At 51.4% G+C, this 119,354-nt stretch overlaps 1 protein-coding gene across 1 annotated transcript; it reads left to right on the forward strand.

The window, feature by feature from the left end:
• Window positions 1–8,392: 8,392 nt before the first annotated feature.
• PTPRC (protein tyrosine phosphatase receptor type C) lies at window positions 8,393–96,359 on the forward strand. Its single transcript, XM_037070474.1, has 34 exons — window positions 8,393–8,502; window positions 8,583–8,696; window positions 48,971–48,997; window positions 52,323–52,508; window positions 53,199–53,336; window positions 55,397–55,519; window positions 56,238–56,315; window positions 57,488–57,514; window positions 59,782–60,000; window positions 61,106–61,237; window positions 62,267–62,419; window positions 63,977–64,087; window positions 65,456–65,527; window positions 66,475–66,633; window positions 67,741–67,949; window positions 70,204–70,264; window positions 72,456–72,564; window positions 73,357–73,391; window positions 73,644–73,753; window positions 74,714–74,804; window positions 74,902–74,978; window positions 79,297–79,333; window positions 79,433–79,530; window positions 80,464–80,589; window positions 82,483–82,640; window positions 82,849–82,984; window positions 84,594–84,743; window positions 87,504–87,594; window positions 88,842–88,975; window positions 89,969–90,103; window positions 91,527–91,649; window positions 91,873–92,051; window positions 93,522–93,657; window positions 94,969–96,359. The coding sequence occupies exons 2-34, from the start codon at window positions 8,630–8,632 to the stop codon at window positions 95,224–95,226; spliced, it is 3,945 nt and encodes a 1,314-aa protein (XP_036926369.1). The 5' UTR covers window positions 8,393–8,502; window positions 8,583–8,629; the 3' UTR covers window positions 95,227–96,359.
• The last annotated feature ends 22,995 nt before the right edge of the window (window positions 96,360–119,354 follow it).

Genomic DNA, 119,354 nt, shown 5'->3' on the forward strand with positions numbered 1-119,354 from the left:
ACAGCAGTCCCCTTGATTTTCTAGTTTACGTGAAATCACAGTGAAATGGGATTTTATTAGCTTGTAGCCCTTCCAAGTGCTCAGACTGGAGGGTGAGGTCTCAGTACCGCGCTTGGCCCGTGTGCAGACTAAGAAATGTATGGGTTAGCTTCCTCGAACCACTTCCCCAAAACGTAATGCTTCCTCCAAAAGTAACCAAGGTCCAAAGCCCCTAATAGTCTGTCTGTACCCACTGATTACAGGGGAAAGCCAAGTTCATTGATTCAAATCTCAGGTGCCCTGTACAGGGGTGACGCAACGCAGGTCCCTCCACCTCAGTGATGCTCAAGAATCCACACTCGGTCCTTGGGTTGTTACGTAGGAGGTTGGGAAAGACGGGCTTGTGTATTCTCGAACCTCACACTTAAAGACGGTTGCACAGGACAGATTGAACAGTGCTGGAAACTGGACTAGAATCTTCTTTGGAAGCAGCCTTTTAATGTTTTCCCCTCTGCCACCAGTGAGATTCCGTAAGATATGACCTTCCACTTTTTCCAGTGGCGACAATGATGGATCGTGTGGTCATTCGCTGGGGAAGTTAATGTGTGAGATAATTTTGCAGGCAAGAAAAGGCGGAGAATTTTTTTCAATAGGGGGAAAAAAGGGGGTGGCCGGGTGGTCACAGAGCAAGGCAGCGGGAAGTCCGAGAAAGTCTTCTGGTCCTGGGGTCACCGTCTGGGTCACAGGCCGGGCTCTCTAAGGAGCTGACGATTCTTGAGTCCTTTCCATGTACAAGACATTACGCTGGACACCTGATGTGTCATTTCACGTAGTTCGTATTCTAATTCTGTGCAGTGGTACCCACCGTTGTATGTCAATAAAACCTGCTAAAAACTGATGCTACTAAATGTAGACAACAAATTCACTTTTTACAAGGTGTGAAAACTTCACGGCAGCAGTTAGATTTTAGGAGGGAGCGCTGATGAAAAGTGGGCATAGACCTCGCTGCTCCTCTGTCTGCAGTAACAAAATTGTTTCTGTGTAAAAACGCCATCACACGGCAGAAAGAACTATACTTCTTAGTGTATTTATTTATCCACCTACTTGTTCATGTACCTGGTCATTCCCTTTCTTACCAACAGACACGGCACCTTCTACAAGACAAGGTGCTTCTCCTCCTTGCAGCGGGAAGTCAGTGACTCACACGGTCTCCTCGTTCTCTGAGGGGCCTGGCTTCCCAGAAGTCACACGTGCGCCCAGAACGGCCCCCGCCTGCCTCAGTGGCCCCTGCGGCCGGTTTTCTCACCCTTGTTCTCAGAAGCAGCAGCTGCAGTGCTCAGAGCCACGCAGCGTCTCGGTGTGAATCCAACCCAGGCGTCAGTCTGTGAGAAAAAAAGTGGACCGTGAACAACTGTGCCATTGCTCCAGTTCCTCGTGGGCCTTGGAACTGGGGTTTAATCGGCGTGAAGCCTGCCGGCGGGCACAGACACAGGTGCCCTGTGACTTCGGTGCTGCTGGCAGGGGCTGGGTGACCGAGACTCCTCTGCAGACGGGCACTTGGGCTGCCGCCCTGTCTCGGCTACTGTGAATAATGCCACAGCGCACAGGGGGGTGCAGACATCCTTCTGCACTGCGGTTTCAGGCTTTCCCGACTCCTCTTTTGGGGAGGGCACAGGGAGGAACGGGGTGCTCCTTCTACCGCGCATGCTTGTAATTAGAGCCTAGCGTGTTTACACCACTAACTGAACGCTGGTTTCGTCTAGCGTCCCCAGCAGGGCTGAGGTAGGGTGATCAGGTCCACAGCAGAGGGACCGAATCATCACCAGAACTGCTGACCACGAGGCCAAAGGCCCTGGTCTAGTTGACATCAGCGCTGCATTGTCGGTCTCCAGCGGCCGTGACCCGCAGGAATGCCGGGCCAGGGTGCCCCGGGTCGCAGGGAGAGACAGGGTCTGGGTGCTCAGAGCAGTACCCTGTCCCCCATGCAGCCTGCTGACGGCTCAGTGAGGCTTGTTTTTGTCTGGACTGGCAACGGACGTAAGGACAGACGAGCAGAGTTACCGAGTCACCCTGATTTCCTTGCTTAATATCTAGATTTTAAATTTTTTTTAATTTATTTAATTATTGTTCGAGTACAGTTTTCTGTGTTATATTCCCAGCCCTGCCCACCCCACAGTGCTCCCCACCTCCCTCCCATCTCTGCCCCCACCTTAGTTATTGTCCATGTGTCCTTTATACTTGTTCATGGGAGTCCTTCCCCTTTTCCCCTGTGATTCTCTCCCCTCTCCCCTCTGGACCCTGTCAGCATGTTCTGTATTTCAGTGTCTTTGGTCATATTTTGCTTGCTCGTTTGTTTTGTTGTTTAGATTCCTGTTAACGGTGATATCATATGGTATTTGTCTTTCACCGCCTGGCTTATTTCGCTCAGCATAACGCTTTCCAGTTCCATCCATGATGATGCAAAGGGTAGTAGTTCCTTCTTCCTTTCTGCAGCATAGAATTCCATTGTGTAAATGTACCATAGTTTTTTGATCCAGTCATTTAGAGATGGGCATATAGGTTGCTTCCAACTCTTGGCTATTGTAAATTGTGCTGCTATGAACATTGGGGTGCATAGGTTCTTTTGAATTGGTGTTTCAGGGTTCTTAGGATATACTCCTAATAGTGGAATTGCTGGGTCAAAAGGCACATTCATTTTTAGTTTTCTTAGAAAATTCCATACTGTTTTTCATAGTGGTTGCACCAGTCTGCAATCCCACCCACAGTGAACTAGGGTCCCCTTTTCCCCACAACCTCTCCAGCACTTGTTGTTTGTTTATGATAGCCATTCTGACTGGTGTTAAGTGGTATCTCATTTGTGGTTTTGATTTGCATCTCTCTGATAGCTAGTGATATCGAGCATCTTTTCATGTGTCTCTGGATCCTCTGTATGTCCTCCTTGGAAAAATGTCTGTTCAAGTCCTTTGCCCATTCATATCTAGATTTTTTAAAGGCAGAATGGCAAGATGCAGGGACGTCCTTTCAGGTCGAATGAGCGAGAGGCGGCCGCACCCCCTCCTTTGTGCCCTTCTGGTATTTGTTCGCCGCGAGCATGTGTGTCCGATTTTATCGTCGCTGCTGTCAGGGAATTTGGTCGTTTTTCCAACAGGTGAGCGTTTCCACAGACCACACCCCTGGCCTGTCCCCGCACAAGCTCCCCTAGCGCTCCGCCCCCTCCTACCCGTGCCGGCTCCCAATTTGTGCTGGCCACACCAAAGATTGTGTGCAGGACTCATTCCCTCATTCATTCACCAAATGGCTTGTACGGCGACCCCTGTCCTGAGCAGCCCTTAAACTTCACGGTTCACCATGCAGGAGACAGGTTGAAGTTCTAGTGGAACAGGTAGATAGTGATAGACAAATATACCCCTCCACCTGGAGAACACAAACGAGATTCTGAGATGGAAAAGGGCACAGGGGCGCCTCTTGTCGGTGGGGTGATCAGGGGGACGTCATTGAGAAAGTGACACTTCAGCTTTTCCTCGAAGGAAGTCATGTCAAGTGGGCGGTGGGGATGGAGTGGGAAGAAATTCTCGGCACAACGAAGGGCGAAAACCTTGAGTGGGAAGGAACTTGGCGTTTCCAAGAATATAAAGACAGGCGTGGCCGAGTCTAATGTGACTGACGTGGCAAGTGGCGTGAGACGTGTTGAGAAATGTGTGCAGAGATTGGATTTTCATTCAACGTGCAAAGTGGAAAATGATGGAGAGGTTGTAAGGGCCTCCCCCACCCCAGGTTGTGTTCAGAGGGGATGAGATCAATGGCCATGTGGGGGAAAGATTAGAGGGGACAACACGGAAGCTCGGAGAACAGTCAAAAGGCCGTGTCAGCATGACGGTGGCTCGGTCCTAAGTCACACAATTCAACATGAAGCACCGTTACATGGTGGAGACAAAAGGAAGGGCCTGTGTCGATAAATTGAATGTAGTTGTGATGGAAAAGGAGACATAAAAGTACAACCTAGCTTCCTGGCTTCACTGGACCGGTGTCGATGCATTTACAGGTCGGAGAAAGAGGGGAAATCAGGGCAGTTCAAAGGGGGTCAGGACTTCCACTTCCTGTTGAGGAGCAGGTACCATTCCCCGGTCCCAAACAATAGATCTGACAAGAGAGAAAGATCGAAGACCCGCCAGCACAAAGGGACTCAGCTGGGAAGAGAGAAGTGGACCCGGGACCAAGCTGCACTGTGGGACAGTGCTCAGCAGTCAGGCAGAGGAAGAGGACCCAACATGGCAGCTGCCAAGGCCAAGCCAAGGTCAAGGAGAATCCGTCGGTGATGGTGTTTTGAAAACCGACAAAGAAAAGGGTTACAGGAGGAGTTAACTGTATGTAATGCCATTGAGAAGTCACATGACATGAGGACAAATTGGTGGTGGCGCAAGGTCTGGCCAGCTGGGCACCAGGGGCACGAAGAGTCAAGGGCAAGGCCTTGACGGCTTCCGTGGCCTCCATGCATCTTCGGATAAAATCAAAGCCCTTCTAGGGCACAAGGCCTCTCAGCGTCTGTCTGTTCGCGCCCTCTGAAACGCCATCTTTTTCTTCTTCCTTGTGCCTGAGCGTTTTGTGACCTGGGGTGGAATCGACGTAGAACACTGTGTGAGTCGAGGGGCACAGCCTGTCCACGGGGCTCATTGGCGAGGGGCAGGATTCCAGGCTCTGGACCCTCCGCCTCTGGGGCACCGTCCACCATCGTCGAGTGGCGCTCTCTGCCTGGCGGTTCCTCTCTCTCCCCCCGGTGCCCTGAACGGCTGCCGATTGTTTAGGCCTGACTGCGCTGCTTTTTATTGCAGGCCAAGGTCCCTGGCCGTGTGACGAGGTCAGGTCCCCTGTACTCACTGCCATCACAACATCGAGAGCTCCCTGTGGGCCGAACTTGTCATGGTGATGAGCCGATTCCTTGCTGTCACCCCCACTGAAGTGCAGGCCCCCCGGGGGCAGCTGGTTTTGCTCACCGTTCTGTTTCGGGAAGCCCGACCTGCCTCGTGTCGGGGGACGAGTGTCTGTTCAAAGGATGATGGAATAACATCTGCTTCTGTAGTTAACCCCAGGTGACCTGTTCCTGCCTTTACGTAACTCCCACTATATGGGACTGAAGACCCTGGAAAGGAGTGATGAGGTGAAATACAATTGAACAGGAAATACCATCGCTGTTAAGACTCTATGAATGAGTCGTGATGATTTTGAAACTTTGTTGATCCAACTTGAGGTGGTTTTAGGTACACACCATTTCAACGACTCAACTTATGCCATGGAGCTCTGACACCCCTTCCTGGCCTCTTCCCAGCCTCAGTTCTTTTTTTTTTTACTCTATTTTATTTTTATTAAAAAACAACGTCAATTCGACTTGACGTTCAGTATTATATTCTGTATTAGTTTCAGGTGGGCAGCCTCGTGGTTAGACAGCCACATACTTTACAGAATGGTCCCCCCCAGTCTTTCCAGTGTCCGCCTGGTTCCATGCACAGTTATTGCAACACTGTTCAGTGTATTCTGTCTGCTGTCCTTCACATCCTGTGGCTGATTTGTAACTGCCAATCCGTGCTTCTTAATGCCCTCACCTCCTCTCCCAGCCCCCAAACCCCTCCCCGCTGACAGTTCTCAGTCCTCTCTTCTTGCCCAGGACACTCTGCTTCATTAGGGAGTTTTCTTCTTTCGTCCTTTCGATTCCACCTATAAGTGAAATGATATGACTCTGTCTGACTTATTTCACCGAACACGATACCCTCTAGGCCGGTCCACGCTGTTGCCGTTGGTAAGATTTCACTCTTTTGTATGGCCGAGTAGTGTTCTATTTTGTAAATACACCACAGCTTCTCCATCCAATGGTCCGTCGATGGGCACTTGAGTTCCTTCCAGGTCTGGCCCGTGGTAAATAACGCTGCCCTGAGCCCAGGGGTGCCTGCATCCTTTGGAATCGGTGTTTGGCTTTCCTTGGACACATATTCGGAAGCAGACTCACTGGGCCACAAGGCAGTTCTATCTTTGTTTTTTTGAGGAACCTCCACGCCATTTCCCGCAGTGGTTGTGCCAATTTGCATCCCCACCAACAGTAAACCGGGGTTCCCTTTTCTTCACGTCCTCGCCCACACTGGCTGTTTGTTGATTTACTGATGAACAGATCCTTCTGACTCTGTACGAGTTTTTATCTGCTGTGTGCTCAGGGCCCAACGCCAGGCCCAGACCTGAGAACACAGAGGTTGCCTCCGGTGCCCTGTGGAAGGCTAGCTGCTCCTGCTGAGGTGTCCAGATCAGAGGGGACCTGTGCTCTCAAAGGGGACCCGTGCTCTGTGTCCCATCAAGCTGCCAGGGCCTCCCTTCGGCTGTCCCCACCGACAGAAGTACCTTGGGGACGCGCACATCTGGCTTATTCCCGCCTCTATTGGAGAACCGCTGTACTGTGCACACACCTACCCGATGATTCCGGCTGCATCAGGCTGTCTTCGTTTGTACCACTCTGGCCGTGCAACGCAGACTTTGCGGCCGAAGTCCCGTGCTAACAGTGATCTCAACGTTAACACATTAAAACAAAACTTACATAACCCAACTCATTTGTCGATAGTTAATCTCTATTTGTTGGGTAGAACCCCTCTGCCCTCCCACCCACGTGGAACTGAATCTCCTAAGTTCTTGCTAGTTCTTCAAAGCACCTTCCTTTGAAGTGTCTGTTTAAGGCTAGAGCTTGTCACAGCGTGTATTTTATAGACTGAAGCCCCTTTTAAAAACTGGAGGTCGTGCACTTCCCCCCAAGTCAGATAGGGTGCCAGAGTGGCAAGTTCACAGAACGCAAGTATTTGCTTAATTAAAGGTCCCAGTGGTTTTCCACTGCGCATGCAGTTTGAGAAATAGGTGGTCGAGCCAAAGTGGACCCTCGGACAAGACGGGTTTCAACTATAAGAGTCCACTGTCCGCTGACACCCAGATTCTTTTTTCAATAAATACACAGTTGGTCCTCTGTACCCTTGGGTTTCAAATGTATGGATTCAACCAACCATGGATGGAAAACTGGATTTTCTGTCTGGTGTTGAGAACCCGTGAATGGGAGAGTAGGTGGTGACTGTGTGCATTATTCTGTGCCATTTTACAGAGGAGACTTGAGCACCCACAGATTTTGGTGTCCACAGAAGTCCCAGTGCCAACCCCCCTCCCTGGACACTGAGGGATGACTGTAGGTAAGTTTTCGGTGGGTCAAAAGTTATACTTAAATTTTTGACTGTGGGGGATCAGTGCCCCCAACCTTTGTGTTGTTTAAGGACAAACTATACTTCATTTTGTGACTTTTGACACATTTTTTAATAGGCCCCCCTCCTGAAAAGTAGGGCTCTCACATTTACTGCTCTTTTATTTGAAAATAGATTTGCAAAAAGAACAACATAATTTTTATGGAGCAAATGTTCTATCTTTTAGAGATTGGAAATTGTAAAAAAAGCTAGTGAAAATGACTGGGGAAAGAAAGGAGAAAAATGAAGGATGCCAGTAAGATGAGGAAGGAAAGTGAGATGAAACTTACATATTGTTCAAAGCATGACCTGCCTACACCCACCTGTGCGACCTTGGACACAGCACCTGACCTCTTGGGGCTTCCTGAAGAAACGGAGGGTTAATGACATCATGTACCCCAAACACCGCTGTGCAGAGTGTTGCGTTGACTTGTGTCTTTGAAGGGAAAAGGCTGGGGAGTATTGCTGAGGGCGCGAAGAGAAAGGCGAACTTTTGTAAAAGATGGGCCTTGACTTTGGTTGTGAGCCTGTCCCCCATCAACAGCGTCCAGAAGCAGGACTCTTCTGCAGCGGGGTTTGCGGAGCAGAAGGGAGTTCTGATTTCAGCCCTGGCCCCAGGGGGGAGCAGTGGGAGATTGGGGGCCAACCCGTGAAGCTCCCTGAGGGCTTTTGCATAGGAAATGGCCTGACTGTCCAACCCGCCACACGGCTGGGGTTTGAATGCCCTCCTCGTAAACGTGGTGAATGGCTTCCCAGACTAACCAGAGAAGGAGCTGTTTACCCAGGTATTTTCCACCGATTCAATGAGTGAATCACTCCACCATCACCTGGCCATGCTGAATCTGTGTAACCATCTCTTAGGCGAGAAAATTATTGGTTATTTGGGGGAGGATATGGTGTTTTAAACACGCCTCTTGTAAGGATGCTTACATGTGAATATTGGGATACTTAACAACATCTTCCTAAAAGGGAAAAAGGAGTCTTTCAATCAATACAGGCCTGCTAACTTAGTCTAATTACTTGGCTACTGACTTTCAATAAAAAGAGGCCCACTAGCTTCGTCTGATTGCTTGAATTAAGGAAGTTGAGACGCATCTGCACTGACTTTGAACAATTTTCTTGACTTCCTGCACAGAGGAGGTCGCCCGGTGTTTTTGGAGAAGTCAGTAAAACCGAATCTGACATCACCAGCGAGCCAGCAGGCGCTTCTTCTCCGGGTAGCGAGGGAGGAAATCGCTCGCCGCGTGATAGCACATCAGTGAGGAGTGTCAGCTCAGGTCTTATTTCTCTCATTCGGTTTCAGAGAGAGAAACGTCTGTGGAGGTGACCGCTCTTCTGCCTTTTCAGAGGGCGCATGCTGTTTCAGGGGCCCCGGCCGGTTTCCAGACGTGACCATGCACCTGCCGCTCAAGCTTCTGGCGTTCGTCTGCGTGCTGCTGGACCTCGGAGGGCTCGGCGAGGGTAAGTGCCCCGGGTGGCCGCGCCCCCACCTAGCTTTTCCTGGCGGAGGAACAGTGGTCTGAAAGAGGCACAGAAGGAAGTTTCGGGTCGGGGACCAGAAGTGGGGGGTGGGGGGGGCAGTCAGAGCTGTGGTAGCTCAGCCGGGTTTACTCTGAGACACAGCACAGGGTTTCTGCTGAAAAAGGCCAGAGATGGGTAGGGAGAAAAATCGCCATTTGAAAGGAAAACCTGTCTGTCTGTAGCTTTGTTTACAAACTCGCCAACAGTGTTACAAAAGCAGTTGTTACTTAACCCTTTGAGGTACCTGGACGCAAGCCCCTGTTAAGGCTAAAGACACTTTAATGACAACAGAAGTGGATTTTTATCCTTTGGACCAAATATGAATTTTTTAAAAGTTACCGTAGGCCTCTGGCTGCACGCAGCTACCCTTTCTTCCGGGGCCGGGGGAGTTGCTTCCTCAAATTTTGATTAACAGTAACACATTTGGTTGAATATTTCGTTAGGTGGTAGTTTAGAGGAATATACACTTGGCTACTTAATAAGATACGAACGTGTTGCATCTCCTTGTCACAGAATGCATTTTCAATCAAGTTTCTGGCTTCCTCCTGGTACTGCTCATGCCTCCGTGCTTTGGCAACCAGAGGGCCACCGCCCTTCCTGGGTGATGGGCCGATGCGAGGGCCCCGGGGAGGTAAAAATGCGGCATCTCAGCCACCAGGCCTGCGCCCTGCTCTGCAGAGAGTGTGGCTCCCCGGTCCCGAGGCCCCAGCTTCCGTGTGAGCTCTCGCTACCCCACTGGTCTGGTTAATGACCCTTGCTTCAGCGGTTTCAGTGTGGGGTACATTTTGTTTGGTTATTGAACATAGCAAGTAAATGGATATTTAATATTACTCCTTATGATGTAGTAGCTAAAGCTGGGGGGTTTTTTTGTTATTGAAATGGCAGTGAAGTGGTGTTTTGTAGAAATATCAAGTAAGTAAAAAAAAAGAAGACAATTCTTTTTAAAAATTTTGCTGGTCGGTGCCACTCTGAAATATATATATTTTGTCTCTCTGTCACTCTCCTTCCCTCCAAAAGGCAGGGCAGTGGCTAATTCCTGCGATCCTGTGAGCGATGTGATCTTGTCGGTCTATATTCTGTGCAACCCAGGACACAGAAAGTTGTGTGAGTGTGTGTGTGTTTAAGCTGCAAAAATAGGTTGAAGTGATTTTGCATAGGGACAGCATTTTCTCTTAGTACAGAAAAATGTTTATTAGTTGCCATCCTTATAAAGTTGCTTATCATAATTGAAGGGATTAAACAAAGAAAAAAACCTCACAGATACAGAGGCTACTGTGGTGGCTGCGGGGGGAAGGGAGGGAGGCAGGTAGAAGGGGAAGGGGGTAAACGGTGATGGGAGGAGACTGGGCTCCAGCTGGTGAATACACGGTACAATATAGGGATGATGTGTTCTAGAATTGTCCACCTGAAACCTGGATGACTTTATTAACCAATGTCACTGCAATACATTCAATTAAAAATTTTAAAAAGAACAGTAAGTTTAATACGGTGACAATATGTGTATTATCATAAATCAGAGCAAATTTCCATGAAACATTGACATTCGAGAACAGTTGCAGAGTGTCCCCAAAAGGGCACCAATGGACACAGAAATATTTTGTTGGTGACAAAGCAAATCACCATATGAATTTCAGCTCAGTCTGTTGGGGGTTTTTACCATAGGGAACATCTTTGAATTTGTAATCAAAATAAAAGTATAAAATGGTCTCAAAACCTTCATATTAATTCTGCTGGATAACTTATACTAGAAATAAATGAATAGGTAATCCATAGATTGGTTTTGAAAGATCAAATTTAACTTCAACTGCTCACCTAAGTACTATGTGCAAACATTCTTCTAAAAAATGTTGATCATAGTCTTCCTGAAACATAGAGTTTTGAAAATATCTGCACAGATACAATCCTCTGTATCTGCAAATCTTGCTTATCACACTTTTAAGATCTGAGAGGCATTTTGTGATTTAATGTATCATTTGGGAAGCTATTAATGCTTTAAATAATGTATTTTTTCTTTATGAGCAACAAATGCTGTGGATTATGTTTTGTTTTGATGTTTACACCTGAGTTTCGTGTTTGTGGGAAACATAAGACTTTGGGGCATCAAACTTACATCGCATATTCTCAAGTCTTAAAGGGATAGGAGCACCTGCAGAGAGAGACATCAGTGGAGAAATACAGGCACAATTCAGACGTTCTCTCATCTCTAAATACAGCAGCTCTGTAAAATCCTGTCACAGAGACAGCCATGTGGGCTTGAGTTTCACACAAAAGCTTGCCATCTCTCTGCTCCGTGCCTCTGTGCCGTGAAAACTGGAAACCAAAACTCTGGGCAGGAGTTCTAAGTAACTGCAAGGGGGGCAGCGATGGTTTTGAGAACACAGCTCTGAGTCATAACAGCCAAGATTCATTTCCTGGACCCCATTCTCCATTTTTCCGTCGACATGAAAAGGAAATACCTCCTGTTGCAAACACGTACGGTGCCTTGCACCTCTCAGGGGATCCGTACAAGTGATAAATTCAATTTTATAAGCAATCCTGTCGAATTCTAAATGCTGTACAATTTAGAGATTTGGGGCTGGGCGATTGCTTATTGAGTTTTCCAAAGTGTTTTGGTAAGAAGAACCTGCCTGTGAGCCTTATCACCACTAGAATTTAAGGTGCATTTTGTTAGGTCGTGTGTGCTGGGGTCTTTCTTCCTTTATCTCTATTGTTCTACTTGTTCCACTAACGTGGAATAAGTTCAGGGTCCAGGGGGTCCGCTTGGGTGGGGCCCAGTGCGTGACTCACATATACTAGTTCTATTTTCTAAGTATATGTTGGTCTAGAAATAAATGTACATATATTTTATATGTGGTCTCATGTATATTCTATATCAGTTTATCATCTGGCTCCCCGTATTTGCCTACTTTGAAAAACGACAGTTCTGGGGACTTCAGTTCTTGGCCATTTTTTTCTTTGTGTTTTCTGCACTCAGAGCCTCTTCTCGATTCTCACTGACGCTTGACTCTCTGTCTGCAGACTCATCTCTGAGGTGTGGAACATGGCTGCTTTTCTAAGTTTAATCTCGGTTTGTGTTTGCAAAAAAAAAAAAACTGAAATACATGTAGGTGCTCCCCAGAGTCTGTGATTGTAGTTTTCAGGACTTGCTGCGATCTCTCTCTCCCTCCTTCGTCTCTGCTGCTGGCCCCTTCATTCGGGGCCTCCTCGGTGGTCCCCTGGAGTGTTGTAACAGGCTCTGAATTCGTCCAGAGTCTCGTTCGTGTCTTCCCACACTCTCCAGCTCCAAACTACAAAGTGGACGCAGGGACGGCATCTGAGACCCTTGCGCTGCCCTCGGGGTGCGTCCTGAGCTCCTGGCCAGAGCCACTGAGCTCGCGGACGCGCGAGGCGTGGGGCCAGCGGAGCGGGGTGGGGATCTCCTTTGCTTTCTCTTAGGACCGAGGAAAGCAGCACAGCCATTGGCTTGTTTCCACACAGGCCCATTTGCCCGAGGTTGCCGAGGTTCTAAGCAGATTCCGTTGCCTCTCTCGGGTTCCCTTTTGTCTCTTTTGCCGCAAAAGACCGCCACTGAACTTGTACACTTTGCGCCCCTTTCCCTGGCATCTTTCACGTACCATTTCCAAGGGCTGTCGGAGGTGTTGCCTGTAGTTTTCCTTACTGGTCGGAGCGGTGACCGGCGCGAGAAGCTACCCGAGAGCAGAAGCCATCTCGGGCCTGGTTTCCTGTCTGCGCCCGGTTTCTTGTCAAGGACTGAAAAAGGATGTCTTGGGGCAAAACTGCAGATGATGACAAAGGAGGAGAAGGAAGAGGAGAACAACTCAGGGAGAGAGAGAGGCCAGACGTCTGGGGGAAGCAACGGGAGACAACAAAACATGAGAGGCGAACAAAGCAGATTGGAGGCAGTGAGGCCGCTTCATCAAGATTATTCTAGAGACACATTTTTACACACTTTTCCCAGACTCTCCTCCCCGACCCCCATTTCTTCTTCCGTCTCCTAGTTTACCTTTTATCTGGAAAGACTTTCTGACCTCTTACAAATGCATCGTTCGCTAACGTTGCCCCTGCATTTTCCGGGGCCTCCTGTGCGGATGTTCGTGCGGACGGGGTTTTGGCGATGGGTCGTGTGTGCTGTTCAGAGCTGGATGCTGAGGGCAGATCTGGGAGGGTGGGGAGGGGGACACCCCTCTCGCAGGGGGGCCAGATAGCAGTGCCAGGCGCCCCCCCTGAGAGTGCAGCTGCACTGGACGTGGGTGACTGTGCGGTGGGGTGTTTCCAAGCACAGGCGGAAGGCCTAGCACCCGCCTCGTTGCCTTCGTGCTATGGGGGGGTTTGTGTCATGGAGAGTCGGGGCCTCGTCTCCCACCGGACGATGTGATGACGAATTACAGTCTGATCTGCGTCCAAGCAGAATGGGCCGTCAGGGTGATGGACTGGGGGGGGGGGGGCGGGGGAGGTGGGGGTACAAGGCTAGCACAGGTGAGGCTGGGCACACAGACCACGTGCAGGTAAGCCACCTGGCTGCCGAGGAAGACATATCGCTGGTCGTTCCCCCTCGTGTGGTTATGGGGACATAGAGAAACCGGAATGAAAATGTAACTGGATCGCAGCTTCGGCCCGATTTCCACCTAGTCTAGATAGCTCTGTTAGCAGGAGAGACCCATCCCAGTTGCCTGTCACCACGGATCAGGGCTGTGACCTCACGTCCACAGAGGCAGGGCCCTTGAAAGGTCAAAAAGAGAAACAGAATATTGCAGGCAGGCCCTTTTGCAACATGGTGCGACTGATTTCACTGCTGCGTTGACTGACATAAGGCAACCGCTGGGCTGTGTTTTCACGCCCATAACCAGTATTTACATTAGAAAACATCTGAGTGTCGCCTAAACTCTTTCACATGCGTTCTTTTTTCCACATATCGGTGGGCTACTCCGATTTCAGTCCGTCTGGACTCTGGGGAATGGCGACTTGAAGCCGACCGTTGGATGTTCGGGACCCGCCACAGAAACAGGGAAACACAAACAATCAAAATTTTCCTGCCTCTTCAGCCAGAACAAGCATAAATATACATGAAGTCAACGTCAGGGCAATAAGCAGGCACCTTCCCCGTCCATCCCTACTGTCTTCAATCGAGCCACTTCCAGGAAGACAGTATGATCACCGATGTTTTCATTAGGTTCTTTACTAAAGACCCAAACTCGAAGAAACCTTGACACCTTCCCTGGTGCTCAGCTATGTGGGGTCTCTTTCCTGCTGAAAACGAGACATAAGAGTCTCTGTAAAGGCAACGTTCCCCGTTGTACGTGCTCCTTCAGTGGCTTCCTCCGCAGGACAGAATCCACCGGCCCCGCAATCTTGGCCCCAAGAGTTTTGACTCGGCCTTTATGAAAATACACATTTAATTACACTGTGCCAACATTTATGAGTTTTCCTTGAGGATAAGTTTTACAGAGGAAAAAAAAATCTATGAAGCCAATTTAATTCCCTGAGTATTTTTATATAGAGCCTGATTAGATCATGACCAAGTTTTTCCATTTTTATTTTTATTTTCCTGAACTAGTGTTCGGCAAAATCAATTTTCATTTAATTTTTATAATTACTATTAAATTTATGAATGAATTTTTCTCCACGTCATTTTTCTGATCATAGCTTGTGCCTCCGGCAATTTTCCCTCATGGCTACAGCCTGCAGAAGGGTGAGTTTGCCTGGAGAATGCTACAGATCTCAGTTTTCCAAAAGGCTTTTAACTCTTCTGTTTCATCTGAAACAACATTGCTTGTGTGCCATTTGGGCCATGGCTAGTTTTTTTTTTTTTCCTTTGGCTTTTTCATGTTACACAGAAAGTGATCCGTGTCATTTTGTTACTTTTGTCGACCTGGAGCTTGGACAGACAGCACCAGCTGTTCTCACACTTGGGGGTTGACGTTTGGGCCAGGCACCTTCGTGTTGCAGGGGAGAGCTGTTCACAGGACTCTGTGGAGATTCTGAGAGTTCTGGTTCTTTCTCCACGGGTGGGCACTGGGCAGCGCTGGCTGGACCGCTCGCTGTGTGGCCCGGAATCGTCCCCTTTTGATTCCCCTTCAGGTGTGTGTCCCTCCCCTGATTAGCCTGCGCACCGGTGCCATCTTCGTACTAGACGGTGGGGCACAGAACGCGGCAGGAAGAGGCCACACAGTCCATTTGAAACATCCTCCGTGTGCAGTGGTGGGTGGGGCCGCACCAAGGTGTCCATCGCCCGACCTCGGTCTTTGAATCTGGGGAAGGTACACACTGTTACCTGGAGCACGGGGTTCTAATCCGGCCCCTCCAGATGTCCCCTCTTCTATCAGTGACTCCTCTGTGGCACAATGATGCTGTCTCGTCACTAACTTGCACTGCACTGACATTGGAATGGTTTTCTGTCTCCAAACGGTTGGCCATGCAGTTTTCGTGACTTCTATGTGTCTACTGTTTAACGGGACAAACTCCAACTGCTGGTGGAAAGTCAGCCCCTGCCCCCCGCCCCCCGCGCCCCACCACCGCCCGAGAGAGGGGGCTGGCTGGGAGGGCCCGTGGAGGATGCAGTTGGGGGCCCCGGTCGGGCGTCGCTCAGTCACTAAGGCTGGTCACCAGGAGGAGGAGCCGGCCAGGAGCCGCCGTGTGTTTTAGTTGGTTTTTGTGATTTAAACGGAACATGAAAGATGTATTGGGAGAGAGATGGTAAAGCGCACACACGCACCCCACAAATAAATCCTCGACATTTTCGGTGACCTTCCACCCTCATGTGACGAGGTCACCAGCTGCCAGGGAGTGGAGCCCCGGAACTGAGGTGGCACCCTGGGTCTGTCTGCTTCTGGGTTTCTGCTTTTCCCACTGGGTTCTTCGGCCTGCTTAGCTGTTCCCTTAACGACCAGGGTGTCGAGGACATGGCCTCACACCGGCGGGCACATAACACCGAGACGGAGGGGCAGTGAGCCCCTTGTCCGAGGGCACTTAGGTGAAACGGACACTTGGCCTCGTCCGCCCAAACTGGCCATGTCGGTGGAGCTCGGTGCTCTGGGCCACTTCCATTCCTGTAGCAAGATCTCAGTCAGCTGCGGCCGCCGGTCTCTTCTGAAACGAAGCAAGCGTCTTGGACCCCTTTGCTTCGGCTGCGAGTGCCGCTGTCACCTTAGTAATGCGAAGGTGGCGTGTCTCTGCGCTGACAGGGCCCCGCACTGAGCCTGTCTCGGGCTGAGCGCCATGATGGAAGGACTGGGTCTCCCCCCCGCCCGACTGGTTTTTGGTATTACATAAAGCGAAAGGCATCGACTGCTTCATCAAAGCGTCTGGATTTTTTTTTTTTTTTTGAGTGCAAGGGAAGTAATTTGACCTTTTCCGAACACTTTGATCATGAAAAAAACACATGAGGTTCTCGTCCTGTTCCAGAAAGTGAGGGGACCGGGTACCCGATCCGTAGTCGGGCAGGAGCTGTCCCGCCGATTTGCACTCCAGGACAAGGTGGCAACACCTTCAGGGCCTGGAAAGAAAACATTCGTTTACTGTTTGGTTACTACAGCGAATGTCGGTTGCCAAAGGGATGAGTTAGGCCCAGTATTCTGTTTTCTCTTCTTCCACGTAGGCTTCCAAATCCTCCCGTCTTCTAAGTGAAGATTGTCACTGACTGCTCGCAACCCTAAGCCTCTCTACTTGTCAGCGGTCACGTGCTCGCACATTCTGAGTTCAGGTGCCGACACTTCAGGTGTGGGCAAGGCGCACAGGGCTGAGGGCGGGCGGCCGAGCAGAAGGTATCAGTTCCGAGTTTGGGCCGGGAGAGGAAGTGATGGGGGGGAAGTAGATAAGCAAATGAGAAGGGTCAGGGACCTGTGGAAAGTCCTTTGAAGAGATAACGCTTGCCCTGCCGGGCGCAGACAAGCTCTACTTTTGAATTACCCGGGAGTCGGTCTCGGACCCCTTGCCTGGACTCTGTCCTGGGCTTCCGGTGAGGAAACCCGAGGGACTTGCCTTTCAGAGTCTCAGTCTCCTCTTCTGCACTGCGGACATCCCAGCAGGAGCTACGGAGATGAGGTCACTCATGGCTTCAGCTGCTGTCGACAGAGCTCCTACTGTGTGCCAGGACCTATTCAGGTGCAGACGTGCAGTAAACAAAACAGAAAAAGCGAAACTTGCACGAGGCTTACCTCTTAGCAAGAAAGGTAATGAACAAAAAGCTAAGTAAATAAGAGAATTTCAGGTCCTCGTAAGGGCTGTGAAACGAAACCGTGTGCTAGGACGGGGCAGTTGGGGACAGGCCAGATTTGAAGGGAGCAGTTAGTGGTTCTTTAAACAGAGTGTCCCAGGAAGGCCTCTTTGGAGAGGTGTCACTCAGTCATCCGTTGGCTGACAAGATGTCAAGATTTGTGTGAACAGGAACTGGCAGGTGCAAAGGCCCCTTAGAAAAAAAAAAGCCAAAATTTGGCGGGCTCCAGGCGCCGACAGGAGGCAGGTGGCTGCAGGCGGTGGGCAGAAGCCGGGTCTCATGTGGGTGGCAAAGCTGGAGGCTCAGCCGAGGAGGCAGGGTCTGCAGGGCCTTGACGGGTGTGCCAAGAGTTTGCCTGTCGCCCCAAGTGGAATGGGAAGAAGCCACTTGGAATTTTTAAGCAGGAAAGGGCCTAGTTTTGTTTCTGTACTCAAGTGATTCACTTGGCTGCTGTGAGGAGACTACTTTGGGAGTGAGTCAGAGAGGGCAGCTGGGAGCCCGCTGGGCTGGGGGTGGGGCGATCGGGGTGCAAGTGGAGGGAAAGCGGAGAGTCACACAGGAGGGACAATGGGGCTGGGTGGGCAGGAGGTAGGAAGTCACACTGAATGACTCGCTTCCCAGTGAGCAGCTGGGACAGGAAACCACCCCCCCGGCAGGACCAGGCAGCTAACAAGGGTTGCGCTCTGTCCCTATTGATGCTTAAACTCTCATTCAACACCCAACCAGAGAGGTCTGGCAATCACGGGAACCATACATCTGCCAGTTGCAGTTTGCAGGGGGAACTTAAAGCCAGGGCACTGAGCGTGACATAGTGGGAGCCCGCTGAGACGGACAAGTACAGAGGACTCATCCTGAGTCCGGGCACACGTCACATTTGCAGGGACTGGAAGGAAAGGCAGAAAAATAAAGCAAGGAAAGGGCATCGGAGAGGAAGAGGAGGAAGATGTTTTACTCGGGATGTTGAAAACACAGATCTGATGACCTTAAAGAGCTTATTAGCATGCTTGCTGCCGCATAATGAGAATCCAGTAAATTCCATAAAAAAATCAGAACGCACATCTCCTCTCGAAAGCTTGGTGTGGACGTGCGAATCACTGTCACGGTCCAATGTCCCTTGGACATTAACATTACCAGGAAAGCAAATGCGAAGGAGGTTATAACAATATTTGGAAAAGTTGAATATCGTTTGTATCTCGCTGGCTTAGCTATCAAAAAGAGAGAGGTACAACCAAAGAATTTGTTTTAATAAAGCTCTGTGAGGTACATTGAAAGACGTGTCATGGGGGATTTAGTGCAAAATGCCTGCCCAAGGTAGTGCTCTCTAGTCTCGCCTTCCGGTGGGTGTTCTCTTTTGATGCTCGTTGGGAAAAATATGATAAAATACTACTGGAGCCAAGACTTGGGCAGGTTGGGAAGTCTGTGGCGAGTGACATGAAAGACTTATTTCTGAATCAAATTTTGCATCTTTCATTTCTGTCACAAATCTGAAAAATAATTGGTTATCACTTGGGCTTCTATTAGGTCAAGCCCAATAGCTTGGATGGTGACACGGCGTACAAATAGAGATTTGTTCTTTCGGGAACATATGGACATAAAATTTTAATTTCAGGCTTAGCAGGTTGTCTTAAAAGAGAGATATGTATTTAGAGCAACTTGTTTTGGTACTAACTGGTAGTTATTTAATAAGAGCGATCATTAGCTAATAGGGAAAACCATGCCAGACACCTGTTCTCAACATTTTATACGAGCGTGGTCTCATTTAACCTGAGTAGACCCGTCATTATGAAGTCTAGCCTATACTTGACCGTAAGTAAACTTGCTCACTTGTTTCCCCAGGTTTCTCATGAAAGGTACTGGTTATCATCTCCCAGAAGGGACTAGTTTGGTTTAATTTTCCTTGTTCTCACTTTGAGTACTAACCTGGAGAAGGAAGGAGCAAGGGGAGGAAAGGGCCCTGCAGCACGTCCCAAGTACCTGGTGCCTGGCAAGGTGTTTCACTCACCTCCACCATGTCTTCAGTGTCCTTGGGCCTTTGGATTCTGATTCTTCAGAGTATTAAGTAAAAGCTCAGACAATGTTTGGTCACTGGACTTAAGAGAGGGAAACAGAATTGCAGTGCATTCAAAACACTAAGTAATCTGCCCCGGCTGGTGTGGCTCAGTGGGTTGAGCGTGGGCTGGGAACCAGAGGGTAACCGGTTCGATTCCCGGTCCATTTGTCCATTGTTTCATGGGCACAGTTGGACGAGGGAAAGAAGTGTCCTTCTCAGTCACAGAGGGGTGGTCACGTCCCGTAGAGGCGAGGGGCTGTCAGGCCTCCTTGTACCTGATGACGTGTGACTGTTGGCCCCCCCTGGGTCCAACCCAAGGTTGGGGAAAGGGAGGCTGTCACACGGAGGAGATGAAAGGGTGACCCGCAGCAGAAAGCTGCCACAGCCTTTGAAATGGAGCGTCTTCCTGTGGCAAGAAGTCGAGGGCGGCTGGAAGGGGCGGATGAAAGACGGGCTGGGAATGGCCAGGGCCTCAAAGCCGTGGGACATCAACGCTCCGGAAGTGGGACCAGTGGATGCTTCAGAGACCGGAAGTAGGAGGCGCGTGATTAGAATATTACACCTCCAGCCGCGACCTGCAAAGTGGGTGCCAGTCCCCTCGTGCCCTGTTTTTCGGGAGTTCTGGAACCCTAAAGAGAGTATCAGTTAACACCAATATAACTACTCATGTTTCTCCCATCTATCTTAACCAGTCAGTCTTCAAAGAGGAAAAAAATGTGCATGATTCTCAAAGAATCCATAATGACTTTGGGGGCGGTTTTCTCAACAGAATGCCTACCCTTCATGTACATGTTAATATTTCTATTTCTAAGTAGAGGATGTTTGTAGAAAATGAATGTGAAAACACTGCATTACTTAAGGGTTTAGAAACCATAAAGGAATTTGGTTCTGTTCCTACTAGTATAATTGGCCTTTTTTGGCTTTTCACTCTAAGAGTTGGAATCAAAGTGGAAACCTTGATTGAAATAAAGAAGAAATGGTTCCTGTATTAACCTATAAATCTCAGGGCAGACACATGGAACATTCCACCCCTGTCAATGTGGATTTCCAGTTTGTAATTAAACGATTCCCTAACCATCTGTCTTTGCCAAAGAGGAAAGAGACTAAGGGAGACAAAGAAATGGACGCCGTACCCAAAGCCATGGCTTAGTACAATCTTTTCTTCACTGTAAGTTGTATCCCATTATTAAAAATGCTTATCATTTATCCGTGCGAACCAGAGGATCGCGGTTCGATTCCCAGTCAGGGCACATGCCTGGGTTGCAGGCTGGTTCCCTGCAGGCCAACTCCCAGCAGGGGACGCACGAAAGGCAACCATACATTGATGTTTCTCTCCCTCTCTCCTTCCCCTCTAAAGATAAATTTAAAAAAATAAAATTAAATTTAAAAAAAGAAAAAAAATGCTTATCACTTATCTAAATTTGCTGAAGAGTAGCCTTTATAGTTTAGGTCAAATTATGTACTTAATGGTGTTTCTGGAAAAAAAATTAAAATCCTGTGCCTCACATCTTAAGCCATCCATTATCCCACTCCATAGCTAACGTAGAAAATAATTAGCGTAATTCCTTCTAAACAAAAGTGAAGCATATAATTCATTGAAGAATGTCTTTTGGCTTCCCTTGTCTGTGGATTTTCTCCGAAGCGACACGTTCAGGGTACCCACTGCCATAACCCGCCTCTCACTCTCAGCCTGTTTTATGGCCCGAGCATCTGGATTTGATGGACGAGAAAACGGCTCCTTCTGCTGACTTTTCTAACAATCCTCTCTAACAGATACAAATGGATGCTGCGTGTTAATAAAATTGACATGATTTCCATACCTACTGTTTGAACACAATGAATTATGGAATTTTCAGGGGCCTTTTAAATTAAGTATCTTTTAAGCTCCCTTTTAAAGCAATTTTGGGAGCCCCTCTAAAAACTAGGAAGACCACAGATGTTTTCTTTTATCATATTAATTGATTTAAGATCCGTTCGAGTGTCCAGAGGTTAACGTAATCACGGCACATGGGTCAGATTAAAATTCTTTTTGTGTTAAAAAAATAATAAAATGATAGCTCAATTTCTTCCAATTGGAAAACATTTAGGGAGTGCAATGAAGTAACCCGCTGTCTAAAATGTCATTCTTTCATTTTACAATGAAATGGGATTGAAAATTAGGACTTCAGGGTTATATGGTACCCGCAAAATTGATGCACAAAGGTTACAAGTACTCTTCTATTCTCTCTTTTTATCTGCTGTCCTCCTGTGCCATTGTGGTGGTTAATCTACAGAATCTTCCGTCTAAAACATCCAGCAAATCACAAGCAACCTTGGTTCCTCTGTTGCTCTAAATACAATGCAGTGGACGTTGTAATCACCAATCACTGTTTCTGATCCACAATATTAAGCCTCCTAAGTGCGAAGTACAGATGGATGAACACTTTGGGAAACTTGTATCTCAAGAAATAGGTCGTGGGGTTGGGTCTGCCAAAACAATCCAGTCGATTCAGTAGCAACAGCCAGCTGTGTGCAGGGCCGATTTTCTTGCATTTTCATAGTTTTCACATGGCACCCCACACCTGTCACTTTGTTTCTGGATCATACATTTTATTCGGTTCTTCACTATTTTCTGGAAGGCGGGTATTGCTGGAGACACCGGGCTTTCTGAATCAGCAGTAATATTTCCTACTTCTGCTTGGGGTGGGATGTCTAGGGAAGGAGTTGACGAAGAGAGAAAAGGGATCTGGAGATTTGGAGACCGCCATAATGGAAGCAGCCTTACTTTCACAATAATACAATTTCAGAGGGAAAAGAGACCTTAGAAATCGCCCTTTTTACTCATCTATTTTACAGACGGGCAAACGGAGATGCAAAAAACGCCTAATGACTTGCTCTACGTTTTACCAAAAGCCGAGGGTTTGGTGAAGAATTCCCCCAGTGTAGCAGGAGGTTTTTACCCCCTCGTCCGATGGAACGAGTTTCAGATCAGACATTCGAGGACGAGTTTTGTGCCCCAACCCTCCCCCTAATCCCTTTTCACTGGACTTAGGTCCCGAGGGGTGGCGTTGGGTAGGTTTCTGCCTTCTTCAAGCCTTGTCCCTTGTTCAGGGACACGAGTGGCTTTGTCCATTTTGTCAGCCTCAGCCTGGTTCACACGCCGGGCTGCGTGATTGCCTGTCCTGGGCGCGGTAAGACGTTCAGCAGCGTCCTTGGCCTCTACGAACTACATGCAGCAGCTCCCCTCCCCTCTCCTCCCCTCCCCACAGTATCACAACCAAAACTGTCTCCAGGTTTGGCCAGATGTCCCTTCAGGGCAAAGCTGTCAGCTCTCACCACCTTCCTTAGGAGCTGCTGGGACAGTTGAAGTCATTTCCTAAAGGACGCTCTGCACAGTCACACTGTGCCATCCTAGACCACGTGGGGGACTCTGGGACACTTCGTCAGGAAGCACTCACTCTGTGTCACTCGGCATCAAGCCCCTGAGGTACCTTTTACAACAACCGAAGGGGGCATCCTACAGCAATTAGAAACTTAGGGTAAAACATCCGAAACACGCACAGGTGAGAATTCTGTAGTAGCAACGAGATGGACATGAAACACCAGAAAGGGCCAAGAAGGCTTAACAAAGTTCTGAAACTCCGCCCGCTGGACTGGCACACACTTCGTCCACATGAGAAACATCTGTGCGTTTACCCATCGCCCCAAACACACCACAACAGTTTGCCCGCTGATTGACAGACGTCCCCGCAAAGCCAGCTCCTCCTCGAGCCGGGTTTCTTTCTAACACTGTCTTCTCTGCGTGGGACTGTTGTTCTGAGATTTTGCTAGAACAGATACCAAGTGTTTCGCAGTGAAAAAGGGTCACAGGCCTAGGAAAGGGACACTTATTAATGTGCCTTTAAGTTCAAACATCTTGTTGCTTCTTTCTTTTTCTCCTGCACCCTCACTTCTCCCCCTGGGGTCCTGACGCCACCCGTAGAAGGTGACCCGGCTATTGCAGGCACAAGGTCATCAGACACTTGGGACAGCTGCGGGCACCCTGGGCCGCACACCGTGGGGTCACAGGGGTCTCGGCGTGCCCACGGTTCCCTGAGGAAGTTGGCTACCTTGCAGTTCACGAGAAACGCCCTCTGGGAGGTGGGGTGGGGCGGGGTGGGCAGGGGGCGGGCGCTGGGGCGAGTCTGGTCGCTGTAAAGTGGAAGCTGAGCGCTCAGCTAGGTTGGCTGTGTGCCGCCAGATGGAGATAAAAATGGAAGCGGCCACATCCTGTGACTAGAACCGGTTGAAGCCAGCAGACTTTTGTGGGGGGGGAGTGACAGTGTGCTCAGTCAAAGAGACGGACTTCAGCTGGGAAAATCCTTCCTGCTGAGCCTGGAAGATGTTTCTCGTGTGGGCAGACCTCCTGGCGCCCACCCCATGCGCCCACGAGAATGGCACACCTGCTGCATCCAGTGGGCAGAGCGCCTGCGGTGACTTGTCTTTCCCCGCTAAAGCAGGCTTTGGACTGACGGCCTCCGTGTTGGTACCCGGGGCACAGCCGTTAGCTGGGTCTTTTTTCCAAATCACAGTCTTGATGATGAGTCTTCCAGAAAGTTTTTCAGAGTTCACCAGTGGACAAAACGTTCTTGGAGAAAAGAAGCTTTTCTGACAATGAATACTGTCCCTAGATTACTGGGGCTTTAGATTCATTTTTATTAAAGAAAGGCAACTTTTATAAGCCTGGTCGTTTCTTGTTTGTATTGCAGTCACACATGGTGATTTTGTTTGTCCCCAAGCTAAGCTAAAGGATGTCAAGAACGGGGTTTTCGTTTGAAACAAAAAATAGATTCACTACAGATACTCACCTAAAATCCCAAACGTACCTGAATGAAGTGTGCTAAGTGTTGTGGATGAAAAAATTGGATTGCCATTTAAAAAAATAATGTATTCATTTTTCACGGCCTTGCTACTTCCGGGTTCTGACAGTAACAGAAGCGGAAGTTGGGAAACATTCTGAGAAAATTGTGTGCCCTTTTTTTTTCTTCCTTGAGAGGATCTCAGGGGCAGGGGAATGTGTGCCCTGCCTGGGAGATGAGAAAGCTTCCTCCCGAAACGAGTTCTTATGCCTCGTCCGCCCTTTCCCGTCCCTCTCACCCCTGGGAAGGTGGCCAACACTCCTTCGGTGTGTGTGGCCCAGGACGGTGAATGGAAACTCTCTCTCTCATGCACGCACACACACGCACACGCACACACACCTGTACAACAAGACACGGTGGGATTTCTCCTCTGCTCTTCCTATGCTGGTTTCTGGAACAGCACAGTCATTCGGGCCCTGCACAGCCTTCAAATGCAGCAGACCGTCGTCTGGTTGCTTTTCTTGATACCTGTTACAGAAATCCTGCTCTCTCTTTTCTTTGGAGTAAGTGTTTGGGAGAAAAAGTGTTTTGGGCTCCAGCCCTTTGAAGGTGAAGTCGAACAGGCCAGTGGTCCACCTTCCGGAAGTGTGTGGCCAGGTCCGCACGGGATGGCAGCCTTCTGCCTCCGTGGTGGCCGCCGAGAGTTAAGTGTTTTCTTCCCAGGTTTCTCAAAAGAACATTTTCAGAGAGGCTCCTCGATGAACTTGCAGTTAAAGACCAAGTTCTTTCAGGTGATAGGCACACTCTTGAAGACATGAGAGCCTGTCTCCTTACGGCGGACCAGCGAGACCCCTGGCTTAAGGCAGTGTCTCTCCGAGTCCTCAGATACCAAGAGAGATGTACCAGCTTCTTTGCGTTTTTGCCTGGGCTTGTCTTCTCGTCCTCTCCTGTCACCAGGAGACACATGCTACGTCACAGTGCATGTGTGCTTAGTGATTATACACACACAGGACTTGTATGGACTGGGACTGTCACACCCAACACATGCAAGTGTCACTGTGTGCCAGGGAGCAGTGACCAAGCCGTGGTCCGAAACCGTGGCTCCTCCCCATGTGGGGCTCCTTGGGTGGCCCCCACACCGTGGAGAAACAAAGGGACCATGTTTATTCTGAGGACACAAGAGGTGGGGTGACTGAGGGAAAGAACAAGGCATGTCTGATGAGCAAATCAGTTTAGTCCAAAAGGACAGTTTTCTTAATTCTTCTGTGGGATGAGCTCAGAAGTGTGGAATCAAAGATGAATATTTTGCCCTGACCGGCGTGGCTCAGTGGGTTGGGCACCGTGCCCCGGACTGAAAAGTCGCCAGTTCGAACCCCGGTCACAGCACTTGCCTGGGTTGTGAGTTCGTTTGGTCCCCAGTCTGGGCGCGCAGGAGAGGCCACCGATCGCTGTTTCTCTCGCACTTCGGTGTTTCTCCCCGGCTCCTTCCCCCTCTCTTGTCCGCTCCCATGTGGTTGTTTCCATCGTAGTCGCAGGGCTGGAGTCTCTATGGCGAAAACTGGGAGCATCTGGAGTCTTTCTCTGCAAATCAGTGACTGGCCTTTCAGAGAAGGCTTCCTGCCCGAGCTCCGCCTTGCAGTGTCCTCGAGTTTCCCCTCACACACACTCGCCGGAGCGGAAATCACTGTTTTTCCATTGTTTCCAAATAAGTGTTCATTCTATAGCTGCAAGAGCTGTTTCTCAACTTTTCTGTTTTGCATGCCATTTGACTTTTATCGTGGTTTTTTGGGTTTTGTTTCGTTTTTGCCTTTGCCCGTCATCCCTCACGTTTCCTCTGGGAACAGCATCCACACCCTCTTCCTTTGGCCTTTTGGGCCGCGGTGCGCGTTCTGGTGCAAAGTTGCGTGGGAGGGGAGAGGGACACGGACTGGCCACCTCGATCCAGACGGCAGAGCCGGGAGGAGGAGTCGCGCTGTGTCGGCAGTGCCCCGGGCTGCAAGAGAGACCAGCCATGCTGCTGCCGTTTCTTTTCTTTCAAAAGCTCTGAACTGTGAGTTTCTGGAATGGCCAAAGGAGGCTTGCGAGGTCGTCAGGGAGGCCGGCCTCCATCCCTCCCGGGAAGAGATCCCCGTCGGAAATGGGGGTGATGTGAGCAGTGTGCCCGAGCCCCCTCCTTCTCTCCAAGCCGCTGCGGGGGGCACCCTGCCCGCCGGGCCTCGCCCCGACCACACACCTCTCTGCACCTTTCTCAGAAGCCTCGTGAGAACTGTGATCTCGGGAGAGTCCCCTTTGCATTCCTTCTGCAGGGAACTGCACGATCGGACTTGATAATGGACTTGGAGGTTGTCAGCGCCCGTGCACGACCCCCCCCCCACGCCTCCCTGTGTGAATGTCTTCTGAAGACCGCTCTCTTAGAAGAAAAGCCTCACTTTGCAGGGAGCAGCTCCCGTTATTACAGAGCTGCAGTTTCAGAATCTCCCACGGGGCGGCTGAGAGCGTGGCTCCCGGGCGTTTTCGCCTCAACACTCCTTTGTCAACACCCTTGAAAAGAACATAAGCTCTTTCTTCAGCAGAACCGCGGCCCGAAGAACTTTTCTGCATGGGACTTACAGCTCTCGCTTCTACATTGCAATTTAAAACTGAGGGCTTACAAACATGCACTAACTCTTAATTGGATAATAATAATCATGGACCCCATATATATGTTCATGTAAATACATATTTTTATGAAAAGTAACCACACATTTAAAAAATATTTCAAAAGAATAGAGACATTGTTTTGTATTTATACACCTCTCTTTGCTCTCTGTGTTAGTATAAGAAGCTGAATTCTCGCATGCACTGTTGCCTTCCGTCTATTGTAATATGTCATACAGCTTCTGGGGACATCCGTGTCTACCAGCGAGAGAGAAAAAAGCAAATGGTATCTTAATATTGTTGTTAAGGTAGTTTTGACCTTGAAGACACCTTGAAAGTGTCTTGGGGAAGCCTCTTGAATCTCCAGAACACACTTTGAGAACCATTGACCTGAGAGCCGTCTGGATCAAAGTCCGCCCCGTACGTAAGAAGCGTAGGCTCCAACCACGTTTCCATGTAATTTCAAGCATTTGAGTGCATGTCTCGTGTCCTCCCGAGGCGTGTCCTCAGGGAAACACCCTCCCGTGTTTCTCCTCCTTAGTGCCTGCCGTCTGGTCAGCCTCTCCTGACGTGTCCCCCACCCTGGTCCCCACGGTGTGGTATCCCCGACAGGACACCACAACCCAGGGAGCTGGTTCCCTCACCCAACGCACACCCATCTTCCAAAAGGTGGGTTTGGGGGAGCTACCGTGCCCCACCTGTTGGCCAGCTTCTCATATTGTACCAAACACCAGCGACCTCGGCGTCCACACACCCAGGGGTGGGCAGTGCGCTCCCTCCGTGCTGCACAGGGTAGGCTTACACTACTAATCACGCGGGGTGTGCTCATCCCGGTTACTGACAGCGTTCGGCAGTGCAAACGGGCCGGGTGCTGTGTTTAACGTGCGTGTTCACTACTGCAGGTCTCGCGGGGACCCTGCGTGCGTGGCGATGTCTCATCTGCGTTTTATAGGGAGTGGGAGCCCCGGAGCGATCGGGCGAGGTGTTCAAGGGTACACAGCCAACCACAGGCAGAGCCGGGACTCAATCCCCGATCGTTTGAGCCCAGACTCATTTCTGACAAGGAATTTTCTAGGCGCTGTGCAGTTAGATAAATACATAAAAGCATAAACAAGTGTGCACGTTTGTATAGACATCAATATCAATGTGTATTTTAAACTAGCACGTCATACATGGGAGTGGTTTGTCCAGTGGGCATGAGAGGGCTGGGAGAGGATGAACAGAGAGAGAGAAGAAGGGGAAGGTAACTAAGAAAACTCAAAGTCCCAGAAACTCGCCCTCCCTGTGTTCTGGGCACGCCCACCTCTTCCACCTCCAAACTCACCACTGACTTTGCTCGCCCTGACCGGGTCCACCTGCTCCTTTTCTAGCACAGCCTCACAGACCGATTTCTCTGTGTTTCTGTCCCTTTGACACACCTGCCTCTGTCACTGTCATCTAGATGTTTGCACGGGACTCATGAAAACCAGAGTCTCCCTTAGCTCCGTGGACTTCAGGCCAAGCCCACATTCCGGACTCCGCGGTCCTCCTGTGAGTTGCTGTAACTACACTGCCCTGTGTCCCCTGTAGGGTCACAGGAGGAGGAGGCGCTGACTTTCCATGGTCCCCAGCCGGAGCTCCAGCCACTCGCCATCAGCGCGTCTGGTCTCCGCACTGGGCCAAGGCCAGGCACTCCTGAGCCTGCCGTCCCTGTCCTGCGGAACACGGGCACAATGGCCCGGCAGGCAGGGCTGACTGCGCTCCCTCTTCTGAATTCCCAGACCGGAGCCCTGCTGAGTACACCTGCTTCCTCTGTGCCTCGCTGCATTTGAATAACAATGGCCTTGAACTTTTTCTCTTTCTTCAAAAACTGGAGTTCTGAGGAGTCCTTTCAGGGCAAATTTTCTTTACCTGATGAATAAGCTTCAACGTCCTGTGAGGTATCAAAGGGCAGAGGAGGGCGTGGGGCATCCTGAGCCTGAGTGACGGGGGGGACTGGCAAGCTTCGGGAAACAGCGGAGGGGGACTCTGGTCAGCAGGGAGGTCTAACACCCAGGGGTGTCCCCCCCCCACCCTGACACATTCCGAAAGCTGCATGTGGCCCAGGATGGCTGTGGACGAGGCCCCATGCAAAGATGTAAATTTACTTCAAACCTTCCCTTTGCTCATCAGTTTCTGTTAGTGTTTGTGTATTTAATGTGTGGTCCAAGACAGTCCTTCTTCCCGTGTGGCCCAGAGATGCCAAAAGGTTGGACACCCCTGAAACAGACAACACCTTACCTAGGTATTAGCCACCTGCAGCCTCCCTCTGAGGCCAGAACCGGGCCCGTGACCTTGATAGGTATTGTGAATTACAGGGTAGTGTTGCGATTGATGGAGATGGCTGACTTCCATAAGGAAGGTTCGAAGATGAAAGTCCCAGCCCCGCCCCTTCCTGGGCGTCTTTGGAAAAGCTGCTTGGCCTCTCTGGGCCCGCATTCCCTCCTCGGTGAACGGCGAGCACGTGTGCGTCTACCCCACAGGCACCACGGAGCAGGGGGTTGGCACGTAGAAGGTGCGACCTCAGGTTGGCAGCTCTCACCGTGGCTCCATCCGTGCTCCTGTCACTGTTGCTTTATGCGCAACGTCACGCGACCTGTTTCCCAGCGGAAGAGCAGAAAACGAAGGGAAGGATTTTTCTTCGTAATCATAGCAGTAAGAATTCTCCCCAACGGCCCCGTAGGTCATCTCAGGACTGTCGTTGCGTCAAGCAGCCCAAAGGGGAAGGGAAGGACCCTTACGTCACATGCGCCCGGTGTCGTTTTCATAGGTCCCTACGGGCGCCTACGTTCTGAGAAATCGGTGCGTGGACAATGATGCGGGGAGTGCAGGTTTTTATTCTGCTTCCTTCGGACAGTATCTGGGGCCAGCTGTGAGAAAAAGGGAACAGGCCGCGTTCCTGCTTTTGAGAGGGAAGTTGTCGAGAATGGGAAAATATTTGCTCGAAATGGCTGTTTGTGTGAATTTAGCTGTGAAGTGTGTGACAGCCCAGGGGACTGCTGGGGGGACGAGAGGCGATGTCCAGATTCTTGCGTGGGTAGCAAAACTGAGTCCCCCGTCACCTATCCGGGAACAGATTCCGTGACAATGTGTTGCTCCCCCGGTCCATCCTTACAGCCGCCTCGCTGGGGCCCTGCTGTAGATGCTTCCCCGTAGGAAAACAACCCTCCTTTTTTCCTTTGTCAACCGACAATTTCTAACAGTCATGCTCCCTGCTGACCGAGTCGAGTAAAGTAGGCTTTCGTAGTCAGGGAACACTCCTGGGAAGTTTGGAAAGTGGCCACTTAGAGACGCCGGCTGCTGCTGTCATCTTGTGCCCGAAGTTTACCGTGGGCTCATGTGCGTCCAACCTCGGGGACAGGCTGTTTGGGGAAGGGTGCAGAGCTCCCCACTGAGGCCACGTGGCCCTAAGGGTTGCCACACTGGGGTCGAGGGCGAGTTCCCACCTACCTGTGTGTCCCTCGCAGCTCCCAACGCTGAGCAAACGCTCGGTCGGCGCTTTTCGCTGGGCTTTGTGATGCCCGCCAGCCGTGGGTTGTGACGGGACCAGACAGAGAACTGCTCCCTCAGTCCCCTCCAGGCGGCTGTTCTGGGGCCTTCCACGAGGAACCCAGGTCTCCCAATTTGGAGAGGATTTTGCAGCCTCTTGGGAGGCCGCCTGGGAGCAGAGCCAGTGCAAGGGCGATGCATTTGACCATTCGCTACGCTGCGGATGAGCGTGTTTTGGCATCAAAATGGGTCAAAGGGGTCACCTTGGGTGTGCAAAGAGTGTGAGCGGGCTGCCGCCCAGGCCATGGCACAGGGTGGCCACCTGCCAGGAGGACAGACCCTCGTGACGGCCTGAGACGGGGTCCTGCCTCGAGGCAGTGCAATGCCTAGGACAGTATCACAGTATCTCATCCTGACCACCCCCCCCCCCCCAGGCTCATAGTGTCTCCAAACACAGATCAACTTGGAACCCAGTCCCTCTGGCTTCCTCGCCCTCTGACTGCTAAACGGAACAGAAACCTTCCCACCCGCTCAGGGCAGTGCCCGGCCACAGGGACCCTGGCACAGACCCAGGGGCATAGTTGGCCAAGTGCCGAAGGGTTGGCAATAAACCTGATGGGCGCCTGAAGGATAAAATGAGACGAGGGAGGAGTGTGGACCTCGCCCTGGAAGAAGGCGCCCGTGCGCGCACAGTCTCTGTTGGTGCGGGCGTGTCCCTGCCTTCAAAGGGCGGCTCCTTCAACGCCCCCACCTGAAGAGGGGAGGCGAGCTGCGGCCGTGAGGCAGGCGAGCGTGTGCGTCTGGGGTAGAGTGTTTCTTTAGCTGCGCGGGGGAGGGGGGACAGGGACAAGGGACCACCCTTCTGGTGATCCCAGTGGCCCCCAAACAAACCCTCCAGACCTAACAGATCTTGTCGGGGGGCATTTGTTTCGGAAACTCTCTGTAAGACTGGCCTGTCTTAGAAAGAAATGGAAAGAACCGAAGCATCTGTGGAACCCCAGGGCCGGTTCACCCATAAACTGAGCGGCTTCTCCATCTGCGGAGGGTCGGAGCAGAGGTGGTGGTGAGCTGAGTTCATCACAGCCTTAGTCGGACCAGACACGGGAGTCAAGGGCAAAGGTATTCCGGGAGCAAAGTACTCAAAGCACTAGCTCTAAGGTAGACCCTGAATACTTCGAGCATGGATATAGTGTTTTAAGTGGCAGATTCCTCTTCCTTTGTCTTTGTGAGTTACTGATACTCTTGCCTGAATATAGATGGTGACGAACTTCAGGAACCCGCCCATGAGGTCCCTGTGTCAGCCAGCTTCGTAGTCAGCTGGCCAAGTAGAACGTGATTCCTAGTTGTTCGAACCGAGAGCAGCTGTGCCCTGGAGCCCTGGAGGGACTCGGATGCACAGGGTTGCCGTCCGCAGCACGGCCTCCTCCAGGAGTCTTCTCCTGTCCTGGTCTCTGGCTGTGGTCCCGCTTGCTGTCTCACGTCTCTTGGTGGCTGCTGTGTGCCCACTCCTTTCATCTGTCATCCAGCAAGAAGAAAAGGAAGGGCTACGTGGCGGGTCATTGTTTCCCACAGACAATGTCTATACACAGACTTTGTCTATACTCATTGGCCAGAAATATATCCTGGGACCCACTCATGGCTTTAGGGAGTTGGGGGGAGGCCCTGAGAACAAAAATATTCTGGCTTTCCGGCCTGTCTCAGAAAGTTAGACAAGGATTAATGGGATTACAGAAAGCTTCTGAGTATTTGCAGTGTCTGCTGGTTGCAGTGGCCGGTGGTCCCTTCATGGGGTTGAATCTGTGTGAGGTCGTTTGTCTGACAAGCTTCCCGATGTACGAAGATCCAGGGAAAGCCGGAACTTGCCTCAGATGGGAATGATTCTGTCTCCTAAGAAGCGGTGATGGAAGAAGCCAACTTCTGTGGCCAAAGGAGTCCGGGACGCCGAGGTGTTGTGGTGGTGGCGTTGTTGTTGGACAGCGAAGGGTAGGGCCATTCACCATTCATAGTCATGCCCTCATTCGTTCATTCATTGGTTCGCACATTCCAGCTGCCACTGGATCCTTACTAAGTGCCCACCCATGAGCTCCGCAGTGGGAAGAGCCCCGAAAAGAAAAAGTCAGGGTCCCCGCCCTGCAAACGTGTCTTCCCTGTTTGTGGAGCAAGTCACGTACCCATGTAAGAAACCAGCGATCCACACCACGCCACGGAAGCATAGGAAACAACATACTGATGAAAGCTGGACCGTGCGGAGAAATACTCAGGTCCCTGCTGGAATTCAAATCCTAAGATTCAGACACACAGTCTCTGGGTCGCAGACGTTTGGGGCAGTCCACAGAGTGAGAAAACACGGGAATAAAGACAAACAGGGCAGTGTGAGGGGCCGGGCGGCCTGGGCGTCTGCGGAGTGAGCGAGGTCAGGCCATCACACGGGGCTTTAGCCGGTCACCGACCCTGAACGCGGACGGCGGAGTTCCAACGTGGGAGCCGAGGGACAGTGATGGATCGAGGGGTCAGGATGGCATTCCAGGAAAGACCCTGGACCGAGATCAGAGGCGGTGAGGCCACCCACATGGGAATCTGTGGGAAGAGCACCCCAGGTACTCAGGTCGAAGGGGAAAACACAGTGCGATCCGCTTTATATAAACACACGCACTGAGGGACGTGGTAGTAGAGAGTAACATCGTCTGACCCAGGGTGGGGCAGACCACCCAACAGTGAGTGGGGCTGGGGGGGAGGTAACACAAGGAGGACGCAGGAGGCCCTGGGGCACGTGAGGAGCGAACCTGCACTTCTGTGGAGGCCTCGAGTTCTGCCGGCACCGTCCTTACCGTTACTGAGAGCAAATGAGATTCAGAAAAAGGAAGTGAGGGGTCTGGGGAGTTACCGAAAGGCCCTGCCTTCGGCGAGGAAACACCAAATAAGGGTAATAGTTCTAACTGCATGGCTGGGAGGAAAGACAAATGATCAAGGTCACAGTGGGAATGGGTGATAAGGCTGTGGGGGGGCGGTCTGTGTCAGGAAATTTAAAGGGGGAAGAGAGACATGCAGCCGTCGCTAAAATGCGCTCAGGAGGCATCCAGAAACTTTTCGGATGAGGTGAGGAGGTTGCGTAAGAGCGAGAGGCAAGCAGCAGAGAAGACGAGAGGAAAGAAGGTTCTAGAGGAGGAGGCAAACAGGGGTCAGAGGGATTTCGGGCTCCGGGAGGCGTCAGAAGAGGTTTCTGCCTTTCAGACGGGGACATGCATTTCTCTCCGCGGAAGAATTACAGTCCTTTGGTGAACAGTTATATATATGTCAGGGACGTGAGAGATTTCAACCAAAGCCTGTACTGCGAGCAGAAAACCCCTGAGGGCTACACTGCCTTGTAGAGACCTTCGCATGCACAGTGGGTGACGTGTGACATAGAGGCTGGGACGTGTGAAATTGGTACAAAATCACCATTTGATGTGACTCAGCCTAATGGCACTTGTTTCAAAGGAGCAACGTCTGTACCTACAGCTGATATGTTGGGCGAAAATGACAGAGAGGTCACTAAATGGCTGCAGAGTAACCACAGAAGGTGATCCAACTTATTTTCGGAATTCAGATGGAGGTGAATTTTAGACCATGTTTGGAAATGACTGAGGTATCCCATTGTTCTTTCTGGCCCCGAGTCCCTCTGGGAGGCCGTGCCTGGTCTTGCTCACGGTGGCCGCTGGCCGGCTGCCAGTCAGCCCTTCGGGGGTGCACCCGCCCACCTGCACCCCCACACTTCCCTTTGCTGTGTTCAGACTCCTCCCGGGCACTTCCTGGACCCCGCCCACCGCCCCATCTGCTGTGAGCTCCTGAAACCAGATTTTTGAGAAAACCTTCCCAACCTTCACTCTTGAATACGACAGTTAGCCGACTCTTAGGGAATTGCTCTGCTTCACAGACGAAGATTCTGTTTGTGGGTACATGTGTGTTTCTGGACAGAAGGTCCCACACTTATTTCTATACTAACTAGAAGTGATCGTGTGTTTAGAAAAGATACCAACTCTTCTGATTGGCTGAGAAATAATTCAATGACTCAGAACATCTCCCTAAAGCCTTTGTTGATGTAAGGACTGACAGGATCATTGAACAGTTCGATCAAGATTTTTTCTTAAATTATAAACAACAAACTGTCTGGCTTCAAAGAAATTATGCCATTAGATTTAAAAGTTAAATATTCCTTTTAAAATATTTTGCTTCATTTTAAAGTCTCCACGTGATTTCCATACCACCTTCGGACCTTTGCTAAACATGTCACTGCTGAATGCTTCGGGTCTGGACACCCAGGGTCCGGTCAAGCCCGGACTCGCTGTTCTGTTAGAAGCAGGGACGGGACGGGGTCTAATCCACTTCCCAACCCCTTCTCTCCTCTGAGCGAACAAAAAACCCGATTCTTGTACAAAGGGATATAGTTGGGAAATTTGTAGCAATCAGGTTGCATTTTAACTCAACTAACGATGCCCTAGTATCTGAGCTTTCAATTCCAGTGGATAACGGGATCAATATTTCCAAACTGTACCGTCCTCTTCTCCACTTTTTGTCCTGAACACTGAATTTGCTCAGGGAAAGAACTTAAATCATGTATTTCATTGGCATCTCTCAGAGGATCTCAGTAAAGAAAAACGGTGTTCCTCCTGCATTTTTCCACTGTGTCTTAATGCAGAACTGTGAAACCAATGCTATTTCTTACGCTACATGAAGTCTCAAGGTATTATCAGCTTCTAATTTGAATCCATTTTTTTACCGATCTTAGGAGTTTTGATACCACTAAAGACATGACACTTGTGGGCTGCATTTGGCACATGCAAATTAGGTCACAAGTGGCACAGGCCCTGGCCTCACGTGGGAAGGGCCCCCATGACAGACTGAACCCTAAATACTAACTTCGAGTGTTTTTATTGTCGATTTGTCTTAGCGTCACAAGACACTGGAAGCCAAATTCTCCATGGCCACATTTTCATAATAATTTATTATACAGTAGTTATATGGCCCCATTATATATAAAATTATATCCAACTTTCTAAATATGAAGCCTGATCATTTGGGGATAAAGTATTGGTAATAAAAGTAAATACCAAAACACAGAAAAAGGAACCCAAGATAACTTTGGGTACATCCAGTGATTAAAAGAGAACAAAGACTTAAAAAAAGACTTGAAAAACTTTCTGATGGATTTAGTAGACAATAAACTCCAGAAATATTTACATTACGGTTTTTTTCATCTAGAGCTTTCTTTCCTTGGATTCCAAAGAATTTGGAATTTTGGTCAAAGCACACTTTGAGGGAAGCAATTTTAACAACAGCGCAATTAGATAAACAAACATCTTCATTCCAAAAGTGTCTGGCAGCTTCGCCAGCTCTGTCTTCCCCTCCACAGACTGTAAAATACGGTTTTGCAACCTCAGAATCCGCGTTTTCTCACTTTGCATTTGCTTCTCGGCCTCCCGCTTTCCGGCTTCTTCTCCCAGAAGCCCCTGAGACGTCCCAAATAAACGCCCCAGTATCCCCGACGCTGCTCCCCAGTTTCCAAGCACCTCAGCCCAGCAGACCGAACCTGAGCCCCTCCCTCCTCTCCTTCATGCCTCAGGGACACTTGACCTTACTGACAACTTCCCCCCATTTGAGAACCTCTCCTGCCTGCGTTGTCGTGACACACGGAACTGCCTTCTCCGGGTTGTCGTGCTGATCTCAGTCCTGGTTCTGACTCCTCTCTCTCTCTGCCGGCCCCTCCCACGTCCCTGTTGAATCTTTCGGGGGGGTGGGGCGTCATTCACCCCATTGCTCAGCTCATCTTCTCGGAGTTGGCAGCTCCTACACCTCCTCCCCAGCCCTGCATCTCCTTGTCCAGCCGCACCCTGGACACCCCCCGGCACCCCCTGGTGTCTGCCACCCAGCATCGCCAACGCTGGGCTCATGCTCCCTCCCTGCGCCGGCCTCGCGTTCACACCTCGCATCCCATCAGCTTCCACACAGTCGCCCGAGCCAGAAACCCCTCCACCCCTGCTGACCTAGCACTGGCTTCCCAGCCACGAGGAGCGACGTCCCCAGGTTCTCAGCTCTGGGCCACCCCGTGCCCTGTCTGCAAGACTCACCCTCCTGCCTGACCCTCCGTGTCCTTGTGGACGCAGATGTTCCTTTTTTCAGGAATTCTTTCATTATTTTCCATATGGGTGGGGCTCGCTTTCTCTGTCTCCACAGCCCTGGGCCTGCCTCCCCTGTAGCTTAGCTCCCTTCGGGAAGGAAAGTATTGGAAACCGCCCTCTGCCAGATCAGGACGATGACTTCTGCCACATCGGGATGCTGGCCGTGCGTCCCTCACCTGGTCCCCATGGCCGCGGAAGCTCCTAGATGCGCGCAGACCCACAGATAGTATCATGCGCCCATCACCATCATGGCCGGGCCTGTGTGATTTGCTGAGGGCGCAGACTGTGTGCCATCGCGTCGAACATACTGTCTACTGCGTCCTAGGGCTTTAAAGCTATTTAGTGGGTGAGGAAGGATCAGCGACTTGGTTTTAAAAGCACACGAGGACCTCGTCTGGGTCCTTCCCGCCAGACAGGCGGGGCCCCACCGTCCCAGCCTGGGCTGGCTCTGGGGAGGGGTGAAGGAGCCCGTGCTCATCCCCGCTCCGGCGGTGAGCAGGGAAACGCGCTCTCGGGGGGACGAAGTTCCTGCGTCCCCTCTGAACCTTTCATTTGGAATAATTTCAGGCCCACAGAAAAGTGGTCAGGACATTCCGTCCCCTCAGCGTCCCCTACAGTGGACGTTGATGTCACCACCTGCGTCCGTCAGCACTGGGACAGGACCGCTGGGGCGTCACTGGCTGGTCCTCCAACGTCCCTCTCTGTGACAGGGTCTGCCCCGGGCTCCCACGTCAGACTCGGTCATCGTGTCTCCTTGGTCCCCTCGGACCTGTGACAGGTTTTCAGTCTCCCCTTGTGCTTCCCGGTCAGGACACTCCAGGGAGGGACTGGTCAGCTTTTCGTAAGATAGAATGCCTTCAAAGTGGGGCGTGTCTGGTGTACCCATCGAATTCAGATGCCCTTTCTCGAACACAGATGCGAATCATAAGTAGTTTGGGGGGAGTTGTGTTATTAAAAGATTCATGGTTGTTTTAGGACCGAGAAATTTACTGTGCGGTCTCAAACAGGCTATCACTTATTTTCATCGTGACGCCGCCGCTCGGAGATCAGAGGCCGCTAATTATGTCTCAGCGCTACAGGGACCCCAGTGCTTCCTCCCCTTGTACATGCGACCTTGACCTCCCCTCTGTGAATGTCATGGGTACAGTCCCCTCCACAGATACTCAGGGTCCCAGGTCGCCTTTTAGGGACTCCCCACCCACTAATGTCTGTCTGCAGCTGGTCATGCCTCGCTTCAGGTCTGTGTCCCGGCCATGAAAGCAGCAGGCACTTACAGAGACAAGAAATATTCTTCCGTATCTGTGAATTAGGTGCACGTTGCAGACACGCGTGAATGAGTCCATAATTAGGAGACACTGGCCCATTTCCTGAGGACAGGTTTTACCGTCGCCACAGGAAGCCAGGTCTCCCCTTCCTTCGTTCGACCTTTATTTATCGGGCCAGCGGCTGCATTCCTGCAGCCGAAGGCGTGCACCGTTTCCATGGACACTGCTGATTTCATTTAATAGGGTGACTGGAGAACAGGAGAGGCCCCATGTCAGAGCTGTGCCCCTGTGAGAACAGTGTTCCCACCCCCAAACCAAAATCAAGGCCTATCCCCCCACGCGGAGGCTGCAGCTGCTGCTGGACACTGAGACTGCCCCTTAAGGTCAAAAGTAAGTCAAAGGGATGGTTCACGTGATGGACCGGCAGTGAGCAATTTCATCAGTACCGAGGCCTCTACCTGCGCCCTCTCCAAATGTGGCCAAAGCACTTGGACTGTTATCCCTGTGCTTAAGTAACTCCATCAGGCGCAGCTGACGGTCCCAAAAGGCGACTGTTGTAGCTCAGGTTTGTTGTAAGCCTACGGTGCTCTCCGGCGTCTGGGGACCCCTCGGCCCTTGAACGAGGAGGACCCCTGAACTGAATACGAGGTGGGACAGGCCGTGCCTTCCTCCAGCTGGGGAAACCTGGTCTTGAAACGGGTGGTAGGTCTCCGCAGTCGGCGAGGGGCTTCTGCGCAGGTTTCCGGATGATGGGCGGGAAGCTGACCCTGTCTGTGAGGAGGCCTGGGACTCGGACCCCTGGGAGGCAGTGGCCAACGCTGTTGGCGCCGAGATAGACTCATGGACAATAGGTCGCTGAAAAGTCGTGTGTTTTTGAGGGCTGGTATCTCGATTGTAAGCCTTGCTCCTGATCAGGTTTCCTCAAATCGCTCCCAGGGACCAGAGGAAGCGAGGAAGGAACGGGATAAACTCCAGCATCAAATCAGGCAGCACGTTGGAGTGGAGGGGCCCCCTGAACCCCAGAATCTGGGAAGAGCACTCACTTCCTCTCACACTGGGCGGTGTAGAAAGTCTACCCAAGAGTCCTGAATTCATGACAGATGGGCCTGGGAACTCTTAACTAACTCGTAATGAAACATTAAATGAGATTCCGTGTGCCGGCAAAATGAATAGATGACTCAGCCCCGAGGACCTCAAAAGGTAGTTTTAATTCTCACTGGATCCCCGAACTTTGTGTGAAGTTGCGGCCGCCCAGGGCCCCAGGCAGGCCAGGCAGAGGGGTTAAGGGTGACGAAGAGTTTGGGGCTCCGCGGCTTGGGAAACCCTCTGCAGGTATCACTGCATCCAACCCTCACGTAACCCCGTGGGAACAGCAGTAGAATGCACCTGTTCCCTCCCCAAACACAGGCAGGTCTCATCGAACCCGCAGGAGGGCCCAGTTGGCTGAGCCCAGCCCCTGCGGGCGGTGGCTTTGCATGTGGCTGTTCCTTGCAAACGACGTGAATAGAGCTACGTACCAAAGTGCGAACCCAGCAAGCGTGTCAACAGGAAATGCAATGCCAGCTCAGGAAATGAGAAGTTGCACATGCCCCGTCTTACAGTGAGTTTCAAAAGAACGTTGCTCAAAGTTTTGTTACCATGCAACCACTGGGACAGACATTAGGACCGAGGCCCCAGAGATTTCTTTACCTTCCACCAACCAGCCACGCTGAGGGTACAAGGGTCACCGGACCACCGGTGCCCTTCAGAAGCAGAGTTCCCGAGGCACATGTCACTTTGGTGGGTGACGTGTTTACTGCCATCCACTGGGTCCCCGGACAGGCAGTTCTAAGCCCTCACTTGCAAAGTTGCTCCACAGGCACTGTCCTGCTTAATGCCCACGACAGCCCTCTGGGTAGACAGCCTGGATTCACTGGAAAGGAGTTGATGTTCAGAGAGGGTCAGTCACTTTTCCAAGGACACACAGCTACACAGTGGCAGAGCGGCGGTTCAGACCCCTGCGGGCTGTTTCCAGAGTCTGTGATCTTAACTAGGACCCCCCCCATAATATAAAAAGGGAACTGATTACTGGATAGATAAGCCGACCTACCTGATGTGGCCCTGTCTGCAGTGGCCACAGTTCTTATTCTAAGTGTCCGCATGCCCTGATAGCCAGGGGCCTGCAGGAAAATGCTCATGCCCTTGGCATTTGAACAAAACCTGCGGGTGGCTGTCATCCAGGGGCATCAATAGGAAGAGAGATGTAGAATAATGTCAGAGGGAAAAGGGGAGAGGAGACACACTCAGAAGCCTTCCGGGGTCACAATGGAGATGTCGGGGCTGAAGTTGAGGTGAGCCGTTTCCTTTAAGCGTGTTGCTAATGTTATTGGAAAGGCGGGTTGGGGTGGATTGTGGAGGGCTTCCAACAACAACAGCAGAGACGTCAGAACCTCCCACCAAAAACCTTCATGGGAAAGAAACGATGCACCTTCAGGTAGGCGGATGGGCGGAGCCTGGCACGGAGGCTGCAGGGCGGGGGAGGCTGTCATTGAGAACCCGGAGCGAAAGGTGGTGAGAGGGGAACATGACCAGGACTGTGATGAGGGCAGAGGCCGTGTAGAGGGAACGAAACACAGGTTCTAGACCCAAGGCATCCAAGGACCGCGTGCCTAAGCTGGCGAGAATGATGTGAAATGTGTCCCAGAAGGGGGCGTCACGGGATTAGTAGGAAACCCGGAGGCCTGGGCATCTGGTAGACCTGGGACTGAGCTATTGCCGTTTTACTGGGTTGCCCCAAACGTCCCTTTGCTTTTTCCCATAGAAAGACTCCAGTGGTACTTAGTTCTTTCACTTCACTCCAAACATTTGTGTTAGATTGTGCTGTGACAGCTGTCATCTCGGCAGGTATTTAAAAAGAGCTTATCAAAATTGGTGGGTTTTTGTGTCGCCATTTTAACACTGAAGATGAAAGAAAATAAGCAACCTTTTCAGCGTAGTATGCTTTATTATCTCAAGAAAGGCAAAAACACAGCTGAAACACACACACACACACACACACACAAATATTTGGGCAGGGCATGGAGAAGGTGCTAGGGCTGATCACATATGTCAAAGTGGCTTTTGAAGTTTCATGGTAGAGATTTCCCGCTGGACAATGCTCCGAGGTCGGGGAGACCAGTGGAGGTTGATACGATCAAATCAAGACATTAACTGCGGACAGTCCGTGGTATACCACGTGGGAGATGGCCAACAAAATATCCAAATCAATGAAGGTATTGATGAAAAGGAAAAATATGTCTTTTATTTTGCAAAAACACAGGATAGAGTTTTTGGCCAAGCCAGTACTTACCCATTCTGTATCAGAGCAATTTATTTAAGCTGTCATTGTGTTTACCTCCTCATGGATAAAACAAGAGCAATAACCCTGGCTGGTGTAGCTCAATGGATTGAGCGTGGGCCTGCGAACCAGAGGATCTCGGTTCGATTCCCAGTCAGGGCACAGGCCTAGGTTGTGGGCCGGTTCCCAGCAGGGGACTCACAAGAGGCAACCATACATTGATATTTCTCTCCCTCTCTCCTTCCCTTCCCCTCTAAAGATAAATAAAATAAAATTATTTAAAAAATAAAATACAAATAAATAAAATAAGAGCAATAATACTACTTGTCACATACAGATATGAGGATTCTAAACAAAGCATGTATGTATGTATTTTTTAAACTCAGGATAGAGAAAAATGATTCTGACACAAAAAGGCATGAAAAACTGACCCAATATGAATTTCACTAAAGCCGTTAAATAAAACGTTACCTTCTAACCTTTTCCAGGATTTCTAATTTGTGGGTGTCTGATACTGTCTACACCACGAGACAATTATTTTTAGTGAAAACATAAGACGATGGGTAGACAGGCTCCGCGTGGAGAATTGTCACCGCCCAGGGCTGAAGCGTGTCAGGGACCACGGCAAAACGACCCTCTGTGTCTGTTCTGACACTGTCTTAGTGACCCCTCCAGCCTGACACTGAGGAAGTCACTCAGCTCACTGAGCACAGGACAGGGCTTGCGCAGGGTCGGTTGTGCTGTGTGGCAGAGGCGGAGCTCTCAGATGGGACCATAACGGAGCTCTTGGTAAACGTGAGATCGCTTCACCTTGTCCGCTTGGCCACCATACGGTCTTGAGGACCAAGAAGCGAGGGTCCTGTTTCAAAGTGAGCAGGCTTACTCCGCCTTTTCGTTTGTCCTCCATTTCCTCCAAGTTTCATTGTGCAATTAATCCGTCGCACGTCGTCCTCGCTGGCCAAGGGGAGGCCTACCTGTTGTGCTGCGGGAGACGAGATTGGTGGCTTTTGATTTTTTTTTTCCCTCCCCAAAATCTCTTTGGTCAAGGGTTTTCGAAAAGAGCTATTTCTGAAGCAAAGTGAACCCTCCTCCACCTAATCAACTTTATCTTTGAAATGCATTTTGGGTGGGGGTGGGGGCTGGTCAATGTCTCATCAGATAGCGCGGACCTGACCTGGAGAAACAGGCCCGCCCCTCCCGCACCCGCCCCCCCCCCCCCGGCACCCCCCCACACACACACAGGGCTGGTTCAGCTGGTGCCATAGCAACCCGTTGCACCACTGGGGAGCGACGTTGACTTCCACCACAGGGGCCACGCCTCTTCCTCTGCTACAAAGACCCTGCAGCAGAAACGCAGCAGCTCCGGGCGGAGGAGAAACCACAGGCCGCGGACCGTGCAGCGCTCGGAGCTGTGCACCCAGCAGCCCGGTGGGAACGCCGGGGTCAAAGGCTTCAGCTTCACACTGCAGGTCCGCTGCGGGGCCTGGGTTCCCGGAACGCTGCCCAGGGTGAACAGGAGTTTGTGAGCAGAGTCCTCGTCGTCGTCAGCTAGGGGAAGTGGGCAGAAGTCAGCAGGGTCTTTGTGGGTCGGATTCCTGGCCTCGGGGACGTTTGATGAGACTCGTTGGTTAAGTGGACTCCCCACGGACTCCCCGTAACCTGGCGTTTATTGTCTGTTTAGTGCTTATTGCCTTGTACTTAGTTCACACACACACACACACACACACACACACGCAGAGCATCATCCAGACGTCCCTTCCCGGTCCCTGGGAGAAGTTTCTGTGGACAGTGCACCGAGTAACCGGCCGCAGGACCGTGCAAAGGCACCCCCCTCACTCTCCCTCCGGTTGCCACTTCTTCCCCCGCCCCCGGACTCCGCTTCACCCATTCACTTCCTCCCACCACCTTTTCGACAAGACACAAGCTTCTTCCGGTTTGCACAAGGGTAAACCATTTTCAAGCACGTTCAATTTTTCCCTCCTGGAGGGTTTGGGTAAGAGTTCTGAAGGCCAAGTTCATACACCATGGTTGTCTGGGGCCTGTTCACGTTACACCTCCCCCAGGTTTCCCCCCTCCCTTAAACAATAAGATTCTAACTATTTTATAGTCATTGTTCAGCAATTTACAATTTTAAAAGATAAATCTGAATGTGTGACTTCCTCCGACAGCCACTTTGATGGCTCTTACATGACTGTCACTCATTCCCAGCTCTCTGACAGCTCAGTGTCACCTGGGGCAGGGACAGAGCTGCCTCTCTGAAATCAGGATCTTTCTGCCGTGAGCTCTGGAGTCTTGCTTAGATTTATTTGCTCCCGAGCCTTCATCTGTACTAGAGGATAACGCTGTCTGCTTGGTAGGGTCCCTGTAAGGATTAGATAGAGCCATACGGAAAGTCATTCAGCGTGGTGCCACCCACGTGGCAGCAGGTTACGAGACAGCCAGGGTCACCCACCCCCCAGGGGCCCTGACCGGACCGTTCACCCCTGGTGCCTGAGCTCCCCCAGCCCAGAGGAAGCAGAGAGCTGCAGCAGCATGCACTACCGAAGGGATGGACAGCGTTGAAACGTTTTTGCTGCCCAAAGTACACTCGCTAAGTTAGGTATTTACCCCAGGGTTTAGGTAAATGAAAAGAGACGTTTTCATAAGAAAGAAAAAGACTCCTTAGGAGAACCCACCTCTCCCTGGGAAATGCTTTTACAGAGTCTGCCTGAGGGGGTCTCTTTGCCGATTGCTCCGAGCCCAGTTCCTACCCCACTCACCTTTGGAGCTTTAAGAAAAGACCAGCGCCCAGAGCCCCGCCCCCCACCCACCCACCGAACTCAGGTGTGCTGAACTTGACTTTACAGAGTGGGGCCCGGGACCTTCCTTCTGATGAGCTCTGCGGAAGTCTCCGTCTCAGTCTGATGCACAGCCGGGAGAGTACAAAGCCCAATTTCGTGGTCATCCGCAGTCCGGCCTCTTCCTTCTCCCATGCACGCTCTCTCCCCTGCCGCCTCTGTTTTCTCTCTGTGTGTGAATACGCCACAAAACTGATGCACACCCGAGCCGTAGGCCGTGTCCCCAGGAACATGGGGTTCCCAGACCGCATCTCCAACATCCCCAGGGGGAGGAAAGTGAATCCGCGACAAACGCGTCTGGGAGATTCGGGGTGGCAGAAAGCTGCGTACCTTTCCCTTGGCCTGTAATACATGAACACACTTCATGACTCTCCCTCAGGGCCAAGCTTCATGCAACGTTTCTGAGAGAAACTCGGCTTTGGGACATTTGAACACACGGAAATCTAAAGCAGAGACTGGACACAGGGAGTGACCATCTCGTGGTTCTTCCCCCCTTAGAGATAAGTGTTTGAAGGCGGATCATGAGGCAAAGCTGTCAGTCTCGCAGAAAGCGTCATCTCGTCTCTACTAATGTTTTTGTCGTTCGCTTAGCTACCCAACGTGGCTGCGCGGGATACCATGACACTTTAAGCCCCAAATAAAAATACATCAAAGTGCATGCCTAGTTTTACAGGTGTGCACGCATGTCTGCACTCACACGTGAGCAGCCGGTCATGGCGAGGCCCATGAGAAAACTCTTTGGGCAGCTGCTAGATCTCACGGCTGTCCTTAGAAGTAACGAATCCCTCGATTTTTATTGCACCCCAGAGCTCCGGACCTTCCCCCCTTGTATCCTCAGTTTTCAGCATTGACGCCTTTCCTTTCTGACTCGCGTTTTCATTCCAATGTGCGCCAGAAGCTTTCCCCACGGTGACAAGGTGACAGCGGCAACAAAAAGCCATCCTCTGTCTCCAAACGGCTCCCTGGCCTGGGCTCCCGCTTCCCAGAGGCAAACTCCAGCTTTGGGAGATACGTCACCACCTCCGAGTGGTATTTTCTGCTATAGTGTATCTTCTTTTTCTTCCTCCCCCCGCCCCCAAGATTTTCCCCAGGACCCATGGACTTCTCTCTGTTCTCAGCCTGAAAGGCGGCATTTCCCAACTCCTTGCTCGCAGATGCGCTGGCCTCATTTCGGAGAACGGGAGCCGCTCTTGGTCTTGCGTGGCTCCTGCGTTCTCTCCGCTTCTCCCGGTTTCTCTGCTGGTTCTCTCGGCCTGTGTCACGTCTGAGGCTTTGGTCTGGGGTTTCTTGGATGTCCCTTAGTATTTAAGAGTGAAGACGCCCCAAAAGGCAGGCTGAGATTCTGTGGCGAGGGGCGGGCTCATAGATCACAGCCTGAGTGAAGTGGGTTTAAGTCCGTGGAGCCTCTCAAAGCGACTAGATATCCGTGTGTATTAACATCGCATGTTCCCTGCGTGTCGAAACGTCTGAAGTTTCCCTTCTGCAAGGGAAATGGCAACGGCTTGACCCACCGGATTCCGGGCGTAATAACAATACCCCAATGTGCTCACATAAAGAGTAAGAAAATGAGCCCTGGATGGTGTCGCTCAGTGGATTAAGCGCAGGCCTGTGAACCAGAGGATCAATTCCCAGTCAGGGCACGTGCCTGGGTCTCGGGGCAGTTCCCAGCAGGGGACACACCAGAGGCAACTGTACATTGATGTTTCTTTCCCTCTCTCCTTCCCTTCCCCTCTGAATATAAATAAATAAAATTTTAAAAAAGAGTAAGAAAATTATTAGTGGGCACACACTCTTTTACATCTAACACTTCCTAGGCGTGTCGACTGCGCAATTCACCAACCTCTTCAGCCTCCACGTCATTCCCTAGAAAAGAGAAAAAAGAATGGCCCCATCCTCGATTAAATGCAGAACCCTGGGTGAGCCAGGGGTTTGCATCCTGCTGCCCGCCACACGATAAGAGGCCACTCACAGGCGCGGTCCTCACGGATTTACCGGGGAACTGGAGGAGGGAGGGCAGTTAGTTCCCCTGGCTCTCTGACGCGCAGACGAGAACTCGCCGATTGCACGGGGTGCTCGCTCCGCGAATGCTCGCTCACTGGGGACGGCTTCTTGGAGTCTCCGTCTGTGGCCCGTCCGCCAGGGTTTCGGGGTAAGGAGGGCTGGGGCCCGCCTACCTCTGTGTGCGTTACTCTCCAGCCTCACTAAGCGAGGAACACCGTGCGGGTCTGGTGGTTTGGCTGGCCCTTATTTTTTGTCTCGATCTGCTTTTCCCATTTGTTGTAAGAGATGTGGAGAATGAGTCTGTATTCCATCTATTTCATTTCACCCTTCTGACCTTGTGCCTTTGCGGGATTTGTCAAAGCAGTCCCGTATCAATCCCTGTGGGAATGGCATTTAGCTCCTTGGGGGGCAGGGATGGGGGGGGGGGAAGGGAGGGGAGGGGAGGGTGGGAAGGTGGTTTTGGCAGCCCAGGTGCATCTTTCCAAATGTCATTTTCACTCAACGGATTCCTAGTTTCTGCTGAAATCCAATGGGGACTTGGGGGTGTGACTTCGGGTAACTGAATTGTCATCACAGAAACATGTTGAGTTGTAAAGAAACATATTGGGAGAGGTAAATTCAGGGCCAATACAGGACTTAGAATAACGCAGCTTGAAAGGTCAAGGGCTCCGTTATCTGAATCTTAATCTGTGTACAGTCCAAGGTCAATTCCATTGGTTGATTCTCTACACAGTTGCAGGAGCCCTGCCTTATGGTTGGCAGATTTTTGGTGCTATAGCGCCACCTACTGGAATGTCTGTAGAAACACCTTTGTCTAAATGAAAACCCAGATACTTAACATTGAAAAATTATGTGTTTATGTGTGTGTAGATAGATAGATAGATAGACAGATGATAGATACAGATAGAAATGCATGTATTTCTCAAGGGAATAAAGTCAAGGGATAATATATTAAAGCACTAAGTATATTTCTGTGTTCTATTTTATTCAATTTGGTGTGATTATAGAATCTAAGAGAGTTAAAAAATGCAGTTTTTATTTTAGAAATAGGGTTACCTTATATTTATTACAACTCACCCTTTCGTGTTTGTAATTTGAGATTTGCAGTTAACTATTTATATTTAAAAATAACTGAAATTAAAAGATTATGCAATCTAATGGGTATGCCTTACTGAATGAATGAAACTGTTGCTTCAGGTTCCACTGCTCCTAGGACCCGAATATTTTCTTAAGGATCTTGCCTTCACTCTGGGAATGGCTTGCATTTAAAAAAAATTATTTGAGAGTGCTTCCATGATTCTCAAGTGCCTAATAACTCTCCTGGGATTGAGGACATCAACTAACAGTGTTTCAGTGGCTCCGACGTCTGCTGATAAACACTTTGCAACTACAAGAAAGAGCGAACCATTGAAGTTCTACCCAGAGTCCAACCTGTGATGCTGAAGGGGTGGGGTTTTCTTTCCAAAAGACAAAAGGCTGTTTGTGTGCGATTGATTCCCTAAGGAAAATGAAATAAACCGCAAGATAAGCCGCAGTGTGTTAGTAGAGTCTCACGGTCACTCCGTGCGGAAATTCAGACTCAGAGTCCAAGACAGCTCGGTGTAAAAAGTGCACCTTCCGTGTGTGAATCCTCTGTGGGAAGCGAGTGTGAACGCAGAAGGAAGAGAAGTGGGGGTCATCTTTCCCTGTGACGGCGACTTCCCCGGGTGCTAAATTTTGTTGCGTTAAAGAGTAAAGGGCTGGAGGGGTGCTGGCTGTGGAGCCGTGACAAAACCGGTCACCCAGACCCAGACATGAGCTCCGATGAGCCACAAAGAGGTGTGAGTACAGGCCCAGGGAGAGGGAGAGAGGGAAGGAGCTTATTCAGGTCCCCAGCGCCAGAGCCTCCTTCCTCCCAGCGAAGCCGGAGGCCCCTGACTTGGGTGTCACCGCAGCCTGACTTGCCTGTCAAGATAATATCCTGTGCCAAATTAAACCGACACCCCTCTGAGTTTTCTCATGGCTGTCTGTGCCATCTATGTAGAACTGATCTGAATCCCTATAGTGAGGGTCCAGTTTGTTCTAGCCATCCAGTTTGTTTGTCCAGTTTGTTTGAACTCATTTACTCCAAAGTCCAGTTCTGTCTACGGTGATTTGTGCTTAGCTTGAGAGATTTTTTTTGTAAACACGAATCTCCACAGAACCTAAACCAAGGGCCAGGTCTGCTGGAGAGAGCGGGCCGTGAGGAGGAGAAAGGCAGGACGAGGGGGAGTTCAGAGCGTGGCCTGCAGAGTCCAACAGGCACCGGGTCAAGCCTGGCCGAGGCCACGCTAGCCTTGCGAACTTGGCCACACACCGGACTTCTCTAAGCTTCTTGGGGTGGTTGTGCTGCTTAAGAGAGAAAACACTAGCAAAGGGTGTAATAATACGCCATGGTTCAATTTAGTCTTTAAAAAAGGTGAAATCTCTAGAAATCACCTTGTCCACTCTGGTCTCCTTTTCAAATCTTGGATTAAAATGCGCCATGCTGCGTGTTTCCTTCGGAAAGGCATTGCCCGTGAACCGGTTGGGGTGAAATCAGTGTCTCTGGGGCCCTGAGCATGGAAGGGGGGGCTGGTGAAGACCCCACTGGCCGGAGACATGTCCAGCACAGTTACTACTCCCAGTCCGGTTGTTAAAAAAGACAGAGTTTCCTTCTATCTGCAGCCTCCTTCTCCTCGTTTCCACAATGAGCACGCGATGGCCTTTATCCTTTTTAGAGAATGCCGTGCACGTGTATTGGTGGCAATAAATCAGAGCCACAGAGCCTCAGACTGTGGATTTGGTGACAGAGCCACGTGACTGTCTGCCTTTCTCCACCACCCACCGAAGCCACCGTCGGATTTCTCCTCCATGTTCCTGCGGCCGGTGGCCTCCTTCCCTCAGGGGATGCCAGCCTCCTTGTCACTGGCCTGTTGTCTCAGCCACTCCACGGCATTTCTGAGTCTTTTGGTCCACATTTCACACCGACCCGAGCTTATCTGGGGCAGGAAAGTACTCTGTTCTGGTCATATTTCGTCGTGGAGCGCGGCACCACGTCTAGCACACAGTAGTAGCTCAATAAACAGTCGTTGCCTAAAAGAGCGGTGGTGCATTTGGAAAAACTTTCCAAAGTCTTTTGCAGGCCTGAAAGGCACCCCAGTAGCCCTCCTTTGTCCTGTTATTTTTCCTATTTTACCTGAGAATTGGAAAACTTATAGCATAGTTCTGACTCATTTAGGCTTTATAAACCTAGCATCGAGGGAACGAAGGTAGTTTCACTGGGGTTAAAGGTACTGAAAATTGTCACTTTGTGATGTTAACTAACAGAAATGATATATATATATGACTTATATCTATATACGTACAGGTGAAATTTGAAACTTTCTAAGAGATGTCTGGTTTCTTTTTTTTTTTCAGGAAATACCACTGTTGCCACCATTCCTGGTAAGAATTAATATTTGCATTTTACTTATTTTATTCTTCGTTGCAAAGTTTGTGTTTATTGTTGATGGAATTTTTTAAAATTATCTAGTGAAATCATTCTATAAGGTCAATCTTTCATAACTAGAACATTTTCATGTTCTTAGTGTTTCTGCTTATAAGATATAAAGTTTGACCACTACCTGAACATATTATTATTTGTATATATGCTATTGTGCATGAAGTATAGCTTTTCTTTAACTTTATAGAAAATCACACCACAGTTTCCAATCTCTTTACATTTTAACTTTGCACATAAATCAACTCAAGTTAGGTCACAAAACCATATTTTAAAAAAAACAGGTTAAGGAATTCTTTGAGAGATTAGAGAGAAGTTTAATCATAATTATTTGTAAAACTTATGTTCCTCCAGGGAAAAGCTTTGAGAGTATTTGGATATTTTGTGGGAATTATTTCTAAATTCTAATGGCACACCTGAATGTAGACCTATCAAGTGTCCCGATCCTGTGATACATTAAATGGAAACAACATAGATGCTGAAAATAAATGTATACGTTACACTCAAAGTAAGAGAGCAGTATTGGGTTGCATTTAGTTATTCTGCCACTTAAATGTTCCTGCTGTTGAGAATGTCTTCTTAGTGTCCTGATTAACTATGTGGCTGACATCACAAATCAGGAGAGTGAGTGGAGCCGAAAGGCCGTTCGGCTGCAAACGGCACTCACGAGGCCCAGCCCAACGAGGCCCGCTGGAAACGTCCTGAGGACTGGGTCATTAAGAGAAGCCCTGTTGTAATTAGTGAAAACTTGTTCCAGAGCGTGGACCCAAAGAACCGTGCCAAATAGTAACGAAACCCCCCTGGGTGTTTCGCATGAGGAGCACACTCTTTTATTTCTTCAAAAGTTCTGATGTTGGAACTCCGTACTTCTGTGATGTGGCAGAGACGTGTTGCAAAGCTGGGGGCGCCCTGGACGCCTTAGCACCTCGGGGGGGGGTCTAGGCCCACCCGGCACCTGCACCTTTTAGGGCAGGGCAGGCTCATCTCAACCGTAGAAACTCGCGGTTCTTGCAGGAGGGGATGGGGGGGGGTCGGGGGAGGGAGTGTCTCAAATGCTGGATGACTCACCCCTTCCCTGAGAGAACTGCTGTCATGGGCCCTGGTCCTGTGGTCACAAGCCTCCCCACGATGAGCCCAGGTAAGTTAAAATCGGGACCCCAAATGCAAGTGAGAACCGTCTCTCCCCGGAAACCAGAAGCACCTCCAAAGTGGGGGTGCAGGGGTTAGGTAGGCTCTTTCCTAACCCTACACGGACTTCTTACCGGAGGAACCAGGGAGTCCATGCCGAGGACATCGGGCTTCTAGGGAGCTTTTGTCCACCCACCTGGACTGACGTTCTTTCTCTGGAAGCCACCTGCCTGCATGGTGCTCACCCAAATGACACCGTACGGCGGCGTGCGGTGCTTGGAGTGACCTCCCTCTGGTCTCTGTCACTCACGTCTGACCAGAGAGAGGGGTTCGGAAGTAAAGGGAGAAGGTGGCATCATTTTCTCCGAGCAGAAGCGATCCCTCAGACCCTGCCGACAATGAAGTTAATCTAACCTAAAACGGCAAACCGATCGCTGGCCAACTCTCCGATGATGAGAGAGGGTGTGAGGGCCCCCCTTCCCTCCTTTTCCAGCTTCACCTCTCTCCCCCTCCCTTCCCGCTGTCTTTTCTCCACCTTCCTCTCTGTCTTTTGGTGAGACAGAGCAGGTAACAAGGGAGGGACCAACGCTAGGCGTACGGTGTCCCACGGCAGACGGGAAGCAGCCACCTGTCTGCGCGTCAGCTGTCGGGGCAGGTACCGATGGGCGAACGTTCACCAGCGGGTCTGCGAGTTCCTAGGCTGTGAGACGGGAGGAACTGGGAGTTTTCTCGGGGAAGTAACACACAACAGCTGGACTATCACTCAGATTTCTGCGATCACTGAAAAGTCCGTAGTGTTTTATGACCACCATAGCCGTTCAGTTAGTTTGGGGTGGGGGGGGCGCAGTTTAGCTGAATCTAGTAAAACCTGATTTCACTTTATCTTTGATATTGATGAACAAAGCTAGGACTTCCGGCTGTCATTTCTATTTGCATATTCCTAAGTTCCTGTCCAGTGAGCTCTCTAGTCCAGTTCTTAATTCTTTCCCGTCTTACCATGACTATGCATTTTGCTGGCTTCCCCCACTCTGTCTTCCCAGAGTTAGGCCATTTCCTTTTACCCAAACTTGTTGAACTGAATCACCTAAAATACTCGAGGGGCCCAGTCCACTTTTGGCTCATGAAACATTGAAAACTGTAAATTCGTTGTTCATCGAAGTAAACACCTATGACATACAGAAAATTTAGAAACCTTCCACTTGTATAATCCCCAGACCCACAGATCACAATGCGCTTTTTTTGTCTTTTAAAAAACAACTTTGGTGTATCTCCCCGTGTCTGTTCCACGGAAATGCACTCGCTAAGCGGAACCCACATGAAAACAAGGGGTGTGCCCCGTGGCACAGGCTCGCCTGCCCTGCAGGACCTGGTGTGCTCACATCAGCCCTGCACACGCCTGTCCCCTCCCCACGCGCACGCCCGTCTTCTCCCCCAAAACTGAGTCTGGACACCGTGTGTCCTGGACCTCCGTGGGGCGCCCTTGGTTACCAAAAATGGACCTTTTCCTGTTCCCTTGGGTCATTTGTATACACACCTGTTTGTGAATTTTGTTTGCTTGTCTTTCACCCAGCGTTTGCTTTCTCTGAATTTGAGTTATTTAAGAAATTTGGTGAGTCTGTAGGCTCCGGTCTTTCCCCTCTTCCTCTTGCAGAGCTCTCCCTCCCTCCACTCCCTGTGCGACTCCCTCTTTCTCTGTTCTTTCCCTCGTGGCTCAGCCTTTTCCCGTTTCTTTCCACGGGCTTCACTTCCTGCGCCTCGTCCCTCCGACCCCCACTGCCCTGGGCAGGCGGGAGCCCAGTGCTCGGCCAGCCAGACGGCGGGGAATGGCCGTTTTAACAGCACTAGCCCGTGCGTTGTCTTCAGCCGCTGCTCAGCCGCTGGACTTAGGACAGAGTCCGTATTCTCACACCCCTGTTTCTGTAGGCATCTATTTGCACGCGTGCACGGGCACAGACGTGCATGCATTTACAAACACGCGCGCGCGCACGTCCACGTGAATACTGTGTACCACACCTGGACGGAGTGTGTGTGCACACACGTGCGTGGATGCGGGTCACAGACGGGGCGCGAGGACGGGGAGGCCTCCCGGGGTACGGGGCGCACACTCACTTTCTCCTCCTCTGTCTCCCACCTCTGTCGCAGGGCTGAACACCCCGGAGGGCGCTCAGCCTTCAGCCGCCCGCTCATCTGCCCACACCACGTCACCCTCACCCGCAAGCACCTCTGAGCCGGACAGGGGCTCCCCAGAGGCCGTGCCGTCTCCTCGGGCCGGGGGCCCTTCCCCAGAGATGCCCCTCCGGGACAGTGCCGGTGGGTCCGGCGTGACAGGTCGGCACACGCGGCGCCTGACACGGGGAGACGGGGGCTTGTCCTTCGGTTGTGATCGTTCTAAAGTTACCAGGGTGGCGTTTCTTTAACTGAACCCCGTGTTCGGTTTCCAGGCACGCGGTTCCGTTAAAGTGTCCAAAGTGCAAGGAATCCGGGTGTTTCTGAAACAGTGGCGGGTCAGAGTCAGGAAGGCACATCTTGTGGGGGTGGGAGAGGACGGGAGGTAGCCCCCCGCAGGGACGATCCAGGTGGCAGGTCGGGGGCTCTCGGGGGGCCGTCGGGGCTCCCCGGGCTGCGCTGCCTCCGGTCCGTGCTCACTTCTGTTCCTGGAGCCGGAACGAACGCCCTGCCCCGGCTCCGTCAGCCCCGCGCTCTGGGCTGTGCCCTCAGAGCAGAGTCTTCTGTGGTTCTGTTCCAGATTCTCCGAACCAGAAGGTTATTGGAGACCATTTTTTAAAAACATACAGTGACGATTAAATCTAGCTTTGTTATTCAGGGTCCTCCCCCAGAGATATTTGCACTATTTTTTTTTCAACCATAAGGTAAATTAGTTAAATCCGGGCAGGCACGTGTTTTCATAGACTGGGTCATTTCAGAGTCGTAGCTATTGGCCCCTTGGAACCTCCCAGTATTTAACTTTCCGTCTGCCGTGGGGACATGTTGATGAACCAATGTCACTTCTTACCTTAGATGCCACATCAGCGCCGGTGGCCCTCTGGACACCATCCACAGACCCCCAGGCACCCACTGCCGGACCTCACTCTCAGGCACCCACCGTGGCTCCCCCACCCTCACTCACTCCGGCCCCCGGCGGCCAGGAGACAGCAGGTTTGTGGGGTTAGACTTGTGTGAATGCGTGGATGCGTGAAAACTGGCCAGCGTTTCAGGATGGGGTGCGGGGTTGAGACACAGGAAGGTGAAGGACCACCTGTTCGGTGGATGGATGGGTGGGTGGCTCATAGTCCACCTGCGGGACCCCGTCCCAGAGGCCCCCGTCCCAGAGAAGAAGCAGTAATTAGGAGGCAAGGGGAAACCGCACCGAGCGAGATTATGCGGAGCTTGTCTCTGCTCTGTCTCTTCATTCGGGCCACGTGTCTGCACAGGAGAGAGTTTTCCAGGCATAGAGCCCCGCATTCGGAGGAAGACCTTTCCCGAAAGACCTCCTCTGAGAAACCAGTGAAGAGCAGGTGGCTTTTGTTATCGCTGAGACATGGAATTGCTTTTGTAAAGGCTGAGGTAGTGAAAGGCCGTAGCTGCTCCTGTTCCCGTCGGAACAAACATGGAGACGCTCTGAGCTTCGCATCTTGGTGTCTGTAAACGCCAGGCAATGCGCCCCCCCCCCCCCGCCCTTGGCTTCCCAAAGTCAGTGTCGAAACCGCGTCTCGGTGCCCCTGCGGGTCCTGAAACGCAGACGTGCCTGTCGGGTGACAAGCCAGCTGGGCCCCAGGGATGACCCCGGGGCCCCAGCACCCAAAGGGCAGAGGTGCCCATGTGGCGCCCACAGGGCAGCCTGGCCGCATCAGAACCAAACCGGAGGGAGTGACGCGTGTCCAAGGGAACGATGGCCCTTCGGACGTCGTCAACCTGTTCCCTCCGCATAAAACCTCATCCCAGGCGACCTGCAAACTTTATGGCGGGGGAAAGAGTTGTTCGCACGCCCTGCCTGATTGCTGTTTCCCTGGCAGCTGCAGTAAGGAAAAAAAAAAAAAAAACATCTGGAGCTTTCAGCAAATCGGCAGATTTGGAAATTGTGGCCGGGAAGAAGCTGGAAAAGGACCAGAGGGGACCAGCCCGTCAGGTGGTCCCACAGACTGGTCCTTCCACTCTGTCCTGATGAAGGAGACCCCCCTCCCCCCCGCAGTGGCTAATGCCATTCATTAAAACCTATTAGAGTGAATTAGCCCCATTAAGTTGAAAACGCCTCTCCCACGCCTTCCTGGAGGCTCCCTGCATGAGGAACAGTGGCTGGCAGATAAAACAGGGTGTGACGGGGCTTGGGGAGGGGGACTCCGAGTGGCCTGGGCACCGGGGTCTCTCAGAGAAAGAAAAGCCCAAAAGGCTGGTTTGCCAACTCCACCGAGGCTCGGTTCTGTGTGCACCCCTCTTCCGAAAGGCGGCACAGCCTCTCCCCCCTTCTGGTCCCGTCGGGTCCTGCTCTGGGGACCACCCATGGGCCCATACTGGCCGCCTCTGCTGGACTTCTGAGCAACCGGGGCGCGTGGGGCACTGGACCATGCAAAGCCGCACATAACACGTGGCCTCTGCGGCTGCGTCCCCTCGTTCTGCCCCATGGGCTCTCCTACGACTGGAAAAGGAGGCTCATGACGTCAGGGTGCCAGGGACCACCCCTGGTTCTAAGCCAGTTTGATGTTTCTGGCCGGGGCGCCCGTGGAGTGAGAGCAGAATGGTTACCATCAGCAGGACAGGAAATACCTGGAGTCCACAGCTGCGCGGGCAGGAGAAGGCTCGGCCTCATTTTAAGAAAAACAGAACTAAGCAGCTGTGCCAGGGACCCCCTCTCCAGAGCAGGGCACACCCCTCGAGAGGCCCTTGGCATGCAGGGTGTCACGCCTCCTCCTGAGTCAACCTAACACAGCCTGCGACGCCCAGAGCGCTGTCTCCACCCTTGGGCCCCTGTCACTCGGCTGCAATTCGGGTTCCGCGTCTGTCTAAGCCGCCCCTCAAGGTCCCAAACACTTAACCTTCAGGCTCTGGTGGTAAACCCTTGGGGATTTCTGGCCGTCGGCCCTTGAGCTCCCCTCTCTCACCACCTCGCTGCACCCCAACATCGGGCAGGACGCAGACCCACGGCAGCTGTCTGGCCCCCCGGCCCCCCACCCCCGTGGGGCAGGACGGAGGGACCGTGCTGACGGCCTTTCTGATTGCAGGGACCCCGGCAGACACGGCCCCCTCCGGTGCCTCCCCGGCAGCCACGGCCGCCCCCAGCCCCGCACGCAGCAGCCCGGCTGCCTCACCCACACGCATCTCCAACAGCACCTCCAATTCCTCAGGTTGGGCCAGCGCGCGCGCGCGGGGGGCTGGGTGACGGTAAAGAAAGGGGAACCTGGAAGCTGAGCCCGGCAGCTCCGTGTGGCCACGGCAAATCCGTGGGCGGCTGCGCCCTCGGCACAGGTCTACATGTCGCTGTGGATTCGGGCGAGAGAAACGCGCCAGGAAGCTGTTTCTGGGCACATTTTATTTTCTTCTTCGTATCATAAGGGTGGATCGAGCCCTGGGACCAAAGCCTCACACCCCTGGTTGCCGACTCTGGCACACGGGACGGATACATCCTGCGTGTCGGTTGTCCCCCCTGTAAAATGGGTACGATGAGGTCATTTTACCGGACTGTAGTGAGGACTGAAGATATAAAAAGTCTGGTATGAAGTGGAAAGTGCAGGAGAGTCAGTGGCAGTCGTTAGTAGGAATTGCAATGAGGAAAGTTGGGGTTGATAGACCGGGAGGGAGCTGAGGACGCTCACACGCCAGGGAAGAGTCACACCAAGGAACCAACCCCTCCTTGGCTGTTAGCTCATACAACATTTAGTTCAGACTGCGTGGACCAGCAGTGATCTTAGAGATCCTCGTGGAGATAAACCTTCGAGGCACGAGCTTCTTTTGAAAACGGTGCCCGTCGGTTCCCAGGCTCTCTTTGCCCACCCGTCTCCCTCCCCATCGTCCGTCCCTGCGGCAAACGCGTTAACGATCACCCCTCTGTTCCTTTCCTTGCAGACCCGGGCACGACCCATGCAACACCAGCCCCTCAGAGCCCTGCGACAGACAACCTCACACTCACTACTGCAGCCCTAGGTGACAGCCTCACCCCCAGTCACGCAGTCACCGCACCAGCACGCGCCTGGGACCCGCTCCCAGGGGGCTCTTCCTTGGAGACGTTCCATCGAGGGGTGTAGTCCGGGGGGGCACAGCAATGCGGCAGCGGGCAGTGGCAGGAAACAACGTGTAGAATGTCGAGGGTGTATACGATGGGATAGCCTATAGCATCCCTCCGGTAGCGTCCCCAGGAGTGTGACTTTATGAAAAATGTGGCAGCAGTGTCCACGTAGCCCGGGGCGTCTTTCTCTCAGAGTGGGGCTGGGTCTCGGTGTGAAACAGAGCAATGAGGCCCCCATCCCGGACACCGCCATCCAGGCGATGAGTCTCGAGGGTGTGGGCCCCAGCCACACGGCGTGAGCCGAGGCAGGGCCTCTGAGGGACAGACAGGCCCACTGTCGGAGTGCCCACGGGTGGTCAGTCACCAGGGCCGAGCCTGCCAGGCTACCCTCCTTGCACAGGTCCTTCAGCTCAAAGTCCAGAGTAGCAGAGTTCGCTCGGTTTCCGCCCCATTCTGTGAAATTTGACGCTCACGCAAGATACGTCCCCATCTGTTGGGGGAGCAACTTTTTAGAGTTTGCAAAGGCCAGAAGAGAGATCGAACCACCCTTGCCTGTGTTCTGATGTTTTTACACAAGCGTGTCCACCAAGTGGTCAAGACTCGAAGGGGCGTGCAACCCGCGGCCCAGCGTGGCTATAAATGCGGCCCACACAAACTCGCACGCTTACTTAACACGGGATGACATTTTATTCATGATCGTCTGTCACGATGTATTTCACGTGTGGCCCAAGACAACTCTTCTCCCTCCCGTGTGGCCCAGAGACACCAAAAGGTCGGCCGCCCGGGATTGTCATTATTTCAGCTCTAATTTGAGAGCAGTCAAGGGTCAAGGACCTGGACACTGTTCTCAACTGTGTGTCACCAGCCAGTCAGATGTGAGCCCCAAAAGATCTCGTTATTTTCATCGCCATTGTGTCAATTGGGTGGATTCACAAAAAATAGCTCCTAGAACCAGCCCCTTCGTTTAGCGAATTGTCCAGGCTGACTGTGTGGTCTCTTAAACCTCCCCCGACAGTCCCCACGTAGCCCCCCCATCCCCAAATGACTGGAGTAGGGATGGTCTAACACGAATTTTCTTTTTCCATTACAGTTACAACTCCACCCAAGCCGTCCTGCGGTAAGTTTGCCTCCCCGGAGGCAGCCTGTGGCGCGTCCGGGGGGCACTTTCTGTCATTGTTCCCTTCTCGGGTCGAGCTTCCGAGACCCCAGCAGGCGCCACTCACTGGCTCCAGTGTCTCCCCCAGGACGACTTCCACACCCGAGGAGCCCACGCCCTTCCTCTTTGGGGGCAGGAGGCTCTGATGTCGTCCCTGTCGGCCCAGGACTGACAGTCACGCACTCAACAATTTCGGCGTGGCTGGGGCGGGGGAGGGGGGGCGGCGCGGGGCACTTCCCTTCCCTTTGGGTGTTTGTGAGACGGAATGAGGGCGAGGCTGTTGGGGCGTGGGAGCGAGTGAGAGGGTGCCCACGAGATGTGGGTGACGCCTGTGTCCGTCCCTGTGTCTGTCTGTGTGTCCGTCTTGCCCAGCTGACTCACAGCGGGTGCCCGAGAACACCCTGGGCCCCCTCCCCTTCCCAGTGGAAGCCAAGTCCCTCTCCGGGGCCTGGGCCAAGCCCTGGTTTCTCCCGTCGGCAGGCGCCCTGTGCCTGGGTTCCCTTTTAGGGGCCCCCTGGGGCCTCCCCCCCCCACTCCTCCCTCAGGAGCCCACTTCTCCCTGTGGAGATGGGCCACACGCAATGCTTCTCCCCCTGCGGTGGAATGCCATCTGTGTTTCTACATTCTGATCGTGTGTTAAAACGCGAACTGATCAGTCGCTGCTTTCGGCTTTGTATCCCACACCCGAAGGAGACCTATTTCGGTTCTCGGCATCCTCGGACTCACCCGCTTGGCACGGCAGTCTCGGGGGCCACCCGGGTTGTCCCAAATGGCAGCATCTGCGCCTTTCTTGGGGCTGAGTGGTGCTCCGTGGTACCCACACACCACGTCTCTGCACAGCCTGTCGGAGGGCGCCCGGTTGTCTTCACGTGGCCAGGAGCACCAGGGCACGTGCATCTTTGCTAGTCAAGGTTTTCCAATTACCCAGCAGCGGAGAGGCTGGGTCACGTGGTACCTCTATTCCTAACTTTCCAAGGACGCCGCCCCCCCCCCCCCATGGTGTTTTCCATCCTGGCTGCATCAATTTACATTCTCACCAGCAGCACATGAGGCTATCATAGAACCGTACCCTGGAAACGATATGATTTTATTAACCCATGTCACTCTGATACTTTTTTATCGATTTTATTTATTTATTTTTAGAGAAAGGGGAAAGGAAGGAGAAAGAGTGGGAGAGAAACACCAATGTGTGGTCCCCTACTGGGGACCCAGCCCATGTGCCCTGACTGGGAATCGAACCGGTGACCCTTGGCTTCACAGGCCAGTGCTCAACCCACTGAGCTACACCAGCCAGGGCTGATACTTTCAATATAACTAAATAAAATGCAAACTTGGTCACCTCCTGGGAAAGGCGCTCCTGTTCCTCCAGCCCGAACAGGTCTCTGCCTGTGTATCTACTCTCATGTAATGTCGTGTATAATCCCGTGTGATTGTGAAGTGTCTCCATGTTCTCCGCAGTTTCTGTCATTGCCTGTCTCTCCGTTACGCTCTAGCTTGTCAAAGAGCAAACCTTCGTATTCCTAGCAGTTTGGACAGTGACTTGAGCATAATGCTAAGGCCTTACTCATTCTCATTGCATTCATAAATGAGCGAGTAAGTTTGTATTTGTTGAAAGGGCACTGTTAGCCCAGTCACCAGAATTGGTTTCAGTAAGGGCGAGAATGGGGGGTGAGCCTGACAAAGCCACCAAGGACGGTTTATTCTCCGTAAATCCGGGAAGGATGAGGCCTGGGGTCTCTACATAATTAATGTCCCCCGTGTTTGGAGGAACGGGAGATTGGGAACGGCATTTTAGAATGCAAAGGGAACCGAAAAGCAAAAAAAAAAATGTGTCGGACACGCTGTCCACTCAGTTGTCAGTTCAACCGGGATGAGAGACCCCCAGTGACAAGTGTCAGGCGAGCACCTGGATGGGTAGTGACGGTCCCGGTGGGCTGGCCTTTGCTGTCCCGGCATGTCCCGTCCAGACAGGAAGAGGGACGCCTGTCCTCCAGGCTGCACTTTGGAGCGGGGGGGACTTTGGTGAAGAAGTGGAGGGAGTTAGGGGAGATGCTTGCGGGGGGCGGGGGGAGGGCGCTGGCTGTGTTCCCTCTGTTTCCACACTCCTGGGGGTGTTTCCTGAGCGGTCTGATATTTTGTTAAAGCTTGTGTTCAGGAATCCTCATTAAATGTAGGTTTCTTTTGTGCTGAAAAGTAAAAATAGCCCTTCCTGCTCCATCTTCTTTCAGAGGACAAGTTTGCGGGCATCTCTGTGACCTATCGTCCGGACGGCGGAAATAATCAATTTAGGGCCACACTAGACGTCAGTGATGATGTGACATGTTCCCCCGAGCCATGTGCAAACCGCGCGATCACCGGCCTGGACGAATGTAGAACTCTCACTGTTAGCATAGAGCATGATTCATGCACTGAGCCAAAAAAAAGTTTAACATTATATGTCCCACCAGGTAAGTATAAATTGATGGCTGCTTGTATATGGACAAAAACAGTGCCTTGTCCTGCGTGGCGCCTTCCAGGACGCCCGGGAGTCGCCAAGTGACGGGACAGGGCTGAGGGGAAGGAAGCTAGCAGGACGAGTAGGGCAAGCTCTCGGGTCCGCTCCCCCCGCAGAAACGAGAAACCCAAGGACGCCGTCTGCGCGGGTCCTCGCCCCCTCCTACACGCCCCTCGAAGAGCGGTTCCTGCAGAGTTGCTCTAACTAACTCCGCCCACGGAGTGATGATCCCCCAGAGTCCACTTTTTCTCCTCTGCCTCCTATTTCTGCTTTTCAGCGTGGGTGTGTCTGGGACGCCCTGGGGGTGGGGGGTGCCCCAGCAAGGGCTCGATGCTGGCGGAGAGAACGAAGCTCCTTGCACACAGGAAAGGAGGGGTAGTGTCCCGGGAGGGCCTTCAGGAGATGTCGCTGGCGAGCCCTCTGTCGAGAGCAGGGCCCCTCCCTGACTGCCCCGCGACACGCCTGCGCAAGGACAGCAGGGACCGCGTCCACATGTGGGGTCTCTGGCGTCCTGTCGTCATTCGGGGTGACCGCTCAATTCATGAACACGGAAGTAGGCCGAGTCTAGTGTTTTTCTGGGAAAATGTGATTTCACCTATTCACTTGCTGTAAAGATTACTGAAATAAGTCATCTGTTAGAAACAGAAAGTCACAACTTTTTAAAAAGGCGTTCCCCAAGAAGAAGCCCCCGCACTCTGTGTGATGACCAGTCAGTGAAAAATCAAAGGGTAAAAACAAAGTGAAGATAGAAATAAGGAACTAAGATGGACCGGGTGTTCTGAAATGTGCAAAAATGCAATGTTATCTAGACGTGTCTTGCATTCTGTTTTTTAAAAGTAGCATATGTTTGAAATAACATGTTACCAAAACGTGTGATGTTAAAAGAAAGAATGAACAACAATCCAGAAACACAAAGCCCCGAGTTTAGAGTTTTTCGGAAGTAATCTTAATGCTTGTCTTGAACAGAATTTCTGGGTCATGCATGGGATTTCAGACCCGAGCATAGGACACAGGGTGTGACAAGTTAATCACCTCTTTCTGGATCTCCTTCGTGACAGGCCCTGACCATTTTCATCTGGAGAAATGCGCCCGGGAGCTGGACGACGCCGACACTTCAATTTGCTTAATTTGGAAACTTAAGGGAAATTTCACTTGTAACAAAAGTAAACTTCAGTACAGGCATCAATGTGGTAAGAACACAGTATTGATCCGAGAGTTTTTGTGATAGGAGGTTGTTTCCTTTCTTCCTCCCTTCTTTCCCTCCCTCTTCTCCCTCCCCTCCTCCTCCTCTTCCTCCTCTTCTTCCTCCTCCTCCTCCTCCTCCTCCTCCTCCTTCTCTCTTTCTCCCGCTCTCTCTCTCTCTGGTTTGTTTGGGGTCAGATCACTGTATTCTCTACAGCACTCAAAATTATAACACAGACAAATCTTCCCCCCACCAAAAAACTCCTGAATTAGTAGAAGTCCCTTCCTGTGCCGCTGCCCCACACAAGGCACCGTGGACGGACCCCTGGGGCAGGGCAAGGGGAGCACGCGTACGGTCACAGGGCACCGGAGCTCACTTGGTCAGCCCGCCGCCAGCAAAACTCACAGACAGCCTGGAGACCATGCCGATGACAGTGAAGCCGGGAAAGAGCCGTCCAGGGGTCCGAGTCTGGGTTTACATGAGTGAGGGGCGGTGACTGAGCCGGGATTTCCAACTGATGAGTATTGATTGAATGCTTTTTACATCCCTTCTTATTTCAATCGATTGAGGTGGAACCTCCCTCCCTTTACACAAAGCCATTTTCTGGGCCCTATTTGGGGAGACGGACAGACACCCGCCCCGCCGGGGCTGAGGACAGGGGACATGTGCAGCTGGGATGGAAGCGTAAGGAAAGCAAAGCCCAGACCGACCGCGAGTCAGGGACCTGATAGCCGTCTGTCAGGTGACAGTGACCTCAGGTGCGGTCTCACCTCTGAACACAGAGCCATGGACTGATTCCATCAGTTAAATAAGACACATTCTCAAAATTCACGAAAATTCCTAGCATTTTTCTTTAAAATTGAGTGTGGTAGAATAATGCATTGTGATCATAGTTTTCAGGATCTTTTATTCATTATTTTTGCTATTTGCATAGATCTGCAATCTAATAGATAGTAATTATAAATACAAAATCTAAAAAGAAAGTTGTGTGATATATTGTATTAATGCATTCATATGCAATATTTATTTCCTCCAGATGGTGTTACTTCAGATAAGATAATTAAAGCAGATGAGATGATTGAAGCAGACAACCTTCAACCTAGTACAAATTATAATTGTACTTCAGAAGTGTTGTATGACAACTACTCCGTTTCTAAAAAGCATCTGACTGTTCGAACAGAATCTGAGAGTGAGTATGGCACTGACATATATCCATCAGATTTTTTTCTTTTTATGTTGTTATGATTCTTGGAGTGTCACAGGAATTGACGTTGCAGATTTGGGGAAAGGGGATTCAGAAATGCCCTCGCGTCACCTTGGTAAAGCGCAGCGTAGAGATAAACCACCTCGGTCAAGGTTCGGCTGCGTTTGGTCCCTACGCCGCAGGCTGCTGTGAGCCGAGGTGCCCTCCTGGCCCGGGCAGCTCCGCCCAAGCACGACCCCCTCTCGGGGTCCTTGACAAGCACGCAAGTTAACTCAGAATGGACTGCAGACTTCCACTAAAGCTAAAACCGTCCAATGTCTCGATGAAGAAGACGTGAGAGAGGTGTGTCTGCCAATTTAGCATAGCAAAAGTTTCTTAGATGGCGCAGAGAGCAAGACTAACTTTAAAACTTACACGGATTGGACATCATCAAAATGGAACATTCTTGCTCTTTGAATAGCACCATGAAGGAAATAAAAGACCAAGTCATACATTGTGAAAAATAGCCACAATTAATTTATTTAGGCTAAGAACATTTTTCCAAAATCCAGAGGCTTCTTTCAACTACAAAATGAGACTTGGGTGTCTCAGTGAAAAATGGGCAAATATTTCGAACATATACTTGATCCAAAAAAAGAAAGAAAGAAAGAAAGAAAGAAAGAAAGAAAGAAAGAAAGAAAGAAAGAAAGAAAGACAGACACATGAATGGCCAATCAGCGTATCGGAAGGATGCTCCATGTCATTAGTCGTCTGGGAGACGCAACTGCAGACAGCGAAGGGAGGAAAACACATGCCCCTGTGAGGACTTCCGAGCACATAGGCCCCGCAGCTTCCTTCCTCATCACCGAAGGCCCAGGAGCAACGCCCACGTCCAGCAGCGGAGGGTGCAGAGGTCGGAGGTGGTGCACCCTCGCCGTCAAATGCCACTGTCCAGTGCTGCGTGCTGGACCCAGGCGGCCCCTGTCCTGGATTCATCTGTATGAAATAGGCAAGGAGACAGACCAAATCCGCAGGGACAGGAAGCAGGCCCAAGGGTGTCTGGGGGACCGACTTGACTGGGGTGATGCAAGCGCTGTCTGCCTGGATCGTGACGGGGACGCTGTGGGCCCCTCCGAGCGGTGTGCCCCTGCCTCTGATGTGAGCACTTATTCCCTTCTTCACCTCGAGTCCCAGTGACAAGTTCCTGGAATCGAGGAGAAGGGATACTTCCCATAACGACTGTCACCGATGTGTCAACAATGTGTCCTGCCAGTGACAGAGCTCTCGGCACAGGGAAGTCCAGAAACCCCAGGTGGCTGGACTGTGACACGCATGAGAGAAAGCAGGGTCCCCAGATAACCTGTGAGTCAGTGGATTGCCTCCGGTCACAGTGACTCTGTGAAGGGACCTAAAAACAAATTCGATGTGACCAGTCGTCTTTTGTACAATGTCATTATGAATCCGGCATTCACTAAAATATGGCTATTCATAACACATGCTTACACCGTGAAGGGTGTTTTCCCATGTCTCGATTTTTACGTTTTCTCCTCATTCTCTCTGCAGTCCCAGGGCAGCTGCAGAACCTGACCTGTACAGCATCTGAGACAGAAGCGGAGGTCGCCTGGGTGCCACCATCGACTTTCTTTCGTGATTTTCTTTTTTGTTGCAAACCAGGTAATTAACACCACAGGTAGTTCCGTGTCGGGAAAGAGAGACCGGGAATGGGAAGGCACTAGACACGGGGACTGAGGCAGTGAGCCCGGTGCCCTCTGCACGGCCTTGGGGACCTGCCACCTGTGGGCCGCGTTCCAGACCCCCGTCCAATCGCCGTGACCTCGCCAGCCCCTGAAATGACCGAAGCCCAGTGCATCCCAACACCTGCGTGTCTTTCTTGGTCTTAGTTCCCGTCTCCATACCCCAAAGGCTGGAGAAAGGCGCTCTCTGGAAGACCACCTTGTCCTCCAAATTTATGCATGGGAGTGAGTTACGCTGCTTCAAGCTCATGGTCCAGGCTCACGAACAAACATCTTCCGACCCTCGGTCCCCACAGAATGCTGGCTGCCAAACTGGCTAGGATAAGAGCTTCGTGACACCTCATAAACAAAGTTCCTTTCCATCTAGAATGGTGGGGGTTAAGGCAACCAACTCCAGCTTCAGGGGGTTCTGAGAAACAGACCCTTCACGAGGCAAGAACACATCCTTCCTCTCACTGTCTAGCTGCCCACGGTAACACGGGGACCGTGGCTGCGTCACTGAGACAAGGATCGTGCACATGTCAGGCGAGATCTTTTCCGTGGCATTTCTGCAAGTCCGTGGGCATGGCCGTCTGGGACACAGAAGCGAGGTGGCCAGCACTAAGAGCAAGCTCGGGCCCACTGCAGACCCTTGTCCCTTGTCCACACCAGACAGAACACACAGTGGACCTGGAACCTCCAGGCCCAGGGCCATCGGGCTTTGCTCTTCCTGCCCGCGAGGTCACACGTAGATCCCCGAGGGCGGGTGTGGTCAACCCGTGGCCCACACGGTGCGTGGGCCCGACACAAAATTCCGCGTTTACTTAAAACATTGCCTAGTTTTATTACTGAGTTTTACACTAAGTTTTATTACCTCAATACGTACATTTTCTACATTAGTGATCCCAAATTTGGGACCTGCTCAGTGATTTTAAAAGATTCTCAAAAAGGCCGCGTGATGAGGGCGACCATGCGAGGACTTCTGTTGCTCATCTGTGTTGGCCGCCATCACTGAAATGACGCGCGGACCTGCTTCTCGCTCATCAGTTTTTGTTGGCGTTTGTGTGTTCGCTGTGTGGCCCAAGACAAGTCTTCTTCCAGTGCGGCCCGGAGACGCCCAGGTCGGCTCAGACGGGACCGCCTGGCTCAGTGTCGCCCCTTTTCTCATCTGTAAAATCAGATGCGAGGAAGGCCGGGGCACTCCTTCCCACCCCTTAAAACAGTGCTTGGCACATAGAGAGATCTGTGCGTTATGTGTATCATGACTGTGTTAACACTTTCAAAGAGATTTTACTTACTTATTTTTCAGAAGGAAGAGACGGGTGTATCCAAGAGAAGAAAGACCCCACAATGCATACTGGGATCCTGACCTGTACATCAGGTATGTGCTCTGACCGGGAGTTGAACCCGTGACCTTTTGGGTTGCGGGACAGTGTCCAACCCCCTGAGGCACACCAGTCAGGGTGCATGGTATTAATACTATTGTCACGGTAACTGCTGTCCGGTAGCGGGGTGCCACTGTTATCGTCCTGTAACACTTCTGTCTGGATGCCACGGGACCACCCGGAAACCATCAGTGGGCTAGTGATTTCTCACCTTCACAAATGCCGACTCTTGTGCCTGGGTGTTCAAACACGTTTGAACCAGTCCGACCACTCACGGGACTCCCCAGCCAGCACCCGCAGTCTGACTTGGGCTCGTCCCTCAATCCTGAGGCGCCCTGGCTTCCGTAATGGTTTTCTCTCGGCCCCTCCACCGACTCAGTCTCCCCCATCTTTCAGTGAGAGGTCACTCACGGTTTTCCTCCCAACGTGACCTTTCCCCTCACTTCTCAGACGCCGCCCATGACCGTCCAGCAGACCTGGTTATTCATGGTCGACCGGATGGTGCGTCTGAAACCCCTCAACAGTAGCCCGTAGCGAGGGTCCAAGTTTGGAGGTTAAGTATTAGAAAAAGCTTCACTTAAAAAAATCGTTTTTCTGAAACGTCCCAAGTCGAGACTTTCAGAATATCCACGGTGAGCTGTTCTCTCAGAAAGGGAAGACCATCTTTGTAAACGTGCCTCGACGTGTTAAATTGTTTATTTACCAAGTGAATCACAGGCCACCATCATTTTTTAATGGTTGCCTTTGTTTATCACGATGGAATTGGTTCAAGACAATCGCTGGTCACAGCAAGCGCTTCTGAACACCAAGGGTATACTCACGCGTATTTTCTCGACCCCTCGGCTTCCAGCTGGCTCGCCATGATGTCGGGTGGACGTCGAATTAAGTGTGTGGCACTCTGGACTTGTAAGGACTTAGTAAATGTTTTCTCCTCCTCCCCGAGGTGGCTCCTGGCTTAGACTGAGCAAGAATGACACCAGGGGTTCTTTGAGGGAGCTGGAGCCTTATACAAAGTACTGTGTCACCATGTACGCCTCCGTCCAGGGGAAGAGGCCACGCAATGGACCTCCCAGAAAATGTACATTTCAAACAAAAGAAGGACGTAAGTTACACGCTCTAATGCCTCCTTTTTTCTAAGAATGGCCAGGGCAAAGTGGGAGCATTTTCAACATGCGGTATCCCTGTCTCCATGCTTTACTCGGGAGATGCCTGGGTCTGGCCTATTTGTTTACGTGTAGGCTTTGCGGTTTTTAAAAAACAATGATTTAAAAATGTTTCCTGGGTCCTCTGCTTCAGCTACCATCGTAAGGACTATAAAAGCACGAGGGCGAATGAGCTGGTGCCACGCACGCGATTTCAGACCCAGAGGTCCCTGACCCACAGACTTTAGAGAGGTGTGGTCCACTGCGGTCCTCGGTGTCCCGAGCGCCATTGCTCAAACACCCCATGCCACCTGGCTCACAAAGCCGTCCCCAGCTGACCTCTGCTCTTCTGACCCAATGCCTCTTCAAACCAAAATGTCTCGTTAGCACGTTTCTGTCTTTGGGTCGCCCTGTCCGCCTGGGGCTCTCTTTCACCCGCTTGGCGTCTCTGTGGTTTCCAGGCCCCGAGCTACACCTGCTCAGAGGTGACTGCTGGGCCCAGGAGGTCGGGCGACCGGAGGCGCCATGGGCAAGCCGACAGGGCAGCCCCAGAGGGCCCCGCTGGCAGGAAGGCAGCTTGTCTTACTCGAAGCTGGACATAAAATGTTCTTCCTGCCCTCGAGGTTTGGGTTGAAAACGTCCAGGTTCTCAGGCGTTCAGCTTTTGTCGCCATCCTGGATTTCTGTGACGTCCCAGAAAACAGAGACCAGTTGCAGCGGCTGCCTCGGGGTCCCAGAAAGAAGGCTGCAGGCAGCACACAGGGTGGCCCGCACCCCCGCTCCTACCCGCCCCCTCTCTTCCTTTCCCCTCGGTCCTGCAATTCTGCGCATCTTCCTGGCCGGGTGGCAGGAACGCTCGAGGCTTCGAATGCAACCCAGAAGCCAGCGGTCCCTGAGCGAATAGGTGGTTTACTCCTCGATGTTTCGCTCCAGTTTTCTCACCGAAGTCCTGCTGCTACTCTCTCCTCCATACCCCCTAAGGAACACTTAAAAGTGTTTATGTGGTAAACACACAGCGTCCAGCAGACATTTACCACATGACTGGCCAATGCTGCTTCCTTTTGACAGTCCCATCCAAGGTCAAGGACATCAACGTCTTGCTGATGACAGATAACAGTGTGCTGGTGACTTGTCAGAGACCCGACCAAATCCACGGCCCCAAAACAAACTACAGCCTGTCAGTCAAGACTGGGGGCGCTGAGGTTCAACGTCGCTGGGAGAAGGAGTGCAGATTCGTTGTGAAAGATCTTAGCTATTCAACACAATATTCCTTTGAGGTAAGATGGTAATTGCTGTACTCACTCGAGTCCTCACATGCACTGGAATGCTCGTTACACGGCACTTGAATACTGCAGAACTGGGCTCACGGGGACAGGAGAAGCCCCAAAGTCTAAGGCAGTCACCCGGTAAAAGTCTTGAAAGTTGGACTGCAACCTTTCCCCCACTGTAGCAAAAACAGAACTTTAAGGCAAATATTTTGTCAGAATATATTTTAAGGTAAATTTCTTTTTTTTAAAGATTTTTAAAATTTATTTTTAGAGAGAGGGGAAGGGATGGAGAAAGAGGAGAGAAGCGTCAAGGTGTGGCTGCCTCTCTAGCACCCCCTACTGGGGACACCTGTTCCACAACCCAGGCAGGTGCCCTGACTGGGAATCGAACCTGCAACCCTTTGGTTCACAGGCCAGCACTACAGTCCACTGAACTACACCAGCCAGACCTGCCAAAATATTTTTGACCTCCAATAATATACCAATATATTACCTTTAGATGATCGATCTATCACATATCATTAATCTATGATATCATCAACATGTCATGCTCCTCTCTCTTTCCAGGATTTTCTTTTCCCATCTGTTGAATAAGGTTAAGTTATTCTGGAAAATTATAGGTAAACATCATATTAAAATGCAATCCTAAAATTCACATGAGGAGATCATTATTGAGTTACTCACCCTCTGCCCCCTCTCCCAGACTTGTTCTCGGCAGGCACTTCCGATGGCGCCTCAGTCTCTGCTCCCCCATTCACACCTTCGTAGGGGGCTGCCCTTTGAGCTTTGTTCGTCATTATGACCGCTGGCTCATAAACGAATCAAGCTGTTCTTATTACTGTGACTTCATTACTGTTCTTTTTTTGTAGGTTTATTTTGATGCTCTTCTGGTAGTTTTTCAGCCATGTAGTTCTCTTTCTTTTAATGAGCTAAAGAAAGTTAAAGCTTTTATAAAATTTTGACTGTATCTCCTGTCTATATTACTTATTACCAATTTCTCAATGACTGACAAAATTATATAATGAGTGGATTATTAAAGTGCTCTTATTGATAATTTCTAAAGAGTTTAGAATTGCATTTTGAAAGAGTTTTAATGTACCTATTTTTTAGAGACAGTGTTTCCATATTTCTGGTGCTTGGTTTTTTTTTACAACTGCTGCCTTTTGGAATTTCTTTTTTTTTTAATTTATTTATCCTTAGAGGGGAAGGGAAGGAGAGGAGAAAAATATCAATGTATGATTGCCTCTCATGCGTCCCCTGCAGGGAACTGGCCTGCAGCCCAGGCATGTGCCCTGACTGGGAATCGAACCGCGATTGTGTGGTTCGCAGGCCCGCGCTCAGTCCACTGAGCCACACCAGCCAGGGCTGGAATTTCTGAAGTATTTCTTACAGCTCATTATCTGATACATGTACATGAATATTCTGTGGCTTCTGGGGAGATTACAAACCCCCCATAGGGTTCATGCTTACATATATATTTTCCAGATTAATAAGCTTGCAAATTTTTTTTATTTATCATTAATCTCTTTAAAAATATGATTCACTTAGCCTTTTTCACTAAATTTATTTTTACTTAAACTTGGGTGGTTGTTTTTTGGTTTCCTTTTTTGTGATTTTTGGTTTTTGTTTTTTTCGCCACTCTGCCTCCTTCCTCTTGTCGGTTCCTCCGTGCATCTAAACGGGTTTCCGATCTCACGAGATGCAGGTACCGAAGCTGATGGCATCCCTACGGTAGATTGGGCCCCATGTCACTCAGAGCCTGGGACTTTGCCACTGCGATGCTGGTGGCCTAACTCTCCTGCGAAGAGAAACACTGAGACTGTTACATTATAGTGTTTAGTTTGCCGCTGGAGGACTTTTATGTGCCCCTTCGGTGGTGCTCTCGTCCACACTGAATGGTAGATGTTTACTTTCAAAATAAAATGTGACGACATTAGCCTATCAATAGGGAATTTAACTTTAAATTACGAATGGCTTGAAGTGCTGGATTTTATTCCTTCTGTTTCTTTATTCTTCTGGATATAATATCATTGCTAAATGGGCTAAGATTTCTTTATCTATTTTTCACTGTTAAACACTGTCTTTTAAACAATATCTGGTAAAAAAATATAGGGGCATTGGCTTCAGGTTCCCACTCGAAATTAAAGGTAGCCAGTGTATGTTTAATAAAAATGAAAATTGTTGTGTGAGAAATGCATATGTTGCATTAGAATACGTAAATTCACGTGATAAAATGACCTTCTCTTTTGTTACTGAAATTCAGATCTTTTTGAACAACGGGGAACACAGTGGACCCACAGTATCTGCTACTGGATCGACATCGTGTAAGTGCTTCACTATTTGCTGTGCTCGTATTCAAAAATATGAGAGCACACACACACAGCTCGAGTATTTTATGCTCATGCCATGTCCAATCATCACATGTTTAAGTGACATATATTTTATAAGCACGAGAGTGTATGTTATCTGAAAAAAACCGCATAGATGAACATCATATTGAAATACAGCATGAAATGCAAACAAGGAAATTCAATTATTCAAAGAGTGTCAATTTCATGACATTGGTCCTAAGAGGATTGACCCGCATAGACTATTAAGTTACACTTACAAAACGGGTTTGTTCCATGTGCTTTGGAGACCGGGGCCTGTTTTACCCCGTTCTGTCCCTCACCAGTCCCCGGGGCAGAAGCAGGTACTGGTCACTCCTCTGCCCCTGAGTTGCCTAACTAAGGCGAAGATCAGCATCGCCTCGTAATAAGACGGCTACTTAATTTTGTATCAATAACATTAAAAGTGTGTCAAGCGAGATGAATGCGCATGCAAATAAACAAACCCACATAAAAAGTCATCGTCATCATGAGAATAACAGGCCTCCCCCACCCCCTGCAGAACAGCCGCACATCACGCCCTGCGTTTCCCTGTTCTCTTCGCTTCGCCGTGGGGACGCGTGGCCTGCCGCCCCGTCTGGATTTGTTGGCGTTGCCAGCTGGGCGGGGCTGGTGGGGGAAGGAGACTGGGGTCACTGTCTGCAGCCCTCCCTCCTTGGCGGTGTGGCGAATAAAATCAGACAGCTGGACGCTCTGGTCCGTCCCTCTCCCGGCCACTTCCTGCGCTGTGTCACTTGTGCGTGTGTGTGGCTGTCACTGAGGCTGCGTTTGCCCGAGAGGGAAGATACACAAGCAGCTGTCTTTGCATTCTGCTGGACTCACGTAGAAATTTCTCACGTAGAAATTTAGCGGCAGTGGCCCAGACGTAGAACAGAAAACTCCTCATGTTAGATGCCAAGCAAATTCAGCCACACACCTTTGACTGTATGCGCATGTGAATATTTTATAATCTCTTACGATAAAAACAGGGTCCTCGAGTGTTTCCGATTATGTGAACCATCTGTGGCGATGGGGCCTACGCTCGGGGGCCACAGACTCAGGGGGACGAGTCACGGGCACGTTTCCCGGGCCTGGGGGAGCCAGTGGTAGCGGTCCTGAACGCGGTCCAGAGTTTGCGCCCTTCTGTCTTTCCTTGTCTGTTTGCGCCCCAGCCCAGTGACCCCACGAAAACCGCTGTTGTCCAATTTCACAAGGCCCTCCCTTCTAGTGAGGCAAGGGGTCAGTTCCCAGGGCTTATCGACCTTGGCCAATCGTCACCTCTGTCATCATCGACTATTGGTTCCTCCTAGAAACCCTTCCTTTGGAGCTGGTTTCCCGGGGACGCCCCCTCCCTGTTAGTCTCCTTGGCCGGTTCCTTCTTTCCCTCTAGAGGTTTAACTTGGCCGAGTCTCAGGGCTCAGTCTTGGGATTCCTTTCCTCTCCATCTGACCTATTCTTCAGGCTTATAAATTAAACAACAACTCTCGAAGACTCAAATTCATGTCCAGTGCCAGACGCGCTCTGGGAAGATTTGTGGCAGAGCGCGCCGAGGTGCCCCCTCTGACTTCCTCCTCAGCTCCCTCCCTCAGGTGTCTGACCCTTTCCTCGTGTTCCCAAATGCACTCCAAGCTCCTGCTACCTGGAGCCTGCTGGACGCACAGCCTGCCCGACCCCCACAGCGGCCACTGCGCGGGGCTGCTTCCCCCGCTGCAGAGCTTTGGACCTGGGCTGGACCAGTCACGGTTCGCCTGGACCGTGGGATTCACAATGAGTGTTCAAAAATGTCTGTGAAATGCGCGAGTCAGAGTCTCTTTCCTCTCTACTCCACATCCTACAGGGGCCACGCATTTAACTCACACCAACGTGGCCTTCGCATGGTTTTCAGTGACCCCCAAATCCGACCCTTGCGCTCCCTGGATCCCCGTCACGGGCGGCCCTGCTGTTACCTGGCTGCGCGGGGCATGTCTGTGCTCCAGGTTCTTGCCCTGCCTGCCCGTCTGCCTCACGTGCTGTTTTTTTTTTTTTTTTTGAAAACTGCTAAATAAGTGAAAATACTGAAGTGTTACACACATTCAGGGTGCTTAGCCCAAGGATCCAGCTAACTTGGTGACGTACTCATCTCTCTTCGTGTGCTATGTTCCATTTCTAGATAATTCTAAGGCACTGATCGCATTTCTGGTGTTTCTGATCGTGGTGACCACAGTAGCCCTGCTCATTGTTCTCTATAAAATCTATGACTTGCACAAGAGAAGATCCAGGTGAGTGTTGATTTCGAAAGACACACAATGGTAACCACAATGGTGGGAGCGTGTGATGAAGGCCTCGGCCCGTGAGGCAGGGGCGGAACCAGGGAAGGGGGGAAGGCGGAGACCCCACGAAGCCTAGGCCATCACTGAACCCTGGGTCGAAGCTTTTCAGCGTGGCCTCGTTGGGTTATAGTAAACATCAGCATTTTCTACATTCATGGATCACGGTATGGACTTCTTGCAATATTAACCAGTAACAAGGACATGTGTCCATCTGTACAGAGTGGGTCAGAGGAATGATGACTAAAGAAGGGAGAAACTCCTTAGGGATGTATATGTAGCCTCTCGGCCAGGGACAATGAACGCTTTATGAAAAACAGGAGTTTTAAAATAAAATAATTTCGCCACTTATCTGAGCTTAACAGACAACCCTTGGTTTTCTTCCTCCCTCCCTTTTCCTTACGTTTTACTCCCCTCCTCTCCCATCATTTCCCGGTTCTTCTTTCTTTCCTTCCTCCCCTGCACCCTTCCCTCCCCTCCCCCTCCCCCTCCCCTCCCCCTCCTCTCTCCTCCCCCTCCCCCTCCCCTCCTCTCCCATCATTTCCCGGTTCTTCTTTCTTTCCTTCCTCCCCTGCACCTTTCCCTCCCCCTCCCCCTCCCCCCTCCCTCCTCTGTCTCCTCTCTTCCCTCATTATCCTCCCTGCCTCCACCTCCTCCTTTTTAAAATATATTTATTAAATATGAGTTAAATGCCAACTGAATTCCATGTCTCAGACTAGACACTTACATTTCTTATTTTCGCAGCAATTTAGATGAACAACAGGAACTTGTTGAGAGGGGTAAGTATGCCTATTTTTACACTGAGGAATTACGCAGCTGCCCCGGCCCCACATTTGAATCCCCTCATTTAAACTAAGAATTCCACACTTCCTATCTCACTGGGACTGCCTCTGTTGATACCGAGACAAGGCTTAAACGTGCTTATTTAATCGGCAAGGGTTAAATCCAAGATGTAAACTTAGCGACAGGAGAGTGAACCTTTGAACGACAGACGTAACCCTGGCCTTGACTCTTTCGTCTGCTTAATAAAGATGATGAGAAGCAGCTGATGAACGTGGAACCCATCCACACCGACGTCTTGCTGGAGACCTACAAGAGGAAGATCGCCGATGAGGGGAGGCTTTTCCTGGCCGAGTTCCAGGTGGGTGCTCTCCGCGGGGTGCCAGGGGAGAGCTCACGCAGCGAGCGCGGTCCCCAACCGAAATTCGCCTCTATAAGATACACGCGCAGGGTCGCAACACCATCAGAGCGGACTTGGGCCGCCGAAACCCGCAGAGCAGGAGAGAGACCCGCAGGAAACCGGCTGATGTCCCAAACCAACGCTCTGTCCTATTTATTCACGCACCTGATGAAATTGTGCCACAAGACCTTCGTGGCTGATTTAGTGCTGGGATTCTCACGAATCACTCAACTTGTGTTTTGCTTTTTGTCTTCGAGTATTTTATTCAATGTATTGGGGTGACATTGGTGAATGAGATGACACAGACGTCAAGCGTACAATTCTATGTTACATCACCTGTCGATGGCACTGTGTTCACCAGCCAAGGTCAAATCTGCGTCCGTCACCGTATATCTGGCCCCCTTAACCCTTGACGACGCCTCCCCCTCTTCCTGCTGGGAACTACTGTGTTGTTGTCTGTGTCGGTGCGTTTTTGTCTGTTTGCTTTCCCTCTTTGATGTCTACCCTGGAGTTGATGAACAATCATGTATTATTTTCAGGTATACGACCCCGTGTCAGACAGTTGTAGAACTGACAAAGCGATCACCCCCATGAGTCTAGCACCCATCTGACACCGTAGGGAGTTATGGAAACGGTATGGTGCTTCTGAATGACTTCAGAAGTGGGAGAACAATTCGTGCTGAATTTCCTGTCCCGGAGGGTTTAGTCTCCAAGTGCAGAATTTGTTCCGGGGTGTTTTTGGTTGTTTTTTTTTAGTGTTTTTTGCCTCATTCCTCCACGTTCATTTCAGTGGCTGCACGCAACTTGCCTGTCAGCACGAAGGCAGCAGGTTACAGCCTGTCCCCTCCCCACGCCACAGCCGGTGAGGCTGACGCGGTGCCCCGGAGCCCGCGGTGACCCGGCGGTCTTCGTCTCTTTCAGAGTATCCCTCGGGTGTTCAGCAAGTTCCCAATCAAAGAGGCTCGGAAGTCCTGCAACCAGAACAAGAACCGATACGTGGACATCCTTCCCTGTAAGCTGCCCTGGAGAGTGGGGTCTCCCGGGGCGGGGGGGGGGGGCTGCTCGGTGATTCACCGTCACACTCACTGGCCTTCCTGTCCCTCTGACAGATGATTACAACCGTGTGGAGCTGTCAGAAATAAGCGGAGATGCAGGGTCCAACTACATCAATGCCAGCTACATTGACGTGAGTGCCGTGCCAACTCCAGGGTCACTGCACGTCTGTGTCATTCACCTTCCATCCCTCCTTGTCACGGCAAGATTTTAAGAGCTGTTGCATGATGTCACTGCTCCAAACGACAAACTCACTAATATTTGCAGGAAGAGTTACTTGTTATTTGTGTGGCATGAGATTTTTCTCTGCAAACAAAGTAGTGGCAAAAATCGAAATACTCTGGGTCCCAGGATGTTAGAGTGGGTGGTCTAGGCAGCGATTTCTCACCGGAGCCCACACTGGCTCCCCCCGTGTGCCCTGTCATTGTGCGGGTGGGCAGCAGGGGGCTCTGGGCATTTAATCACCTAGTCCTGGTTCCAGGGGGAGAGGCCTGAGCTAGGACTCGGGCCCCTGCAGCCTGGCCCCACACCGCTGTGCGTCCAGGACACAGCATCGCAGGTCGGCAGGGTGTTCTCCTGACCCACGTACACTGCTCACTCTAGTCATTCAGNAGAGTTACTTGTTATTTGTGTGGCATGAGATTTTTCTCTGCAAACAGAGTAGTGGCAAAAATCGAAATACTCTGGGTCCCAGGATGTTAGAGTGGGTGGTCTAGGCAGCGATTTCTCACCGGAGCCCACACTAGCTCCCCCCGTGTGCCCTGTCATTGTGCGGGTGGGCAGCAGGGGGCTCTGGGCATTTAATCGCCTAGTCCTGGTTCCAGGGGGAGAGGCCTGAGCTAGGACTCGGGCCCCTGCAGCCTGGCCCCACACCGCTGTGCGTCCAGGACACAGCATCGCAGGTCGGCAGGGTGTTCTCCTGACCCACGTACACTGCTCACTCTAGTCATTCAGATACAAACACCGTGCGTGGGGATTTACCCAAAATAGTTAAAAACGGGGTTTCCTATATACCTGTTAGATGACTAGTGCATTGCACTGCAGATTTTTAAGCAGAATACATTTATAGAGAGACTGGAGAGCGTGTTTCTTTCACCCGCCCACCATTCGACCCGCGCCTTCACCCACCAGCTAGACTCGTACGTATCCAGCCCTAGTGCCTTTCTCCGTGAACATGAAAACTCTCAAATTCATTATTCCCCGCTTTATCCAAAAATGCTAGCGTCATATTCACACCTTTCTGGACCTTAATTTACCTAACACCTTCCATGTTGGGTATACAGGGCCCGGCACAAGTAACGCCTGCTGGAGTGTGGTTGGGGGGGGGACGACGTGGGCGTACCGATGTGTAGCTTTAATTTAAACCTTTCACCCGACATGTCGGGGGGTGTGCTTGGGTGGGACACTGGGTTGTTACTGAAGGACATACTTACGATTTTCTAATAAAAGCTTTGGTAATAAAAGGGGGCATTATTTGGGCCGGACCTTGTATATCACATCATTATGAAGAGTCACGTTTCTTCAAGGAAAAGCAATTCAAATTAAGGGTTTTTGTTTTCTGTTTGTCTGTTTCGACCTACTCGAATGTACAAACTCTCAGTGGAGCAGATGAAGTGGTCAGATGACGCGAGTATGTGTAGCAACCTCGGCAGCGCATTGGTTTGCCGGGGGCAAGCCGCACGAGCGTGGCGCGGGCGGCTGAAACCCGCAGAAACGCCTTCTTCCACGGCCCCCCGGCGGCTGGGGGTCAAGGTGTCAGCAGGATTATTACGCTCCCTTTGACTTTTTATTTCTACCAGAATTTAGATAGTCTTTGGCGGGGGGGGGGTGGAGAACCGCTCTATTTTCTGTTCAAATACAAATGGCGATTGTGCTATTGACCACACGTGTGTTTAGAGCCGTGTGCCCCTGGCGGCGGTTACAGGCTGACGCAGCGCAGCCCCGCAGTGGCCGCCTGTCAGATACGTGGATGCGGGAGCCACGCTGTGTGACGCGAAGGTTCAGGAAGTGACCGGAAGTAATCGTGGCCTTGGTGTGGCCTGTGTGACTGGGCCTCATCCTTTTTTAAAAAATATATTTTATTGGTTATGCTATGACAGTTGTCCCATTTCCCCCCTTTTATTCCCCTCCACCTTGTACCCCCTCCCTCCAGCATCCCCCCCTTTGTTCACGTCCATGGGTCGTGCATATAAGTTCTCTGGCTTCTCCATTTCCCATACTATTCTTAACCTCCCCTTGTCTATTTTGTACCTGCCTTTTATGCTACTTATTCCCTGTACCTTTTCCCCCATTCTCCCCCCCACCCCCCACTGATAACCCTCCATGTGATCTCCATTTCTGTGATTCTGTTTCTGTTCCAGTTGTTTGCTTAGTTTGCTTTTGATTTAGGTGTGGTTGTTAATAACTTTTTTATTAACAGTTTATTAACAGTTTGCTGTCTTTCTACTGATCGTATGGTTTATCTTCTCTTTCTTAGATAAGTCCCTTTAACATCTCATGTAGTAAGAGTTTGGGGATGATGGCCTCCTTGAACTCGACCTTATCTGGGAAGCACTTTATCTGCCCTTCCATTCTAAATGAAAGCTCTGCTGGATAGAGCAATCTTGGATGTAGGTCTTTGGATTTCATAACTTGGAATACTTCTTTCCAGCCCCTTCTTGTCTGTAAGATTGATTTGGAGAAATCAGCTGATAGTCTTATGGGAACTCCCTTGTAGATAACTGTCTCCTTTTCTCTTGCTACTTTTAAGATTTTCTCCTCTTTGATCTTGGGTAATGTAATTATGATGTGCCTTGGTGTGTTCCTCCTTGGGTCCACCTTCTTTGGGACTCTCTGAGCTTCCTGGACTTCCTGGAAGTGTATTGCTTTTGCCAGACTGGGGAAGTTCTCCTTCCTTATCAAATAAGTTTTTAATTTCTTGCTCTTCCTCTTCTCCTTCTGGCACCCCTGTGATTCAGATGTTGGAACGTTTAAAGATGTCCTGGAGGTTCCTGAGCCTCTCCTCATTTTTTTGAATTCCTGTTTCTTCATTCTATTCTGGTTGAATGTTTCTTTCTTCCTTCTGGCCCAAACCACTGATTCAAGTCCCAGTTTCCTTCCCGTCACTGTCGGTTCCCTGTATTTTTTCCTTTATTTCACTTTTTATAGCCTTCACTTTTCCCTCTAATTTGTGACCAAATTCAACCAATTCTGTGAGCATCCTGATCACCAATATCTTGAACTGTGCATCTGATAGGTTGACTATCTCTTCATTGTTTAGTTGTGTTTTTTCTGGTGCTTTGATCTGTTCTTTTGTGTTGGCCATTTTTTTGTCTTGTCACACCTGTTACCTATGAAGGGCAGAGCCTTAGGTGTTCCCCGGGGCGGGGCAGCCCACGTCGCTGGGTGATGATGCTGTATGTGGGGAGGGGTCCGAGACGGAACAAGGGTGCTTGTTCCACTCTCTGCAGGTTTTCAGTCACTTCCCCTGCTTTCCCCAAGCCAACTGGGCCCTTCCGGTGCTGATTGCTGGGTGGGTGGGCTTGTGTGCACTCCAGGACCCCGTGGGTCTCTCCACTGAGCTCTGCTGTGAGGCTGGGCATTTCTTCCCCTGCCGCGGCAAATGCCACAGCTGTTTTCAATCCGAGGTTTGAGGCCTTGTTTCCCCGCTGGAGCCCGGGTCGTGTGGTCCGTCTTGGTCCCCAGTTGTTCCTCCCATTTTATCTGCTTGCAAATGTGGGACTGCCCGGTCCACCAGCCACCGCCCCGCCTGCCCTGGTCCTCCAGCTGCTGCGTGGCCGCGCCTTCTCCCCACCAGGCTGCCTGTCTCCGCCCGTCCTACCGGTCTGGATGAATGTTTCTTCTTTAACTCCTTGGTTGTCAGTCTTCCATACAGTTCAATTTTCCTGCAGTTCTGGTTGCTTTTTGTTTTTAAATTTGTCGTTGTCCCTCTTTTGGTGGTGCGAGGAGGCACCGTGTGTCCACCGACGCCTCCATCTTGTGGGTTCCGTTTTGCGGCAGAGTCTTTCTCTGCAGGGCTGCCCTGATGAATGAGGTGAATTGAAGGATTTCAGAAAGTCTGTAGGAAATTAGCCCAGGATCCTGCTGCCTTCGTCCCCCTCCTTCCCCTCGGCAGCAGGAGGAGAGAGAGCAGACTTTGCAGGTGATGAGGTGAATGTCACCACACCGCTTCTCTGGAACGGAGTCTAGGTAGACAAGTCCCAGGGAAGCCTCGCTCTTCCAGATTATTCTGGGTGCAGAGCAAAGAAAGACACACGAAGGCCTGACGGTGGTTTGTAAATGCCACCTGGCACGTTTAGCACGGTCAAATGCCTGATTGCGCGTTCCTAAACGCCCCCTTTGAACTTGCAAAGGCCCTGGGAAATCCCGGCCAAGGGCACCGCGGCCCACGGCCGTGAAGGAGTCCCCGAGAGCCCCGTGACTGACCCACTCCTCTGTATGTGTTTCAACAGGGTTTCAAAGAGCCCAGGAAGTACATCGCTGCACAAGGTAACCTCCCTGACTGTTCGGAGTCCTTCCCAAACCGCGCGCTGCAGCTCTTTAAAAAAAAGAGCGAGAATTCTTAGTTGGCATCTGTTCACCTCCTAGGTCCCAGGGATGAGACGGTTGGTGATTTTTGGAGGATGATCTGGGAACAGAAGGCCACGGTTATTGTCATGGTCACGCGATGCGAGGAAGGGAACAGGGTAAGGACCTGGAAGATTCTCAGAGCAGAAGCTGGGAGTAAGATAGGACAGCGTTGGGGTGCACTGTCCAAAGCCCAAACACATGTTCCGTAACTAAAAGGGACGGCTGTTTTAATCAGCGAGACACTCGACTGAAATTTTTCATACAGGTACAGAAATAAAATCTCTGCATGTGTACCTCTGTGTACATGGGAATAAGTTTAAACATTCCTGATGGGCTTAAATTTGATTCCTAGGTCTTGACAGTATTGTTGTTAGGTCAGCACCGTTCTCTTTTTAAATATTTTATTTATATATTTATGGAGAGGGGGAAAGGATGGAGAAGGTGGGGAGAGACACATTGATGTGAGGCAGAAACACTGATTAGAAACGCCGACCGGTGCCTCTCGTGCCCACTCTGAATGGGAACAAACCCACAGCCCAGGCCGGTGCCCTGACCGGGAATTGAACCGGTGACGTTTCGCCACGTGGGATGACACCCAACTCACTGAGCCCCACGGGTCAGGGCGAGGTCCGCACATTTCCACGAGCCGATGTCACCGATGCTTGTGAATACTTGAAACAGAACTGACCTCAAGTGGACGGGTGGTCACTCGCCTAACGTGACTCAGAGAGGAAGGAAAGCTTCCTCACCGGCCACCACGTCACTTTGCTGGCCACTGAGCGTGCCCTCCCTCGTGGCGCAGCGACCCCGTGCAGGGCGCCCTCTGCGACGCAGGAGGAAGCCCATCCTCAGGACCTGGTCACGGAGAACGGAAGCCGTCTCAAGCTTCCGTCTCCCGTCTCAAGGCGTGCATGGATTTTAGAAGGACCAGACGGATGTTCTGGGAATTTCCGTGACTTAGTCCCTGTTTGAGTATTGCTGTCTAAAGAGCGTGTGGTAAACACTGTCTTAAGTGGGAAGCTGAATGATTGGTGGTTTCTGAACGACAGAACAAGTGTGCAGAGTACTGGCCGTCCATGGGCGAGGGCGCCCGGGAGTACGGAGACGTCCTCGTGAGGGTCAACGAGCACAAAACCTGCCCCGACTACGTCATCCAGAAGTTCAGCATCGCAAACGTGAGTGTGCCTTACCGCCTCACTTTCCTTTGCGTACTCTTTGCCCAAAAATGCAATTGTGGACTATTCGGTGTGAGGAGTTAAACTACACTTGGGGGAAGTGATTTTTTTCTGACCTGCAGGGGGAAAGTTTGGGTGGGAAGCAGGGTCAGGTCAAGTCGCATCAGAGCTATGTCTAACGCTGACTCATGAAATGTGTTGGGTCGGTGAGTGACTTTCTGAATGACACAATGACCTCTGTTCTCAGCGGGTCTGTCACCAATATGGGAAGAATATCTGTACACAAGGCAGGATTCGAGATTACTGCACAAAGTGCAAAGTTCTGTGCAGGAGAAGGAGTACAAGGTTTAATTCAGAAAACTGTCAGTGTGTCCTTGACGAGTAATTAAAAGTGGAGGTCTTCGCATGCGTGTGTGATTCCACTTACGAAAAGCCCAGGACGGGCAGAGTCGTAGACAGAAAGCTGGTCAGCAGTTGCTTGGGGCTCAGAGGGTAGAGCAGACTTTTGGGATGGCAGCTAAGAAGTGAGTTTTTTTGTTGTGGGGGGGTGGATATCCTGTAATTAGGTCGTGGTGATGATTTTACAACCCTGTCAATACAATACAAAAATGTACACTTTAAATGAATTATGGTATGTGAAGAATATCTAAAAAAATCTTAAAATTAGAGGTCTTTCCAGACCAGGTTGAAATTTTCTCTGCATTTCACTTACGAAAGAAGGGTTTTCGGTAAATTGTATTTCCTTACGGTCCACATGTATCTCCTGCGATAAAAACAAACAAACAAACATGAATTCTGTATATACCCGAAGGTCCTCCAAGGTTTCCGTGGTCTCACTAATTGTCACACCCACAGAAGGCCGTGGAAGACTCCCACCAATGGCTCCTGGTTGAATAAGTCATGAGGGCCCCAGTGTGTAGACATGGATGCCAACTAGAGGTCAATGCCAATCTGGTTACCTTGACTGGTTGGATGTCCCTGTTCTTGGTCAACTTACTTCCTATCAGCAAAGTACAACCAACCAAGTTCTGTTGTTTCTTTGGTATGGAAATGTAGGTGGTCCCTCTTCCCCGCTGGTCAGAGAACCATGAATTCTGCATCTTCTCCTGGTGCCTTGAAATTGGGACCAACCTGAGCCGTACTCTGGGCTGCCTGTCCTGGGTTCTCTGTCCACAGTTGCCATTTCTAAGATGAGGGGGCCTTGGAAACAGTTTAATCCAACCATTGGCCGGACTTTCTATGTGGGACAGGTGTCCTGTTCGCTGGCCCACCGAGCAGGAGTATTTCAGTCGGCCGTGAGAAGGGCCTTCTGTTTGCAGGCCCGCCCCCTGGCCCATTGTCTCTGTGGGTGCCCGGGGGTTGGTTGGTTGGTTTGTTTTTGGCGTGGTGGCAGGAAAGTTCCTGGCAGTCTCAGCAACACTCACGTACCTCACTTAGCTTCCTGGTAAGTCACTGCCGACGGGCNATCCAACCAGTGGCTAGACTTTCTGCGTGGGACAGGTGTCCTGTTCGCTGGCCCACCGAGCAGGAGTATTTCAGTCGGCCGTGAGAAGGGCCTTCTGTTTGCAGGCCCGCCCCCCGGCCCTTTGTCTCTGTGGGTGCCCGGGGGTTGGTTGGTTTGTTTGTTTTTGGCGTGGTGGCAGGAAAGTTCCTGGCAGTCTCAGCAACACTCACGTACCTCACTTAGCTTCCTGGTAAGTCACTGCCGACGGGCTAGTGTGTGCCAGTCATGCGTGACATCGCGATGACCGCTATTTGTTAGAGAAGATGTAGCCACAGCTGAAAAAATGTGCAGGGGGCGTTATTTGTCCCGGTCGCCCCTCCCTCTTATTTATGTCAGGTAGTTGGTTTTGGAGAAAAATAAACTCAAGGAACATGTGGTCTCTTGGCTAGAAAAAAGAGAAGACAGCTGGAAGGGAGGTCACCCACATCCAGTTCACCAGCTGGCCGGACCACGGGGTGCCCGAGGACCCCCACCTGCTCCTCAAGCTGCGCAGGAGGGTGAACGCCTTCAGCAACTTCTTCAGTGGCCCCATTGTGGTGCACTGCAGGTGAGGGGCTCCGGCCACAAGCCCGGGCCCCCCGTAAGGGGCACCTCCCGTGGGCAGCGGCTGTACTGGGGGCAGTCTGTGCGGAGAAACCCAACCTCTCTTCTCTGCTTTACCCGTGTTGTCTTTTCCACACCCGGGCCCACCATGACCATGACCATGACCATGACCATGACCATGACCTGACTTGCCGCCCTGTTTCTGTTCCCAGCGCTGGCGTGGGGCGCACGGGCACCTACATCGGCATCGACGCCATGCTGGAGGGTCTGGAGGCCGAGAACAAGGTGGACGTGTACGGCTACGTGGTCAAGCTGCGGCGGCAAAGGTGCCTGATGGTGCAAGTCGAGGTCCGTTCTCCCTCGCTTTGGCTCCCTGACTTGGATTTTGGGGGGCGGAAGTGGGGGATCGTTAAGGAAACCAAACTCTTCTCAGTCTCAACCAGGGGGCGAAAGTCATTTTCATTTTCATTCCTGACCGCTAAGGCGTGTGCTAAGCACCCACCGCAGAAGCATTTGCATCTGTGGCTGAGCGTACGGTGGAAGACAAATGACTGAAAAATATATATATTTTAATAGTGTAACACCACCCACATGTATCATAGTGGGAAAAGAATAAAAATACTGAAAATCCATTTGGCAGCATAGCACAAAATGAAAACTAGGCAGGCGGAAGAGCACCATGGTTCGGAGCTTGCTTTGGGGGACTAGACCTCCAGCGTTCAAGCCTCGCTCCTCGTTCCTAGTACTGTGCGTCCCTTTAAAAGTTGTCATGTATCCATTCCTCATTTAAGTCATCTGTGACATGGGGGTAGGGGCGGGTTCACCTTACAGAGTTAGGACAAAAGGCGACTCAAGTAGGCGACTTAGACGAGGGTCCGGCACCTGCCCGGAGCCAGTAATTGTGAAGTGGTGGCTTTGAGTGACAGCGTCCACACTGGACCCCTCAATCCCACACGCACCGGAGAGTCACTCCCAAGAGAAGCACTTACAAGGTTCACAGCCAGAAACACATGCCAGGGTGTTCACTGCATTCCACGGCGTTGGGGTGGCTAGGAAATTGGGAACACCCGAAATGTCTATCAGCTGAGAAGTGGGCGAGCAAAATGCGGTCACGCGGACTCTTTGGGGACCCGCCACGCTGGCCTTGACAGGAGTAACCTTGGTCTGTGCCCATCCGTGTGGCGAGAACTCAGATGAAAACAGAGAGCGAATCAAGTCACCAGGAAAACAGTAGGATGCAGCTAATGTAATTTTAAAGAAAACACACAAAAACGCACGATGCTTATAGATACACAGCTGTTAGTATAGGGATATAAACACTGATTGTTCACCGGGGGGCGGGGGGGAGTATTTCATGTGGAAAAATACACAGAATTGAAGGGTACAACCAAACCCAGGGAACCAGAGGTGGGCAAAAGAGGCTGGAACTTGCTCAGAAATGTACCTCATATTTTACATTATGATTTAAATGTGATAAAGTTTGGAGTTTCTGGCTTTGGCATATTGCATCTAAAAAACTTAATTTCTGTTTTAAAAGGTTTTCGAAAACTCTTCTAAAATGTGTTCTATGGAATATAAACTTCCTTGTTTCTCTCATATATGTGAAATTTATTAGTGTTCTATGTTAGTGATTTGACTTAATGACTCCGCAATAGTCACTGAAGGACATAACAGACACATATATTTTTTAATTTTTAGGAATAAAGTAAAACCTAGGCACTACCCAGTAGGGGTCTCATCTATTTAGCAAGCTATTTTTTTCTGAAAAAAAAGTCAGAGATGAAACTTGCTCACATCACGAGAACCAACTCTCAGAATCTTTAAACATTGGCGATAACTCTTTTCCCTATATTGTCCCAAGAGGAGCACAATTATGGGACTACGTAATCTGTTTAAACGTGACTTACAAGACAGTAAGCTCCCGGTCAATCGTCCCTATTTTCCTCTGAAATCGCAGGCGCAGTACATCCTCATCCATCAGGCCTTGGTGGAGTACAATCAGTTCGGGGAGACGGAGGTGGGCCTGGCTGAGCTGCACCAATACCTGTCCAACCTGAAGAAGCGGGACCCGCCCAGCGAGCCCTCTCCGCTGGAGGCCGAGTTCCAGGTACCGACCATGACAGCGATGTTGGCGGCCCTTACAGACACCCCTCCCCGAGGGCTGTTCCCCACGGCCGTGGAGATCACACGGCTGTTTGGTGGGCTTGCTTACATGTAGAAATCTGAGTCTGTGGCCAAGGATTTTAACCATTCCCCATTAAGCGGGTTCGAGACGAAGGTTAAAAGTAACAGCAGGCAGCCACCGCACTGGCCCGCCAAAGGCCATGTAGCCGCCAGCCGTAAAAACGCACCTGGTTCTGGTTTGTGGAGGAAGTCATTAGAGGGCTTTATGGCTCTTTAGGAAGTGGGGCTGGCGGGAGTCGAGGACAGGAACTGAGAGAGAAAGACGTGTGTCCCAACCCTTTTATGGGGCAATTACTCTGAAAGCCACCGCAAGACGCCGTTCACGGCGATCCCAGAGTGCCGGCGTGGTGATCTCGGAATGGCTCACTTCTCAAAAAACATGTGTTGTAACTTCCCCCCTCACCTATGACTTCCAGTTTCCCGAACCCTCTGGCAGCGACCCAATGGGTCTGTTCAGAGAGTTTCTTCACCCACTGGGACTGTGCTTTTAATCAGAGGCGGAATCGTTGAAGGTTGTGGCTCAGAAGGGGGCCGAGGGTCAGGGGTGCTGGGATCACAGGCCACGCAACCCCCGTGGGCCTGCCCTACAGGGAAGGAGGGGACAAGGCAGCCTTCCCCTCAGGGTCTCCTTGTGCACCTCTGGCTCTTTCAGCTGATAAACCAACCCCAGTCAACACCCTAATCTTTCTAAACAGCCTGTGCGCACACACTGTATGGACGTGCTTACTGATTGAAACACTCATCCCTGAAGTCACTAAAAGAAAGTTATTTCTCTAGACAAATAGGATTGAGTCTGTGCTGTGTGCCCAGTGCCGTTCTAGAGTCGAAGTGAGGTGTGCGGGTGGGCACGGGAGACGGGGTGGCCCGAGCCAGCTAGTGACCGTCACTCGGTGGGAACAGCGAGACCACTCTGGGCACCAGAGACGACAGAAGGTGACAGCGGAGATGTAGGTCAGCTGGCACATTGGTGATGGGAGATGGAGGCAGTTCTTATCCAGCTGCCTTTTCTTTCTCCAGAAAATAGGGAGCAAGGCCATCAGTTGCGAGTCTAGGGGGACGGGAGCAAGCAGAGCACAGAAGCTCATGCTTGAGGGAGGGGGAGGGTAGCAAATGTTCGCATCGCAGTGGAAAAGCAATCTCACTAAGGCAGAGGGAGTAGGGCTTTGTGTCGGAAGGTCTTGTTGGATCGCTGGAGATTTAGGGTCATGGATTTAAGGAGAGGTCAGTCGGTGGCTCTGGGGACGGGCGCTGTGGATGCAGAAAGTTGAGTTGACTCCATCATGGGTTTTTGACGTGACCCTTTGATCGTCGGGACACAAAGGAGTGGAGGGTATGTGCAAACGGACGATAGCCAGTGGGTGATAAGGAGCAACTGGGCCACAGAAGGATCCGAGGCACACAGAGAAAGTAGCCAGGACTACTTCTAAGTTGGGGACAGTAGAGTAAGTGCCTAGGAAGAATAGAGGTGATTTGCAATGACAGCAATGGTTGGAACCATAGTTTTCAAGGTGGTGCAGTGTCTGCAGAAAAACCCACCAAAGCAGAGCAGAAAATGCATGGCCGCCAAGCGGAGGGACCGGCGGTGGGAGCGAGGACGCTCAGCAGTGAAGGCCGGAGGGCTGGGTGGAGCATCCTTGTCCCCGTCGAGTGACCGAGTCCCATGACCGACCACGAGGAGCGGGCACGCAGCCAGCCAAGGGTGACGCTCAGTGAGGTGGCACGCTCTGAAATGGGGACCTGACAGTCCAGCTGAAGGCACAGGAAGTAGCAGGGTGGCGGGAGAGTCGCAGCTGGTCTTTGGAAGGACACAGGAGTAGAAATGGTTCCCAAGTAGGGGCGGGAAGCACACAGCACACACACACTTTCTCTCCAAGCTGTGGGCAAGTGGGGCAGGAGCGGTGACATCAGCTTTTTTAAAAAGCTGCTACATTCTTAGTGTTGTCTTTAAGGGAAAGCAGCTTTCACGGGGTGCCCTGCCCCCAACACTCCGAGAAATAAATACAAGGACAAAGGTGAAGGCACCGGCTGGCCGGCCGCTGCCTGACCACGATGGCAGGATGCAGATCGCGGGAGAGACGAGCTCCCTTTATGTGGGCTGCCGTCATGTGAGAAAGGACAGTGGGCCAGACGAAACAGAGAGAGAGAAAAGCAGGAGGGCTGAGAGCATGACCGGTAGGAAGGACGGGCTGGCTGATGGTCAGCCACTTTGAGTGGAGGGACAGCAGTCTGGGAAGGAGGAAGTAAATGACAGACTGACTCTTCACTGTGAGCCAAGAGTCCCACACTGAATGCTCCCTCTGGGGGGCGGGAGGGGTGTTTCCAGTCATTTAAAATCCTTCACCTTGGCTTTGCGCAATATGGGTAGTATCGGCGTCTGTGGGGTGCTTGCACCTTGCGCAAGAGCAAACTGTGCCACGTTGCTACCCAGGAGTTCATAAGGAAGAAGCGTGTTCTGTTTTATAATTGTGTGCATTTAGTTCAAACTTACCGTGTCAAAAGTACTAAATGCCGGAGCAACTAAAAGAGAAAATTCAGAGGCAAACTTCAGAATTGTGAACTATCGGGAATGTGGGTACGTTTCATAAACTGGATAAAAAACGTTTCTTTAGAGCCCCGCAGCAAAGTCCTGAGCCAGTACGCGCATGTGCGAAGGCGTTTCCCCTTCTCTTTGGTCTCCCCCCAGAGACTCCCCACGTACAGAGGCTGGAGAACCCAGCACACCGGAAACCAGGAAGAAAACAAGAGCAAGAACAGGATCTCCTCCGTCGTCCCATGTATGTAGTCTGTGTTATTTTATTTTTGTTGTGTCCAATAAGCTCAAGCTCCTGTGGATTTAACGGAAGACACACACACGCACAGATGATCTGGAAGCACATGTCTGACCTTGGGTTGGTACGGAGAGCAGGCAATGGGCTATTTAAAACTGGGTTAAAGCGAACGCTTTGACCCCAAACACTCACAGAGGACTTGGAGAGAGAGGCTGTACTTAGTGTTTTCTTTCCGCCAATTATTTCAGGGAAGGGCCGTCAGACAGGAGTTCCCTCCCCACCTTCCCCCGGAGCCAGGAGAGAAGGAAGCCCAGGGCCCTCCATCAGTCTGTCTCAGCTCCGCTGCGGGCCATGGACAGACAGCCACACAGTCTGTCCCCTTCTGGGCTTCTCTTTCTCCCGCCTTATCTCAGGGGGTTGAAAGTGGGTGATGAGTGCCCTCTGCCTGCCTCATTCCATTTCACAGGTCAGAATGCACTCAGTTTTCACGGCTTGAACTCCGCCATGTAAGCTGATTGGTAGAACCACACCCGGGACGGCTATAATTTTATTCAGATGAGCACACTAAAATTCGCCTGCACGGAATATAACTCTGGCTAATAAACTAGACAACCAAATAAATTGGATTGGTGCATGTTGACCTGGCTCATTTCTGGAGAATTCTTTATGAACTCTCCATAGTAGTTTAAAATATTAAATTGACAGTGATGTAGCTAATGAGATCATTCGATCAGGTTATTAAGTTTTTTAAATTGAGATACCAAGGAATTACAGAATACATTTCTTTATTAATAATTTATTGGAGATATTGATTTCATTAAGATGTTACTTAAAAGTTAATAGAATACAATAGAAAAATAAGTTCTTACCTAAGCGATGTATTTTATTAACGTATATGTATTTTTTTAATTTATATCAAACAGAATGCTAATATTCCCTGAACACTAAAGTATAGGTGTCAAAGGCTGAATACTCACATGGAAAGTTCTGACATCTGTGTTTTGTTTAGTACTGACTTATGTCCCGTGTGCGTTTCTGGAGCCCTTCTGGGCCCTTCTCTTTCTGTGACTTCTCTGTTGTGATGGGCTAACCCGCAAGCAGTGAGTTTCACTGCTTTCACGGAGGACCGCATGCCCTGTCAATCAATGCACTGACATGATGTCACCTCTAAAGCACGTCCTGATCCCCATGTGACCATGGGGCAGAGCGGTGCCACGTGGGAGGGGGACTCACTGCTGCCTCACTCTGTGCAGACGACTTCAACAGAGTGCAGCTGAGACACGAGCTGGACTTCAGCAAGGAGAGCGAGCAGGAGTCGGACGAGTCTTCGGACGACGACAGTGACGCTGATGAGAACAGCAGATACATCAACGCCTCCTTCGTGACGGTGGGTGCCCCCTCCCCAGAGCCGGGGTCCAGCCCTGTGAACTCCCCTGGTGGCCGACGAGGCCATTCTTAAGTGATTTTACAACAGAATGATGAGTGTGGCCGTGACTGTGTGTTGACAGACATGGAAGTTTCAATTCTTTTTTCTTCTTTAATGTTTATTCTTTTTATTGAATTTATTGGGGTGATGTTGGTTAACAGAAATTATATAGGTTTCAGTTTTTAATGCTATACTTTAACTAATTGAAAGACAAAGGCATTTAAATAAAATCTAACGAGTTGATGCAAAGTAAGACAATGCTGTTAGTTGCTATGTAGGACACATACAACTATAATATTAATTTGAAAAATGACATTTGAGCAAAATACAAGTGTTGGAAAATGTTTCCATTTAGTCACATACCCAAGTTGTAAGCAAACCCAAATCTGCATGTTTGTACATTTAAAAATGTTTAATTCAGATGATCCAAGCTACGAGGTGAGTCTGTGCCACATACCCTGGTTCTTCAATCGACTGAAAATCCGAACAGGAAACCTTCAGTCGCTCAGCACACACTTTTCACATCCATGCTAGGCATGTACTAAGAAGGCATGCAGCTTTTCTTCGGCAGGTTTTTTTAAACACACATTCACAAAACACTGATGTCATGATGAGCTATCACAAGAACATACAGACGGCAATGAAGTGGAACACAAGACAATTTGCAAGGCGAATGCAATTTCCTTTTACAACCACACTCACCTTTCTAGAAAATAAAAGACACATTTGGAAGGGATAAGTTGGTGGTTTTGTAAGACATGTTCTCAACGTGACTTCCCAGCTCAGTATGGTCATTAACTAGATAAGGATTTTCCCAACACATATCACGCTGTTTCTCGGGCCTCAGAATCTCTCCAGGTTTAGGAACGACACTGCTATCGATATGGTGTTGTCGGCACCCACCGCGGTCACCAGGGAGCGGCAGTAACAGAGACCCGCTTTCTGTGTTTAAAGAGTTACTGGAAACCGGATGTGATGATCGCTGCCCAGGGGCCGCTGAAGGAGACCACCGGGGACTTCTGGCAGATGGTCCTCCAGAGGAAAGTCAAGGTTATTGTGATGCTGACAGACCTGAAGAACGGAGACCAGGTGTGCACTTTGAATAGTCTTTCATCTCCACCTTGCTGTCATAAAATGCCGTCCGCCATCCACGCGGTGGCTCCTGGCATCTGCGTCTGGGTTCAAAGTCTCCAGTCCTGTCCGCTGCTCCGAGCCTCTCAGGCCAACCCTGGGCCAACCCTGGGCCAACCCAGGGTCACCTCGCTAAACTGACAGGCAACAGCCCCATCCTCCTTATTTCTTCAGTGCAAAAACCAAACTCCTCAGTCTAGGGTTTAAGACCTTCAATGATCTGGCCGCATCTAGCTTCCTGCTTTCCTCCTGTGTTTCTGTTTTCTATACTCCCCACTCCGGACGAGTAGGTTTGCTGGCAGAAACCTGACACTCCATTTACATTTTCATCCCCAGTCCTGACAGACCAATGTCCGGTCTCCTGCTGTCCCTTCCCCCCCAGTTTGACCTCACTCTGCTGGCAAGGCAGACCTCTGAGTCCTGCCTTCTCAGCATCCACATTGTGCTCACTGGCGTAAACTTCTACAGTCGGGGGTGAAGCTAAGATCCGACTTGACCTTCTGCTTAATGCCTGTGCTGTGCCCTTGATTCTCTCCCTCGTCCCGAGTTACCAAAATTTCCCTGTTTGTCACCACGCACTGTCTCTGACACACACGTTGAAGCTTATTGAATGAACAGCCTCATAGGCATGTGATTAGATCGTACCCCTTCTCTTTCTTCTTTCTCTGGTCTCCTACCCTGGACATACAAAGTTATTTTTTATTTTTACTTTTTTTTTCTTTTTTTCAAAAAGAGATGCTCGTTTACATTTGCAGCCATCTCCTCCTCCTCCTCAGTGTGGTAAAGGCTGGGAAACAGAACGGGGGCGCAGGCGGGAACGTCTGTCGGGCTCCGCAGCTGTGGGCGGGAGCTGATGGAGGCCCGTCTGCAGAAAGGACACACCTTGGGGGCTCACCTGCTCTTCCGTCTGACCCCCTAGATAGAAAGGCAGCCACCTGCGGGGCCGGCGCCCCAGCCACACAGACAAGCTGCAAAGATGCAAAACTTCCCTCGAGGGGCCGTGGGCAGGGGCAGCTAGACCTCAGCTGTGAAGTGGAACACACAGGGCCACGGCCCACGGTGCCTCAGCCCACGAACTGTGGAGAGGCGGCGACGGGGCGTGGCCGGGAGGAAGGAACCTCAAAGACCCTCCGCAGAGGGGACAGGGCTCTTCCCACGGTGTCCTGGCACCTGGGTCACTCCCAGGTTCCCTCGATCCGCACCGGGACACACCAGATGTGTTGAGTGGGTCTCCTCAAACTTAAAACAGGTGTCAGAGTTTGTCGGGCAGCTCGCAATTTCGGAACGCCGTTAGCAGTTTTAACTTAATAGAACGGAGGAGACAGGCACAGAGGACCCAGGTGTGGACGTGGTTGCCTCCTGTGTTCCCCCCCCCCCCCAGGAGGCCTGTGCGCAGTACTGGGGAGAAGGCAAGCAAACGCACGGAGACGTGGAAGTCAGCCTGAAAGACACGGCCCAGTCCTCCGCCTACACCCTCCGCATTTTCGAGCTGAGACACTCCAAGGTACGGTGGCCGCTTCCAGAGCGCGTCTCTCGGGCGGAAACACTCTGGTGTAAAAATGCGCATAAATGACTCCACGAAGGCAAAGCAACCGCCTGTAGAATGCTTTCAGGATGAAATGTGCGAATGGTTCAAACCCCCGTACTGGTGAGGGACACGTGACTGCCCGGGGGTCTGCCGGGCTGACACTCACCCGAGCCCGTGTCCCCTCCACTTCTGGTTGTAGCGGAAAGGGCCTCAGACCGTGTACCAGTACCAGTTCCGACACTGGCGGGCGGCCGAGCTCCCGGCGGAACCCAAGGAGCTGGTGGCTATGATCCAGGCTCTCAAGCAGAAGCTGCTCACGCGGGGCCCCGGCGACGGGCACAGACACCACAGGAGCGTGCCACTGCTGGTGCACTGCAGGTGGGTGCGGCCGGGCCCGCGTGCCCGGGGCGGGGGTAGGGGGCACCGTCCTCTCCACTCCCCGTGCCCTTCTACTCATCCCGGCGGGCAAGGCGCCCACCCCGGGAGGAGCCTCGTGGGGCGCTGGCGGCCCCCTGCTATGTCCGACAGCATAACTGTTGTAGAAATAGAGTAGCCGTGACTAGATCACGGCGCCGTACGTGTAGGCTGTGGCTTCCTCAGCTCCAGTGTCACGTCGCTTTCGAGGCCCCAGGGCCCACCTCACACGGACCACCCTGGAGTGGGTGTGTCCTGAACCAGTTAATGGCCGAACGGAAGGGCGTCTGAACAGACAGATGGGGGTGATGTCCAATGTACGCTTCTAAGCATCAGCCCTCTTAGTCGGCATGAACAGAACCCAGAGGACTGAAGGCTTTGTCTTCAACGAACACGGGATACGTGTGAACTCAAATCTTAATTCTTTGTGACTCTGATTTGAAAGCTACTGGTTGATTTTCTAAACTGACCCCTGAGGCGAAGATTTTACCAATAAGTGATTCTTCCTTTTATCAGTGAGCTTTCACCTGCAATACAAGCCTGCACGCCCACCTTAAGTAAGAGATTTGGGGGGAAGGTGGCATCCTAGAACACGTTCCCATAAAAATAGTACAGTGAACGAGAAACAGAGGCTTTCAAAAAGCCTCCTTATCGTGGTCAGAATTGCAGAGTCTAGGCCGAGCCCTGAGAGGCCCTCCTCGCCGTGTATGCGAGTTTTCCAAGGTGCCGCGGACACGGAGGGAAAGCCCAAGGAGCGTGGTTTAGGGTTTAAAACAGTGTGCGTGTCTCGGGGTGTGGCAGAACACCCACGACGTGCTCCTGGGTTGTGGACAATCTTCAATAACTCTGCCAGTAATAAATTCTTTAAATGAGATCTTCAGAATCCCGTAACGTACCTCCTCCGGGGGAGCGACCCATTTCGTCGCCCCCTTCCTAAAGAACCACGCCGCCAGACGCATTTTGCTCCGCATGCGGAAGTGTGGACATGGGTGAAACGCAGTAGAAGGACAAAGAGGAAAGGGAAAGGCGCGTGGCCTGGTCACCGACCAGACGCCAGGGCTTCTGGCCGCGTCAGTTTCTGGCTGTGACTTTATATCCCGAGCACGTGGCATCCTCACCCATCAAATTGGCACCATCCCACTCACCCCGACAACTTCCGAGGTGGATAAAAATGCACGATAACCTGAAAAGCACTCAACAGAACGAAAGTGTATTTTTTAGCCTAAGACAAATAGGGTTTGAACTACAGGATCCTTATATTTCCCCCCAAAATGTACTTAGCACAAATGTTTGGTCCTTAAGAGACTGGGGTAAAATAACCCAATAAGCATGTAGTGAAGGGTAGATTCTATCTCCTTGTCCAATTATAGTCTGCCGTCCTTTTTTCCTGTAAACTGTGAAATTCGTTTTAAAAACCGCTTCTCCCTTGCACAGAGACGGGTCTCAGCAAACGGGAGTGTTCTGTGCTTTGTTAAATCTCTTGGAAAGCGCGGAAACGGAAGACGTGATAGATGTTTTCCAAGTGGTGAAATCTCTACGCAAAGCCAGGCCGGCCATGGTCTCTACATTTGTAAGTTGATCTCGCCTTTGCTTTTGACACATTTTGTGTGGTTATTTTGACAATTTCTTCTCTTCTCCTCTTCTATTTTATCTCCCATTTTCACACAGTGATTCACATTAAATTATTGTCGATGGAAAAGACCTAATTAGAGTTCGGGGAGGAAGACCATTTATTTAAATGCTTGTGAATCTCACCCCTCCTCCCCTCTTTTTTGAAAAAAAAATATTTGTTTTTAGAGAGAGAGAGGGAGAGAAACATCAGTGTGTGGTTTCCTCTCATGTGCCCTTTACTGGGAACCTGGTCTGCAACCCAAGCATGTGCCCTGACTGGGAATCGAACTGGCGACCCTTTGCTTTGCAGGCCAGCAATCAATCCACTGAGCCACACCAGCCAGGGTTCCCTCCTTTAATCTTCTATCAGTTTGCAAGTTTCCAGAAGAACAGCAGCAAGGAGCCAGACCTCTCCAGGCCCAGGCTGGGACCTGTCCTAACCTGCCTTCCTCCGCATTTAATTTACTAGACAAGGCACAAGGCTCAGACTCGAGGGGCAGGGAAGTTCCTCTTGTCAAGAGGGAGGGCCTGCTCAGTCACGTGGCACAGAGGCGTGGGGACAGACAGGGTGGTCCATGTGGCATTTTTGTGTTCAGTCTCCATGTAGCCTAAGTGGTTGTAACCACAGATGACAGTCCGAGAATTAATTTGTAACTGGTCACTAATTAATTAGCAAACTCACCTGCTCCCGCCAATATACGCGGCATTTCATTATTTGGCACCAAGCTTGTGTGTGCTGATTGTCAAAGTGTATTGAGGGCCTGCTACGTACGCCTGCCACTGAGAGACTCCCTGTGTAGAGAAAAGGCGGAATTTGTCCCACAATGTGGTGAGTGAAGTTGACAGAGAAAGGGTAAGAACCTGAATGGGGACACCATGTAACCTGTGGTCATCAGGGTGGGCTTCCTGAAGGAGGGGACTCTGATGCTAGGTCATGCGTGGGTGCTAGCCAAGAGATTAGGTGCAAAACGTGGATGCCAGTTGGCATCCCGGGCCAACTGGCATCGTGAGTGCAGGTGTGGGAGTTGGACTGCGTGGCCCGTCTGGTGAGGCTACCGGGTATAGGTTGAAGAGTCCCCCGCAGCCCACCCTCTCCAAGTGAGGAGACAGGAAGCCCTGTCAGCTGTCCTCTCTCTGTAAACCCAGAAGCCGGGTCTCTGTTACCCGGGACTTCCGTGAGTGCCCAGTTCGTCCCCGCTGCTTCTCATCAGCTGCAAAACCCCAGGGGCGCCCCCCCCACCACCGAACTCTGGCTTCTCTCCGTCCCCAGGAGCAATACCAGTTCCTGTACGACGTCATCGCCAGCACCTACCCTGCCCAGACCAGGCAAGTGAAGAAGAGCCCCGATCGAGAGGATAAAATCGAATTCGACAACGAAGTGGACCCAACCCAACAGCAGGCGAATTCCACGTGTGCGCTCGGCAGCCCGGAGAAGGCGCGGGAAGGACGCAGAGAGGAGGGAGGCCCCGAGGAGCCAGAACATTCTGCCAACGGCCCGGCGAGTCCAGCCATGACCCAGAGCACATAGGAACAGCCATGGGGGGGATGGGGGCAGCTCAGAACCGTCTGTGAGATGTCATTTCTATTTTTCTACAAGTACAACATAGAGATACAGCGGAGTAACCGGGTGGTGGGGGACCAACTTTTCGGGCAAGCTTCTGTTGTTTTTGTTTACTATGGAAAATATTTAAGACCCTTTTGTACAGTCTCACGCTTATTTTAAAAGTTTGCCTATCACACAGCAAAAAGCAACTTCTCTGCAGCCTTTACACGTATGTGGGTTTGGGTGTGCACATGAGAGGGGGGATGCGGATTTCAAGTGAATCTAAGAGTTCCTGAAAACCTTTGCCTTCTTGTTCAGTTTTTTTTTTTTCCAAGAAGAACAAGGAAATGTTTTTACTGGAAGCCTGTGCTTGAAGCGTCTGTTTTCTGAAATCACAAATCACGAGTGGGCTGCGGAAGACGGCCGTGCGCCACTCGGGAACCGCCACCAGGGGTCCTCCCTGTCCCAACCACACACTCTCACCAGGGAACTGTTTTCCCGCGGGGGACAGACATGAGGTAGGAAGTGTGTGTGAGGTTCCTTCGGAAAAGCCACCCAAAGCAACATTTGGGAACCTCATATTCCATATGTTAGCATTTAGTGCAGTCTCTTTTCAAGCTTATTTCATCTAATTTAAAAATTTCAAGCAGGCCTATCTTGGTATCTTTACATGTTTACCTTTTGCATCCGGAGTTATTCTTTATATGATATGTGACATTCAGTGCTTGATACTTTTGACCCAAAGTTATATGTTTGTTAGGATTGAATTTAAATAAATATCTTGAAACAAATACAGCCCATATTAAATCCATAGAATAAAAATAGAATCATGCAAATGTATGTGTGCTAAATATTTACATATGAAACTTAATACAGCTATTTTCGTGGAATAAAACATTGATATGAGACATAAGATTTTGCATATGTGTATTTTCCACGTTAACGTTTCTCTGAAGTGCGTTCACTCTGAATATTTCAAATGCTTAGACCACTTTTCTCAGGAATTGGTACCAATAATCATAATAAAATTTAACCACTATTTTCTCTTGTCCGTAAAATAGTGTTACATGTTCACAAAATAGCTAACTAGGTACACAATGAAGTATGAATGTTATGCAGTTAACTTTTACAGAACAACTATACAGGTATTAATTTTAAAGGAAACATAGTTTCATAATTGTTTAGGTTCTAGGAAAAATTCAAAATGTTTTTTTTTCAAAAAATAAAACTTTCGTTGAATTGCGCATCAGCTTGTACAGTAGTTGCTTTTTGGTGGGGCTGGTTTTCTGTAGCTTCACTCCCCCGATTTTACCGATCTTAGAAAAATTTTTATTCTGTTTGACACGGTCTTATATTAGGTTCCGGATCGATTTTAAATGTCTTAGCCACACATCATCAGTTGCTTGTCATTCAACTCACGTTCATCTGGTGTTCGTCTTTGTAATCTTTTTTTTTTTTTAAGATTTCAAGCATTTTATTGCAGAAAAAAATGATCTTCTATAGCAGTAAATTTTATTTATTTTTTTAATTTATTTAACTTTTGTTCAAGTACAGTTTTCTTTCTTGTATTCCCAGCCTTGCACCCCCCCAGTGCTCCCCACCCCCCTCCCCTCTCCGCCCCCCGTCTTAGTTATTGTCCATGTGTCTTTCATACTTATTCATGTGAGTCCACCACCTTTTACTCTGTGCTTCTCTGTAATCTTTTATTATACACACAAAATTAGCAGTTACTCCTTACATTGTGGTTCAGCGCCTTGCGCACATACTTCAGAGTGAAGCAAGTCTCTAGTTACAGTGTTGACTCACTATCTCTCCCCTATTTGAGAAGATGGGGGTTGGGGGTCATCAATTAGGAGCTGACGAACACCAGAGGGAATAAGTTTTATGTCTCTCGTTAGTCATTCCAACTCTCACGCCTCAGTTTCTCCAGCGGAAACGGGACCCGTTGCCATTCACTGGGTAGTGTCGTTAACATGTATGGTCAGTTCTCATGTTCAGCAGACGAGCGTGCGTGTGTCTCTCTTACCTGTGAGCTGCTTGAAGATAGAAAAGGTAGAAGTTCTAAATGTGGGATAATCTGCAAGTAAAGATGTGATTCCGAGGATTTCAGCTGCAAGGGACTTCTGCCACACGCGGGGTCACATGTCCTAACTGGGGATTTGCCAAGGAAGTCTGTCTTTTCCGGAAGACACAAAGGACGCAATAAACACAGAGCTGTGGTGACTCCTAGTCATGTAGCAGCTGGGAAAATGTTTCTTTTCTGCATAGAAGTTGTGGCCGAGGGAGGGACGGTGGTGGGACCAAAGGCCCGGTAACTCTGGGAGGATATCTACTCATCAGAACCAGTCAGTGTTGACCAGTGGGGCCCACTGCACTAGGTCATGGCGTGACATGCCTACGATCTTCATCTTGAAAAAGAAAACAGTATGTAAAGCCCAGACCGACATCTATGACCACGAGTTGCATTCCTGAGTAATCTGTCACGAGATACAAAAGATTCATTTCCTAAAGTCTGGCACTGCCGTGCGTAATTCCGGGACCTCGTTGGGGAAATCCGGCAAAAAGTTCCAACTTAATACAGCCTGGTCCATTTCAGAGATAAAACTTAGGTTCCCTTGTATATTTGTTGGGCCGAAAGAAATCATGTTATGTTTCTTTTAAAGTTTATTTTATTTTTGATACCAGAGTTCACTGGGACTGAAACACATATTTAATATTCTCATAATTCAGGTCCCAACCCATTCACTTCTTTCGTGCGTAGGACGGAGTAAGAAAATTGTTACTTTTTCAAACGAATGTTTATTTTAAACCAAATATCTTTTATAAATACATATTTGCAGAAGAGAGAGAGACATTTTACTATTTCTTTGCCATGATAAAACTGCGTGATGTGATGAGCTGATCATCTTTGGTGATAATTTTAAAAACATAAGCTTCTCCTTAGAACTCATACAGTGAAATTTTCATACCAATTTTTGGTTTTTCCCCCCCCCGCACACACTGACTAAGAAGTTTGTTATTGCCTCCAGCTAACTAGGACCAGATTTCATGTTCACGTATACTGGGGATTTGCCGTAAAACGTTTCGGCTCCGTGTCAGTTGCTTCAGTGGCGGTGGCTGGCCTGGCCACAGGCCACATCTCCGAACGAGAGACCTTCAGACGCACGGCTTCAAAGGAAAAGAGGACCCGTTGAAACGAGCACGGAAGGCTCTGCTTCCATCCTCTGAGACCCATTTTGTCACCAGAACCATCCAAAGTTCTTCAAAGAGACATTCAAAACTGGGATTTTTTCCTTCCTTTTTTTTTTCAGGTCAAAAGATACCATCAAGGGTCCATTTTCTATCATCAACCTTTGAAAGCTCTTTATGCTACTTTTACATTTGCTTGGCTCAATACTAATGCCATCCAAGGCTATGCATCCTGTATCCTTATTTATAGACAAAAGTCTAATTATTATTTTAAGAACCAACATTTATTGAGGCAAGACCGACCCGGCCGTCAAATCTCCCATCACGCCGCGCGTACTGCAACATGTCTTCTCGGGCAATCGCCCCACACAAGCTGCCATTCACGTAAACACTCCATGGAACATGTTTGCGACGATTATTTTTACAGCATCTTTTAAAAACGTGTTCTTCTTGTCCCACACTGTCTTTCCTTACAGAGGCACACTGTAATTAAGTGACATCTTTAATCATCTATGGTCCTCCCTCCCTCCCAGAGGCTCCTTGGCTTCATTCCCCATACCATCTTGGAATATTAAGAAATCCTAAATAGCCCTGGCTGGTGTAGCTCAGTGGACTGAGCATGGGCTGTGAACCATAATGGTCGCCAGTTCGATTCCCAGTCAGGGCACATGCTTGGGTTGTGGACCAGGTCCCCAGCGGGGGCCACGTGAGAGGCAACCACACATTGCTGTTTCTCTCCTTCTCCCTCCCTTCCCCTCTCTCTAAATATAAATAAATAAAATCTTAAAAAAAAAAAGAAATCCTAAATAAGCCTGCCACCCCCTCGTACAAGGGCAGTATGATGGACCACACTTAGTTCCACGTACAAGAAGAGCGTTCAACAGCGGGAGTCGCAAGAATTCCACGAGGCAACGTGGACCCGTGACATCAATGTGGCCACACTGTGGCCTGAGCCTCTCGGGGTGGGAGTGTCCGTGGGCCTCCCCCACAATAGTCTGGTCTTTCTCCTCCGGGCTTGCAGTTGGTTTGAGTTTTGGAAAATGACTGCTTACACCAAACAAGTTGTTTCTGTAAGCAAAACCTGCTCTGTCAGTTCCCTCTTTGCTGAGAGGAGCGTTAAATCATGGAAGTCAAATTTCTCTTTCATGCAAATGGGTGGGAAAGAAACTCTTCTTCCAAGAAGTAGCAAAATATTTGTTCACAGTGTAAATGCAGGAAGTGGAGAAAGGTCAAAATCAGTCACATCAACAAGGTTAGGCGGATTAATAAAGCTCACCAAGTCTCTCTACAGATTGTCCCAGTGTCTTCGAAATCCATGCTCCGCGGTCATTCAGAGAGCAAATGAAATTCAGCGAAACCAACCTTATATTATGTGCAATTTAAAGGAAGGGATTAGTTTTATCTAGCATTGCAAGACCACACACTTTGTAGGCTATTCATTATTTAACGTAATTCGGTGGAGATTTACATATAAGATATCTTTCCGGGAATATTATCGGACCTCAGTGCTCTGGACTCACGCAGCAGTTGAAATTATTATACACGAAAGACATGTTGATATTAATTTCCACGAAAGGAAATGAGAACAAGAGAAATAGGACTGGGTTTGGCCTAGAATCCCCAGTCGCCCCGCGGAGCACGCGCCTCTCCCCCGCCCGCCCCCGCCGTGTTCCCTCGTCTGCCTCCGGGGGCGCCCCCTTCAAACCCCCAGCACCTGGCCCAGCCCTGCGGGCTAGCACGCTGCAGGTGCCACAGTCTCCCGTCTCCATCCCGACGCTCGGGGCTCCTCCCCGTCTTCCAGCGTCTTACCTGTTGGCTGGTCCTGAGAGGAGGTAGGTGGCACAGCACCTGGGACCTCCAGGGGCTCCGGGGACGATCACGCAAGGCCAACGCCAGCAGATGGACGGCTAAGAACCAGGGGGAGACCGGCTCCATCCACCCCGGGCCCTAATCTCGCCCTGGGTCACCCGCAGCCTCATTACTCGCCCCTTGTAACCCATTAGCGAGCGGAGCACCACCCCGCACACCTGCGACCGGACACAGACCTTCCTTATGAGGAAGCCGGTGTCAGGCGGGCGGGGCTCTTCTGGGAAGTCTCCGCCCCTTTGCTAGAAAAATCCTGGGCATTCCTCCCCTTGGTGAAGGATGGCATGCCCCGCCCCTCCGTTAAATGGGCCTCAGTACTGAAGTGACCCCACCCACGGTGTCTGCACCCCTTCCGAACCTGACCCTGAACTTGACTCAGAACTTCGGCCTTACTTTCCCGCTCTGCACGGATCCCCTTCACTATCCGTCCGTCCCCACTTGAGGCGTCTCCCCCCTGGCTGCTACTTGCCCCCAGTGCCCCTGCCGCGCGCACGCAACCCAGCGCCCGAATTTCCTTTCGTGCGTTTAAAACCGCACGTCCCTCCTTGCGTAGAGGCGCGTTCCCTGTCTTGCCTCAGAAGGTTCCCTGACATCAGGCCAAACTCTCCATCGGTAGTCTTCGTGTTTTTTAGACTGTTGTTTTTGCCACACTAATCCATTCTTACTATGTAAAAGCAAGCAGCACTGAAAAACACCAATTGAAAAATAATACACTGCCCCAAATCCGGCCGAAAACCGCCCAAGGAAAACAGCATCCAGGAAGTGAGAACCATGAAAGGCCCTAAATCCGTGACAGATGCTGAAGTTCACCCCTGCAGACACACGCAACTGAGATCCACGTGGGTGTGAGGAGTCATCGGTGGAAGGAACACACCCCCAAACCGGTCCACACCCCGTGGGCAGGGCTGAGGGGCAAACAAGGGTTTGGAGGGCCTGACCAGTACAAAACCACCACACAACGGGCAGTGGGACGAAAGTTACTGAATTTGCGTTTCTGCCCAGAAACCTGCGCACAGTTACCTACGAACGACGTGTTGCACCCGTCTTTGAGACGGAGATTACTGGAGATAACGCAACCGGTCACTGGCTTATCCTTCCAGGGATCCGCGCGTTTCTCAGTGTCCAAACTATTGACGTCACAAGCCCAGCGCCTCCTAGGAACTGAGACAACTGAGGTGCCCAGTGCAAACGCAGGTGCCGAGGGTAATGCGCACGGGGGCAGGGGGGCCGTGTGCACGAGGGGCCGCGAGCAGCGACTCAGCGCCAGGAAGAACGTAACCCCCAGGCATGGCCACATCCTGGGGACGAAGGGGCCTCCTTNTGTGAGGAGTCATGGTGGAAGGAACACACCCCCAAACCGGTCCACACCCCGTGGGCAGGGCTGAGGGGCAAACAAGGGTTTGGGGGGCCTGACCAGTACAAAACCACCACACAACGGGCAGTGGGACGAAAGTTACTGAATTTGCGTTTCTGCCCAGAAACCTGCGCACAGTTACTTACGAACGACGTGTTGCACCCGTCTTTGAGACGGAGATTACTGGAGATAACGCAACCGGTCACTGGCTTATCCTTCCAGGGATCCGCGCGTTTCTCAGTGTCCAAACTATTGACGTCACAAGCCCAGCGCCTCCTAGGAACTGAGACAACTGAGGTGCCCAGTGCAAACGCAGGTGCCGAGGGTAATGCGCACGGGGGCAGGGGGGCCGTGTGCACGAGGGGCCGCGAGCAGCAACTCAGCGCCGGGAAGAACGTAACCCCCAGGCATGGCCACATCCTGGGGACGCAGGGGCCTCCTTTGCTGGCCGGGACCAGGTGCCCTTGGAGAGCTTAGCCGGCCCCATGCCTCGGCCCTGACAGTGAACTTGCTGCTCTGCTTTATCAGGGTTATGGGGACCTGAGCGGCCCTGGGCAGGTGGATCTCAGTTTGGGGGCCCGCCAGGAGGGGCCGGGAACAGAATCTTCACCTGTTGGCTTCAGGATAAAGACGCAGGTTCTTCGCCAAAGGAATGTGATGTGCGTATTATTTCCCTTCCATTTCCCACAGTTCACCCTGCTCTGTGTGTTCGGGGTGGGGGTGGGTGGCAATTTCCTTTCTGTGTTGAATCTCCAAATTCCCTCCTTTTCTTACCGCCACGCTGCTGGTGTTTAACTCATTGTCTGTTTGGTCTTCTCTCCAAGGGTCTTTTTTTATTTATTTTTTAAATCTTACATTGACTGATTCCCTTAAAAACATGATGTACAAAATTCTTCTTTATTTATTCCCAGGCTCTTCATTTTCAGTCACATCACATGGTGGTTAAATGCAATGTGGAAACTCCAGGCCTTGTTTATACCCTTGCTGGATGAAAAAAATTTCTTCTATTAAAAAGTCTTGAAAGAGCAGTCAAAATTCTTTGAGTTTAAAGGGCGCTGACCCCAGTGACATGTAACCGAAAATGTTAGAGGAAGACCAGGTCTTCCCCGATTTCTCTCGCAACCCAAGTGGCTACTCTGTCCTTCCTTATGAGAAATAGATCCTTTGTGTGTAAGTTTTTTAAAGTTTTAAATAAGTTTTATAAGATTTGGTAAGCATGTAAGCTTTTCATGCAATATAAATGAATTTAGTGGGGATAGCATGCTAAGGAGAAAAGCAAATACGTTATCCCATTAATTTATACTTTTTTATTACTCTACATGGAATGTGCACTTATCAGTGAAGCCAAATATATTCAGTGTTTAAAGTTGGAATTTCTCACTATATTAATAAATTACCATTAACTTTAACTTCTTTCTTCAAATAAGACCAACTTATTCACTTTAAAAATATATTTTAAAGTTAATTCTATAGAAATAAATAACTCTGAGCAAAAGGCAAAAAAGTGTGTGAAGACTAGATTTTCAGCCCAGGACGATTTTTTTTATCCAAAATATGTATTTCCTTCCTGAATGATGCTGAATCAAAACAAATTTGAGAAAATGTAGGATTTTATTTTACCAATTTGGACTTATATTTAATTAAATAAGAGAGTAGTAAATTTTGTGGGAACAACTTCTCTTTTCTCTGCGATAATTGTGTTATTCTGAAGTATTTTTTTGCATAAAATGTACAAGGGCTTTGCTTCCCCTTGTTGTAGAATGCGGAGTGACCACCAGGTGGCGCTAAACCCCTTGCAATGGATGTATCCAGACAGGCGGTGCTTCCAAAGGTAACAACCTACAAGCCTAGGAGGATTAGGCCTGTAAGGGTCAATAGGTATGTGGTCTATTTATAGGCGCTTGCCCTACAGATTTTCCCGTGCACGCTGATATTTTATGCACACTTACTAAGAATGGTTCTGCTGAATCAATCATGTTCTTCCGGGAGGGAAATGATTACTTTCCTGGACCATCATCTCAAAGCGGACCAGCCTGCTCTCGGCACTTTCTCTGGACAGAAATCTGCCGGTCTCCCTGACGGCAGGACCCCCGGCGGTGAGGGCCTTTGGGGGTCCCAGCTTCCACACGTGGGCTCCCCCTCTGCCATCCACCCCACGGCGCACCAGCTCCTTCCCAGTCAGCAGCTCTGGGTTGGGTTGGTTTTTTCTTTACCCCAGATGAGAACGACGCTGCAAACGGCTATGTATCTGACAGACACAGAAATGCACCCACTGAGGCCTATGTCTACAGTGGCCTTGGGGCGCCTTGGAAGACCCTCAATCCAAGGTCTTTCAGGCCAAAGCCATCCGTTACTTATCAGACATGCAAGTTCAAGTCTTGGACTTCAACAGGCTCTTTGGAAAGCTTTGAGACGAGAGTCGAGGAGAAGCCAGGGACAAAATCTGATGGCGCACGAGAGAGAGGTTTAATAAAGATAACTGAGGAAATGCAGGTTTTAAAAACTGTGTGTGCATAAGTCTAAGTGTGCTGCACATTTTTATAAAAATCTCGAAACTGTTATGAGGGCTCTCAGTAGTCCCTCACCAGAAATAAGTTTTTCATTTACAAGCTGTGGACTTGTTTTCATACATTCCTTTCCCTGGACTGCCGTCTGCTGGGAGGAGCACCTTCAGAGGTTCTGCTTCTAAAAATGTTGGCTTCCTGGTCTTCCCAGAACCGCTCCAGGGCCGGAGCTGGCAAACCCCCGCGCCCTCAGAGGTCAGGAGAACAACAAGCGTGATCAAAGAGGTGCTCCACCAGTGCAGGCGGGCGGTGGCCTCCCAAACCTGGGAAACGCCCCCTCTCCCTGCACCAGGCACCCACACTCGGTCATTTCCAGGGGCGGTGCAGGCCTGGTGGGCACCAGCAGCCTGGACACTCGCCGAATCTGCAGTCCCGCGTCCCTTGTTTGACGCCGCTGCTGGGGTCTCCTCCCCCGCCCCCCACCCCCACCACCTGTTCCTCTGCTCTTGCCCACTGTCCATTCTCCACGCCCAAGTCAAGAGGGAGAAGGCGTGGAGGAGGGCCGTGTCTCCCCTTCTGCCTGAGGGCGCGGCTTCTTTGGCTTCCTTGTCCTTTGCACTCGCAACCTCACGTGGCCTCCGTGGGTCTCAGTTTCCCGCTACGGCTCTTTCCGGGGCTTTCTATTTCACTTGGATGGTGGTTCGTGTCCGTTTACTTCGCTGTGTGCCTGTCTGCCGCTGGGGGATGGCGATCTCGGGAGATCTCACACCGTCCCTAAGGCAAGGCCTGGTGGCCCTCGACATCTGTCCCCACCGCCCTCACACTGTTTCAGAGCCGTAAGAACTTTGAAGCTGTTCATCCCGGTGATTAGAGACCTCACAGAAGAACTGCAACTTCCCTGCGAGGGAGGAGGGGGGCCTCAAGGTCGGGGCGTTCTTCCTAAATGCTCTCCTTGCTAAGTGCCACAGTATTTTGCAGATGCGGCTGACACTCCGTGAGCTTGGTGGGAACCCCCACAGGTAAGTGTAGGCCACTGCCCGGGAGAAGTCGGTGTGTAATTGGCCAACAGTGTACAGAAGCCAAGGCCAAACCTGTCTTCCCGGAGACAGAGCTTTGGATGTGAACCACTCCCCCCAAAAAAGGTCTCCTTTACGGGCTCCAAGTAAATGAAACTCCCCGAGGAGAACAGGTCCTGTGCTTGAATACAACACCCTGAGGCAGCCAACCCCCTGCGTGTGGCAACACCTCCGTTTACTACCTGCTGCCGGTGTGCCTTTTACTAATACTTTCCCGTGTCTGTGCTCACGAGGAAGGCAGGCGCTGTCTTACGAGAGAGCAGGGGGCTCCTCGGGCGCGTGGGCAAGTGTTCGTGGTCTGCAGAGCGTCTCCACGGGACCGGTCCTCCGTCCTGAGGACCTGCGCCGACCTCAGGCTCGCCACGCACACTGGCCTCTGGGTTCCTGATCCCGACCGTGCAGCTCCATGTTTCGGAGCTTCCGGCCTGTCCACCGGGGCTGCAGGAAGCTGCCCCCCTCGCCCCCGAGGGCACCCCGAGAGGGAGGCCTTTTTCTTCCCCCCTTTCCCACAGCTTCGTGCCAGGGGGCAGAATGACCTTGCTTTCTATACACGTGCATTTTCTCCTTTGCAAACTGCCTCTGTCCCCAGAGAGGGACATTCTGTCATCAGCTCTACGTTGTCCTCGATGTGCCGTTTGTGACTGCCCCTCGGGGCTGCCCGACCTCACAGCTGGGGGTTTGCACCTCCCACTGCATGTGTGTCTGCGACGTTTCCGCCTCGTCAGTGAAGGCTGGCTGTGCCCTTCTGGCCCTGTGCTGCCGCTCGCTCGGGTGACTGTCCCTCCCACCCTGGACGACACCCCCTAACATCTCCATGTGCACACGCCCACTCCCGCCCGCTCTCGTACTTGGCCTTGCTCTGACCGTCGACGCCTGCCGGCCCAGAGCATCCCCCTCGGCCCATCTGACCCCCCTGCGTCCCAGACGATCCTCCTGGTTTTCCAGAGAGTGTTGGCATCGGCCTTGAACTTTACCCAGTTTCCCTAACAGCTAACCCTGGAGCATTTACATAAATGAATATAGAATTCTGCTCTCCTGTGTGGATTTCCTTCCCAGAAAAGAACTTCTGCTAGAAGGTAAATGTCAAGTCCTGGTCTTTTCTGGCTGCATCTCCCCCATCTCAAGTGTTAGGAGCCAGGACTTGCCGATGCTTCTCACCCTCCTCTCTAATGGGGGCTCTGGGGGGCACAGGAGCTCCTGCCTCCAGCTTCCCCGCCTTCCGAGAGACATTGGTATTAAAGCACCTTGTGGTGGAGAACTCTGCCAGGTGGTATGAGAGTCATTCAGGCATGAAAAGCTTAAGGGGATTCTACCTTGTATATGCAAAGATTTTTATTTCTAGAGACAAGGGAGAAAGGGAGGGAAACATTGACCAGTTGCCTCTTGCACACCCCCTACTGGGGACCTGGCCCAAAACCTAGGCATGTGCCCTGACTGGGGATCGAACCGGTGACCTTTGGGTTTGCAGGACAACCCACTGAGCCACACTGGTCAGGGCAATTTTTTTTTTTTATAAGGAGAGTAAAAGTGCCCTATTTCCTTCAGAAAGCATTGTGTAGACGAAAAAATGGCTGAGCGTTATAAGCGTCTGATTATAGCTTTTACTGACTTTCTTCTCTCTTGTGCCCAAGCCGTCCATTCTCTCTGGTGACCGCTCTGTCCAGCCACTGGTTCTCAGAGAGACTGCTTGGCTGCGCCTCTCTCCCGTGGCTAAAAATATACTCAAACTGTTCACATAGAATGTTTTCTTTTCCCCTAAGTAGTGCATTGACTAGCTCCCCCCCACCCCCCCCCAAAATAAAACCTCCACAGAGAGACTCAGAAAGAAAACAAAGCCGATCCTCCTTGCTTTTAGAACCCAAACTGATCAGCAAGATGACACCGGGTTCTAGGGGCTCCTCTCCCCAACGAAAAGCCGCGTGCAGAATGGGCTTAGGCCCCTTCCCTCCCCCAAGTTTACTTAAGGCTCTTTGGCAGGGACTTGTGTTGGAACAGACAGCTTCTTGGACGCTTTCTACTTGCAATTCGACACCTATTGGTTTTCCTCTTGGCTGAGAAACCCCATAAACAGAAGGCAAGCGAGGTCACGTGGCTGGGGCTGGAAGCAGCTGGGTCTGGGCACCGGCGGCGGGCAGGGCTTGGGGGCTGGAGAGGTCCTAGGCTGCGCGTGGAAGATGTATCGAACAGTAAAAACATCCCCTCTTAGAAGGACAAGGTCATGTCCTTAAACGCGGGGCCCTGCCAACCCTCAGAGAGCCGCTGGACAGGCTCCTGCAGCGGGGGGAGGGGCTGCGCGCCCCGCCCTGGTGGAAGCAGACACAGGGGCCAGGGTGAGGACGCTGCCCTGGGCCCTGTGTCTTGATCTTCCTACGATTCCACAGAAGTCACTGAGCTGTTTGGGGTTTTGTTTTTGTTTTGAGATTTTATTTATTTTTAGAGAGGGGGGAAGGGAAGACGAAAGGTGAACGAGAGAGAGGGAAACATCAATGTGTGGGTGCCTCTCCTGCGCCCCCTACTGGGGACCTGGCCTGCAACCAGGCACATGTCTCAACTGGGAATCGAACCTCCGGCCGGTGGTCAACCCATTGAGCTCCACCAGCCAGGGCGCACTGAGCTGTTCTTACCTTCACTGGTTCACCTCTGAGGCTGGGATGAGTATTTACACGTCACCACTGATTCAAGGCACGTGCCCAAGCCCCAGGCTCAGCCCTTCAGCTTTCCTCACTCAATCCTAAATGGAGAGGAACCGGCCCCCTGGAGCTTGACCTTGACCTTGACCGTGGTAAGACGCTCTGACCTCCCAGGTGGTTGTGATGGTGACCTGGGATGCTGCGTGAAATGGGACCGCAGTGACTGGTGCGTGATGGGAACTCAGCAGGTGAAGGCCCTCGATGTCGCCGTCTCGGTAAAGTGGTAGAAATTGGTAGCAGCCGCTAAGCAGCGGGCTGGGCGTCCGGCGGAGGTGCACGGGCTACCAAACCTCAGCGCAAACACCAGGCGTGCCCCTCCCTGTGCTGCGCCCCGGGTCCCTGAGTCACCCCGACATTCAGCCCCACGCTTCCAGTTCCCAGAGGGGTCCCGATCTGAGCGAGGAAGCCCCACCCCCGACTCAGTTCCTCCGCCCTCCAAGGCAGGCTGTCGAGTCACGCTTCCCGTCACCTCGCTTTGAAGACAAAGACACCGGCACCAACGGGAGTCCCCTGAGTTCACCAAAGAAAGCCACGCAGGGGTCTCAGGAGGGGGAAGCCCTGAGGTGCCCCCTCCCCTCGGCCCTCCAGGGGCCGCGCTGCCTGTCGGGTTCATGGGCCCCACTGTGAAGATCACAAGGTCAGGCGCGGCTCCCTGTTAACCACAGAACCGGGCGGGGACCGGCTCCTTGTGCGCATCCCAATATCCATCCCACTCCTCGAGGCAGCCATTGGGACCTACGTTGGAACCGAGGACACACACTTAGAGCGACTGCGTGATGGTTTTCACGCGTGTGTTTTTTCTAGCCCCGCCCTTCCTGTCGTTCCCCCCTCCCCCACAGCAGCCAGGCACACAGTGGGGCTGCTGACTGCACCGTTCCAGCCAAGAGCCTTCCGCGTGGGACTTGGGCTGGGCAGGTGTTGCAGGAGTCAGCTGGGGCCGACAAACTCTGCGTCTTCCCTTTTCTTATCTGCAAATCTCAGGGTCAGGAAGTTCCATCAAAGTCACCGTGCTTCTGTAAATGTTGGTTTCCACATCCAGGGCAACCATGTCCAGACAAAATGGGGATGGGGGCGGGCCAGAGCTCCCTGGGATGGTCTGAATCACCCAGTGTGGGCCCCACGCAGCCACGGCCTGGCTGGCCCTCCGGGTCAGCTGAGGTCAGGCAGGACGTGGCTGCCCAGGCCACCGCCCGCCGGAGAGGGACTTGGAAAACGTGGGCGGTGTTTACCCAGGGCCTGAGCCTCCCACTTCAGGGAGGACTGGTGTTCCCCCAATTTTCCCCCGAATTAAAAGAACTAACAAACTGTATTACAAAACCAAACAGAATTTGTTTTTTCTTTTAACAAATAAAAACTAATTTATGCTACAGCTTTGTTGCCTCGAACCCAGCCAGCCCCAGGGTCCCCTGCCAACGCTGCTCTCTCTTAACTTCCCAAGTTCGTCGAGCTTGGCCTTTTGCTGGAAAAAGTATAGGCTTCGCAAGCCACTAATTGGCCTAAAACGCTGCTCTATTTTATATAAACACACAGCATAGTATCAAAAATAGAGCTGCATTCATTAGCTTAAAAATCCAGCTTCCCCACTGAACCGTTGTTTTTTTTTTACAGCCCTCAAGATTTCGGTCTGCCACTAGACTCAAAGGAAAACTTGTCTTTTAAACGTGGACTCTGTAATTTCACACAAAAAGGAGATGGCTTTGATCTCTATTTTTGCCTGTGAATGTATTTTATGGGCAGGGAGGCAGAACGCTGAAGTCCTTCCCTCTGCTCTTCAGCGCTGACATTATTAGGGACGTGCGTCGGAAATCATGCAAAGACGGAGTAATGAAGGCAGGGACAACAGCAATGATAAAAGTGCGTTCCTGTGGGTCCTCACAGACCGGTGGTGAAACGCTCTCCAGTGCTGCAAAGCCACTGTTTGCGAGCCTTTCGGATTCTCCGGGGGGGAAAAATAAGCACAAGGAAATCTTTATGTCTATCATTATTCTAGGCCTTTTATTGGTAATAAATAAAGGAAAAGACACGTTTGCCGGTCTGGTCATTTAAGAAAACTTCTTTCGGGCCAGGAATTTGCCTTCAGAGGGCATTCAGGTGCCACGCGTTTTAGCCGTCTTGGGGGACCTTATCACCACCGCGGTCTCAATGCACAGGAGGCTGGGAGACAAGGGCCCGTCACCCATGTTCCGGGGCTGGAATCCACGGGGTCATTTTGCCCGAGAGGCCTGCACGCGCTCTCCATTCTCTTCCGATCTTACTGGGCACCACGAGTCCTCTGTGGCCAGCATTCGCAGCAAATGGCTGATGAGTGAAGGAACATTCTAGGCGGGAAGGAAGCCCGCTCCCCTCTTCATTTGGAACACGAAACCCTCCTTCAGGGCACGAAGTTTCCACGTGTTGTCATTAGCTCTTAGCATGAACAGGTAAATGGCACAGGCGTGGCCAGCTGTCTCCAAGAAAGCTTCGCGTTAATTCAAAACAGGGGTGAGCTCCTCCCCACGCCACCTAAAACCGCCTCAATCCCTGATGCTTTCACTCCCACACGCGTTATTAATTCCCAATCACACGTGTGGGGGATGCACGTGGCCCCATCCTGCCCCGTGATTACAATGAGCGACGCTTTGGGGTTTTCCTGACTCGTTAAGGTTGCAGACACTTTCTGTGGGCACACGTCACATCACACAAAGCGCATGGGTACAAGTCCACGGCCGACCTGCACTGCTTTGTCGGGCTCCCCGACATGTGGGACCGTTTACACGGCTCGCAGCATGGCACTTAGCGCACCGCGAGTGTTTGTCTCTCTGAATTCTGAAGAGGTTGCCAGTCCCGGCTGGTGCATTGGAAGCAGTAACTTTCCATCAGCCGAGCCAACGGCCTCCTTTCTCCGAAAATCGCGGCTGATTAAGCCGATTGCAACAGCTGTTAGTGATCATGTGATTGATGTGTTTTCAGAGACAGATGTTGAGCATTAAAGGCAGAGCCCTTAGGATTTCTCTCTTGTCCATGAATGTTTTTAAATGAGCTTTCTTTTTCCCCTGTTTTCCACCTGTTTTCTTACTTTGCTTGTCCTCTTTCTTTTTATGGCTGAGCAGAAATAATTTTAACCAAACAAGAGAAATATGTGCAGTGCCCTCACTCTCCAAAACAAATCCTGGGTAAAATGCATCTTGGAGGAGGGAGAGTTTTGTGAGCCCTTTTTTTAACAAAATTGTTCCGGACCCTCCTGGGATGGGGGCCCAAACCGAGGTCCCACTGCCCCACGCCCATCACGTCAGGAGAAGGGGGCTGAGCAGAGGGAAACGTCACCCTTTGATCCGAGGGTGGAGAAGGTGGGCGCAGATGCTGTGACCACACCTCCCCCACATGAGCGGAGCCTCCCGCTGTCCTGGGCCGTGGCGCTGGACGGCGATTCACTTCCTGTAGCTGCGTAGTCATCCTTTGGTTGCACGTGGCCCTTTGTGCACACCTGCCCTCCCTCATCCTGGTCTTTGCGCTCCGCCCGCCAACCTCTGCGCCCGACCCCCTGGTCCTTGCGCCTGGCCCGCCGGTCTCTGCGCCCGGCCCACCGGTCTCTGCACCCGGCCCGCCGGCCGATGCACCCGGCCCGACGGCCTCTTCACCCGGCCTGCCAGTCCATGCACTCGGCCCGACGGCCTCTGCGCCCGACCCCCTGGTCCTTGCGCCTGGCCCGACGGCCTCTGCACTCGGCCCGCCGGTCCATGCACTCGGCCCTCCGACCTCTGCACTCAGCCCGCTGGCTCTGCACCCGGCCCACTGGTCCATGCGCTCGGCCCGCCGGTCCATGCACTCGGGCCGCCAACCTCTGCGCCCGACCGCCTGGTCCTTGCGCCTGGCCCGACGGCCTCTGCGCCCGGCCCCCTGGTCTTTACGATCAGGAATCCCTTTGGGTTCTTGGAAGCAAGCTTAGCACGTGACATAGTTTAGGTATGGAGAAACGTTAGGGGCTTTTGAATGGCAGCCCAGTGACATATGCCATGTAAATATCTTTGGGTTCCAAGGGCACCGACACGCGGCATTCAGTTGGAGGGTTCCTAGATGCCCGAAATTACCCCAGAACGAATGTGTGTTCACTAGAGCCTGTGTTTCTAAATAACTGTGGTTTTCCATGTCAATGGTTTCATTAGCATGTCCTTAACCCCTCCCTCGCCAATAGGGACATTTTAAAGACACGGGTGCCTTGTGCCAAACTCTCTGAGCATTTAAAGCTGTGTGTCTCAGTGGCGTTCACAGTGGCGTTCCCCCGGCCCTCATTCCGTTTCCCGGGACTCTATATTCCGTAACGGGGCGATCGCCCCTAGGGTGGTCCTGCAGCTGTCCCAGGGGACCCTCGTCCAGGGCCTCTGCTGGACGGAGAGACCTGAAACGAGGGAGAGACCTAACACAACTCGGAGAACCGCAGCCTTTCACGGCTGGGAGGAGCTGTGGCAACCACTTCAGAGAGCATTTGAAACACCTGATCTTGTCACCGCTCGGGACCGACAGGTGATTCATCAGCACAGACCGCAGGGCCCGCGGGAGGGTTCTGGAGCACGCGTGCACGGTGCGGGTGGAACCTGACAGGAGACTCCAGGTCCGGGAGTCCCCAAGGAGCCTGGCGCTCCGGCCGGCTACCCGGCCCAAGTGGAAAAGCCGTCCATTCAATTAGCCCCAAACGAAGTCCCCCCAGCAGCTGGGAGGCCAGGTCTCCTGCTGGACACCGCACGCTCGTGGAGTGCCCGTCATCCTCGGGTGACCGGCGGGAAGCCGCAGTCTTATCCCCACTCCACACAGAGCGTGCAACAGTGATTTCTCGAAGTGCCCGCATACCCTCGGTTTTCTGTGAATGAAATCTGTGTTACTGGAAAGCGAGTCACCGGTTAGTCCCGTCCTTGAAGAGCGGCTTCTCGAAGAACCAGGGAGGCCGTACACACTCAGCTCGGAGGCCCGTGTGTTTTCCTTCTGCGTGTGGGAGGCAGCCAAGTCACACTCGGGGGCTGATTCTGTCTTTGCCAGCGAGTCATTTAGCACCGTTTATTTGGCTGTGGGAATTAGGATAATTTTTCAAGCCAATACTTACAGAACGGTATCTCTTCATAAGCCAAACAGAGAAATAACCACCCCAAAAGGGTGATGGATTGGTCACACCGCTGTTCCAGGCAACGGGAGAGGGGAGGATGGAGCCCAGACTCAGCGGGGCTGAACCTTCTCACAGGGAGGTGGTGTGGGAGCGACCGTGCCCAAGCCAGAGCGGGTTTCCAGCTGCCGGCACAAAAGTCAGGGTCCTCTGTTGCTAGGGGACAAAGTCACTGGGGTTGGTGGTTTCTCACCTCTGTCTGCAAAGAGGCCCCCTCACCCACACAGAAGCTAATTAACACCCCAAGGGTCTTTGGAGACTTTGGGGGGCTACCCGAGTGTCTCCTGGCCTAGATGAAACCCTGGAATGGTCCTCACAGACTCAGCACTCCCAGTCTAAATGCCCCGGCCAGAGTCCCTTCCCCCACGTCCCCCAAGCGCCCGACCTGGAGGGTCCCCAGCAGCGGCTGCCTGCTGGCTAAGGTCAGCTATAAGACTGGTAACATCAAAGCAACTTTTCTTGTTCTTAGTCATAAACACTTGGATCCAAGCAATTTCCCTGAAGCCAGGAACAAGCGGACACAAAATCCTATCACGCCAAGGCACCTGGGGGTGGCGGGGGAAGGATCCTCTCACTGCCCGTCATCAGGGTCCCCAGGCCCCGTGTGATTTGGACGTCACTGCTGTCTCCTCAGCATCGCACTCCGTCTCCCTGCCATCTGCAGGACTGTGGGGTGGTTTTCAACGATTTCCGCAGCCTTTCGAAGCCCGCGGGTCCCGCCTGGGCACCTGGGCATGGACAGCGTTGGGTCAACGCCACTTTCACCCACAAACGTCGGAGCAGATGCCGCCCCCATGGGGCGCAATGTCAGAGAAGGTGCTCAGAGGGCCCCCACGAGCGAGGTCCAGCTTTGGCGAAAAAGCAGCTCCGACCTGGTCCGGGAATATGCTGCGTTCTGAGCATCGGTTAATTGGCCAAAGGGATTTTTTCCATTTTTCCATTTTCAAACGTATAATCTGCAGATCTTAGTAAAAAAACATTACAAAAGTTGGATACACTTAGGGACATGTCATTATTAAGTAAACAAACGAATGTTTTTGTAATCACACTTATAATTCACCTGGATCCTGAGGTTTTAGTTTTTATCATTCTCTTATTATTGGCAATGTATCCCTATATTGTATAGCATCGTCAGCAGTGTCCCAGCTCTTACCACTGCACTCAATCAAAGTGAATAAACTCCAGTTTTCTCGAGCTGTGCCCTACATCCCAGCAACACCCACTTGCTGTGGTGGCCAGAACGAAGCTTGTATGTAAAGAGCCTTCGCCGTTTGTGAAATTCTCCCACACCAGAAGCACGTGAGCCTCAAAGAGAAACCCACTCTTTGCGGAAATCTGGGGGCAGACAGCTGTTTCCTTGGAAGCCTCCGTGCCGGGCAGGGTCTGAGAAACACGGGTTTTATTGCTGGTGCAGAACTGACTTCAGTCTTTCCATCTGTAGAGTGGTAAGATCGTCTGCTCTGAACACGTGCAGAAGGATGCGGTGGGGAGTGTGGGACACGCTTCTGCCCCTTCCAAGGCTGAGCACGCGTCATTCCGTTCCCTCTGTCCGAGCCCGGCACCGAGGACCCACCAAAGAACCGTAAACGGCTGGACCTACCTGCTTCGTGAACGGCCTCTGATGGCTCAGAGAACCTCGATCATCAGTTCAAAATGGCAACCTGCTTGGGTCATTACACAGTTGGCAGAGCGCGAGAAGGCAGGTTTGTGTGTCTCCTTTTGTAGCTGCAGACGTGGGGACGAGGCTGGCTGTTCCCCAGCCGGGCACCGAGCTGGTGAGTCGGGGGCAGGGGTGGGGGCGGGGGGGTGGGCGGGTCAGGGTGCGTCCCCACAGGAAACAGCGCTGGGCAGGCTCACGGGTGTTGGCGGCTCGCCTGTCCGTCAAAGCTAGAGTTCCCCCGTCATCTTCACCCCCCCTTCCACCTTGGGAACAGGGCCCTTGGACGAGTCATTTCCAGGTCAGGGTCTGGATTGCTGGCTCGGAGAATTTGCTCTGGGATTTTGGTGGGCAGATGGTGGACAAGTGGATGAGGAGAAGACAAATACCAGGAAGCTATTTTATTTATGCACAGGCACATATTTATTTGTTTATCTCTCTCGTGTCATGCTGAGATGGAGGTACTTCTATGTTGTCTATTTCTTGCATTTATCTACTTTGTATATTTTGTTTGAAAACACACGCTCACCCTTGTTCCGCTTCGGGTCACAGGCGCTGAGTCACCGACCCCAATGAAGCCAAAGCGAGGAGGGCGGGCAGAACGACAAGAGCGATGGGAATCTAGGTGATGGGTTGTGCTGACTGACTGAGGGCCTTGCTTTGGACTGTGTTCGGGGCTCTGGCCCTCGCTCTGGGGTTTGGTCTTTGACCTTGAGAGGTCTTTGTTCTGACCCAACGGAGCGCCCACCCATGGGCTCAGCAAGGCTTGTTCGCTGGGGCTGGTGGGAAATGCCGTCCCTCCCAGCCCAGCGTTCAGTGCCATGCTGAACGTGGGTGTCCTGGCCTGTGTGTCTGCAAAGCAGCTCTCGGGCAACCCACGGGGCTCATGGGAACCCGAGAGGGAGCCCACGAAGACTCAGGGGCCTCTCGGCCTGATCATTCCCTCCTTCCTGACATCTCAGCCCACTAACCCCAGTGGCCTCTGCAGTGCAGGCTCTAAGACCAGCTCTTTGGCCAGGATGGACCAGTGCCCCCCGCTGGGGCTCCAGCTCCGGCCACTGCAGGCTGGAATGTTCCTCCAGGCAGAGACTGGAGGTGAACACAGGTTCATTCTGTGTGTCTCCTTCCTCTCAAGGACTGTCCCTTTCTGCTTGCTGCTGTCTGATACCTTAAAGTGTTGTCCTGTGTACTTTATTCAGGGCTGAGGTTATTTTCTGGGTCCAGGAGTAACCGGGCGGTCCAGTGGACCTGCAGGACCCAGGCTGCTGCCAGTGAAAGTGCAAACACACCGGTTGTGGGACGCTGCGTCCAGTACCAGGAACCACCCGCGTCCCCAGGAAAGCCTGGCCCCACGAGAGTCCCCCTCTCGTCCCTTTTAAAAATCCGAGCGCAGTTGACGGCACCGTCTCAGCAAGTAGCTCAGAGCTGGGGGCCTGCGTCTCTTCTCTGGTTCGACACCACGTGTAAGTCGATCCCTTGTGTATCCGAAATGACAGCTGAGGGTGGCCTCTGAGCCTAGAAGCAGTGAGGACGAGGCATACACACAAACACAAATTAAAGAAAATAAATCTCCCGTGGGAGGCTTGCTTCTTCAAAAACAAAATTACTCAAAAGTCTACAAAACCCATGAAAGCAGGACCCACGGCTGCCATGAAAGACCTCCCAGAGAATTCTGGTTTCTTCCGGAACCAGCCTTCGGTCTGACCGCCAGTTCCTAGCGCCTGCGAAAGGCAAACGCCCGGTGTTAGAACGGTCAGTTCCACGAAAAGACCTGCTCCCAGCTGGCTATTGTATTTATTTGGTCGCGTGTTCAGTTCAGAAATAAAGTCCGTCCGTGCAGCCGGCGTAGCTGAAGTATAACTCCAGAAACTTGCAGATCTACTTCAGATGTGGGGACACACGACACCGAAATAACCTCCCACAAGCCCCCCTGTAGGGGTTGGACAGCCACTGTCTCCACCCAAGGGTTAACAATACCTTATGAATAGGGAAACGCGCTAAGCCCACCAGGTTGCTTTGGGTAGCGCCGATCTGACGCTACTCAACAGAACTGGGTAGGCAGAGGAAGCAGCCACAGCTCCCTCTCTGCCCCAGGATTTGACACGGAATTGAGTTCATTTATCCGCACACGCATTTCGCGGACTCTTGGTGAGGTTAAGGGGTTAACCGGGAGCCCCTGGCTCCCCGCATGATTGGTATCGCCTCCTGAACTCAGTAAGTCGGTGTGGCTACGAGCACAAACGACCAGCTACATCCAGACACTCTAACAGCTGGGCTCTGTACCCACGGAGGAACGTTGGTGGAGGGTCCGACACCTTCCAAGGGGTCAGCACCGTGGACGGCCAGATCTCAGGTGGTCGTGAAGTCAGGTTCAGAAGAGACCGCCGCACCCCCCATTTCCCCCAAATGCCGCTTCTTTGTCCGAGGGTCCCCAGCCCAGGTACGAACTTCCCCATTGAACTTACTGTTACCTAACAGTCCCTTGAAGTTTCTAGAAGCTGAGAAGATGTGCTGTATGGTGAGCTACCTGGTCAAGGCGGAGAAGCCTGCCTTTGGAGTTCAGGGAGAGCCCAGCTGAATGCGGTCCACTGCGCCCTCGTTTTCCGACCTGTCACACGGGGTTACCTGTGTGCATGTGTTTGTGCTACTTCTCCGATCTTGAGAAGATGAAATGAGAAAGTCATCTTATTATTCCGAGAGAGAGAGACAAATTCTGTCGCTATCTTCAGTAAACGGTGAAGGAGCTGGAGCTCAGAGAAACAGCAAATATCTCTCAGCGTCTGTAGGAGGTGGGAGGCAGGGCCCGCGTTCGACCCTGGGTTCCCCCCGCCCCGACTCTGCGTGGATACGGGAAGGTGCCCACGCAGAGCCGGCCCTGCTGTTACTTCTCCCGTGAACGCACCTCCCTTGTCCTACTCGGCGTGCACATGAGGAGAGTGGGACCAGCAGGACCTGCCTAAGTCTCGTCTCAGAGCTGTCCCCCAGAGGCCAAGGTCCCCACTCGCCAGAAGTTCGTGCCCCAGGTTGCCACGGAGCCCGGTGATCACTCCTGATACTTCCGTGTCCAAGGCCAGCAGGGAGTCTGGTTCCGCACGTGGCCCTATCAGGAAGGACTGGTATCAGGTGCTGAATCCCCCACAACCCGTCTGTTGAAGCCCCAACCCCCAGGACCTCTGACCATGCCTATGTTTGGAGGCAGGGCCCTTTAAGAGGTGGTTACATTTCACATGAGGTCCTTAGGCTACACCCTGACCCATCAGACCGGTGTCCTTGCAGGGAAAGCAGAGCAGGACCCAGACACACACAGAGGAAGAGCCCTGTGACACACGAGGAGAAGGCGCCGTCCACAAGCTAAGGTACAGGGGCCTCAGGAGGCGCCAACACGGCCAGCCCTTTGACCTGGGAGGTTTAGCCTCCAGAGTGGGAGCAAATACGTTTCTGTTGGTTAAGCCTCTCGGCCTGTGTCACGGCAGCCCCGGCAAACTGACACCCCCCCGTGGGAGACATCACCGTGTCCTCACAACTCGGGGTCAGGAGGCTGAAAGAACCTCAGTCTTCGCTCAGCCTGCACGCAGCCCCTGCACCGCGGTTCCCTCTTCCCCTCTGTTTCCTCCTGGGGACAGCGCTGGAATGAGGGCCACCGTGCTGGCGTGGTTACCGTCCCCGAGCACACCCAGCGGAGTCGAATGGGGATCCCCACGCCTGGAACAAAGCCACGAAAACCTGACTAGAGCGCGTCGGGTCCGATGTCCTCCTCCCACGGCGGACAGCACGCGGCTGCCCAGAGGCACAGGCCGGCGGGTCCCCGTTCCCGCCCCGGGGGAGGGACAGCGCTGAACGGGAAAGCGAGGCTGCTGGGCCGGCATGGCTCCCATTAGAAGCTGCGGCCTCTTCAAGGAATGGCGTGACGCTGCAATGAGCTGTGACACAGTGTTCCTGCCTTTCGAACATTTGGGAAATGACTCATGTATAGAGCAGACCCAGCAGGAAAGCAGGCCTGACGCATTTAGGAAACACAGCGACAGCTTCTCAGTCTGCTTCCAAGAACTACGGGGAGACACGCACCCCCGGATCGGGCGGGAGAGCCCGTGATCACACAAACCTCCCCGCACAGGGATTTCTCCACCACAGAGAGAGGGGCAGCCTGGGTGCACAGGAAAGGGCCGCCTTCCGGCTCCCCTTCACCCCGGAAAACCAGAGGTCCCCTCGGGCAGGCACAGCCAGTGTGTTGGCGCCATCCCGCTCTCCCCTCCCCCCTCTTCCCTCGTAAAATGACACTCGATGGCCCTCCAATGCTGCGCCTCCCGCCCAGAGAATCAGAACAAGAGATCAAAAGCCTCCCGATAAGCAACATCCAGGCCCAGATGGCCTCCCTGGTGAGTTTTACCAGACTTTCAGACAAGAATGAACACCAGTCCTCCTCAAACTCTTCCAAAACACACAGGGGGGCGGGAGGGACTCTCCCAAAGACTTTTTACGAGGCCAGCGTTGCCCTGATACCAGAACCAGAAAAGGATCCCACAAATAAAAGAAAACGACAGGCCAACATTTCTGATAAACAGGGATGTAAAAACCCTCAACGAAATATGAGCAAACTGCATTGAACAATGTATGAAAAGGATCACAGGCCACAGTCAAGCGGGATT

Source organism: Sturnira hondurensis, unplaced genomic scaffold, assembly GCF_014824575.4.
Source record: "Sturnira hondurensis isolate 20B ecotype Veracruz unplaced genomic scaffold, ASM1482457v3 Scaffold0018805, whole genome shotgun sequence".
Lineage (NCBI taxonomy): Eukaryota > Metazoa > Chordata > Mammalia > Chiroptera > Phyllostomidae > Sturnira > Sturnira hondurensis.

Bases quoted from the DNA above. Each gene is read 5' to 3' on its own strand.
- PTPRC (XM_037070474.1), top strand. From the start codon at position 8,630: ATGCACCTGCCGCTCAAGCTTCTGGCGTTCGTCTGCGTGCTGCTGGAC. The intron at 8,697-48,970 runs GTAAGTGCCCCG...TTTTTTTTTCAG, and splicing joins CCTCGGAGGGCTCGGCGAGG to GAAATACCACTGTTGCCACC. The intron at 53,337-55,396 runs GTTTGTGGGGTT...TTCTGATTGCAG, and splicing joins CGGCGGCCAGGAGACAGCAG to GGACCCCGGCAGACACGGCC.